The sequence below is a fragment of the Lepidochelys kempii genome, chromosome 27 (assembly GCF_965140285.1).
Source record: "Lepidochelys kempii isolate rLepKem1 chromosome 27, rLepKem1.hap1, whole genome shotgun sequence".
Lineage (NCBI taxonomy): Eukaryota > Metazoa > Chordata > Testudines > Cheloniidae > Lepidochelys > Lepidochelys kempii.
The window spans coordinates 12,028,182-12,144,190 of record NC_136406.1 but is presented as its reverse complement, the minus strand read 5'-3'; the positions used below and the strand labels follow the sequence as shown (position 1 = coordinate 12,144,190).

The following is a 116,009-nucleotide window of genomic DNA, read 5'->3' as shown; positions in this document are numbered from 1 at the left end:
GGTCACGCAATCACAGACATGAAGGTCGCTATCTTAAAACAAAAAAACTTCAAATCCAGACTCCAGCGAGAAACTGCTGAATTGGAATTCATTTGCAAATTGGATACTATTAATTTAGGCTTAAATAGAGACTGGGAGTGGCTAAGTCATTATGCAAGGTAGCCTGTTTCCTCTTGCTTTTTCCTACCCCCCCCCCCCAGATGTTCTGGTTTAACTTGGATTTAAACCTGGAGAATGGTCAGTTTAGATGAGCTATTACCAGCAGGAGAGTGAGTTTGTGTGTGTATGGGGGTGGGGGGGATGTGAGAAAACCTTGATCTATGCAGGAAATAGCCCGACTTGATTATGTAAAGAGTTGTCACTTTGGATGGGCTAGCACCAGCAGGAGAGTGAATTTGTGTGGGGGGGTGGAGGGTGAGAAAACCTGGATTTGTGCTGGAAATGGCCCACCTGTTGATCACTTTAGATAAGCTATTACCAGCAGGACAGTGGGGTGGGAGGAGGTATTGTTTCATGATTTCTGTGTGTATATAAAGTCTGCTGCAGTTTCCACGGTAAACATCTGATGAAGTGAGCTGTAGCTCACGAAAGCTCATGCTCAAATAAATTGGTTAGTCTCTAAGGTGCCACAAGTACTCCTTTTCTTTTTGCGAATACAGACTAACACGGCTGTTCCTCTGAAACCTATACAAAGTAAAACTATTTCCCCTTCTTTATTCCTCCCCCACTGTTCCTCAGACGTTCTTGTTAACTCCTGGAAATGTGCTGGAAATGGCCCACCTTGATAATCACTTCAAAAGGTTTTCTCTCCCCCCACCCCACTCTCCTGCTGGTAATAGCTCATCTTAAGTGATCACTCTCCTTACAATGTATATTTTTTCATGGTCTGTGTGTATATAAAATCTCCTCACTGTACTTTCCACTTTATGCATCCCATGAAGTGAGCTGTAGCTCAGGAAAGCTTATGCTCAAATAAATTGGTTAGTCGCTAAGGTGCCACAAATACTCCTTTTCTTTTTTATAAATGCTTAGTATCCCAGCGCTGCGAAGGTAGTGCCCTCTGGTGGAGGATGGCTTTTTAAGGCACTCCTCAGAGTCCTATCCCTCTGATGAGGAAGGGTTTTGCTGTCTGCCTGATGACCCAGTCCCTGCTTTTTAACTACAGCCCTAGAGTACGCTGCCCTAACAGTCTACAGAATGCAAAATCTTCCTCCCAGATCCCTACAGTGGAGCGTGCCCACTGGTCTCAACTTTGGGACCGTTTGAAAATCCTTTCTCAGAAGGAAATGCCCCATCTGGGTTAGAGAGGTCTCCCACTGCAGTTTGCTGATGTAGGGAAGCAGACTAACTCAGCTGTGGTGCGGCATGGGACCCCGACAGATGAGTTTATAACGCTGAGTGCGAGCATGCACCTTTCTCTCCATTTATATACTGCAAACAGTCTTCCACAGTCATGGTCCCAATCACTCTTGCTTGCAATAGTGTTATTGCAGCGTTTAGGGACATCATTAATATATTCTTTCCCAACAAGTGTTTGCACCTGAAGCAAAATCCTCTTTTCGGATCTACACGCTGCAGCTCCACTCTGCGAGCCTGCTCTCCAGCTATGACAGGTACATGTCTTGAGAGCAGAGCACAGCCGGGATGTGAGCAGAGAATTTCATCCTCGGAGAACACGGCTGTTTTCCTGTCCATAAAACCAAACCAACCAGCTCCCGTCCACAAAACCAAACCCGTCAGTGCTCTAGAGCCAGGGTTGCACACTGCAGCTTGCACCAGGGGGTTGGTGAAGCAGCAAGGACCAGAGCTTTTTAAATAAGTGTTTCCACAGATCAAAATCCTCCTCTTGGTAAAGGTTCAGCTGTATCCAAAACAGGGGTGGAGGGAGGACTAGGAGAGACTACACACGTCCTCACAAACGCTGGGGAGGTCCCATCTGCCTTTTCTCATGTCTGCAGTTTTTCCTTCCGAGGGGTGCACGGTTGCAGCCTAATTCCCCAGCGCCCACGTTCTGCTGTCCAAGCGTGAGAGAGCCCAGCATGGTTCAAGCGCAGGAGAGAGACGTGCAGCAGTATCCGCTCCCGCTGCACGCCAGGGGAAGCGACCCTGGTCCCGCTAGCCCTAGTGTCTCCACAGTTTGCAAGCGCAGCATGTGGCTTGCAGAATCTTGCTGCAGCATTTAACCAGGGCTTTCTGCGGGGAGCAAACTGCCCCCTGGAGGCTGCATGGTGCATCCACGCTGGGCTCTGCCTGCCTGGTCCCCACAGGACTGAGGGGGCGGAACGGCTCTTGCAGGGTGGGGGAGAGGATGCTGCGGGGGAAGGAACAGGAAACAAGGGTGTTTTCCTGCAAGGCAGCTAGTAGAGGCTGAGGAAGGTTTCCACGCAGCATATTAACCAGCTGGTCCCATGGTGTAATGGTTAGCACTCTGGACTTTGAATCCAGCGATCCGAGTTCAAATCTCGGTGGGACCTCTGGGGACTTTTTGCCACCGAGTTCGCAGTAAATTCACGGACAGCGCAGAGGCGGGAGGGGGCGAGCCCCAAACTACCCGTCTGGCTAATTTCAAAGGACGAGGGGGCTAAAGTGGGACTCCATTTTGTGTATCGGGAGCAAAGGGTAGCGTTTGCACGTTCTTGCGCATGCGCGAGGAGGTGGGGTGCCGAGGAACCGAAGAAATCCGAGTGATGCCGAAGGGCCTGGCCCCGCCCTCCCTAGCGCAGATTGGCTGAGTCGGGGCGGGCGCCCGCCTGCCCCGCGCTGCTATTGGCTGGGCAGCGATGCCTTTCCTCGCATTGGCTACTTTCCTGTGGCCCGCTGGGTCTTGGTGCCGCCGGGTTCGGGGGCTGAGCGAGGACGGAGAGGGAAGGCTCGGGGGCCGCGCGCCGGGTCGGCGTCGTAGCCTTTTCCCGCCCTCGCCCCTCAGCGCCCCCGCCCGGGCACCGCGGGCTCTGCTGAGCGGCCCGCCCCCGTCTCGCGGGGTCGGTGTCTGTCTCCTGGGCCTCCCTGGCGGGCCCCTCAGATTCCCAGCCCCCGCCCCCTTAGCTCTGACCCCCAGGTTCAGGCAGTGTTACAAGGGGGCTCTGCAGCCCGCCTCCCCTCTGTTCGGAGGCGGATTTACCGTGAAACAAGCCGTGCGGCCCCCCCCCACGACAGCCCTTCCCCCCCCACGACAGCCCTCCCGCACCCCCCCAATGCAGGACAAATCTCATCTGACAACCTGCCTCCCAAGTCCCGGCCGGAGACCTGCTGCCCCCTCCCCACAAGGGGCGCGCCGAGACCTGCGGGCAGCCTCCCCCCCCCCCCGCGCCGTGCCGCTCCCGGAAACGGCCGGCATTCCCCGGTGGCCCCTGGGGGGTGTCTCCGCACGTTACCCGAGCGCCGACTCCGCAGCTCCCATTGGCTGGGAACTGCGGCCAATGGGAGCTGCGGGGGCGGCGCACGGAGACCCCTGGCTCTCCCCGCGCCTAGGAGCCGCTGCCAGAGGGGTGGGGCGGTCGCTTTGGGAGCCGCACTGTCCAAGGTTAGTGACGCCCCCGCTGACCGCACCCGAACCCCCTGCCCCAGCCTGCACCCAAACTTCCTCCCAGAGCCTGCACCCCTCCCACACCCGAACCCCTGCCCCAGGCCAGAGCCTGCAGACAAACTTCCTCCCAGAGCCCGCACCCAAATTTCCTCCCAGAGCCCGCACTCCTCCTGCACCCGAACCCCTGCCCCAGGCCAGCGCCTGCACCCAAACTTCCTCCCAGAGCCTGCACCCCTCCCACACCCGAACCCCTGCCCCAGGCCAGAGCCTGCAGACAAACTTCCTCCCAGAGCCCGCACCCAAATTTCCTCCCAGAGCCCGCACTCCTCCTGCACCCGAACCCCTGCCCCAGGCCAGCGCCTGCACCCAAACTTCCTCCCAGAGCCTGCACCCCTCCCACACCCGAACCCCTGCCCCAGGCCAGAGCCTGCAGACAAACTTCCTCCCAGAGCCCGCACCCAAATTTCCTCCCAGAGCCCGCACTCCTCCTGCACCCGAACCCCTGCCCCAGGCCAGCGCCTGCACCCAAACTTCCTCCCAGAGCCTGCACCCCTCCCACACCCGAACCCCTGCCCCAGGCCAGAGCCTGCAGACAAACTTCCTCCCAGAGCCCGCACCCAAATTTCCTCCCAGAGCCCGCACTCCTCCTGCACCCGAACCCCAGCCCCAGGCCAGCGCCCGCACCCAAATTTCCTCCCAGAGCCCGCACCCCTCCCGCATCCCTGCCCCAGCCCAGAGCCCGCACCCTGCACTCAAACTTCCTCTCAAAACCCGACCCCCGCACCACCTCCTGCACCCCAACCCTCTGCGCCAATCAAATACCTCACTTTATTGTCATTTACTTCCTATTACTTATAATATAGGAGGAGGATGAAGAAAAAAGAATGAAAAACGGGGGGAAGATAAGAGAAAGTTCTTTCTCTTGGCTGTGTCCTGAGGGGGGGAGGCAGCGAAAATGAAGCTGCACACAGGGCCCCACTAACTCTAAGTCCGCCACTGCCTCCGTTCGCAACCCTGCCTGTTCTCTCGCACTCCCCACTCTTCCCCCCTCTTCTCTTGGTACCCCCTAGCCTGAGCTCAGCTGCAGCTCCGCTCTTGGAGGGAGATATCGGAATTCACTGGTGAGGTACTGTGGCCCAGTGGGGAGTGTGCTGGCCTGGCGCTTGGGAGACCTGGATTCTGGTCCTAGCTTGGCCACTGACCTGCTGGGTGACCTTGAGCAAGTCACTGTCCTGCTCGGTGCCTCAGTTTCCCCTTCCCATTGACCAGCTGTGAGTCTGACTCAGTGGGGTGGGTACCCTGTTTGGCCCTCTCACCTCTCCGCTCATACTCCCAGGGCCTGGTTTTTAGAGGTGTGTACACCATTGACTTGGACTGGAGTGATGGACGCGCAGCGCTCCTAATAAGCAGGCCTGAAGTAACTTGCCTCTTTTAACCAGGTGTTTGTGACGGCCAGCTGATGCAGTGGCTTTGAAATACTGCAACTTCTTAAAGCACAGGTTCTTCAAATCCCAGCCCTTCATCCTTCAATTCGCTGCTAGGTCTGCTGTGTGCCACGGGCAACTGCCTTTCCGGAGTGTCGTGTGTCCTTAGAATGAGAGATGCTAGCAAATTTTAAAATGCATCGTGTAGATTTCAGGATGATTTTTAAGGGCCATTGATGTGTGGACAAAAGTTGTGCTGCAAGAGAAAGGAAGCTATTTGTAAAGAGGCTGTAGCATTTGTTGCCATACTGATGTTGCATACAAATGAAACATTGGAGTACTTCAGTAGCTCTCCTGGTATTTGAAACCGAGATTGCTCTGACTGATTACAGTGAAGGCTTCCTAGTCTGGGGTGAGATAACTGGTTCTCTCTTTCTGGCACCTGGATAGATGATACTACCAGCAGATGGCAGACTGGCCACAGGTGGAGATCTGACTGATTTTGTGACTCCTGGTGTCTGTCAGCTGCTGAAATAAGATTGAGTGAGACCACTGCCTGTCTTTTGTCTATGACCACCTTTTGAGAGGGCTTCACCCTTCCTCTCTCCACTTGTTTGCAGGTGGTTCTGGGGAGTGTGTCTGAATTGCAATGTCAGAGTCAATGTTGCTTCATCCTGTGAGTCTGAAAATGGGGGCAAAATGCAGACTGAGGAATGAAGATATGCCCCCAAAAGGGGCTGAGACCAGGGAATTAGCTGATTTGGGAATATGACAGGCAGAAAAGCTGAAAACACTAAATTACCTGATGGAGACACTTATCCTTTGCTCTTACTAGAATGTTAATTTCCATGTACTAGTTAGTCTGCAACAGTTTGCCACTTACAGTGTGGTTTTACTTGCAGAAGGTGGCTAGGTAAAAATGCCCCGCTTAGTCAGCAGATCTACACTGCACACCCTCCAACTGTGTATGTTCAGAGTCAGAAATACTGGTTTTTAGTGGCAAAAATAAGATTCTCTTAGCTCAGCTGAAACACAGCAAAGAGATGGAGCTGGGTTGTCACCATTAACAGAACTTTTAACTACATTCTAATTTGGGGCCAAACTCTGCCTTGTTATACTAGTGCTCCTTCCCTCCCCCCCCCAGAGATAATGGGGCTACCTGAGTGTAAATGAGTGCAAGATGTAAAGACAACAGCATTACACAGGTGAGGGCAGAATCTGACTTGCTGTTACTGGTGATGATGTATGTCAGAAATAACCCAGCTTGATATTCAGATCCCAAGACAGGGTTGGAGACTGGCCACTGCTGGTAAGCAGAACAAACTTAATTTGGAGTCGCTGAGAGAAGATAAACATGAAGCCCTGTGGTAACATGTCTGCAGAATTGCTTTTCAGATTAGAGCTCCACTCTTCATTCATGTGTCTTTTAAAGAGAGACTTGCAAGTTGTAGAGGGGGAGCTATATTGCACCGTTGACTTTTAGGCAGAAGTCTCCGTGGAAGAGAGAGAGCAGTTCTGTCTAAAACCAGATGGTATAGTTGACCTGCTTGGGCCATCAGTGTGATCTAAATCTGGGACCTTCAGATCTAAAAGCATGACTCTTCTCTTTGAGCTAAAGGACTAAATCACCTGGGTGGGAATAATAATATTCTTGTAAACATTTTGTATGGCCAAGGCACTAAAGCAGAGCAAACGCCCACATTCTTTTAGGATGGGTTACACAGGGATTATAGGACACTGGACTCTTTTTTTAGGACCCTTTATATTGGCACAAATAAAGTTATTTTCCCTTAATTTTCTGCAGAAATATAACTATGTAGCAGCCTGAATCATAATGGCCATAGTTATAAGCAGGGAGTCACCATGCTGCGCTCATTTTAATTTCCTGAGGGCAGCACTTCTTGTGTCACACTGGAAGGGTGACTTTGGTTTTCCCCCCATCACTATTAATGCATTGTTAGTTCTCACCACCTACTGAGTCTGCTGCCTCTTTCTCCACAACTGTATTGTATGTATGATCCTGGACCTTGGAAATCCCACCTGCCCTATGGAAGACTTCTGACCTGCGGAGGGTATTCCATTGACTAACACTGAGTTCCTGTACCAAGCTGGTGGAATCTTAAAAGTTCCAGGATTGGAGTTGCTTGTTGCTTCAGGGGATTCTAAGGACGCTGCAGGCAGGGTTCAGGAGGCCCTTGCTTAAACAAATTTCGTAGGCTGGTTACAACCCCTGCTTTCAGTACTGTTGGTAAATCCTTTGTAAAGACCAGAGGCCAGTCAAACAGGAAAGGCCCAGAAACTCAAATCCCTTTAATACAGATTATTTCACTCTGACGCAGGTTACAAGGAGCTCAGCTTTGATTAAATAGGTCAATCTGCTTTGAGAACGGTAATACCTGGGTATATTTGATCTATCTCCCTCCTCCCCTCCCTCTCAGGTTGGAAATGGAGACAAAGAACAAAGCTCTTATCTGTCAATGGGCAAGTTTTAATTTTTCATAAGTGCCTGATGGTGACATGATGGGTGACACATTTCCAGCAGAGGCTGTTGGGAGAGGAAGATTTGGGGGAGGGGTATGAGAAACTGGGTCTTATTTTTAACCTGAAGATGCTTGTCTAGATTAGAAAACAGCATATTCTGTGTGCTGATTGGAAAGACCCTTTGAAAGGATGTCAGATGCTTTGCCCTTTCAGTGCCAACAATGGGCCAAACCGCGCTAATCCTGATTCGGGCTAAATTTCCATGAACTTAAATTGGAATTTCACTCAAGGAAAGATTGCTGGGTGGTTTTGCCCTGTGTCAGGTTAACTGAGCAGAGGGTTCCGTGTTCTGAGCTATAAACTCAGGAACGGGTACTTCTCGAAACTACTAATACCAACACGACAAAAAAAAAAAGAGGAAGAATGATGAGCAATGTTTAAAATATTCAGCAGATTTATTTATAGTCCACAACAGAATGAACAAAACATCTGCTAATTGCATACAAGACATTGAGCAGGATGATGTCGGCTACTGAGGAAATGCATAATTCTCAATTTGGCTTAAAAAATTAGTTTCTTGTTATTCCCCCTCCCCACGCTCATCTCTTCTATGGGAGCTGGGCTCCTTTATGATGCATGTAGGGCCTGACCCTGAGAAGGCTGAGCCCCCCTTCCACTTCCAGGAGGTTCAGCAGTGGTCAGGACTGAGCCTCAAGTTAGTGCGAGTGGTGGCTTGGCAGACAGAAATCATGCAAGTCAAATGGCCAACTACAGAGATTTGTTCGTACGTGGTGCTGACTAAGCCAGTTCTGATGCGACTTCTACTTTGCCGCAAAAGTATCAGAAGCTGGTACTTTGGCAGGTTCCAGCACAAACACTTGACATGCAGAATTGCTACAACAGGCACCAAAAGATAACGCTGCCACCTCTTCCCACGTGTCAGTTGTGTTTTATACGGGAGGGAAGAGAATGGACAATTCCTTCACTGAAAAAGCCTTTATTGTCTTTAACGCTACTAAATCTTACACTGATACGTGCCTGCTTCAAACATATCTTTTGTACCTCTGAAGTAAAGTGTTTCATATCCTTTAATATCAAATACACTATTACAGAGAAATCACAGGATGCAGCAGGGCTCTGAGTCGTGGTCTTGGCCACACGTCTCACTCAAAGGGGAAGTGGTAGTGGTGTAGACAGCTCTGCCTCAGGAAGCTTGGATTCCTCGCTGTCTTATTTTCAATATACATTTTTTTCTGTTGATTTAGGTTACTGCACAAATCATTTTTTGGGGGGGAGGGCTCCCCAGAAAATGAAGACACCCATAACCACATCGGCTCTTGGAACATTTCAGTCTTGGTGGTTGCAGACGGATACACTTCATCTGTTGGACGGGTAACAGCACGGGAGGTGGCAAGGTGAGTGCCTCATGCTGCCCTGCCAATGCCTCAGATCTGTTGTAGGAGGCTCAGTCTCACACTATAGCTCATTTAGTGCTGAGCCTGTTAGCAAGTTAGTGCTAAATGTGGGGCAGCTTAGGGGTACTTGACCACTGGGGATTTGACTGAGATCCACCCGCTAATACCACCCAAGCCATGGAACTGCAATCTGAGGAATAACTCTCACTATCACCCCAGGCTAGGTTTGAGCAGATGGAGCCTGCAAACATTTCTTTGTGGTGCCTTTCCCCGTCAATGCTTACTATTGGCTCCTTATTATCTTCCTCTTCTGCATACCCCACACCAGACTCAATTTGTATTCTAAGAGGGTGTTTGTGTTTTAAATGGTTAAATTACATCTGTATTAAATATTTGTTCTTGCGTAGTGATCTGAGCGCATTGCTGGGGGCAGACGAGGTAGGGGGTGGGAGGGTCTCTCCCCAAATAATGTAATTAATAAAGGAGCAACATCCAAGTAACTGGTAGCCTGGAATGTGGACAGAGTAAATATGTCAATTTATCAGTTCCCCTAAAATCCTTGGACGTGATAGTTATAATAATACTTAGCACCATTGAAACTTAGATCTCTACGTGCTTTGCCAAAGGCGAGCAAGCATTATTATCCCTATTTTACAGGTGGGGAAACTCTGTCACAGAGGTTAAGTGACTTGCTCACAGTCACCCAACAAGTCAAGTGGAATTGGCTTCCACCTTGTGCTAGAGAGGTCAAGTCTGAAGTTAAGCTTTATAGTCTCAGGGTTTTCTTAATGCCTGATTTAAGTGTTGATTGATAGAAGTGCAGCGAGTTCAACAAATGTGTATGTCTATTAAATTAAATGGAAATCAGCTGTGAGGGCCTAGAGAAGAAGGCTGCCTTCTTGCTGCTAAATTTAGGTACGTCTCAAATATCCCTTTTTTTCGTCCCATAAATGTACTGCATTTCAAAAGGGCTGCCCCACCCAATGGAAAGATCACGCTACAGTGGTAAGCAAAATTCTCACAGTCTTCGTTTTGTAGGAGGAAAGGGTCCGAAGTTTGTGAGTGGTGGGGATCAACTAATTATACAGCCTCCCTTCTCCTTAAAAGGGTTCTTATCCTCAGGAACACCTTTCAAAAGAGGGTCCTCTGCTGCCATGGATTCTATATACTCCTTGAGCTCTTTGCCCGTCTTGGAGACCTGGAGAGAAAGAAGAATCTCTTCTTAGGTTATGATAAAGAGATCTCATTACATAGGATTGGCCAGACTGTATCAGACTCATGGTCCCTCATACTCCACTGTTGGAGAGAGGACAGTGGTGAGTCCCAGATGATTCATAAGAAGGTGCATGAAACCTCTCCCTATGTTGGAGTCATCCTAGCCCCTAATTGTTAGAGATTGGCTGAAGATTTTGGAGCATGCCGTCTTAGATCCTTACCAAACCCGTTTCTTAGCATTAACTATTCTAACTCTGAATAGCCTTGTTACCCATATAAATGTCCAATCCCTCTCTGAATCTTGCACCTTGATGGGAATTATTTTTCTGAAGCAGGCCACTTCCCTGAATCAGCAGCAGGAATTTCCCAGAGCCCTGGGGCATGGTGCTGAGAACCCTCAGCAAGCCAGTAAAGGCTCACTGGAGCTGAGGGTACTCAACACCAGGAGGAGTCAACAACTTCGCTCCTCTGGCACTATGGAACCCTCAACAATAAGGGTAAACGCTCATCTGTACGGGACACAGAACCTTCTTTGGGGCTGGTCTGAGACTATGTCATGAATTCCCCCAGGCACTCAGGGCTAGAACAGGCCTCATCACTTTTCGCTCCAAGTGCAAGGCACGTTTTTTTGACCATGCCTTCTCTAATGTAAATGTGTACAACAGAGATATATTTAACAAATAAACCAAAAACCCTAGTAAAGCATGACATTCCCCTACACACACTTCTCCCTCTGGGGAGAGGATAAGAGAATAAACATGTGACAGAGATGTAGTCACGTTGCTTAATGCACTACAGGAAGGTACTCAGATACTCTGGTGATGAGTGTGCTATAAAAACCGATATAGAGTAGACTAGCAACCCTGGGCCAATGAAATAGCCAATGAATTCCATGCAGAGAGACCGCATTGCTACCCCTGCTCCTGTTTTAAGAACTCTGGCCATGTTAATTCAGCTGGGTTATACTGTAGTAATTTAATGGTACAAGATGGAAACTGGCTAAGACTTTTCAGTCATCTAGTCAATCTCATCCCACAGCCGGTGCAGGATTTTGTCTTCTCTAGCACCTGACTTTGTCTTCTCTGCACGATACAACTAGATTATTTTATGGGGTCTCCTATACAAACTAGTTCTCCTGCCCCTTAACCCCTTTTTTTTTTTTAAACCAAGTGGAACATTGCATATAAGTGTCTTAACTCTAATGTCATTCTCCATCAGTTTGGGCCTGATCCTGCTATCATTGAAGTCAGTGGCAAGATCTTGCTATTATCCAAGCTCCCATGGACTTCAATGGAGCTGGGCCAGACTTTTTATGCAGCAACAGACACTGTGGGCCAGATTTTTCAAAAGATTGTGGTGTGTTGAGTGCTGAATGTCAGGATGAGGCTAAACTCCTAAAAACCTAGCCCTGTGAGACCAATCCTTTGTGCTGAGTGCTCTCTTCTCCCATATACTGTAACAGGAGTTGAGGGCACTTGGCACTGTACATGATTGGACTGTGTTGGCAAACTGCTATTTTCCATCTGTCTTTAAATACTCAAATGGCAGCCAGAGAAGACTGTGTTCCATATACTCAGGGACCAAGATCCTTATGCCTCATTGATTTCAGTGGGAGTCAGGCACCTAAGTGCCTTTGAGATCTGGGCCCAAATCATTTTCTCTTTGTGCTCTCACTAATTGTCCTTTCCTCTAGCCTTTTTATATGCACTAGAAGCCTGAAATTTGCAATCCTGACAAGTAAAACACAAGGCTAAATCCTATCTTTAACGTGGAAATGTGAAAACTCAGCGACTGGTTTTGTATTTGAGATTTAATTGAAGGCCCTTAAATTGGGGCACACTTTGCCTGGTATAAACGTTGGTCTAGATGGTTACCCCAGAGATTAATTTATCCCATTGTGCTTAGACCCTAATAGAAATACTTGCCATTTCCCTTTCATTCTTCACTTCCTTTTTTAGCTGGTCAAGTTCCATCTTCAGCAGTTCTTTTTCTGTGAGATCTTGAGCCATGTTGCCCTGCAACCAGAGTGGAAGCCCTGTTACTGATTTACATACATCTTCTGGAAATGCTTCTCCTAAGGCAGCCCAAAAGCAGGTATGATCAACAGTTTAGCTTCTCTTAGGACTCAGTGAAGTCAGTGGGGCCTGGAGACACACTAAGGCTATCTATCTGTTTCCCCATTCTGAGCTGGTATGGAAAATCCTTGAATTTCTCCAGCATTCCAAATAGAAGATATAAGCAGATCCTCAGCTGGTTTAAACTGGCAGAGTTCTATTAGAGCCAATGTTGCTATGCTGGTTTAGGTAACATAGGAATTTCCACATTAGGTCAGACCAGTTGTCCATCTAGTCCAATATCCTCACCAGCTGTGACCAGTACTAGGGGAAGGTAAAAGAAAACCTGCAGTGGGCAGTTATGGGATTAGCTGCTACCAGAGAGAGTCTTCCTGACCCCTTTGTAGCTAGGCTGATGCCCTGAAGCATGAGGGTTAAGAAGCATGAGGGTTAATAGCTCTTCCAAAGCTTTTTTTTTTTGTTTTTTTTGTTACTATAACTGGATTTTTTTGTTACCCAGAAGAACATCTAATGGCTTGATGCTGATTTACACTAGTGGAGGACCTAGACTGATATTAAAACCCCCCACCCAATTCAGTATATATATATATATATATTAGGTGGGAGATTTTTCCCAGGCACAAATGGCAATTAGGGATTTACCTACCTTTGACTTTTATTGGGTGTTAGACTCCTTACTACCATATGTGCCTTCAACCTGACCCTGAACCTCTATTACCAGGCAGCTTTAAGAGGATTCAATGACTTGAGCCTGGATATTGCCTAGAATTGCCCATTTATCTTAAATTAAAAGAATGCTCTAATCGCTAACTGCATCTTTTTGAACTCAGAGCGTACTATACTGAAAGGGAGCGATTTTTCTCAAACCCTATTCCTCCGGATAGGTTTGTTACCAGGTTGCTATTTCCAGCTAAATTCTAATACTTTGCCCTTCTCTAGCACCTTTCATCCAAGAGTCCCAAAGCACTTTATGAACATTAATGAATTAAGTGACATAATGCCCCTGTGAAATACGTAAGTATTATCCCCATTTTATAGACTTGGTGACCTGAAAATCAAACAGCTCTAGTCACTTGCTCACGGTCACAAAGCAAGTCAGTGGCAGCGCTGGCCATGGAACCCAGGAGTCCTGGCTGTCTGTCCTAGCCCAAACCATTATCTGTGCTCTCATTGTATAAAGAGCAACATGAACACAACTTCCTGGTTCTAACTGAAACACTGTTCTTAAATTCATCTGGTATATTTAATTATTGAATATCTCTCAGAATGCTGTGGGCTGGATTTTCAACTGGAGTAAAGCCGCATAACTCCCTGGAAGTCAATGGGTCTGTGCTGATTTACATCAGCTGAGGTTCTGGCCCTTGGAGTCTGAAACTAGTTTCATAGTTGATGTGGATGGGGAAAACAAATGAAGTATTATTCTGATTTTTCCCCCCTGGCCTTTGTCAGTTTAAGCCAAAACTTAAATATCTCTAATGCTTTCAGGGTTTGTATTTTATTTATTTATTTTTTTTGGCAATTTTGCTTTAATTTGCAATAATTTAACAATTAACTTGCAAAAGTATTAAAAGGAAACAGCACTATAAGGATATTTTGAACTGTCCAGAGAAATTGAACTTGTTCTGAGTATCTAAATATGTATTTAGACTATACTTCTGATCTTTATTATTTATAAGCTGGGAGATAGCAGATGCAATTAGTTAAGCAACTCCACATAAAACAGAATCCTGTTTATGGAAATAGAAGAGGGGATATGGAATCTGTGAATAAATTAGGGTTTGCAAAGAATGAGGAATCTTTAGAATAAGTGATGTGCGTGAAATAGTCATTGTTATCTTAGCAGTATTCAGTAAGGCTTCTGGCAAGAATAAGCTTGGCTGCGACTGGTCTGATGTTTGGGTCTAGTTCAGAGAGACTTTTTAAGCAAGAGTGATGTCTTTTACATAGTGTCCTTTTTTTTTAAATGTTATTCAGAATACCAAAATTAAGTGGCCCACATGATAGATTAATCAGTTTCATATTTAGAATCAAAACATGTTTGGAGGTCTGAGTGCAAAATGTATCTAAGTATAAAGCTGAATGGATTAATTTTAACACACACACTGTGATTCTTCCTGTATATTGCTAGCACTGTTATTGCCATTTTTCTTTGCTCCATCACTTCGTAAGAGTGCACTCTCTATAATGCACTGCAATAGAAATATTCAATATGTCTTGCCCTAGCTTCCTCTACCTAGAGTGGTATATAAATACTGTCAAATTCCATAGCTGAGACTGTTACACTTTCGTGCCGACCTGCAACTCATTGACACCTGAGTGATAAACCAAGGAAAAGCGAGGCTTTGAAGAGAAGCCAGGACACAGCCTGGAACACAGTGACACGAATGAACACTGCCGCAAAACAGCCCATGCTCTGAGGAAATGAAGGAAACTTACCTACTGGGGTGAAGGCTTTTTCCTTTCCGAAATGCTGAGAAGTTTTAGAGATACATCTGTACAGGCTGCTGAGAGGATGGCCTCTGCTCTCTCCTTCTGCTTCCCACTTGAAGACTCCTTCAGACTTACCAGATGGCCAATGGAGCAGATGTCTTCAGTTCCTAATCTGATAATAAACTCCGTTTATTAAGCTGGTCAGGTGTCAGGCATTAACCTCAAAATCCAGGGTAACCAGACAGGGGGTTGCAGAGGCAGATTTTAAAGCTGATCAATAATTTCATAGCTGGCAACTAACATGCTGCTTGAGTGTTGGTCCCACAATATTAGAGGTGGATGAGGTAATCCCTTTTATTGGACCAACTTCTCTCTCGGAAGTAATGCTTCCTTTTTCTTCATGTTGTGGCATTTCTATTTCAGGCAGCAAAATTCGAGATCTTCCCTGGTTGTTGGCAGAGTTCTTGTAGCTGTGTGGGTCCAATGAAAGCGGTTACCTTGCTCACCTTATGCTACATAAGGGCAGTCTAGAAAGCACCTCCAAAAGCTTGGGAGTCGGATTTCCAAGAGGCCCCAGAGTGCTCATGTGACCAGCTTCCAGTCCAGGCTGGTCATGAGTGAAAAGAATTGCTAGAGATGGGCACAGTAGGCTAAGTTATCTGGGATTTTGTCCGAGGGTCATCTTGACCCATTGCTGCCTGAAGGCTGCTCAGTCGCTTTGTGAACTGAGCTTGGTGGGTCTGAATCAAGTTCCTGGTGAGCAGGGGTCAGTAATGTAAACTGCCCTCTCTTCTCCCATTCCCACACACAACCACCGTTGGCGGTCTCCGCAGAGGGAGGTAAGGATCGAGTGGGCCTCTTTGCCTCCTCCAAGCCAGGACTGAGGAATGCTGGTAGGGCAGCATGGGAAAAAGTTTGCACTGCTTCTATAGACAGGAAACTGACTCCCCGTGTAGACATGGATAGGTTGACAGACGGATTCTTCCATTGATCTAGCTACCACCTCTCGAATTAACTACATTGATGAAAAAACATCTTCTGCTGATGTCAGAGGCGTCTACGCTGTGGCACGGCTACTGCACTGTCGTTCTGCTGTAGCAGCTGTAGTGTAGAAATACCCTGAGGGCTTGTCTACACAGGGAGCGATTCCAGAATAGCTACTCTTGATTATCTCCATGTGTGGATGGTCTTCATCTGCTTTAAACTCACACCCTACCTTATTCTGGATTAATTTTCACGTGTGGACAAGTCCTGAAACTTGTGACCTCCTTCCCCAACTTCCCCCAGGGAGAAGCAGTGATCTCTCCCTTGTCTGCAGCCCTTCCCCTTCAGCAGAAGAGCAGCCAAAGGCTGAGATCGACTGAGAATGGAGTTGCATCTACTTACTGATCTGGCATGGCGAAAGCAAGTAGGAGGGCTCCTGCACTTGAGACGTAAGAGGAATTTGCAGAAGCATTTAGGGTGGGATTCAAGATGGTGCCTAAATCCCATTGATTTGAATGGGAGTTAGGCACCAAAGTCTTTTTCAGTTTGGCATACCTCTGCTGCCTTTGGAAATCAAGGTAAAAGTTAAATTTCCCTGGATTTCATCACGAGCAGTCAGGCTCACTGAAAAGGTTAATGAGATTAGAACCTCAGCCAGTGGTGAGCTGGAGCAAGTTCGCACGGGTTTGCTAGAACTGGTTGTTAAATTTAGAAGACCTTTTAGAACCGGTTGTTCCATGAGGGACAACCGGTTCTAAACGGGCTTCTAAATTTAACCGGCCCAAAGTGGCGCCTTAGGGGCCGACTCCACAGGTGCTCCAGCCCTGGAGCACCCAAGGGGAAAATTTGGTGGGTGCAGAGCACCCACCGGCAGCTCCCCGCCCCACCCCCGGCCCCAGCTCACCTCACCTCTGCTCTGCCTCCACCTCCTCCCCTGAATGCGCCACCCCTCCCTGCTTCTCCGCCCCCGCAGGCTTCCCACGAATCAGCTGTTCACGCGGGAAGCTGGGGCGGGCTGAGAAGCAAGCAGTGGCTTCAGGCTCAGGCCCAGGGAGGCAGAGAGGAGGTGAACTTGGGCGGGGGGGCACGAGGAGGGCCACCTGCGCCGCAGCAGATAACCTGGGGTGTGTGTGTGTGTGCAGGGGAACCGCTCCCCGCCCCAGCTCACCTCCGCCACCCTCGGCCTAAGCTGGAAGCCACCGCCTGCTTCTCAGCCTTCCGCAGCTTCCCGCCGAACAGCTGATTTGCGGGAAGCCGGAGGCGGGGGGGCACGGAGAAGCAGAGTGGGGCGGTGCATTCAGGGGAGGAGGCGGAGCGGAGGTGAGCTGGGGCCAGGCATGGGGCGGAGAGCTGCCGGTGGGTGCTCTCCACCCATCAAATTTTCCCTGTGGGTGCCCCGGAGCCCTCAGGGAATTGGTGCCTAAGGCGCCACTTTTGATGTGATCAGTGGGGGGAGCGGCTGCTCCCCCCGCTAGCTACGCTCCTCCGCCCCTAGGAGCCAGAGGGACGTGCTGGATGCTTCCTGGGAGCTGCCCTAGATAAGCACCACCGGGACTCCCCACCTCGCCCCCCAGCAGGTGCCTCTGGCTCTTAGGGGTGGGGTGGGCACCCACTACGGTTCTGGGGGCAGTCAGGGGACAGGGGAGGGGGGTGGATGGGGAACGCAGGGGGGATTGGATGGGGCAGGAGTCCCAGGAGGCGGGGGTGGGCAATGATGTGGGGTGAGGAGGGAACCCGTTGTTAAGATTTTGGCAGCTCATCACTGACCTCAACACAATGTATATTAACAACAAGGGGAAGGGAATGCAAGCCAAAATAGGGAAAGATCAGGGTAAAGAATATTTAGATAAGTTAGATTTAGATCAAGTCAGAAGGGCCTGAAGAAATTCAGCCTACACTACTTAAGAAATTAGTTGATGCAATCTCAGAACCGTTAGCAATTGTCTTTCAGAATTTGTGGATGATGGGTGAGGTCCCAGAGTGCTGGAGAAGGACAAACATAGTATCTATCTTTAAAATGGGGAACAAATAGGACCCAGGGAATTATAGACCAGTCTAACTTTGATATCTGGAAAGATACTAGAACAAGTTATTAAACAATCAGTTTGTAAGCATCTAGAGGATAATAGAGTTATAAGGAATAACCAATATGGATTTGTCAAGAACAAATCATGCCAAAACAACCTAATTGGGAGGGCTTATATAGTGGGATCTTGGGGCACAGGGGTCAGTCCTAGGTTTGGTACTGTTCAATATGTTCATTAATTACTTGGATCATGGAGTGGAGAGTATGCGTATAAAATGTGTGGATCACACCAAGCCAGGAGGGGTCGCAAGGGCTTTGGAGTACAGGATTAGAATTCAAAATGACCTTGACAAATTGGACAATTGGCCTGAATTCAACAAGATGAAATTTAATGAAGACACAGGCCAAATATTTCACTTAAGAAAGAAAAAAATCAAATGATAACTATAAAATGGGGAATAACTGGCTAGGTGGTCCTGCTGAAAAGGATCTGCAGGTTATAATGAATCACAAACTGAATATGAGTGAACAATGTGCTGCAGTTGTTAAAAAGTCTAATATCATTCTGGGGCATATTAACAGGGGTGTTGTATGTAAAATGTGTTAGGTAATTGTCTCGCTCTACTCAGCACTGGTGAGGCCTCAGCTGGAGTACTGCGTCCAGTTCTGGACACCGCACCCTAGGAAGGATATGGACAAACTGAAGAGAGTTCAGAGGAGAGCAACACAAGTGATAAAAGGTTTGGAAAACCTGACCTGTGAGGAAAGATTAAACAAACTGGCCATGTTCAGTCTTGAGAAAAAAAGATTGACAGGGGAACCCGATGAAGCCCTTCAGATATGTTGAGGGCTGTTATAAAGAGGACAGTGATCAATTGTTCTTCATGTCCACTGAAGAAAGGACAAGAAGTAATGGGCTTAATTTTCAGCAAGTGAGATTGAAGTTAGATATAACGAAAACTTTCTAACTCTAAGCATCGTTAAGCTCTGGAATAGGCTTCCAAGGGAGGTTGTAGAATCCCCATCATTGGAGGTTTTGAAGAACAGGTTGGACAAACACCTGTCAGGGTTAGTCTAGGTTTACTTGGTCCAGTCTCCATGCATGGAGCTGGACTTGATGACTTTTCGAGATCCCTTCCAGCCCAACATTTCTATGATTCTGTGATTAGAGCAGCCTAGGAGCTGCTCTAAAGTGCACCAACTGGCTGCGGCCCCCAAAGGGCCATCTGCCAATTGTAGAATAGCTTGAGCTCAGCAGCACTGTGGTCGCATCCCCTGTGCTCTGGAGAAGAGTAGGAACAGACTAAACTGGCTGTCAATGGGGACTTGCTCACATTGGGAGAATCCCCAGCTGGGGAGATAAAGTGGCAGTGCAGCACAGAGGGGTTGGAATGGAAGAGCCCCACTGTTGCACTTTATAGTGTAGACTGGACCATAACCAGGTTAAAGCTGTGTTTATGACTAAGTCAAGGAACAACTGCTATGTAGCATGTGGAGTGATGCCAGGCCCTGCATGATCTCTGGAAAACAGAACTGAGCTCATGGCACAAATATCTGAGCCAGATGTTGGGTTTTGATCTGCCCGAGTTCAGAGCTGTTTCGAGGGGTTGGTTCAGGCCTGTCTCTGCTGGAAACCTTGGTCCCCCTGAATATGAGGAACCCCATTGCTTTATTGTATTTGTCTCTAAGGTTTCCCTACTCGTTGGTTTCAGTAGGGCCAGGATTTGACCCCCTAGATGTGCTACGGAGGAGCTGCAGCCGTAGAGAAAACTGAGCATGGCATCTAGGTTCGGCTGTGAACACAGGAACAAATGCCTCAAGCAGATGACAGGAGTGGGACACAAGTCGACGCCTAAGGAACCTGCTGTTGCCTGATAGTTTAGCTTCCTAGCTGCTGGATTCTTCTTGGAAATGCTTCTTTTTCCATCGCCGACTTACTTTTCTGCCAGCGGGAACATGACTCACATCCTTTATCGCTGCTGCTTTTCTCTCGCCTGGTCCCCAGAGCTTCCCATGAGCATGTCTGGTGGCTGTCTCCATATCCCTGCCTCCGTTGCTCCTTTTCCATCCACCCATTCCCCAAGAGGATCAGATCAATGGTTTGACACCAGCTTCCTCCTTGCTGCAGCCCAGTGCATGTTGCAACCCCTCTGTCCTACAGAACGTGGGAACCCATTTGTAGCAATCAGTAAACAGACCCAGAGCTAAAATAATAGTTTCCTCTCCTGGCAAATCCTAAGTTTCCTGAGTTATTCCGATCACCTTGGTTTCTCGTTGTATCAGTCAGCCTCCAGCTCAGGGGCTGGGATGCAAGGAACCAAGGGTGGTTAACAGAGTGTTAGGGGCTGGAAGTCGGGTGTCTTTGAATTAACCCCCAAGATGACTGGGCAAGTGACCAGTGCATAGTGAATCTGAGGCATATGACTGAGGTCCTCCATTCTCTATGTGAAATGCGAAGGAAAAGGGTCACTGCTGCTGAAGGCAGTTGAAGTGTGACTGAGCTCCTCCCCAGCCAATGACTGCACCAGCGTGTCTGAGAGCTGCAAGGTTCAAAACCCCAGGCTAGGACAGCAGCTCTCTCAGAGAAGGAAGTGGGAACAGAGCAAAGCAGCAGCATGTCTGAACTGCAGAAACTTCAGCAGCATGAAATCCCCTCTGCCAGGCAAGTCCTGAGGGAGAATTACAGCAAACTTCACAAAGTGGCTGACTACTGTGAGAACAACTACATGCAGGTAGGTGCATGCTGTCTGCCCCCACACACCATGCCGATCTCTATGGTACTGCAGCAGGTCTTCAGGGGCTGGGGAGAATGTGTGCTGGGCATGTGGTGGGCTTCCCCTAATTTGATTGGGCATGTGCCAAAGAGGGGCAGAATCATGAGGCTGCAGGTGCAAAGATCTTGGGCATGCTGTTAGGGGCATGAAAACTTCAGAGACTCTTATGCAAAGGATCAGACATTGCTGTCTGTGCAGAGTAAAAAAAGAAGGAAAGAAAATCATCTTACCTTTGGAGAGACCAGGACTTGGAAGACCTGGATTCTGGTCTCTGTCATCTTAGAGAAACCACTCCATCTGCTGTGCCTTGGTGTCTTTTGTGTCCTTAGATTGTAAGCTCCGAGGTGCAGAGAGACCATGTCTTCACTGTGGTGGGGCATAGGGGGGGAAAGGTATGTTCTTAACTCAAATCCGACCCCAGGGGAGCCTGGTCTTCAACTTGACCTGCAAATGTCTGTGAGACGTAGCATCTGCCTTCTCGTCACTAGGCTTCTACCTTGCACTAGCTAACTTGAGTGAAGGACAAACCTTTTTCCATAGTGAAGACAAGCCCTGTGTGTTTGCAGAGTGCCTAGCACAATAATAATATGTAGCTCTTATATAGCACTTTTCCTCTTTAGAGCTCAATGAGCTTAGCTAAGCAGAAAGTGTTACCCCCATTTACTGATGGGGAGCTAAGGTACAGGCAGGTGAAGTGATGTGCCCAAGGTCACAGGGTCTGTGGGTGGCAGAGCTGGGGAGTGAACCTGGATCTTCTGTCTCCACATCCAGTCTTAATGACAACCCATCCTGATGATCTGTAAGTATAAGCACTGTACTATATGGCGATAAAGACTGGATCCACCCTAATAAGGTTTTCCCTTTGTTAATTTCTAGATAGGTTTTTAAAGGGGAAGAGTGACCAATTATTCACATACAACTGGGGCAGGAGGGGGTGGAGATTCAGTGGGAGGGGGATTGTTCCGCGTGGTGACACCAAGAATCATGTGTCAGGAAACACAGAGGTAAAAGCTGAAACTCTGTGCTCAGCTCATGCACCTGTGAAATAGCAGAACCCCCAAGAGCCGCAAGCGGCAGCCTTGGCTTTGCAGTTTCTGGCTTAGTCACTGCCACAATGCTTCAGTGATAGCTCCTGGGTGAGCAGCAGTCTTCTTCTGCGACTGCTTCATTGAAGAAATTGCAGCGTTGTTCCCTTCCATGTTCAACCTGGGAATTAAAACCCACCTCCTTCCCTTCTCCAGATGGGAGTGGAGAACGATCTTGGTATCTATTCTTGTTTCCTTTGCATTGTGGTAGCACCTAGCAGCCTCAGCTGAGATCAGGGCTCTCGTTGAGGGGTGCTCTAACAAAGCAGTTACAATCCAAATAAACAAGGGGAGCATTATCCTGATTTTATAGGTAGGAAACTGAGGTACAGAGGGTCTCTGGCAGAAGGAAGATTTTAATCCTGGTGTGCGGAGTCAAAGTCCAGTGTGTCTTAACCATCTTTGGTCCATGTGGATTCTAAAGGGCTGTACAAACTCTTGGTTTGAGGGATTAAACTAGTCACTCTGAAATGCAGCCACTTCTGGGGTGGAACACAGATGGCACCACACAACCATTCAGGGCACAAAGAGAAGAATCACAATGTGTCCAGTTGAAAATAGAGGTGGAATTTCAATACACAGAATGTAATTGTTCGAGCTGGAATTTGGGCAGGACACCAAGGGTAGCACTTGCACTGTTGTGAAAACGGCAATGGCTGAAGTGGATCTTGAGTGACTACAGATGGCCAGCCGCTTGGTTTTATTTCTCCTGTGAAAATCAGCACCCCCAGCCCCGGAGGTGTGCTAACACCATGACCACACACTGACTCAGAAAACGTTATCTACCAAATGGCTAGCACTGCTGAGGGGTTCCCGAGAGGATTGCGTCTAAGAACTAAGCTTACCTGACCCTGCTTAGCTTGAGAAGAGGACAGCTTGCAGTGACACAGCAACAGGCAAACAGTGCTGTAGCCTACCTAAGACTCTTGGGTTGTTCCCTTCAGTTCCCGCAGAACATGGGGGTTTTACAGCCTGATCCAAAGCCCATTAAAGTCAATGGGAGACTCACCATTGACTGCAGAGCCCTTTGCATCAAGCCTTCATTTGTTTCCACCCAGGTCATCTAGAACAGAAGATCCATTTCCAGCATGTCCTGGGCTCGGGGTGCAGGATTCTAGGGCCATGTCTATCGGTACAGAGTCACAGCTGTACCAGTACAGAGAGCTCTCCCATCGGCATAAAAAAACCACCTCCACAAGCGGCGGTAGCTATGTCAGCGGGAGAAGCTCTCCCACTGACATAGCACCATGTACACAAACATTTATGTCGGTGAAATATTCACACCCCTATGCAACATAAGTTTTGCCGACGTAGGCGGAAGTGTAGACGTAGCCTAGCTGTTTTGTTTCCCCTTCCCAAGTGAGAACACCCTGGCATCCTTGTCCAGAGTAACAGCAAGACGAGGCAAGCAAGGGAATATCTTTTATGGCACCAACTTCTGGTGATGAAAGAGACAAGCTGTCGGGCTACACAGAGCTCTTCTTCAGGCCTGGGAAGGTGTGTGTAGCTCGAAAGCTTGTCTCTTTCACCACCAGACGTTGGTGCCATACAAGATATTCCCTCACCCGCCTTGTCTCTCTAATATCCTGGGACCAATATGGATACAATACCGGCAAACGGGGATTAACAGCTGCCTTTATCCTCCTGTCAAGGCCAGGGTGGGGCTGGAGTAATAGTGTAGTTTCAGGCAGACACAAGTGTCCCTGAGTAATGGGTGTCAGTGACCTGCTCTTGTTCTGTTGACGCAGCTGAAGGAAGTTTGATGCATTTGGAAAGCAGAAGGAAACATCTTAAAATTAAGCCCAATGCCAATTAAAAGACGCTGTCTCTTCGCAGAGTCAGTTGGTTCCGCTTCCTGAGAGCCCCACCCCTTGCCAGCTATGAACTATCCTCCTCGGGGTCTAATTGAGCAGGGACACCACCCGGTTTGCTCCTTGTAAAAGGAATCACGCTAGTGAGCTGGGGCTGGGCTATGGGACCTTTCAACTCTGCCTCTGGCCCTGATTGAAAATCATTGTAACAAATCCAAGGCTGTTTAGGAGTTCATTGTTGTCTCAAACTCTGGCCTCTCAGAACTTCAAAGTGATGCTGGGATAGAACATGGGATTTTCCTGCTCCAAAACAAGCAGGCATTTAACCTTTGAACTAAAGGGGAATTTCCATGTGCAAAGTAATGCACATTGGTAAACATAATACCAATTATACATATAAAATGATGGGGTCTAAATTAGCAGTTACCACTCAAGAAAGAAATCTTGGAGTCATTGTGGATCGTTCTCTGAAAACATCCATTCAAGGTGCAGTGGCAGTCAAAGAAGCAAACAGAATGTTGGGAATCATTAAGAAAGGGATCGATAATAAGACAGAAAATACCATATTGCCTCTATATAAACTCATGGTACGCCCACATCTTGAATACTGCTTCCAGTTGTGGTCGCCTCCTCTCAAAAAAGATGTATTGGAATTGGAAAAGGTTCAGAAAAGGGCAACAAAAATGATTAGGGGTATGGAACGTCTTCCATATGAGGAGAGAGTAATAAGACTCGGACTTTTCAGCTTGAAAAAGAGATGACGAAGGGGGGATATGATTGAGGTCTATAAAATTATGACTGGTGTGGAGAAAGTAAATAAGGAAGTGTTATTTACTCCTCATAGCACAAGAACTAGGGGTCACCAAATAAAATTAATAGGCAGCAGGTTTAAAACAAACAAAAGGAAGTATTTCTTCACACAATGCACAGTCAAACAGTGGAACTCTTTGCCAGAGGATGTTGTGAAGTCCAAGAGTATAACAGGGTCCAAAAAAGAACTAGATAAATTCATGGAGGATAGGTCCATCAATGGCTATTAGCCAGGATGGGCAGGGATGCTGTCCCTAGCCTCTGTTTGCCAGAAGCTGGGAATGAGCAACAGGGAATGGATCACTTGATAATTACCTGTTCATTCCCTCTGGGGCACCTGGCATTGGCCACTGTCGGAAGACAGGATACTAGGCTAGATGGACCTTTGGTCTGACCCAGTATGGCCATTCTTATGTTCTATGACAGTAGAGGGCTTATGGCACATACAGCTGAGCAGTTCTGATCCATCCAGCAGAGGGCAGTGGTTCACATAGACAGTAGCCAGTCTGTTACACCACTGACAGCTGAAGGCTGATTGGCAGGCTGTGTGAATGGAGTTGGTGGTCGTAGATTAGTTCCTAGGTCCAAGTGTCCATGTCACATTTGGCCCTCTGGTTGGCTGTCTTAGAAGAGAAGCCAGGAACAAATGGCCCATGGAGATAGAGGGCAGTTTCTCCAGAGCAGCATCTAGACATGTCAGCTGGGGATAGTACAGGGAGGAGAAGGAGTCTGCACTGACACTACCCAGGCTGTGTTTATCCCCAGGGCAAGTAGTCTTCAGAGTGGTCCACTCCTGCACCTTACACCAGCTCTTCATCCCATGTAAACGAAAACTGGCCTGTTTGATCTCCTCTTGAGACACCAGAACTGTTGGCTTAAATATCAAAGGGCTGGTATCCAAGTCCCGAGTCCCTGAGCCTCTCCAGTACAAAACATCTTAAAGATTATAGTGGTAGAATGTCAGAGAAGCCTGTGGACCCTGAGACCACGCCAGTCTCCTGGCTCTCCCGTTCGGTTGGGTTCTTATACTGTGCCATCACAATGGTGTCAGAGTCTGGCCAGGGTGACTCCCAAACATTTTTGTTTTCTGTTCCAGGCAACAGACAAGAGGAAAGCCCTGGAGGAGACCATGGCTTACAGTGCACAGTCCTTGGCTAGCGTCGCGTACCAGATCAGCAACCTAGCCAGCAACGTCCTCCAAATGTTGGACCTGCATGCAACTGAACTCCACCAGGTGGAAGCCAACGTCTGCTGCATTGCGCAGGTGGGTGGGAAATGCCTAGAGACAATGGGGGTGGTTCACCCTGGGTATGTCTACACTGCAGTCAGCGGTGGGACTACAGCACATGTAGACCTCCCCGAGCTAGCTTTGATCTAGATGGTGAATAACAACAGCAAAGAAGCCGTAGCCACACGGGCTAACCGCTTGAGTGTATGCCCATGCTGCCGCAGCTTCACTTGTTATGTGAGTCAGCTAGATCACCGCAGGCTCCGGTGTGTCTACATGTGCTGCAATCGCCCCTCTGATTGCAGCGTAGACATAGCCTCCGACTCCTCACCCGCCGTCTGTGACTTCTGTGCTGCACACAGGTAGGCCACGCTAAATGTGTGGATCTTTGACGCTGGGCTAGGGGTTGGTCCACGTAAGAGGTTTATATTAGCAGCTGATGAAAGTGCTCCTTTAGCTCGTGTGGTAGAGGCTCGTGTTTTCAGTGCTGAAGGTCTGGGGCTCAAATCCTGCTGTTGGCTCAAGTCGGGTTTGATACCCGCATGTGAGGGATTTCTACTGTACATGCCCCGCTCCGCACTTACAGCCTGCAGTCATTGCTATTGGCGGAGCTACAGCCGTCCTCGGTGTATCTGGGCCAAGCACAGTGAGGCTGTCATCCCTGATCAAGCCACTTAGGTGCTGTCATAGCACGAAGAATAATTGGTGATCCTTCAAAGTGCCCCAGATCCCTTTGGGGAGACAGTGGGGCCTGATTTTCACAGGGGCTGACCACTTGCAGCTCCCACTGAGTTTGAATGGAGTCGTGGGTGCTCTGCATCTCCTGAGAATCCTGCACTGGTACTTAAGCGATGGCAGTTTTCGAGCTCATGTGCACACCCTGCAATGCAGGCAAACGGCACGAAGACCTCTTTGCCCCACAAGCGGGAAAGCCCTGCAGGAATGGGCCCCAGGAGCCCTGTTCATTTTGACACACAGAATAGCGAGCTGCTAACTTCGTGTGGGCTCTGTCCCTTACTGCACAGGAAAGACGGCCCCATAGCTGACTGAAGGGTTTGACTCTCTGCCCAGCAAGACCGTGTGTATCTGACTGCTCCCCCACCCCCATCCTTATCCTTTTGGAGTCTACGGATGTGTATGGAGCGTTCAGTGACAGCCAGCCCTTTTCCTGTGCATGAAAGTTGCCTGGTAACTTTCCTGTTAGCTGGAGAAAAATAATTAGGGGGTTGGGGGGAAACCTGCTCAGGAAACTGCAGAGGAATGGATTAAATGCTGCGAAGAGCTGGGGCCTTTGCTTGTTTTTAGTGAGGCTCTCAAAGGACTTTCTGAACGTGAAGGGCCAGATCATCAGCAGGTGTAAATTGGTGTAGCTCCATTGAGGTCAGTGGAACTGTGTCCATTTACCTCAGCTGAGCATCTGCCCCCACATGCCTGATCCTGCAGCATTAAAGTGTGGGAACTGCACCATGGAGTTCAGGAGCAAGCCCTCATTAAGTTTCACCACTCCTCCCCGGGAGGCAGCAACCCTTCCCTGCCCCCTCCACCCCCAACTTTATAGATGGAGAAACTGAGGCACTGAGAGGCGTTGGGACTTAAGGACCATTGCAGAGCTGGGAAGAGGACCCAGGAGTCCTGGCTCCCAGGCTTGTGGTCTCCACACAAGAGCCTCTCATTTAGGGGGAAGAGTGCTTTTGGAGCCCCACGAATTTCAGAAACTCATGCCTCTTAGTGGAATAACTATGGGGGTTTGAGGTTCCTCCAAGAGGAAAGGCCCTGGCGGGGAAGGTGACCGATGGCGATTGTCTCTCTCTGCAGATGGTAGACGTGCACAAGGAGAAAGTGGCTCGTCGAGAGATTGGAACGCTGACAGTCTGCAAGAGGCCCCCCCACTACCAGAAAATCATCTATCCAACATATCAGGAACCCCTGGAAGCTTACTACAGGAAACCCCTCAACTTTAGCACCCTGGATGATGTTGGTCATGGGATAAAGGTCAGAATAAACCCCTCAGGTGAAATCCATCCGGATGGATCCCAGGTCACAGGGAGCTTGAAGTGACCACACTCAGGCTCCGTAATGAGAGAGGCTCTAGTTCAGTTGGGAGTTATTGGGATTGATAGACTAGGGACCGAATGGCTAGGCAGCAGTTCTGCGGAAAAGGACCTAGGGGTGACAGTGGACGAGAAGCTGGATATGAGTCAGCAGTGTGCCCTTGTTGCCAAGAAGGCCAATGGCATTTTGGGATGTATAAGTAGGGGCATAGCGAGCAGATTGAGGGACGTGATCGTTCCCCTCTATTCGACATTGGTGAGGCCTCATCTGGAGTACTGTGTCCAGTTTTGGGCCCCACACTTCAAGAAGGATGTGGATAAATTGGAGAGAGTCCAGCGAAGGGCAACAAAAATTATTAGGGGACTGGAACACATGAGTTATGAGGAGAGGCTGAGGGAGCTGGGATTGTTTAGCCTGCAGAAGAGAAGAATGAGGGGCGATTTGATAGCTGCTTTCAACTACCTGAAAGGGGGTTCCAAAGAGGATGGCTCTAGACTGTTCTCAATGGTAGCAGATGACAGAACAAGGAGTAATGGTCTAAAGTTGCAGTGGGGGAGGTTTAGATTGGATATTAGGAAAAACTTTTTCACTAAGAGGGTGGTGAAACACTGGAATGCGTTACCTAGGGAGGTGGTAGAATCTCCTTCCTTAGAGGTTTTTAAGGTCAGGCTTGACAAAGCCCTGGCTGGGATGATTTAACTGGGAATTGGTCCTGCTTCGAGCAGGGGGTTGGACTAGATGACCTCCTGGGGTCCCTTCCAACTCTGATATTCTATGATTCTATGATGGCGTTGCTTACGTAGCAGGGAAGACTAAATCCACTGGAGGACTCCCTGGGTGAGATTCTGTGGCCTGTGTTATGCAGGTCAGGCTGCTAGATGATCACAATAATCTCACCCGGCCGTAGAAAAGTATGGTCATCGGTTTGAAAGTATTAATTTTGTTTGAGGTCCTCCAATTTTTCTTTGGGAGGCCAACTTGACACATCTGAAAAGGCCAGGTTTAGAAAGTGCTGAGCACCTGCTCTGGGAAAATCAGCCATCCTCAACATCTGGCAAGTCAGGCACTCTGAATCACGCATCGCCTCTGAAAGTCTTGGCCTATTAGTCTAAGGTAAAGAGCTCTCAGCTTCACTGAATTCTTCTTTATTCACTCTTCATAGTTTCATCTAGTCTGACGTCCTGTATAGCACAGGTCAGAGAACTGCTCCAAAATCATTCCTGGAGGATTTTCTTGTAGAAAAACATCTAATCTTGATTTAAAAATTGCCAGGGATGGAGAATCCACCATGACCCTTGGTAAATTCATCCAGTGGTTTAATAACTCTCACAGTTAAAAATGGTTTCAGAGTAACAGCCATGTTAGTCTGTATTCGCAAAAAGAAAAGGAGTACTTGTGGCACCTTAGAGACTAACCAATTTATTTGAGCATAAGCTTTCGTGCCACAAGTACTCCTTTTCTTTTTACAGTTAAAAATGTGTGCCTCATTTCCAGTCTTAATTTGTCTAGCTTCAGCTTCCAGCCCTTGGGTCATGTTAGACCTTCTTCTGCTAGTTGAAGTGTTATGGTGAAGAGTATGTAACTTTCCCCTTTGATCAAAGAGGCTCCACCATGTTTTACAGACATTAATTAACCCTTCAAACACTCCTGCAAGGTAGGGAATTATTATCCCACCACAACAGGTGGAAGACCTGAGGCATAGCGAGGTGAAGTGAGTTGCCTGGGGCCGCAAAGTGAGTCAGTGGCAGAAGTGGGAACAGAATCCAGAATTCTCCCAGAGCCCTGCTCTAGCCAGTAGCCCACACACCTCCCTGAATGCAGCCAACATTGCTGCTGATCCAGATGACGCAACAATCCCAATCTCAAAGCGTCCAATCCCAATGTGCAGTAGGGTCTTGTATAAAACCTGGGATGGATCTTGTGATGTCTGCCTCTAAGTCAGCCGTTCCAGAGTTCCAATAAAAGGGATGGAAGGGATTTTAACCAGGCATTACAATCCAGAGTCACAAGAAAATTGCTGTAGAAAACACTAGAGTCCAAATCTTGCTCTCATGACTTGGGCAACCTTCGTGAGTTTGGTGGGGTTGCGTGGGTGTATGTGAGACACACCAGGAGTTCTGATGTCTCATGCAGAGACAGGCAGACAGACACAGCGTCTCTAAGCGTTTCCTTTGTGGACAGCTAGAGTCCTCTGGTGAACCACAGCCCAGCCCTCCTCTTCCTCTTTGAAAGGAAAAAGAGCAGAGCTTGATGAGAGATGGAAGCCTTGGCAGGAGCTGGAGCCAGAGTGGTGCTGGTGTTATTTGCCCTAACCACTGGGCAACCCAACCTCTTCATCTCTCTGGGTGCTGCATTTCTGTCTCCCAGGCATGTGTTGCTCAGACTCTGTTGGTAAAGATCATTTGCCAAAGAAAAAGAAAATGGATTTGTGCCGTTTCCCCGCCTTTTTATATGACGTAGTAAAATGATCTGCGAGGGTGTCTTTTTGCTGCTGCTTATTTTATTTTTTTTGCCTTCCCTGTTTTTGATGGAGAACTTCTTGGATGCCTCAGAGATGCGTGCATGTCACTTTCTCATCCCTGAATGGAGTCGGGGGGCGAGATGCTGAGCCGTTACCATGGAGCTTTGCTCCCCCAGGTTTACAATTCAATAGCCATTATGCACTTTGTTGTTGTTGTTCTGAGACACCGACTAAAAATCCTTTCTTCTCTCGGGGACTCTGATGTTACTCCCTTGGTATCTGTAGTGTTATAATCCTCCCAGTTCTCCAGCTGCCCAGCGAGTTCTTCAGAGGAGAAGATGTCTGAATCCCTTCTGGTATCTCTTCTGAACGCAGCAAAAGTACCACAACAAGCCCTATTATTTTCTCCTTTTGTGAGCCACCTTTAAGAAACCAAAAGAAAAAAAAAAAGTCCCCATGCAGGAGGGTTTCATCAGCTAGGTGCCCAGCGATCTGAGACGACCGTAACCACCCGAGATCGAAACTGCCACAGCTAGCTTAATGCAGACGCGGGAAGTTGTCTGCTCGGGCTCTCTTTTCCCACGATCGCCTCCGCTTTCTCAGCAGCGTGCTCGCCACAGCTCTAAGGGCTGCTTCCTCCACCCAGCTCTTGCATGCTTTCTGCTGCTCCCTGTGGGTAAGTGATCAGCCCCATTGGTCTGAAGGACCTTCTCGGTGCTATTTTGTGCATGGCAGATGTCAGACTTTTTCCCAATGAGCTTCGCTTCTGTCAAGGGAGCTAAATAAAGGCCAGATCTTCCGATGTGCTCAGCTCCCCATGCGATGCCAATGGCCATCTTGTCAAAGCATCAGCATGTACTGGCTGCGCATGAATTCATGTGACAGTCTGTTCCTTAAGGCCCGATCCAAAAGCCATTGAAGTCAATGGAAAGACCCTCCCCCACCCATTGACTTTAGATCAGCTGCTTAATGGTTCTGATCCATTTCTTTCTTGCTAATTCTGGTAGCCTGTGGGTTAATGTTCTCTTGGCTCCTGGCCCCTAGTAAAATGCTGCATTTACCGGAGTAAGAGCTTTTTCTTAGGGTTTGGGCTTGTCCAGTTTGTATTATTTTTCCCTTTCAATATTTTAAAGGGCAGGTGAATGTGGCACTGGTGACAGATGCTGGCTGTGTGGCTTTACAGCCTGGCTAGCCACAGAAAGATGTGTAGCCATGTACCCAATCTTGTCAATATGGTGGCCCAACCTTCTTCCACCTTGTCCTCAGCTCATGCCTCTTGATCCTGTTAATTTGGCTCTCTGCTGAGAGAGCCACTTTCTGCTGATCGCATGGATGCTTGTCCACCGGGAGCTGGGCTGAAACAGAGCAGACTGGGCCCTGAACAGCTCTTGGTTGCTAAGACCTTTTGGTTGCTCACTAGAACGTGGGCTTAATTCCAACTCGGAGGTCACTGGCTCTGTATCCCAACTGCTTGAGCCATCCAATCCTAGCTTTGGGACAAGCTGTCTGGCCTGCTTGTTTTATTCTAGACCTCAGGCCAAGTGACAGGAAAATCTTTCCACTCTTACATCTTCCTCCTGAGCCTTTCAGATAAACTCATTCGCTGCACTCCGGCAGGCATGACACTTTATAAGAGGAGTCACGCACTAATACGGGGCGGCAGGTTCAGAAATACCCTAGTGCCTTGCTCAGCAGGACTGTCCCGAGAAAGTGAACAAGAGTCTGAACAGATCAAGAGGCCAGATTTGCCCCTGCTGCTGCTCCACTGGCTTAGTGGAGTTACCCCAGGGGAAACCCGGCCTTTTGCGTTCATGTGTAACAAGGTGTAGGACACTATCAGCCCAATGTTACAAAGTTTGGGCTCTGTTCCTCTGGAAAAGTGCCTGGCAAAGGGAGTGATGCACCGTGTGCCAATGCTCACCATTTTGAGGGGGCGTCTTTCCTGAGAGCCTTCTCACCAGTGGTGCATTGGCTTGCTGGCCTTGTCTCTTTCACCGTGTGTCTCCTAGCAGCTGCAGCTGTGTAACCTCCTCAGTGGATTGACAGCATGTCCTGTTTCGTTTTGATCTAGCACTCGGTGCTGGCAGGGTACAAAAGAACATGCAGTGATGCATAGTGAGGAGAGTGGCAATTCTGAAATGCGTATTAATATTTTAGGATGTTTTGCCTGTTGGTAACAGGGGAAAAAAGACTTCATCCTATTACTGGGGCTGCCAGGGCTGCTGCTCCGAAGAAACAAGATTGCAGGTTGTGACAGTTAAAGGAGGAGAGCATTTGCACTTGAAAGACGCTGTAGTTGTCCGTCTAACTTACTTTACACCTGTGTAGCCATGGCAGGAGACTCTGGATTCCTTGGGTGGTGTGGTGTAGCGGGAGCCCTGTGAGACAGGACTCCTATGTCAAACTCTGGGAGGGAGTAGGGTCTATTGGTTAGGTCAGGGAGCGGGAATTCTGGGGTCCTGGGCAAGGGAGTATAGTCTGCTAGCTAGAGCAGGACCTCAGGAGTCTTGGATTCCATTCCCAGCTCTGGCTGAGAGCATAGCACGCTGGCTATGAGAGAGAGCTGGAAATCATGACTCCTGGAACCCATTTCCAGTGCCACCCCTTCTGACCCAAGCAGCTAGCCACAAATTGGGGTCTTGTAGGCTGTTCCAGCTGGAGTCAGGGGCCCTTTGATGCAATCTTGTGTAGTTACAAAGTCCTGATTCCATGAACACTGCAGGAACCAAACAACTGGAGATAGTTTCTTTGATTACAGCCCCAAGCCTCTTTTAGCCAGCTCCCCACTGTACTTGTCCAGGCTCTGTGTGTAGCTCTGTCTGCTTCTGTGTGCTTTCTTGCCTTGTCTCATCTCTCTCTCACATACACACCCCCTTATCCCAAAAGATCACCAGCAAAGCCCTCTGCTCACATAGTTCTATTTCCAGGGCAGACTTGCATGTTTGGAGTGGGGGCTGCTATAAAGGAGCTTAACCGTTTCTTAATACTATCTTAAATGAAGGGCGGTGGTTACACCCACTAGCTCCATAAAGGTTTAACCCAGCCTAAGCACTGGCTTTGCCATGGCTTATTTTGTGGCCTTGGCCAAGCACTTTACTCTTGCCCCTCAGAAGGTGGCATGGGATGGTTGGAGAATTCATGAAAGTTTGTAAAACGCTTTGTAGTCCTTTTTTCAGAGGCCTGGTGTGAGGCCTAAGGCCTGAGCTAAAGTAACGGGCAAGACTTTGCTGATATAAAACAAAGTTAAGCTGTGAGCAAGAAGCAGGCCCTGCTCACAGAATCTGGCATGAAGAGGGCTGATGCTGCAAAAACACACATACCTAAAAGGTAGTGGGCACAAGTGGTGTAAACACGTGCCAGGATGGTACCAGCACACTCCAGCACAAGCACATTCCCCCTCAGCTAACAGGAACATGCTGACCCATCCTAAAGACAGGGTTAAAAGGATAATATGATGGATAGAGTTGTTTTGCTTGAACCAACATGTACAAGGTAATAGGCGGCACCTGGACATGTAGAGGGGTCGTAGCTCAATACGTCAGGAGTGAGGTGTAACTTGTTTGTATCTGTGTATAAAAATGGACCTCTGAGGGGTTGTCTTTGTCTGGCCTGGGGGGCAGTGGTAAATCCCGCCACTGACTGAGCCAGTCCATTGTCAGGGAGCACATATGTACTAGCAGAACTGTAGACAGCTGATCCGGGGAGCTAGAGACTGTGTTTCGTTTGGCAATAAACCTGGATGGGTGCCTTTGTAACTTATCGGCATCTGTGGTCATTGGGGTTTCTCTTGGGGTCTGCTGTTCCAGCTATCTGCGCAGAGCCAGGCCAGCACATAAAGGGAACACACCCACTCAGCCGACTGTTATCAACATTGGACAGAGCAGAGCACCACATTGGTGACGTCTGACGATATTCCTCTGATGAAAGATACAGGAAATACAAAGCATTATTATTATTAGTGTAACCCTGCTGCCAGGTGGAGCTGGCAGCAAGCATGGCCAGGTTCAATAGCTAGGGGTTCCTTTTCAACAATACAACACAGAACTGGCTTGAGCCCCCACCCAGTGACCTGGGAAAATTATACACCACTCTTGGCACCTCTTGGAGGCAATATTTCCCCACTCGCAAGCACAGAGTCTGAGGGTAGAAAAGAAACGTTTAATGAAAGGAGGGAAGTCATCCGACATTAATCAGGGAGAATGCCACAAGCAGGATTCATAATCATAAAACTATGAGCAGGACACCCACCCCAGAGTGTGTGGGGCAGAGCTTCCGCCTCATGTTCTTGAGTTCTACAACCAACAGTTCCTTTTCTGTGCCCCTCACTGCTCCCTCACCATACCCCACTCACAGTGGTTGTCCCGGTCAGAGGGGGCCCAGGGTTTAGAGATGCATCTGTGTGAGTTCACCTCCCACCTGGGGAAGAAGGCACCTTGCTTGCACTTGCTCTGGCTGGCCACCCTGCCAGATGCAGCTCCTTGCCGCCTGGCTGCCCCGCCAGCTGTGGTTCCTCACCAGCTGCATGTTGCCTCCCCAGCTGCTCATTCTGCTCACTGCCTCACTAGCCCACTCATTGACTGTCAGCCACCTTCTGCTGCCACCTGCCTCTTCTGCTGTGACTACTGCAGGTCAGTCTCTTAGTAATTTTCAGCTCTTTGCAGGCTGGGCGGAAACATTGCCCCATGTCAGGTGATTTCAGCTCTCATTTGAGCACTTTAACATAACAAAGAGGTTCCTAATGAAGCCTGTTTAGCTCTGTCATTGAACAGTGGAGAGGAACAGGTTAAACCAGACGGAGGACCCTTAGAGAGAGGCCACACCTCCTGGCTGAGACACCTGTCCCCACCTCTCTTTCTTTCACAGGGCGCTGGCATTCGAGCCCCTGGCTTAACAAGGTGCTTTCAGCTGAGGGTGGACCCCCTCATTTTGGACAGGTTAAGCACAGTTCTGCTCCCCTTTATTCATACAGTAATGACAACAACATTGGTAACAGCATTTCACTACCCCTGCATTCAGTACTAAAGTGATTTGTATCCCAACACCAGCCAGAGTTGATCACTTTGAGCAACACCGCTTTATCTGCTGGATATCTAAGCAGAGTGGGTGTGTTCATGTAAATACAGTTTGCTTCTGAAGTCTTTCCCCCTCCCAGCTAGCTGTCAGGGGAGAATTCATTCAGATCCATCTTACATCAGCAAGGCCTTGTTGTCTGTGTAATCTAGAAGTGGAGACTGTTGCAAGCGTCCTGGCACAAATTAATTTGTTTCTCTCTCAGGGCCCTGGCAGCACTGGAGGGTTTTTTGCACTGCCACAGTTGTACCACTGCAACTGGTAAATTACCTGGGCTAGTTGCACTGGAAAAATCTCCATGTTTTGCGCCCGTGCAGTGTGTCTGCATTATGGGTTTGCATTGGTATCCAGTGCAAATAGCCCTCGTTTCAACAAGGCTTAAGAATCAGAATGATCTTGGCCACATACAGCTGTACCTCTCTGTTGGAAACCCCCCCGGATTGGTGAGTCTTTGTAAACAAGCTTCTCAGGGTTTGTTCTCTCTTGGCAGCCACTGATTCTTTCTCTCTTCTTCCCTGGCTGTAGGACCAGAGCACACAGTTGTCACGAACGGGAACCTTGACTTGGAAAGGATCCAAGACATCATCTGGACAGTCTACGGGCACCCTGGGGTGAGATGGCATCACTCTCTTGCACTTGATGCCTGGCAGTCCCACTGCCCTACTTTCCGCCCGCCATCCTGTCCTAAAAGAGACACAAGCCTGATAAAGAGGTGGCAAGTTTCTCCCCTCCCCACTGGAAAATAAACCTTTCAGATTAGCTTCCGAAAGTCTGACATCTGCCTGAGACTGCCCCTTATGCAATTAATGGTCATGCTTTTCACAGTAAGGTTCCATTTATAAATGGTCTAGAAAGGGTTAATTAAAAATTGATAGATGCGTTACTAAATGGTTGATCGTTTGTTGTAGGGTCCATTAGGTCAGGAGGTTGCTTTTAGCCATGGCTTATCACCCTCTGTAACACCTACTGGTCTGCATATGCCATCTATAACAGATTCTACTCATGTCAGTAACATGCTTATGGCATCCACAAATAATTTATGAACCCTTTGTAAGCATTTGTAGGCCGTTTATAAATGTGCCCTGACTAGATCATGACCAAAATAATACTAGTCCAGACATAGCCACAAGCCTTGCAGCAGAGCTGGTCAAAAATGAAAGTGGTATTGTTTGTATTTGTGTTCCAGGGAAAATGCTGAGATTTCAAAATTTACTTTCATTCTGCATTGGGATGATAAAGTAGAAACCTTGGACTCTTTTGCGAGATGATATTCCAGAATATTTCATTTAGGGAAAAATTCCATTTAGACCTTATCAAAACGTTTTGTGTAGGAGATTACAGAGTAACTATAACATACATTATCAGATACAAGATGAAACGTTTCAACTGCATCAAAACAAAAAGGTTTCAATAATTTTCTCTTGGAAATGCAGACAACAGCAGAAGGTCCCCAGAGCAACATTCTGATTTTTGCCAAATCAGTATTTCCAAACATTGGAAAATCTTCCTCCAGCTGTGCCCTGTAGTGTCATTAGTGCAGCTGTAGCATTTGGGGGAAGAACTGTTGATAAGGGACATGCTGGGCTACATTCACGAAAGGTCTTAGGCACCTACCTGCCACTTCAGGCACCTAAATCCCAGAATCAGGGATTCACAAACCCCTGCCCAACTGCCCCCATACTCTGTAAGTGACCAGCATTGCTCGGCACCTACGTTTCTGCAGGGAAAGTTCCCACGGCACCGAGGATTCTTCATGAATGTAGCCCACTGCCTTTAAGCGACCCAGCATATTGAATGGGCCTGGAGACTGACCTCCCTTCTCGGGCCCTCCAGAGCCCTATCAATGCCATGAAGTTGGTGCTTGTTGCAGAAAACGGTCATCATCCAGTTTCCTGGTGTCCGCAGGGCGTGGGTGTCAGGGTGAGGCACACAGGTGGAGTCCAGGGGAGGGGAAAGGTGGTTTTGCCCCTGCCTTTGCGGGACCTGGGCTAAGGCGAACAAAGGGCCTCAATTTGTCAGGCTGAAAGCGCACGGAGTAGTTTTAATCTAAGGTGAAGATTTTCATCTCTGGGAAGCCGGTTTGTTTTTTTCATTGGCTGTCTGGTTGTGCGGAGCCCTGCTCTATGCAAAAGGCCATTTGCTATTACTGTTTCTGTTACGGGCAGCACGGGACCCCTTTGTGCTTGGGGCTGTACAAGCACATAGCGAGACACAGTCCCTGCCCCAGTAGACTAGACAGGCAAAAAGTGCGAGGGGAAAACAGAGGGGGGAAGTGACTTGCCCAAGGTCACCCAGCAGGTCAGTGCTAGAGCTGGGAATAGGACCTAGGTCTCCTGGGTCCCAGTCTAGTAATCTGCCCACTGCCTCACATTGATTCTCTTTATACCATCATGACAATCTAACACTGAATCACCACAGCTCTGGCATTGATACTTTCAGGCCAAATTCAGAATAAAAAAGTCTCGCATTCAGCGGAGAAAGGGGAATGAGTTTCTTCCCCAAGATGCACTGGGGATCTGATGGTGTATTCTGTGTCTGTCCTGACTGCAGGAAAAACCCTCGTATCCCAGAGCCCATTCAACTGCCTGTGGTTCCGGAAGGCAAACTGTCAGCAGCGTCCTCCACATCATCTTTAACATCCCTCAGGTAGCTTGCGTGAGGGCTCCGGCTGGGGGTGTGGGCTCTAGGGTGGGGCCAGAAATGAGGAGTTCAGGGTGCAGGAGGGGGCTCCGGGCTGGGGCAGGGGGTTGCGGTGAGAGGGAGGGGGGAAGGGCTCTGGCTGGGGGTGTGGGCTGTGGGGTGGGGCTGGGGATGAGGGGTTTGGGGTGCAGGAGGGTGCTCTGGGCTGGGACCGAGGGGTTCAGAGGGTGGGAGGGGGATCAGCCCCTGGGGCGCAGGAGGAGGTCAGGGGTCCAGGCTCCAGGCAGCACTTACCTCAAACAGCTCCCGGAAGCGGTGGCACATCCCCCCTTCCAGCTCATACGTGGAGGTGTGGCGCTGGCCAGGCGACTCTGCACACTGCCCCATTGGCAGGTGCCGCCTCCGCAGCTCCCATTGGCCGTGGTTCCCGGCCAATGGGAGCTGCGGGGGCGGCGCTTGGGACAGCGGCAGCATGCGGAGCCCCCAGCTGCCCCTACACATAGGCGCTAGAGCAGGGACATGCTGCTGCTGCTTCTGGGAGCCACACGGAGACACGGCAAACGTGGAGCGGGGTAAGCTCCTGCTCCCCAGCTGGAGCTTGAGGGCCAGATTAAAACATCTGATGGGCTGGATGCGGCCCGTGGGCCATAGTTTGCCAACTGCTGGCATTCACTCCTTGAGTATGATTACATATGATTCTGTCACTCTCTCATTTATACCCACAACAGTTCCAGTGGAGCAGTTGGCAACATCAATGCCAAGGTGCCTATCGCACAACCTATGCCGCCCTCACTGCCTCTTCCATTGGACATAGACACAATGCCTCCTCCTCCCCCTCTGCCTCCTGTAGACATGCCCGAACCTTCACCCATTGGTTTTGAGATGCCGCTCCCAGATGTCCCGCCACCATTCGCCATGCCAGGTGGGGCTTGTATTTGACACAGCTTATCCTCAATCAGCTAGCAACTAGCGTGGTATCCCTATGCTGAGCCGTGCTGGGAACTTTGCACCATCAGTCCCCAAGCATAGCACTGGGTTGTTACAGGCAGAACTGGTTGAAAGAAGATAGAAAACAATTTTTTGGGGAAAAAGATGAAATGTGGAAGTTGCTTCCATTTTGCTTCAAAGCTGGTTTTTCGGTTAAATTTTTTTCCACAAAAGTGTCTGAAAAATTGTGAATTGTCAGAACATAACGGTTTCCCCATGCCCACCTCTTTTGGCCACTGCGTGCAATGAAATGAGTGAGCTCTAGGTTTTATCATCATTGTGACTCTGTAACCTTTTCCAAAGTTGGGGCTGTTTTTGAAAGTGACAGCATGGCACAAGTGGCAAATGAACCCCCGAAACTGCGCTCCGTAACTTTTCGAAATAGCCCCAGCTTTTCCACATAAAAGTGGCAGAGTTTGAGTTTCATTTTTCCTTTGGCCATGCAATAACCTTCCCCCAGCTGAGGAAGTTCTGTAAAAGTTGAGTGGCAAAATAATGAAGAAAAAAAAGAAGTGGGAGAAAATAGAATAAAATCAACCTAGATATCACTTATTTGATTGTATTCAGTAACAAAAAGGGTGGAAAGACTGAAAATTCTTTTTTTGTTTTGTTTTATTTTATTTGAACACTCCCCCCCCCCAAAAACAAAAAAACAAAACAAACTCAAAGTTTTTTGGTTTGGAAAAAAAATACCATTACTTGTTGGACAAAAATTTTGTCCAAATCTCTGGGCTCAGCTGTTGCCCCTAGGACCTCAGCAAATCTCCACTTACAGGGTGAAATTGCTGTATCAGGTGCATTCACCACTTAACAGAGGAGGCTTAAGTGGGACCTATGCAGCACCTAGCCCATGTGCTGGCTCTCTGTATAGGGGTCAGTTGCACTCCCAGTGAAGTTATTCTATGGCAGAAAAACAGATATTCACTGGAGGAGGCTTCCCTAACTGATCTGTTTGCTCCAGTCGCACAGTGGTCAGCCCCACGTGTTATGCTTTTTTCTAAATCATGAATCAGGCTCCCACAAATTGATAAGCTTAAAAAGAATCCCATTTGGGTTCCTTCTGATTTCTGGCGTTGGAGGCTGAAGCGGCCCTGCTGTCAAGCTGTTCTCCACCGCCACGAATCACCATTTTTTAAAAATGAAAGCTGTGTGTCCCGGTTAAGATGATGCCAGGTGGCGGGGCTTCCAGACAGCCACCGAGTACCAGGACACTTGGGATAAAAACAACCACGGCTGGCAACGCTTGACCTCTGTTTTGCGATTAGGACTTCATCCCCCTCGTGATTCTCTGGGGATTTTTCTGCAGATGCCGACTTCCTGGAGCTCCCCCCTCCGCCCCTGCCAAGCTTGACAGACTTTGAAGATTTTGCCCCTCCTCCTCCTCCTCCTCCCCCCCTGGGTACAGAGGAACCTGCGTGGGCGCCAGACAGCTACTTGGAGAAAGGTATCTTGTCCCCCCGTCACTCTCCCCGCTTCATTTGGTTGCAGCAGTGGGGTGGGGCAAGCTATCTTGGCTTTAGCAAAGCTTTTGACACGGTCTCCCACAGTATTCTTGTCAGCAAGTTAAAGAAGTATGGGCTGGATGAATGCACTATAAGGTGGGTAGAAAGTTGGCTAGATTGTCGGGCTCAACAGGTAGTGATCAATGGCTCCATGTCTAGTTGGCAGCCGGTGTCAAGTGGAGTGCCCCAAGGGTCGGTCCTCGGGCCGGTTTTGTTCAATATCTTCATAAATGATCTGGAGGATGGTGCGGATTGCGCACTCAGCAAATTTGCAGATGATACTAAACTGGGAGGAGTGGTAGATACGCTGGAGGGCAGGGATAGGATACAGAGGGACCTAGACAAATTGGAGGATTGGGCCAAAAGAAATCTGATGAGGTTCAATAAGGATAAGTGTAGTGTCCTGCATTTAGGACGGAAGAACCCAATGCACCGCTACAGACTAGGGACCGAATGGCTAGGCAGCAGTTCTGCAGAAAAGGACCTAGGGGTGACAGTGGATGAGAAGCTGGATATGAGTCAGCAGTGTGCCCTTGTTGCCAAGAAGGCCAATGGCATTTTGGAATGTATAAGGAGGGGCATAGCGAGCAGATCAAGGGACGTGATCGTCCCCCTCTATTCGACATTGGTGAGGCCTCATCTGGAGTACTCTGTCCAGTTTTGGGCCCCACACTACAAGAAGGATGTGGTAAATTGGAAAGAGTCCAACGAAGGGCAACAAAAATGATTAGGGGTCTGGAACACATGATTTATGAGGAGAGGCTGAGGGAACTGGGATTGTTTAGTCTGCAGAAGAGAAGAATGAGGGGGGATTTGATAGCTGCTTTCAACTACCTGAGAGGTGGTTCCAGAGAGGATGGTTCTAGACTATTCTCAGTGGTAGAAAAGGACAGGACAAGGAGTAATGGTCTCAAGTTGCAGTGGGGGAGGTTTAGGTTGGATACTAGGAAAAACTTTTTCACTAGGAGGGTGGTGAAACACTGGAATGCGTTACCTAGGGAGGTGGTAGAATCTCCTTCCTTAGAAGTTTTTAAGGTCAGGCTTGACAAAGCCCTGGCTGGGATGATTTAATTGGGGATTGGTCCTGCTTTGAGGAGGGGGTTGGACTAGATGACCTCCTGAGGTCCCTTCCAACCCTGATATTCTATGATTCTATCTGAATGGGAGGGGGGCTACAGCTCACCAGCCGACCACCTGGTCTCATTTATTGATTAGATTCCTTGGGCGCTGATAGCCTAGTGGCATGTTACATTGTAGCCTGGGACCTAGCTCATCGCTTGTAAAGGGATCAAAGGGCTAATACTCCTCCGCCCTCCCCTGTGCTTCTGAGCATAAGCAGATGAAGAGCTGTGGTCAATTAGGGAGCATCACCTGATGGATAGAGTGGGCAGCATAGTCTTGTAGGTAGGGCTGGGACTTAGGTGACCTTCCTAGTTCTGCCACTATCCTGCTGTGTGTGGACTTGGGGAAAACCCCCTCCCCCACAGCCTCCGCTACTTGAGTTTCCCTATCTGTGAGGGGGTTCTGCGCATGAAAAATGCTGCATCGGAGCTAATGATCTGTAGTTCTGGAGCCTGTCTTTGCCACTGCAAGGTGGAGCGTCTCTCTCCTTTCACAGCTTCCCCCCAAATCAGCATCGGGTCAGGAAACCCCATTGCGGAGGAAGTCCTGATTTAAACCGACCTGCTCCCACCCTCTCACTCTCTCCTCCAGACCCTTTTGGCTGACTTGCAGCCCGGGCAGTGCTTTCTGACTGGGTGCAGGCTTACAGCTCCCACCCATGTATTTTCACAATGATCCTGGCTCTGTTTCCTTCCTTCCCATTCTGAGCTCCTCCTTCCCCTTTCAGTGGTGACCCTCTACCCCTACACTCAGCAAAAGGAGAACGAGCTCTCGTTCCCAGAAGGAGCCGTCATTTACATGACCCGGAAGTACTCGGACGGTTGGTGCGAGGGCGTGACCAGCGAGGCAGAGGGGTTCTTCCCAGGCAACTACGTGGAACCTTTCTGCTGCTGACCCTGCGTGGATGCAGGAGATGAAACCACTAAGGACCAGCAGACGTTTTCCTCCTTCACCCTTCAGGGTTAATGGAGCCCATTCTCTCTGCCAAACCAGGGAGGCCACCTCCACTGCCCCTGGCTACAGAATTTATCACTATCCATTTACAATGCAGATTGATCAGATTATAGATTCCCTATTCCCCGTCCTGCGCTGGGGTACAGACAGACCCACCTCCCTGGCAGACGGCGACAGGGAAAGGTAGCGCTCCGCATCCAAGACTTATCAGGAGCAGCTTTGGAGGCCCAAGAAAGTGCCCTGCTTTGACGCTGCTACTTTCAGGTCAAATCTTAGTCCCCCAGAGCTCAATGTGAGTTTTTCCATTGCTTACCCCTGGGGACCAGGCTTGAAGCCTTTAACCTGAAATCCCTTTGCTTGAGGCTTTGATTATTTCTCAGCTCTTTTATTTCCACCCCCTGCACGTGCACCATGATCAGAGGATCCTCTTCTGGGTTCCCCAGGGAGCCTGCAGCCAGTCCCTCCCCCTCACCAGAACGAATGCGGCTGAACAGCAGAATGCTGTTGACTAGCTGGGAAGGGAGTCCGAGGTAGATGTGTGGAGTGCTCGGAGATTCCCAATGCTCGGGGCTGCTCCAAGGCTTCCCCGCTCATGAGTCCTGCAGTAGCTTAGAAGGTGCTGAGCAGGCTCTCGTGGGTCTAGGGAAGAGCCTTTTCCCCAGCAACTGGGATAGTGGTGCCCAAACACAGAAGCAGTAATGGGCAAGAGACTGAATCTCAGTTCCGACAGAGTCACCTGGTGACCTTGGGCAAGTCTAGTTTCTCAATTTGGAAAGCAGGCACAGTGCTTCCCTGCCTCACAGGGCTGGGCTAGAGATTAATGTGGGCGCATGGAGTGCCTTTGGCACAAAGCGTGATGGCAGAGCGACCGGCAGCAGCCTAGACAGGCAGAGACACGAGAAATGGAAAAACAACTGGGGAAGGTGGTTGGAAGATAAGAGGATGTTTTGCAATGAGCTTTGGCAACGAGACTAAGTTGTATAAACCAGAGCCAGTGGATCCAGGCTCAAGTGCACAGGAATAGCCCCCTTGTTTCCGGCTGTGTAAGGATACAGAGCCATGTAGTACCCTATCAGGTTGCTGCTTGGAGTATTATGAGCCTTGTCCCCAAAATGCAAATGTCAGCAGAGCTGCAGCTTCTGCTTTGCCTCGCTTGATTCTTTACTGAAAAATGGCAGCTGATTGCCTTGAGGTTGAGTGAAAGAAAGGCAGCTCTGCCTTTAAGCCCCACCCAGGGCCTTGCCTCATGGAATTTTGGTGGGCAATCCATGCTCTGAATGTGCTGGGGGGACCCACCTCGCTGATGTCTCACAGCACATTAGAAGTAGAAAGGGAGGCTCATTGAACCTGGTCCCCTCTAATGCCAGGTGCTGTTGAGAGCATTAGTGAGCAGGTCCTCTGCTGCGTGCTGTTGCTCCTGCCTCCCAGCTCCCTCACTGCTTAGATAAAAGGTACCCACTTTTAATAAAGAGTTCTAAAAGCTTGTGTCTCCCCCGGCTGTAGTGGATGGGTGGGAACGTCAGCTGCAGGCTTGCCCCTGCTTAAATATAGCTGAAGTGTACCAGCAACACACCTGGAAACGAGGGGTTAACGTACCTGCAATACCTTTTGTATTTTTTTTTGTTTTAAGGTGAGGTTTCCAAAGCAGGGAGAGTGGATCATGGGTGGTTTATGGTGCTGGCTCTCCACCTTGTTGCCAGTTGCTAAACTGCAGACAAAAATAATGATCTCTGGGCCATTTAAAGCCTCCTCCAAGAGCAGCTGGGTGATGAGGGAGGGGAATTAATCATACACCTCCCAGCTGGGTGTGGGAATGGCAAAAAAGGGAGAAGGAATCTTCCAAACAGCTGGCTGTATTATTTTCTGCCATGGGCACGCTCCATAGACCTAGCCCTACTCAGTCACTTTGCCCTTGGCCTGTTCTGTTTACCCCCCTGCTTCATGAGCGACAATGAGAAATTAACACGTATGTCCTGGAACTCGGGTAGGTAAGTGATGAAGGGAAACGTGTGGAAAAGGACAAGCTCCAGGGTCTACTTAGCCTAAGAGCAGTCAACAGAAAACTCTCCCCAACTTGACAGATGACCAACAGTTACATCACCTGTGCAATGTTTGCCTTTGGCCTAGTTGTAGCACCTTGGGGCCCCAGTCAGAGACCAGCCCCTTTGAAGTCAAGTATTTACAGGACTCAGCCCCTGGTAACATCTGGGTGGATGTGTGGTAGCTTTTAAATGAACAGCATCATTGCAAGGAGTCAGACTCCACAGGAAAAGCCAGTGGCTGATGGAAGTGGATTAAACCTCCTAACTGCCACGTTTACATCAAATGGTCCCAGTGCTAAAAAACACTCACCCTTCCCTTCATGAGGGTATTTGCCTCTGCACCTGCTAATTAAACCCATTTTACTGAGGGATCTAATGAATATGCCAAAGTCCCAGTGAGCCAGGAACAGATCTCATCAGAGGCCCTGCTCCCTTTTCCTGGACCACAGCAAGTCAGTCGACATAATTACCAGGCTTTGCCAGGAGTAAGACACATGACTAGTGGCTAGTGCTAATGGGACCTCTTCCTAAGCTAGTACTCTGGTTTCTGGCACCAGGAAACATCACTTGCTCCCCCTTCCTCCCCTACAGAGAACCCGCTCCCCACAGCCTACCTTCCTTCTTCTGCGTCCTGGGCAGCAGCCCATCAAAGATGAGTGACTAGAGCCAGAGACTGCACAAATGGCTTCTCCAAGTGCCACCCGCACTGCTTTCAACAGCCCCAGGGAAAAGCTGAGAAAGTGAAGTCACAAACCTGTAGTCGCCTGGGCATGTGCATATAGAGATATATATTAATATATTTATGATCGTTAGGGGCAGGTGGGGTGTTCGTTTAAATGTCCACATCAAAATACAACATGCTCAGCAAATTCCAGACAAATGTTTTGTACCTGCTGTTGATATTTACTAGATAACGTTCTGATATTTGTTTTAAAAAATTCCATGGCTTTACGTTCCACATGATTGGAGGGAGGAAGAACAAACAAACAAACTGCAAAGAGGAAGGGAAGCTGGGGCAGCTTTGGTTAGTTCTGTACTGCGCAGAGTTTTGGTCAGGGCTATTGGCTTTGGAGTAGACAGGCTGCAGTTGATCCCGGTAGAAGCCACCATCATGGGCAGTCAATGCTGTGGCTGCCCCTGCCGAGTGCAATCACGGGGTAGTTAATACTGCGGTTGCCCAGGGACAGAATACTGACAAGCAGAGTGGAGAGAGGCTTTGATCCTCTAGCAGTCTGACCCCCCAGGGGATGCTAAACACCACAGGTCCCCTTGCAATCAACAGGAGTTTCAGCACCTCTAGGGATCAGGCCAAGGAAGCGGCTCCATCCTAATATAACCCCCATGCCACGATCTGACCGGTGATTAGTCTACGGCACAAGGAGAGCTTGGTTTATTCTGCTACTTGCTGCTCCACGTGCACTGGAAGCAGCCCGTAGCTTGGGAGAAATAGCTCTCCTGGGTGCTGTCCACCAGGCATCTCAAAATTGCCTTTCAGGAGCTGCTTCAAAGCACAGCTGCAGCACTGCAGTTCAGACAGGGCAGTGGTTAGGCTAGATTTTAAACTAGTTCAATAAACAGGCTTTGGGATCCAGTATGGACATGGGCTACTGAGCACAAGCAGCTGATGAGTAGGAGCTTCGGCTTTGGAAATCAGCTGTGTGTGTAAAAGCATTTGAGGAGGGATGCTCACTTTCATGCTTAAAATAACAACAGAGAAAGATGTTTAAGTTACTATGGAGAAATTTCTGCCCTGGGGGAGAAAACGAAAGCAAAATGGAAGCAAAGTGCAAGGACTTAACCCTGACATCAGGACATCCAGGAATGGTAATCCAAATTAACTAAAGGTGCAAGTTAAAAGTAGATTAGTTAAACTGCATAAAACCCGTGTGGGCACACTGATTCAGAATTAAGGTGGCCTTACTTCACTTCAGTTTAATTCACGTTTGAATTAAGCTACACCAAATTAACGCCACTTTAGTTCAGAATGAGAGTATCCACGCCGGGGTGTAATGGGATTTTAAACTACTCCACTTTACTTTCCTGAGTATGCTTGTGCAAACAAGCCTCAGAAATCCAGATTCAGTGGAATGTTTTAAATGCAAACTAGTTATATTTTGGTGGGGGACAGGGCTTTCCAGCTACATATCACACACTGCCCCCTACATCTCATTATTCCACAGCCCTTTCCTACTGTGATCTGCTCAGAGGGGACAGGGCTGGGGAACTGGAGCCTTGGGGGATTTTCAAAGGTCAAAATGACAGTGATGTGCCTAATTCCCATTGGCACTTGTGGAAAATCTCACTTTTGCTTGCTTAGAAATGTGCTTCAGTGAACCACCCGTAATTGGAAACCTAAATCAACGGTGTCCTCCTAACCCCACACCTGAATCTGGTACCACACCCATGTCTTCTTGTTCTAGCAGCCTTCCTGGAACAAGGGGATATGGGCAGGGTGGCTCTATGAATAGAAACTGCCCCTGATTAGGCTTCCACCTGCCTCCTGGACAGAGACGAGCCCCGACAGGGATTCTCAGGAGGTCAGTTTCAAGTCACCTGATGTGGTGAGAAGGAACAGAGGGGTCATGCAGGGGGTGATGACATAGGTGGACCCCAGCTGCTGTGATCAAGTTACAGATTCGGAGACCTCTGCCCTGGGGCTAGCGGGAGCATGGGCACTTCGTAGCCGCATGAGAACTAGTTTGTTTTTGTTTCTTTACAAAAATTAAAGAATCATTTAAAAAAAGAATTCAAGGTGAAGGTAAAAATAAAGATCTTGGATGAACACCCACTCTCCTGAACGGGTGTGCAAACTGCATAGAGAACACCTTGTCTCCAGATTGGGAGGAGGGGGGAGAAAAGGGGATCCAGAGAAAGTGCTTTTTAAAAGAAAAAAAAGTAGGGGCCGGGGGAAGAAATCCAGAAGTTCAAAGAGTCCAACTTTGCAAAGCTAGAAATGGAGTCACATCAGCCACTGGGTATGGAGATGCTCCTGAACCTCCCACTTTCCTGCACGCTGCCCCCAAGCTGCCTCAAGGGCAGCAGGAGTCTCTTCTGAACCATCAGTCCCTCTCAGCATTTCCTCTTGAGGAGCTCCTGCAGATAGCGGCAAACTTCTACAGCCGAATCCCAGGGAACCACACTGGCCTGGAAGGCTCTGGGTTGCTTTTTCTCCATCTCCTGGGTCATCTGGTGCATGGGGTAGCCCTTCCGCGGGAAAGCAATATCTGTCGAAGTCAAAGCCACGGAAGGGCAGAAGTCATTGGCCCCGTCCCCGACATAGAAAATGCTCTCAAATTCGGCTCCCTCCTGGGCCCGCTCCATCAGGTACTCAGTGAGGATTTTGCGCTTACACATGTTTGCGGGGCACTGGGGGCACTTGTGAGTGTGATAGGGCCCCAAGGTGAGGTAGCCCCTCTTATCAAACCCAGAGGGGTTGCTAAAGATTTTGCGGAAGAGGGAGTAGACACCGGCGGCTCTCAAAGTGCACTCGATGCCAAACATGTTGGCGTCGGAGAGGAGGATGATCTCAAACTGGTCTTGGTTCTTGGAGAGGAACTGGAAGAGCTCTGGCATCCCAGGAGACAGCGGGATGTTCTCATAGACCGTTTTGTAGTTCAGCATCTTGACCCCTTGGTCTCCCAGGTACTCGAAGACGCGCTGCATGTACTCGTTGTAGAAGCCATCCCGGAAGGTCTGGCGGATGTGCTCTGGAAGCGCCTGGCCTGGAGCGGCCCTGATGATGGAGTCATCGCTGTTCTCATTGATGATGGTCTCATCAAAGTCAAAGGCTAGGAGGTATTTTGGAGGCTTGGGGGCAGCCATGCTGACACCCTGTGAGTTGAACCAATGAGACATGTCAGTTACTCAAGACAAGGGAGAACTCTTTACCCCAGACACCCTGGTGTTGTTAATGGAATCAATCTGACATGGGTTGAGAGCGATCAACGTAACGCTATTTAGGTAAAACAGGGCCATCTCTCCCTCTCTCTGTGTATTTTTCTATCCTAGCTGGGGACCTAATCTGTTCCTTGTATATCCTAACCCTGACCTAAAGAGGCTTACATGCCCTGTAAAGAGATCATTTTGTCACTCTTAATCCTGGACTTCCCTGCCCTCAAGACATGCCGAGTGGCGTACTGGACTCCCTCTCACAAGAGGGTCTAGGTAACCCTAGGGCGGCACTTTGACTCCACAAACCAGCAGCTGCGTCATCTGTGTGTATCTGCCTCTCAATAAGTTCCAGTCACTGTGCTGGGTTTACATGCAGAATAGTACGTGGGGAGGTTGCCCCTTAGAGCTGCCAGATTTGCAGGCTCACCCTGGCCTCCGAAAGCCAAGCTAGACTCTTGGGCATCGTCCTGCCACTGAGAGGTTCTGCAGGTCGAATTCTGCTCCCACATGCAACTTTCATCACCTTCAAGTTTTGGGTCTGATTCACCCCCCAAGTCATTCCATTGACACCAGACATGGGCAGTGGCCCTCATGTCTTCAGTTACCCAGGTGCAGCCCCCAGTGCCTCAAAAGAAGAGGGGCCCAAGCATAAGGGAGCACAGCGTCCAGCCCTGCCATTTGAATGCAGCGAGCAGAATTTTGCTGTGGCACATGAGACAGGACAGAATGCAGCTCAGTGTCCCAGAGCCACATTTTCTCTGTAGGGCTAAGTTTAAGTACTGAAGTGGCAGAACTGCGCTTGCTTGGAACCCCCAGACTTAAAACGGGACTCTGCAGGGGTGAGACTCTGACCATGTGGAGAGAGACAGGCAGGCTTGGGGCCTTATTTCTGTCACCAGAAGCCAGCAGCTGTGACTCTGAATATGCACAGGGTGAGTCGATCAGCTGAGCCAGCTTTGCAGCCACTTTTCAGGGCAGGATTGCGCACCAGTGACAGGGGATCTTTATTAAAACAGCTGCTTCATAAGCCGGAGAGGGAGGAGGAGACAGCCCTGTACAAAGAAATCAAAACGTTGGAGAATTGCACTAACCTTAAAAAGGCATCGCAGCCCAACACCCTCAAAGCACCCGTTCATTTTAAGGACACCACTCGCCAAACACCGCTTTTCCCGCTGCTACAGTTTCAGGCTCCCTTTGTGCTGGTCACATCACTGCAAACCACAAGGGTAATTTGGTTAACAACCACTTTGTAGGCCCCCTTGCACTTTAGGGTACTGTGTCAAAAGTCACAACAGATTGCTCCAGTTCCAAAGGAAATAATCTCCCCTCCCTGTCCCGGATGGAACATGCTGGCCTCCAGCACCAAGAACTATAACAGTTATTGTGCAGAGGAAGGGCTGAGTGAGCAGGGAGAGATTGTTTAACGCAGCCGATCCCTCTTAACCCCTTCAGATGCTAAGGGCTTGTCTACACTGCCTGGCATAGGTACTCCAGAATAGCTTTCCCAGGTGGAAACACTCTTCCCAAATAAAAGTGACTTTATTCTGTAATAATTACTGTGCTCACAAGAACAACAAGTATCGGGGGTAGCCGTGTTAGTCTGTATCCAGAAAAACAACTAGAAATTACTGTGCTCACAAGAGAAAGTCACTTTTATTCTGGAAGAGTGCGTCCACATGAGCTATTCCAGGATAGCTATTGGAGAACAGTTATTCTGGAAGAGCTATGCTGGTCCATTTCCCCATGTAGACAAGCCCCTTAAGCAAAGTGAAAACCTAGGGGAGCATAAAATGCACTGGGCTGTGCACTTACTCTTCCTGGGTTCTGCTGACCCCTTGTGGCCGGTAACTGTAAAAACTGGGCTCTATAAACAGTCAAACCTGCTGGTAATTTTCTGCTGTACTGAGCACCTGCAGCTCCTATTGGAGTCTAAAGTATAAATGGGTGCTCAGTGCTCCTGGGAAATCAGGCAGCTGTTAGCCAAGGGACTGTTCTGGGGGAAGTGAGCATTTGTTGCTCAAGAATTCTGATTTGATGGGGAGTGAGACTTCAATCAAATTTCGTCGGCTTCCTGATCCAACTTTTTTTTTTTTTGGTGGCCTCAAAATCATTTCTTTTAAGTCTGTTTTGTTCTAAATCCAGTTTCATAGATTATTCTGGCCAGAAATTGTACTAGGAAGAGTTTTTGCCCTGAACCCTTGTGTTGAACTAATTGCTGCTACTAGAATAAACAACACAAGTTATTTGAACACGTGAAAGTATTTTTAAGTGTAAAGGGACATAGACAACTAAAGTTAGGCTCTAAACATTGAAAACATGGCAAGCATTCCTGCACCCAATATTGCTGCACTAAGAACTTGAAAATGAAACTGACTATAAGCAAAAGTGAAACTGACCTCCTTGATTTTCATTGTCCAAGAAGAGAGAAATGCAAAAAGTAAACAGTACAAACATGAAAAAAGTCATTTGGATTTTTAGAAATTCTTTTCTTCTTAACAATGATTTAATACTAGTGGGTAGCAGAGGTGAGGAAATGTTTGTTTACATCTGATTAAGTGGACAATGTCCCTTTAAAATAGCTTCTATACATGTTCAGCAGTTATAGGCTATGCTATTTTATACCAACTTTCCATTCACAAAATTCTAACCAGCGAGAGTCTCTGGAGAGCCAGGGCCAAGAATTAAATGGTGGGGAAATAATTTCAGTCTAAGCCCAAAGAAGGTGTTAAGATATCAGCGTGAAAGCGGCAATGAAAAGGTGTTGGAAGGGACGTTAATATGTCTCCATAGAAAAGAGTTACTAGTTAAGCTACACCTAAGGGAAAATGGGTCAATCCACACAGATGTGGGAAGCAAACCCGTGTTTTGAAAAGCTCTGCAGGGGCCCAATATTTCTGTGTTTACTCACATGGGTAAGGGCTGACAGATCAGACCCTCGGATTCTTTAAGCTTAGCATGTCAGATTACACACGGACATTTAAAGTCAAGAAAAATAATTACAGTAAATAAGCAGAGTTTTTTTTTAAGTCACGCCTTTCACTGGAAGATCTCAAACACCATGCACACAGTTGCCTCCTTTGAGCTAAGTGTTGTTACACAGCAGAAAAATCCTGGTTCAGCAATAAGTGAAAACAATTGAGTCAGTTAATTTCTATTCTTCATCCCATCCATGAACAATAGTTCTGAGGTCTGCAACAGTGTGAGCCAAGGAGATCACACATCGTGATTGTCTGCTTGTCCACAGAGGAGTTCTTGGAAAGGTGGTTGCTTCTCGGGAGATAAAATTTTTCTCTTGGACTTCCAACTTTATCTTCCCCTTAAATGTGTTATTTTCTGTGGAACAACTTTTGAAATTTGTGGCCACCATGGGGAGAATTCTAGCTACTTCTGATGAAGGCTGCACCATCCAAACATATGTAACAATACACATATCAACCTCATGTCCATGAAGGTAAAACAGTGCACTGGGATCAATAAATGTTGATACTCACTGCAGTGTCACCCCTCCCCCATTTTTACATAGGGGCAAGTGAATCATGGACACATTTAGGCTGAAGTTTTCAAAGTGCCTAAAGGAGTCAAGTGTCCAAATTCCACTGAGTTTCAATGAGATTGGGTGCCTAAGAGAGGCAAGCATCTTTGAAAATCCCACTCTAAATGACTTGACCAGGGCCATATAGGGAGTTGGTGGCAGACCCAAGAACAAATCTCCTGCAGAAGTCCTGGCTCCGGCTTCTCCTCTGTAACCACTAGCCCACACTCCCTCACCCCACAGCTTCATCAGAGAAGCTAGACTAATAAGTTTCATCAGTTATCATCAGTATCCCCATCAGTTTCCCCATCTGATGATACTTCTCTTCTGTAAAATCTTCCAATTAAAAGTGCTAATTTTTATTATTAACCCAGAGGTTGTGAACATCTTGCCATTCTCATATTGCTAAATGGGCTAGGTCCTGGCTAGCGTGAGAGGGAGGGGAATGGTACGGAACAGGGGTTCATGTTATGGAAGGTTTGAGAACCACTGACTCAGCCAGTTTAGCAATGAATTAAGATCACGTCTGGTAAAATCCATGTCAAAAGCTGGCTCAGTCTGTGAGCAGGAGGGGAGACCAGAGAAGAGAAAAACACTGTTTAACAGGAGTCTCTCTTCTCTCTGTCCTGAATTACCCCATCTAGTAAAGCAGTGAGCATGTGTAATGTCCGGTGGGTGAATCAGCAATGCCACATGTACAAAGCATGTGTACATGGTCACGAGCCATTGGTTTTGGATTTGCCAGGGGTTAACCACAGAGAGAGAGAGAGAGAGAGCGCGAGCGAGCTGTCCACAACCATCATCTTCCTTCACAACAGACTCAGGGCTTGAACCAAAGGTTAGTCTTCCTCCTTGCGCCCCACCCCTACCTTTTTGAAGCCAGATGTTGGTTTGGCTGGAATCAAACAGGCCCACGTAGCACCAGCTGCTGGCACTTATTGGTCACGCAGAATAATAGTGTGGTCAGTGTTAAAACAGAAGGGAAATGAGGGCCTATGAACTCACAGTCAGCACACTACTTAGTTTTTTAGGCTGGCATTTCATAAGAACCCTGCTATGCACTGGTACTGCAACTTTTATCAAAAGGCTCTCAAGCGGGTATTACCCCTGTAAGGAAACGGATGCACAGAGAGATGAAGTGACTTGCCTAAGGACACACAAAAGTCAGTGGCAAAGCTGGGGATAGAATCCAGGTCTCCGGACTCCCTGATCCTGTACACTAGCCATTATACCACATTGTCCCCCATTTTGCCCCAACAACAGCCTTGGGCTCCTCTTGAAGGTAGGCTGGATTGCTGTTAAAGAACTTGTGGGTTTTCAAAACTTAACAACTGTTGTCAGCTTTCCTTTAAGAACTTTCTGCTTCGTGGCTGGACCAAGCATGGAACCTTGGGTAACACTCTCGCCAGAACTATTTATATATTGCAATGACTCACCTAAGGGCTGCTTCCTGGGTGGTTGTTCTTCCACCTTCTGTAAAAAAAAGTAGTCCCTCCAAAATAAAATAAAAGTGGCCGTACTTCCTAACATTATTCAAAGCCTGAATGTTGAAACAGAAAATAGAACAGAAGTTTGCTTATTAATTGCGTGAAATACTGTTTTTTGGAAAAGGTTTAAAACAAAATTAAATTTGGGGCAAGGCTCACGGTGCAAAGTGGGGCAGCCATGGAAGGAAGGTTCAGGAGGAATCTGTCTCATGGAGAGGAACTGGTCATTGGGGGAGGGGGCAGATGGAGCTTCTCCCCATGGTCCCTCACCTTTTTTCACCCTGGAGTAAAGAGAGGAACATACAGTACCTCCAAGCCTTCCTACAGGATCCTCCTGCATTCACTGGGGGGAAGAAAGGGCCAGCAATACTCCTCCCCTTGACTATTTCAATTACAGTGCATTCTGGGGAAACTCTGTGCCCTCCTGTCATTCTTGTTAACCGAGGGCCTAATCCTGTAAAGGGGTAGACATGTGAACCCTGGGAGTATTAGGAGCAGTCCCTCACCTGCGTAAGCCTTTACAGGATCAGGCCCATAACTAATAAAAATCACATGAAGTCGAGCCTGCATAGGATTTACGCATGTGCCTACGACTTTGTGGGATGAGCCATTTATTTCCAGAATCTAGAATCGCTGAACTTTGGAATCATCTCAGGCCATATAAATTTCCCAAGGAAGAAATAAATAAATATACAGACCATTAAACGTTAAGTGCAATTGTTTTTCGGGATTCAGTCACACTGTCCCTGTGCTATCTATTCTCAACTCGCTTTGGTCACATCATGTAAAACAAAAGATTAAGACTAAACAAAACTCTGTTTCTCCTGAATGCTTGAAACAATGGGGGAGCTTTCAGGTCCTAAGGGGCCACAGGATCCAGATCCTCAAACCTACTTCCTCAGGTATCCCCCACAAAATCAAAATCGAGACAGAGAGAAGCAGAAGACTACTTATTGTTGCCCCGAATGCAGGCAACTGAAAAACCATGTCCTCCTCAGCCCGTTGTCAATTACACTAATATTTTTACATGCTAGAGGACTCCAAAGGTGACCAGAGAGCCTGTTTGCCTCACTGGATACTGTTGCTTTTCAATTTATGGGTGACAAGCACAGAGGCTTAGGAACAAGATTTTCAAAAATAGGAGCCTAGAATTAGGTACCTAACAATGGAATTAGGGTTGGATTTTTCAAAGGTGCCTATGTGACTTCGGAGTACAAATCACACTGAAAGTCAACACATGTGCCTTGTGCTCTTAAGATGTCTCAGTGCTTTTGCAAATCCTACCCACAGGAGGGTAAGGAACTAGTCTGATTTTGAAAGTTGCCAACACCCACCAGCTTAACGTCATCAGAGGCTGTTGGGTGTTCAGCACTTTTGGACATCGGGGTAACATTTTCAAAAGCATCTAAGTAACCCAACATCAGTGGGTCTTGGGTGCTTTTGAAAATTTTACCCTAGCCTGCTTATTTAGGAGCCTACATAAAGAATTAGGAGTCTAAGGTTTTAGGCTTCGGACCAAATGATTATAGTTTGTTTTACTTCGGCTCTTTAAGAAACTGAACACCATGACCCAAGCTATCTGGGAACTGAATTCCCACCCGCCCAGATGAACAACAAAAAACTTACACAAAAACCAAAATTCAACCCCCCCAGATCTGGATAGTTTGTGACACTACCAGAGGGTTAAACAGATTTGTGGAAAGCTCTAGGTCAATGCATTATCAGGGTTACATTTTTAAGATGCCCCACAGAAAATTAACCACCAAAATATTACATTAAGCTCAGTGGCTTTTGCAGCAAACATTGAGGCTACGTGTTTGATTTAGTAATAGATCTAAAAGTGCCTATTTCTCCAGTTTTGGTGTCATGTGCTAGATGCCTCACAGGGAAACGGAGGCATATGTCAAGTTGGCTCAATTTTGAGTGGCATGTCACTTGCCCTTCAGAGGCAGCACTATCTGTAAAGCTACTTTAAAACATGGTCTTTCCAGTTCGTAATATGTAGCAAAGTTACTTTTTAATTTTGACATTGTGAGTTTTCTTTTGGTGCTTCATTTTTAGGGGAGGGATTTTAATTTACAGCGGATTCAGTTTAGTAGGGAGCTTCTACACGTAGCGTTCACTGTTGATCTCTCTTTTAAATATTCAGTACAGTTTGAACTATCTATTCCACACGCACATAAAATCAGGCCAGATGGCAGCTGGTTTGTGGGAGTCCCACAGAAATGCCTGACCCAGAAAAACCTGGAGAAGAACAAACAAGAGGGAGGGGGAAGGGAAGCAGGGAGTTAAATAAATAAAACTTTGTATAGCAAAGTCTGTATTTGTATTATATACTCCATAAACCTGTGGGACACCCTGCTACGGAAAGAGGATCACCTAGGAGCTATATTTAAGGAGTCTGGAATAGAGTATTTTTGGACACATCTCAGTCCAATGCTGTTCCTGTCCTCTCCCTACCCCAGGCTGAGGGATGAATATGCGTAGTTTGGCAGTACGGTGTTACTCACCTGAGGCAGAGGGCAATGGGAAGAGGCAAAGAAAGCAAAGGAGAACAGGATCAGGAGTCAGAAAGGGTATTCTGGAGTGCATGTGTGTGCAGGGGAGGGTAATGGGGTAGAATGGGACTTTGGAGCAGTGAGTGTAAAGATAAAAGGTACCCGGAAAGGAGCAGGAATAGGATATTAGGGACATCAAAGAAGTCCAGACCAGGGCTGAGCCAGAGAGGGTGTCAGAACCCTGTACACATGGATTGGGTGCAATGAATGCAGCATTTCCAGCCCCTTCCCGCAGAAAGTACTAGGGTCCTTCCTGGACTGGGACCTAGTTCATCAGCGTATTGACACCTGCTAAACGCTTTTCTCCAATACCAACCCCTGGATCATTGTTCCTGGACCCCCACCCTCCATCCTGGTATTGGTCCAACTCACAACCCATTGCTCCTAGGCACCAAGACCCCTTCTGGTACCAGTGCCAACTCCTGGTCCACGCTTCCGGGATCCCTCCCCCCATCTCCACCCTCAAATAAAAAAAACAAACAAACCCCCCAAAACTTCTGGTTTCAGAGTAGCAGCTGTATCCGCAAAAAGAAAAGGAGGACTCTGTAGCACCTTCGAGACTAACCAATTTATTGGAACCCAAGCTGTTGTGAGCTACAGCTCACTGCATCGGATGCTGTGGCCCAGGAAAGCTTAGGCTCAAATAAATCTGTTAAAAGGTGCCCCAAAAAAACTTCTGTTACCAGTGCTACGCCCAGGCCCGCCGCTTCTGGGTGCGCCTCACCCCTCCAAGTACACGAAGGGAACCAGCACCGCCTCCTGGCCCATTGCCCCCCAACATCTACGGTACCGGTCCCAGCTCTTGGTCCATTTTGCCCCCGTAACCCCCCCCCCCCGTCTAGTACAAACATCACCTCTTGGGCCCATTTTCACGGTCCCTGTGGAACCCGGAACCGTCCCCCCCCCGGCTCATCGCCCGTGGCCGCCCCTGACCGCCCCGCGCGGCTCCCGGGGGCCAGCCTGCGGACTCACGTGCCATGCCCCGGGGCTCCTTCCCTGGGCGGCTGTCTCCAGCGCCGGCCCGCTCCGGCGCCAGGGGGAGGCTGCAGCTGTCCACGGCAACGTTTTCTTCCCTTCTCCCCGCCCCGCTCGGGAGCCTTGCCCCGGTTCGGGCGGATCAATGGGAAACGCGGCGCCTGGCCTCCCTCTTTGCCCTCGCCGCGGGCGGGCGGCTCGGCTCGGCCCGGCCTCCCACCCCGAGCCGGCTCTCCGGGCTCCCGCCGCCCCGGCCCCTTTAAAGGGAGGGACACGGGGCCCGGCGCGGCTCCAGGGGACAGCCGCAGGGCCCCGCACGTCACAAACGGGCCAGCCAATGGCAGCCGCGCCGGCGCGGATCAAAGGGGAACGGGAGGCCGCCGCGGAGCAAGAGCATCCGAGCCGCCCCCCCGCCCGCCGGCCCAGGGGCCGGGTCTCTGCCGCTCAGGCCCCCGCTGCACCGCCCGCCCCTCCCTGCGGATGGGCACCGCTGCCCCGGCGCAGGGATGCCAGCGAGCCCCGCACCCGGGCCCCCCCCCCACAGAGAGAGGCCTCCGGCACAGGGACCCCCCCCCACAATGCCCGCCCGCGAAGGGGCCGGGAGCCTTGGCAAAAGGCAGCTAAAAACGACCGGAGCCTTTTGCGCGGGGTTCGGCGTGTCCCCCCCCCCCCCACCTGGCTTCCGCATGTCCCCCACCTGGCTTCATTCGATCTGCATTGACGGTCAGTACAATTACAGGCGGGAGGCTGTCCTCGAATCGGTCCCCGCTGCAGCTCTGAAAAGGTCTGGAAACATCGGGCTTGCAGATAGGGCACAGCAGGCAAGGCTGCCCACTTAGGCCGGGCAGGGCTTTCCCTAAAATGCTAACAAAAAAAGAAAGAAAACAAGTAAGGCAAGCCTAAAACCCAGAGACTGCAGGAAGTGAAGAAAGCGACCTTAGCCTTTTTAACGAGCCTGGGAGGTGATGTGAACTGGGAAAAGGAAAGAGGCCAAATTGGGTAAGAAATACATTGACTTAAAACTCTTTTGCCATCAGAAACACAGATGTGACCCTCGGTACTGTAGCGCTCTAGTAAGACATTTGTACACCTCTTGCGTCCCATCGATTTCTGTAAGCGTTAGATCTTTGGACTCTTTTATATTTAAGTCAAAACCCTACAACATAGCTCCCTACAAGATAGCCAAAGATAAATGATAGAAGTCAGTGTGCTTCACTGTACGTATTTCTTCCCCACAATTCATCTCTCTTTTTTTGGTTCAATTTTAACTTAAAACGCCCAGTGAAAAAATTGGAGACCAAAAGAACACAAATACGCTCTCTTTGGCTAAACAAGTTGCCCACAACTGGGCAATGGCCTGGTATTAATGGCTAATTTTAGATCTCAACTCTGCCACAGAACAGGGGATTACAGAGAACTCTTCCAAATCAGTCTTCTACAACTGAAGACACATTAAACAAGTTTGTCCACACCCTAAAATATTATCAACAACGCTGTAGGCAGTGCCCTAAGTATCATCGTTGGTTTTGCAGGACTTTTTAATTTGTACCATGGGCTTCAAAGATAAAAGAGAAGCTTGTTCTAAAATTGGAAGGCATGGGGAGAGAGGGAGGGAGTGGTCAGAGCAACATGACATTAAAAACCAAATAGGAGAAGGTTACAGAAGTATTTTTATTTTCTTTTAAACCAAGCTTCCAAAAATGAAAGGACCAGACCAAAATCCAAAAGGATCCCCCCAAACAGCACAACTCCCTGGACCCTGAACCCTACGTTTTGATGGTGTCACTGTATTAGACAGCATACATTACACAAAGCGGTTCTGAATTAAGCTCGATCCCCCTACACTTTCAAACCTTGGCTTGGACTTCCACACTGAGCAAATTTCCCCCTTTTGGTAACAGGGGTTCAAGGTCCACAGGTGGGAGCCATATCAGGAGCCCTCTGGCAGCCAGGCCGCTGGAGTTTTGAGCACTGCCTTGATCTGACCCTGCTGTTAGCAAAGGTTAGGTAGCACAGTACTTCAAATGCTGGTGGCAGTTGATCCACACTAAAATTTCCAGCGTTGCTACCACTAGTGGTAGTTACCATCATTGGCTGGTGTTGCCGACAATGGAAACTAGTGAAGACAAGTCCACTGACTCCCTTCTACACTCAACCTCCCTTACACTTAAGTGTAAAGGAGTCTAATTAGCATGCCAAGGAGTCAGAAGGATGTGTAAACTAAAGTAGTCAACCCCCTACTTGACTTAAACCCATCTGTTGGTCTTTTTTCTTGCTATACTCCTATTTGCTAGCCCCTCAGATTGAGTTACACCATCCTGAACTCTCACACACAGATAGACTCCCACCCACAAACAAAATTTAGGTGGTGTGTGTAAGGACCAGATTCACTACTGCACTACATCCCCCTGCTAGTGGATAGCACCAGTGCAGGTGGCCAGTGCATCATCTCCACAGAAGCTCCCAGGGCAGGGGGCATTCCAGGAGATCAAAAGGAAGGGAGGGCCATACTCCAGGGTAGTCGTGTTTCCCAGAGATTTCCCACTGCTGCAAATCCCTAGAGAGCAAGCGACGACAGCTTTATCCTGCATTGAACTAATCCCTGGAAACCCCAGAATAGATGAGATGCAATCCATCTCATCCGTTCCTCTGTGAACACAAGAATTCCCTGTAATGGTGTAACAAGTTGGGTGCAAAGAGCCAAACTACACAAATTTACATTTACTTCTCTTTGAACTTTGGTCACTGTTCTGAACTTGTGAGAGCTTGTGTGTAGTCTTAACAACTCAGCTACAAGCCCAGAAACATTCATGCATGCATGTTCCTTCCAGCTGTTTTTCGCTAACTCTTGATCGTATTTTCAAGTGGTAAAAACCGAGGCAGCTTTAAAGCCTGAATTGGTTCAGTGGCCTACAAGAAGTGAGTCTGGCGCCTCAGCCCAAGTGTCCAACACAACTGGCATTATTAATTGGCTCTGATGTTCTCTCGGGAGAGGGCCCCAAAAGCGGAACTAGTTCTAGAGGCAGGTGTTCTCTACAGCACGGACCTGAGGCACACTGACAGGAAAATCAACGGCAGCTACACTCACATTGTATCAGCCTTTTCCCAGTACAAAATTCCCATTACCAATGTTTCTTTTACTATTGTCAGTGATTTGGCATCTGCATAAAATGTACATGTTCTTATGCTCCAGTGGCTAGGGCACTGGATTGGCTAGCTGATCTATTCTACAGCCAGTTTTTCCATTGACTTACTGTGTGACCTGAAGCATCTCTCCTCTGTGCTTCAGTTTCCCCATCAGTAACACAGGAAAATGCCTACCCACTTCTGTAAAGCACTTTGAAATCTATGGATAAAAAGTGCTATATAAAAGCTAAGTATTAGTCAACTGATGTAATGCTACAGTTAGATTTTCAAAGGTTCCTTGGCTAGGAAGTAGCCTCATGGTGTGCTGGGTTATTGAAAAGGACTACCTGCTGCTGACTTACGTTGCACACCAAATGCAATTAGTATTGGGCTAATAAGCATTTCATTAAGAAGGGGAGAGAAAGAAAAGGGCAAAAATGAGTAAAGAACTCGGAGCCAGGGACATGTATTGCTAATTGAGCAGTGGTGGAAAGGCAGTTTGAAGACTACGGCCTACACATTTAAAGCGTAGATCCCCAAGAGCAACTACAGAAGCTGTGGGCTAAGAGTCTCAAGGCAAAAGCCACACACTGTATAAGAATAGTAGCGAAGAAAGCATGTAACATAAGGCTATAATTCCATCAAGGGTGTATACAATAAAAAGAAGCTGTAATGGATTGTTAAGGGAATGCCAAGTTATGATTACGCAGCCATACATAAAATAGGCAACAGGAAAGGGGCCACTTATCAGCTGGCAGAGGTTTCAGCTGTGGTGGTACATACGTACACGCAGCAGTACAGGTCAGCCCTGGCTAGCCAGTTTAGCCACCCTCACAGCAGTATGGTGATGAAAAAAAGACTAATAAAGCTCCTTCGCAGCAATGGCAGTTCACACTGTAAAATAAGACCATGCATTTCTGCATTTAATCAGATAGCCGACTTCTTGTGCATGCAGGTAAATTCAATCTTGTTCTGTAGTACTATCCTATCAATTCAAAACTAGGAATCACCCCTCCCTCTCTCTTTTGTCAGTTCCCCATAGCTCCCACAGGGTAGCACACAGCTACTGTTGTGATGGATGCTATAAAAAGCCTACGCAAGACAGGTAAACTACATACTTATCACGATCCAGCAAGCACTGGTTGTAGATACCGCTAGAAAACCCAAGAACAGCACGTGCAGGAATTGGATTCAGTCTGTGCAATTCACAAGTGGTCAGACAATCCTGCTATCAGAACAGCTGCCATGAAAATGGATACAGCGTCACAGAAATTGAATTGTGGTGCTTTACACTGATTAAGAAAATCAGGTTACATGTGACATTAGCATCCCCAAAGGTAGGATTGTAAGCATTAATTTAGGAAGCAATGAAAGTTTAGTGGGATTAGTATGTGATAATTATTTTGAGAGAACGAAGCCCAAACAGTAGAGCTCTACTAAACCAGTATGTTCCTTCACACAGGGGTTCTACAACATCAACACCAAAGCAATGTGTATCCTCATTTTGTCTCCTTAGTTTGCTTGTTTTAGGGTCAGCAGTAGGTGTGGATCAACTCCACCCACTACCATCTTCTATCTATCGCTCCAGAACTTATTCCTACTGCTTGCTCTCTCTCCTCCAGTTCAAAAGTGGATCCCAAATCCTAATCCCCTGTTGGATGCTTTCCCCAATCACTAGGACTTGGGAGAAACCATGAAGTACAATGGTAATAGCAAATGAGGAGTTAATGCAACTCACATTAAGTCAGTCAGTCTCCACAGTTAAACCAGCCTAAATCACACTCTCCATGGCGATCCAATGTTCATTTCACTAGAGATGGGGAGGGCAATCAACCAAGGATGTCTGTACTCCGATTATACAGAGATTAAACTAGAGATTTGTACTCGCTTTCCCAGCAGTATCTACAGATTTAGAATCCAAAGTTTGTAGTGCAATCCCACTAAATCACTTGGAGTTTACATACGGAGGAATTCTGATTGCACCTGTATTCAGAAAATGAGGGGGTTTTAATTTTAAACTTTAAAATAATTTAAAACGCTAACAAGCATTGGAATACATACTAGATACCTGCAGTGGAACTGGACCTAAGGTTTCCATCTAGCAGGGATTCTATCTAGCTAGAATTACTTCCATTTAAAAGCAGTTATGTGGAATGTATTACATTCCATTTATACAAATAACTTGTATACAAATGTGGAAGGTCACAATTAGTACATATGACTGCATACTACATCATTTGCGACTGTTTAGTCTGCTGAGTCTAGGAAAATACCCAGAAATAGTCCAACATTTCTTTGAATGTGTACTTATTGATATAAAGCCATTGTGTTTACTTGACAGATTACACAAATTATATATCACAAGATATAACTATTATTTGAACATGTAATCAACTATTTATTTCAACCAGTACACATTCAAATACAGGGTATATACACAATATATTTTTATTAAGAATGGTCTGTAATGAAGTACTTGGTATCAATGGCTACCTGCTCACATGTATATCTCAGCCCTGCACATTGCATAATGTACTTTGCATGCAGAGTATAGTATTTTTTAAACACTTCGTTTAGTTCTAAATCAAATTTCTTTGAACATGTCAAAAGGCGCAGAGGACTAACTATGATAAGTCATACAAATCATGCTTAAAATCAAGGTGAACAAATATACACGAAGCTGTATGAGTGTGCAAGATGTAAAGAGTTATATTCTGTAACATAAAAAGGTCCAACAAATATATCCGACTTTCCATACAACTTCACAATTATGAGCAGTTTCAGCTCCAGTAGGTATTTTCCTTCAGATGCTGTAATCACCTCAAAACAAGAAGATTTATACATGCTTATTTCTAAAACAAAAAGTCTCAACTCTAATTATAGGGTTACTGGCATATTATAATATACAGTCCCTTTCTTTCTTGGTGATTGTATCATTTTCAGTTACAAATTTGCAACTAAACTGGTCAGATAAATAGGCTTCTTCAGTAGCCACACTGAAGATGCCCTCATATTGCCAAGGCATCCAGCAATATAAACAGTCCAGATAGAACAGGAAGTATAGGATAACATACCTAATTTAAATCACAAGGCCCATGTAACGAGACAGAAGAGTTATAAAAACTGGAATTTGACCAGGACACAGTAACTCGTATCATATGAAAACTGCCATAGGATCTTTATGGCTACAGATGGTATTTGGTATTTAGGCTTATCTGATAGAGGGCACCATCAGCAGCTCTGAACTTACTAAACCTGAAACAGAGCTTGAAGTGGATATGGTTCCGGGTCATAAATTAAAATGCGTCATCCCTTTTGTCTATGGCTTTTGCCTTCACATATCAGTTTAAGTGGAACCTCACACTGAGGTACACTGATAGTATCTACCACCTGACTATACTGTATACAATCCATTGTTAGAGAAACCTTACAGAGAGAGGATCATACAAGAAACTGAAGAGAAAAATCTGTGTTCTTGTGATTAGAACATGGGATTGGGATTCAAGATATCTGGGGTCTAGTTCCCAGCTTTACCACTCACTCAGGCAAGTCATACTGTTTTCCCATCTATAAAAATGGGGATAATGTCTTCCACCCAAGAGTGCTGTGACGATGAATACATACATGAGCTGCTCAAATACTAGAATACTGAGCATCATAGAAAACCCTGTAATGCAGGCAGAGATTGTCTGCCACAGCAGTGCTTTCTAATGAACTTCCTTGTTTTTCTCACGTTTATGGAGAAAGGTGTCTAGCTGGCAAAGTCTGACACCAGATATTTCTCTCTCTGAAGGGCGAAAGGGAGAACTTTTAAACAAACAAGTATATGGAAGCCTACAAATCTAGGTGTCTCACTGGACAGGGGATGCACACACTGCTTCAATTCATTATCCTGTGTTGAGTTACGAAGGCAAAAAAAAGGCTGAATTCCTGTTGGAAAGTTGAACAGCAGAGTCTATATTGTAACCTGCTGCCTCATGAGCTCCTAATTTTGCAAGTTTTCTAGCGTGCGTATCCTGTGAGATTTCTGGATTGTTGTGTAAAGTGTGTTCAAGCCCACACATATGCAGACATCGGTACAGCACTTTCCTGGCTGTAACATATGCAAGAATCTGAACTGCTCTTTCTGTACCAGCATAGGTGACAAAAACAGAACTACAATATTTTATAAAAGCAGTTCCGAACTCCAGTCATCTCCTGCCCCAACCACATCTCTCTCAGCTATGGTCAACCTGAAGACGAAACTGTGAAATTAGGACATCAACAGTCACAGCAGCTCACAGTTAAGAACCTAAATTGATTTTCCATACAGTCAAGACTGAAATAAGGAAAAGTAATTATGTTTGATGGATCCTTACGGTTTTAATTTTTTAGTTCAATATTAGAAACAGCAGGGGCTCTTATCAGTATTCTGATTAGTCAGTGTCTATACTGCAGCTTCTCCACTGGTTACTTCTGACCTCTTTCTTTTTATTGCTTACTGGCACCAGCTCCCAAGTGCAATGATAGAGTTATCTGTAAGGGTGAGGAGAAAAAGTGGGAAAAATCTCATCTCCCCTAAATTCTTAAAAGAATCCTAGCTCTAGATGTTGAGTAACTTCTCCGACATGGAAATGTAGTTACTTTGCTTCTCTTTCTGTAGTCTACATGATGTTATTTATAGTATGACTTATTTTATTGGACCTGCAATTTGGGAACCTTCCTTTGGTGTTCAAGATATTACACAAATTAAATTAATTGATATTGTACGAAAGGGCCCAATAAACCTTCCCTCAACTGATTTTGTAAGAAGGGTTAGTGCAACATACACAGTAAAGACAGACATTTCTTTTTACTTTGAACATTCGCAAAATGTTGGTTATTGTACACATCCAAAGGCTCAGCACGTCAAACATTGCGAAATGGCACACCTGGTAGCAGAGACTCTCAAGAATAAAATATACAATGCAACAATGATGGGCTAATAAAACAGTAGTTTTTACAATGTGTAACTGTTATAAACTTTATTTTTCAGAGCCATGCTTGAGTTGGGGGAAGTGCACTCTCTTGCTAATGAAACTTAGCAACTGAATAAATATAAAAAGAAAAAACTCCAGTCTGACTGGATTCGTCCAGATGCAGACGTCAGAGCATTCGGAGGAAGAAAAATTGAGCCTTGTGAGCTAGTCTGAGACTACAGAAGAGGAAATGTGGGAACTTGCATATAATGAACTGGTGACCCAACAATGCCACTGGTGCACCATAAACCAGAGTGGACACCTCTCCACCCCATCATGGCATCAATCCAAAGAGAGGAGTATATAGTCTCATTCATTTGCAACCATCTGAACACCAAAAGCCCCTTGTATTTTCCACAGGGCGAGGGTTACTGCCAAACACCTCATCCTGGTATAAGCTCCAACTGGCCATCTTTGTTTTCTTGCTAGTATGATCAAGTGACTAATTCATATGACAAAGGGTTCAATCCTGAACATCCAATGGAATCAGTGGGAGATGTGTCCCCAACAACTACAGTTTACCTTTAGCTAGCTTCTCTTTAGATGCCATCTGTTTAGTGATGTTATCACTAAACGGTCTAGCTTATTGCTTAGATCTAGCTTTAAATGATTCACTGGATGTTTTTCTTAACATGTCAGAAAAGTCCAAGGAATTTCTGTACTATATCAACAAATCAATCCTACTATATACAAGCTGATCACAGTTTTAGTATTCTTGTTAATTGTAGATTTTACTATAGAGGTGGAATTAGAGAAATAATGCAAGACAAAATCCTCTAATCATCCTTGACTAGAGAGAAGGGTAAACACTGCTCAGTATCCTCCGAGTCATATTAACATCAGTATAGCATCTCAAAAGGGGGCTGGATCAGAGGGCTTCTTTTGAAGAGCTTGCAAGTTCTCCAAGCTTAGTTGAAAGGGAAAGAAATTGAACAAGAGCAATGTTTCTTTTTGGACTGGAAATGTGAAAGCATTTCCAATAGTTCAGAATAATCCAAACTGGGCATTTAAAATCTTCATATTAAAGTACATGGTGAAGTACCCTAGCTTACTGTAGTCAACAGTATGAGAACACTTTAGACAGGTCAACACAGATACTGGTTCTTATGCTAAATTAGTAGAGGGTGAGTGGGAGACAATGGACGAGCTGTTTGAAAAAAATGTTAATAGTATAAAGTAAAAGGACAGTTTCCAAACTTCTAAATGATTAGTTTTCTAACCCAGCCTCGTGCAGCTAGGGAAGCTGTGTACAAAAATTGTTTTACATTGGTGTTACTGTGTCAAGAAACACCTATTTACGGTCATATACAGCCAAATGTAGTCTGTTCACCACACATATGGGGCACAGCTCTTGTGAAAAGGCTGTCACTCCCAATACCCGACACAGTGAGAGAAGAATGATGAAACATTTCTGAAGAATTTCATAACCAGAAGCAATTTCCTACTTCCTTGGCATTTTAAGTCAGTGAAAAGGGCAGCAGAATAAGTGGTTATAATGATCAGGAGGCAGTGTCAAAGAGTTGTTCACAAGAAAAAAAATGGACAGGCCATTATTCTAAAGTTTAGGAGAATAAAAATCACCAAACCCCTCTTAAATTCCTATACTCCTTGAAAAGGCTCAGCTACCAAACGGAATAATCCAACATTGTCTACAGAGAGCTTTGTGGTTACTTTTCCAAATGCAAAGGGTGCCCCCTGCTGCCCACAAATGGCTTCCTCATGAAGCACCAGAATAAATGACTAGGTGGGCTCAAGCAGAAATTCCTGGGGAGAGCCATGAAATTAACATAATTCTCACCACTTTTTACTCAATCATATTAAAGATTAGCAATCACAAAATTATCTGATTGTTACCAGGAGCAAAATCATGAGTGTGTTTCTGAACCTTAAACCGGAAGGAAATTTTATAGAGAGTTCTCTGCCCAAAAGGCAACTCACTACTGAGTGGAAAATGCAGAAAATTGTTTTATCCTTTATTTTTAGCTCATCTTTCCTTCAGAGAAATTAAGCCTTCAACCAGTCCCATCATTTTATACAGTATTTGCCTTAAATTTTCAAGTCTCTCCTTGTGATATCAGTAACAATCCACCATGGACCTAAATGAAAGGACTAGTAGATTTATAGATTTTAAGGCCAGACGGGACCATCAGTATCTAGTCTAACCTGCGATTAATAATTCAAAAATTATTCCTCTCTCCAACTTTTATCTGCCAAACTCTTAGGAGTTTGGTTTGCCTTGCAAAAACTAAATTAGGTGTTTATGTCAAGGAAAGCAAATGGTAGAAGAATGAATTCAGATGGAATTGATAAACCTTAAGGCTAGACTATTCTCAGTGGTCTAATTTACCCATCCAACTAACCCAGTTTTCAGTCTTTATTCCCCTTTTCAAAAGCAACTAAGATGAGTCCTTTTGTTTGGTTTCAGACAACACAGGGGTGAAGGGAATGGAAGAGAGCTGTTCACTGTGCAAACCCCAGCTGCAGCAGCCAAAAAAAAAAATGGTGGTTTTGTTATTATGTAGGAAGCTGAACCTGATGTGTGAACAATATATTATACCACTTATAATAAAGGCAGCTTCTATTGTACAAAATCAGGGTAGAAAAGAAAGGTGGTTTATTCAGAGAATTAAAAAGAGTGACTAGAAGATATTGGGGAGGATTGGGGGAAGTGCAGAAAGACAGCTGCATAAAGTGAACATCAAACTTTCAGCTTTTTGCAGCCATGTGGAGGGGCTAGAATCAAGTGAATGGACAGAGGAGTAAACGGTTGAGTGAGCAAATACTTCTGAAAATAAAGGAAAATTTAGGACTGCATCTGAAGATACTTTGAAGCTAGTGAAATAGGACAGGAGATGATGTGAGCTTACTTCCTGGAACAAGAACAAATTGCCTAGTAGCAGCATTCTGGTCTCCTTGAACATTAGTGAGAAGGACCGGATCTAGGAAGAACTGAAATAGGAAATATAGGAAAGGATTAAGATTTCTGCAGAAGTGTTAATAAATTACACAGAAGGTTACTGAAAAGTGATTGGAGGTCAAGGAAAACTAGATTTCTGACTATAAGAGGAAAGCTAGGAAGAGTGATACAGGAGTTGGAGTCATGGGAAAAGGACTTTAAACCAGATCTATAGTTTTTAAATATTCTGTACTAGAAAGTTGCAGCATAATCACTATCCAAGAGTCAGAAGGGAAGAGAGATAAGATAAGCGGGATCAAAGTGTTGAGATGTGGAGCAGGGTGATGTTCACATGTAAATGATATTCAAAGATGAAACTATGAAAGAGAGAGAGGAGGACAGAAGAAAGCTAAAAACAGCCCCAAGGCACTCAGTGGAAAGGGACAAAGAGGAAGCCACCCCATCAGAAATTAAAGGAAGATTTTGAACTGGGATGTGTTTTGGAAACCTGGTTTCCTCAATCAAGACACTGAAGGACAGAAGGGTAGTGCTGATGTTGTACGGAGATAGGGTAGAATTGATGGTAAGACACACAGAGGTTAGCACCAAATAGGTGATTCTATTACGTGAAATTCATAGCTGGTCCTTTGTCTGAAAAGTGCATCAAAACTACATTAAATTTTACTAGTCTGAGTTTTTAGATTTTGTGTGTCCTGAGATCATGGCAGAAAAATCAGGTTTTATCTATGTACACATGAAGGTGCTTGATATAAAGCAGCTAAACATGTCCCTTTTCTTAAAGGGGACAAAGTAAGTGTCAACTACTAGTAAAGACACCTATACACAAATCAACAAATAATTCCACAAAATTGTGGAATCAAGTAGTGAGCAAAATGAGTAAATTAGAGTGTAGTAAGGTGAACTCTTTAGATGTAGGTTAGCGAATGATGTTGCATAAAAGGATATTTAAATCTTAATGAGTATTTCAGAAATGGCAAGATTTTGTGACAAGAGCTTCCCTATTTAATTCTTAGAAGAGTTAAACTATTACATATTCATAAATGTGGAATTTTGCTTTCTTCAACTGTTACAATTTTGGATGATGTACCTGGAAAAAAAATCAGAGAGTCTAGACTTGAATGTTAAAGTGTTTATCAATAGTGAAAACTGACAAGTTTTTGGCTAATGGCCTTTAAGGTCTAAAATGTCAAGAGCACCTCTGATTTGTTGAGGTAGTGTCCAGTGCAAGATGGTTATCAATAATCATACGTTACATTGCATAATAAAGATAACACTCGCATCCTTAATAAGGTTTAACTATTCTCCGTTATAACACACACATTTTTCAAATCGGAATGTAATATGTCACCCCAGTCTCAAATGTAGTATGCAAGTTTTCAGCTCAACAGCAATTTTTTAAAACCAATTTTGAAAACCAAAATCCATTTGCCCACTTTAAAATCATAAGATTGGGAGAGGGAAAGAGAGAGAGAGAGAAGAGCCTGAGATAGAGAGGAATTGAATAGTCATGACTGAAAAATGGTAGAACTCAAAAGTTCAGAAATGGGTTAATGTGCATGGGTAGTACAATTTTTCCGTTCTCCCTCCCCCCCCCATTTAAAAAAAAAAGTATATTGTATTACACAATAGACTGGAAAAGCTTCAAGAATGCTATTACTGGTCTATCAAGTACCCAATATTTGTTATGGAAACTGCCTCATGTATTTACTTAAATGATCTCAATGATCTCTCAGGTAAATGTGTGTCTTGGGTATTATTTCCCCTCAAAGCAGCTTTTTAAAGACACAGTTTAATTAAGCCTCTATTTACAGACAAGATGTTCTATCTCAATGGGTAAAATTGCACAGTTCAGGTCTATAATTATGCGTTTTTTTTCCTTTTTATTATTAGTCAATGGAAATTAAACCATAAAACATTTAAATATTTTTATGAGCGTTTGGGCTAAATTCCCACGAGCTAGGAAGTTTGGCATTACTGACTTAGTACACTCATGGGCCTCACTACAAGTCACATGGTGTTCTATCACGAGGTCCCTCAACCACTTTCAAATCAAGAGCATGTACATATACAAATACAATCCATATGCACAATCATAAAATCAAAACTTTCAGTGCACAAACATTTGTCTCAGAGTCCAAACATCACTAGATAATATGACATATCACTCTGAAAAATACTTCTAAAATGCCTCTCATACAAATATTGTTCGTAGTTGCACCATTAATCGTTCTCTCTGTACTGCAAAGGGGTAGGCAGTAATTCAAGTAACTCTTAGGTGGGAGAGTTACATTTTGTTGCTCACCTACTTGGTTAAAAACAGAAGTGAAAATGACATATGGAAGCGCTTGTGTTTCAGATGATATCACTTCAGTTTTACCTCCTTCCTTCCTCCATCAAAGAGCAACCACCACCAATAATCATTACAAGATCAACAGATTACAAGAGCAAACCAAAGAAATTCACAGTTCAGGGTAAGGTGCATAGGAAGCTCCAGGAAAACAGAGAAGAATCCCACCTATCGTGGATTTAACTGGTGAGATATAGAGTCTTTCCCCGTTTAGGCTTGAATCTGGCTCAAGATACTAAATCTAAAATCATCATACCCCAACAACTGTTTCATAATTCATTAACAGTGTTAGTATTAGTTGAAATGGTGGTTTTTTAAGTGGACATCTATCCATTAAGAATTAGACTGACGCTAAACATTCCTATTGTTAGCAGTATCAGCAAAGACAACCATTGTGTAGGCAGGCATAGACACAGAACTGCTCTCTCATCTTGAAAGACTGGTTTCCTTTCAGGTCAATCTGAGATACACACTGTATAGGGAAGCTTGCATTGCCACTGCCTTTTCTGAAAATAAATGACTTCTCTCTCCAAGACTAGCAGTTTTGTATCTATCATAAGCACTAAATTCACTGAAGGGGGGGGGGGGGGAGAGAGGGCAGCTGTCCCACTACTGCTGCTGTCTGACTCCTAACTAAGTTAATTTTGCGTGTGACAACTAGCGTTGGTCAATTTTGCTGAAATTTCTCCTTTAAAAATGCATTTAAAAAGTTCAAAAAATAAAATCTGAGTTAGGTTCTAGAAAATTTTGGACGGGTCAGAATTCAGTGCGTCAGACTTCAACAGCTGAGTCTGGATGACAGAAGCGCGCAAAACTTGGAGGCAAATCCTCAGCTAGTGTAAACTGCCTTTGCTGCATTTACCTCAACAGAGCTATGGGATACACGCCACCTGAGGGTCTGCTCCTTGGAGGTACTAAGCACTGCCACACGTATTTTAAAGACAAAGTAGGTAAAAATAAGCTTTAAACAGGAAATCAACTAGCCTACACTGGCTAAAAGCTTCCAAATTTGGAAAGGAGTCAGAGCTCTACAAATGAAGAGAAAGCATCTTGTGAATCCACATTTCCATGTTTGTTATATAGTTTAACTCAAAAAGTATCGAAATCCTTTTCACTCCTGGATTAGCATCTGGGCTGGAATTTTCTCTAGGCTGGAACTTTGTTGAATTTTAATACCTTGCTGTCACCAGAAAATTGAGTAACAAACAAAACACTTAATATAACCTAAAAAACTCTTTAGGCCAATAAAATACACACACAATAAAGCTAACACAAAACTCATGCATATTTTTTCCCCTTCACAACAATGGTAAAGTGTTAGACAAATTCTTGTCATATTTTCCAGTATTGCGTGAACCCTGTAAATGAAGCCCATGTTAATATAATTTAGGGCATATGCCATGTTAAGAATATGCCAGTAACCATGGCAAATCTCTCCTTTGAATTTTCACCTACCCTCGGTTACTGCAGTTTGTAGTTTTATGGTACAATATTGCAGCACTTTTAGACAAGCATGTCAGATTCCATTTTAAGTTTGTCCCCAGATGCTTACAGAGAATTTGTCTCCACATCATTTTATGCCATGACATTTATTAAACATGTGACTATTAAGTTAATTTTTCCTAGCCCAATTTCACTTTCTTCTGCAGAATGGTAGAAGTTCCTATATCTCAGCGGCAAAATCAGCTGAAATCCAAGATGTACAATTACTGTGTACCATAGAAGAGAAAAACGGTCTCAGATTCTCAAATTTTGAATAGCAGCCTAATACTGTAAATTTATTGAGAAGAAAATCATTTTTAAAAACCGGATTACAATTCATTTACCAAGATTTTGTTTTAGCATTTAAAAACCATTTAATAACAGGCCTGACCACAAAATCGTGGCACAACAGAAACGTAGGGTGTAAATGTGACATGGAATGCATAGAACTTTCCTGGGCGGACATGCCACAGTAAATACAACAGTCATAATCATGAGTGGCTTTATCACCTAGAAGATAAAGGGTGTATATAAATATTGTAGAGAAACTTAAAAAACCCGCATTCTTTTATTTTTCAGAAATGGGGGGTACGTTCAGTTCAGTCAAAAATGAGTATGTTGGCCCAAAAGGGCCTAATTCCTGTTCCTAAAATTTCCTATGAAAAAAGAAAGCATTAACGATTAGATGGCAGAAAGTTTGTAAAATATCAACTAAGGAGTTAATTCCCAAAAGACGGAAAATGTGGTGTTTCAAAAAAATAGTGAACAGCATTAAACTTGAAGAAATAATGTTAGGAAGAATTCCCACCATTTCTGCTACTTTGAAGGTATCGATCAGCCACAAAAGCCCAGTCCATTAACTAAAATGGCAGTCTATTGGGGTCTTTGGAGATAGAGTTTGGGTGGGATTCATTTTACAAAGCAGCATAAAATAGTAGGAAACATTTTTGAAACTTACAGTACAATGGCCGTGGGCCTCTGTGTCTTCATTGAAGGTGGCAACAATGACCTAGATTGCATAATGCTGCTATATTCAATGTCATTTAAACAAAAATACAGACCTGAAAAACCACCACTCACTGATTAAAACAGATACATTTGGCCTTCCAAGCCCACCACCTCTGCACCAAACTTGTCATTTGCCACTCACTCAGTGCCTCACAAGATTATGAAACAGTGACTTGTCTAAATTCAAAGGTTTCTAACCTACAACTGTCAAACTCCGATTTGCCCAAAAAAGGGGACTATGAACCCCTCAGCATCATCCCATATTGTCTGAATGTGTCACGTTTATGAGACAGAGCTCCATACTGTGGATACATACTGCATTTTCTCAGCAATGTGTCTACTTAAACACCATTTTCCCATTCAAATTTCTCCTCTTCTCATTCTTACAATCAACCAAACACCACATTTGTGAATCTAATTTAATTCCCCTCTCCTAAATCCAGGAATTTAAAAATAGCAATCTGAATGAGCAGCATTTGATATGATCCCAAAATTAAAATCATACCATAAACAAACATTAAAACCAGGCCTTCCTATATCAAAGAAGATATGCTTGGCTGACTTGAAATAGTTTATTTCCCTCTCCTAAGTCAGATATCTCACTCACCTGTGACTTCATAACTCATGAGCTGTTGAGTCTCTTCACCCAACAGGTGTGTCCCTTTCTAACCCATTCCACACTTCCATCTAACTGAACTAAGTGAAACTTCTAGAGCAGGAGTATGGTAACTCAATGTCTTTGTTCAATAAGCCTAAGAGACATTGTGGAAGGGGAAAGGTAAGGTTTAAAAACTACTAAATAAATTACATAAAAGTTCTGAAATCAACACCACTTCTGAGGCAGCCTTGCCAGAGACCTCTTGGGTCCCTCTCTTCTCTGAAGCACCTTTTGAGTTGTATGGATGTAAGAATAACTTTAACTATAGAAGCTATTTGCATCTTTTTAGAATCACGTTTTGATGATTATAAAATTTTATCTATTATACAACATAGGTCCAGCTACACTGAAAAAATTACACCGCTTATTGAAATACATTTCATTTTAGAAACAGACTACTAAATAGGTCTATACAAAAAACTCTAAAATAATTTCTGTAGTAAAATAAAGAGTGCGTTAGGAGAGCTACACAAACAAATTTTTTTGTCTTTCTCTATAATGCTTGATATACTGTGATACGTGGCTGGCTCACTCTGTAGCCAGCGCCAAAAGCTGAAAAGAATTCATTACGATACACAGTGATACAATTAATGCTCTGTATTAATCTCACAGCCTTTCCGATTAGTACAAAGGAAACCAGGCCCATCCCCTCTTTGAGGAGAAGTCCAGGATATAAAAGCAAGCATACCTCATCAGCTGATATGAAATTATAAAATTCCACAAGTCTCAGTATTTGAAATTTATAAAAGTCATCAGTAGAACGCAAGCAAATTGGGTTTCAGTCCCTTTGGTTCCCCTGGTTCAAATGATCACTGCTGATCCAATAGAATTTTCTTGTTCGTTAACTGATTCATGGGAGTACCAGGAGAGATTGAAAGATCTTCACGAGCTCTCCCTCTGCAATTTCCAGGAGGGCACGTTTCCATGTGCATAAAACAGGAAAAACAGCTGGCAGGAGGCAAAGGTGTTAGTGGTGTTGTGCTGAAATGTTTTTTTCTGCCAGGTGTCGCAGAAAGTTGTCCTCACTCTGGCCTCTATGATTTAGAGGCTCACTCTTAAAAAGGGCTGGAGGTGGGGGTAAATGAGGGACGGGGGGGACCGGGAGATGGTGTGGATGGTGTGGGTGAGGGTGGAGATGAAGGTGTGAATATGGATGCGGGATGGGACGTGGCGGGAGCGTGTTCACTGGGTTCAGGTTAATGGGTGGAGTTGGGGAGGTGGGTGTGGTTGCTACAGAAAGGACTGCGGAAGCAGGAGAAGTTGTGGTAAGTGGGATCTGAACAGCAGGTAGCACGTTAACGGGGCTTGTGACTCGGAAACACTTCTCCTTGTGCGCCTTGAGCATGTTGGAGAAGCGAAATCGCTGGCCACACACATCACATGGGTAAGGCTTCTCCCCTGTGTGAGTTCTGCGGTGTCTCTTCATGTTTGGGCGGCTGGTGAAGCTTTTGCCACAGATTTCACAGATAAAAGGCTTCTCTCCTATAAGACAAACACAGCAGCCAGTTAGGCTGAAAGCTTCTGCTAACAATTTACTTCAGCTATAAGCGGTCAACGAGTTGTATATTCCACAGACTACACTTTTCCCTACTTACGGCCAAAATAAAATCACAGACGACACTGCTTTCCCAAAAAAGCCCTCAATCTTTGTGAGCTCCTCTCCCAGCTTCATAGTATGGTGCATGAGGAGACCTCTAAAAAGGCTAGGTAACGGGCTTCTTCAAACCACAGTAACATGAACAGAAACATGCACAACCACTCATTTTTGCAGTTAAAATACAGTACACAGTGCAGTGGGAGAGGAGGTCAGGTGTCACTAAGCTACTGGATGGATCTGGGTTGAATCTGGCTTTAGGCATAAGTTTGGTGGGACCGATACACATGGAAGACTTGGCATGTTTATGCCTTGGAGGTGCGTGCATTTCTCTTAGATATGTTCTTACCAGTGTGTGTTTTCATGTGCTCATCGAAGTACTGTTTCATGTTGAAGTCTTTGCCACACCACTGGCACATGAACTGTTTGTGCCCAATGTGGATGCTCATGTGGGAACGCAGCTGGTATTTGTACTGAAACCTTTCATCACAGTTCTGCAACAGACACAGACCTTGACTTTCAGGCATCTCAGGAAAGAAAGCAATGAAGTTGCAGAAGGGTGTTCTACTGTTGCATATATAGAAATCCAGAAGACCACCCCAAAGCAGTACACGCACCAAGAAAACATACAGTGAAGAGATGATTTTACAACAGCAGGGCATCTAGTTAAAAATGCATATATGAAACACACACACACTATTGATACCCACAGTTTTGTTTTTTTTGGGGGGGTTTCCATTATTAGGAGCATTATCTTGTGTACCCAGGAGGTACAGCCTTAAAGAGATTTATGAAAAATCAGGGCTTTGAAACTGCTCATTGGATACCTAATGGCCACAAGTAATATGAAAAATGACTCTTCATTTTACTAACAGGCTGTCTCATTAGAAAGCTCAGTGTATTCCTTGCACTGCTGAAGAGGGAAAAGAATGGACTCTTCCAACAGCACTTTCTCTGGATTCTGTTGAGTCCTATTGTAGTTTGGCATGTAGATGCCTGGTAAGTTTAGAGCTACACCCACCCCTCCAAAGCTAGGACAGAAAGGGATGTTTTGTTTCTTCATCCTCCCCAACACTGATGAAAGTGATGGCAAGCTTTGTTTTCCTCCATTTTTCCTGAAGGTGCTAGGAAGAGAGATCTGGATAATTGGTCTAAAGATTTCTTCCTACCCTCCTTCATTCCTGGTTTTGGAAAGAAAGGGAGAGCTTCTTACCCGCTTTACCCTCTCACCCCCCAAACCAATACCCCTTTTCTGCCCCCATAGTATTCCCAGTAAAGGAAAAAATGACACACCGTAATTGGCTACTTCCACTGCAGCATTGAACCAACCCAGATTTCTTGACAGTTTTGCATTACTCCTATCTGCACTTATGCTCTGCTCTCCCCAGAGAGTACATTTTTTCCCAAAGCCTTAATACAACTGCATCTCATTACATAGATAAGACATTTTCACATTTGTAGCTACTAGATGCATATGCCTCATACCCTGTCAATACATCATTAAAGTGGCTGCCTCACCTCACATCTGAAAGGTTTCTCTCCAGAATGCTGTAGGGAATGCACTTTGAGCGACATACTGCGTTTGAATGATTTTCCACAGGTTTCACATGTAAATGGCATATCCTTTGTATGTGCTGCAACATATATATAACACATTATGAAAAAAGGTTACTAAAAATGCAACATAAACACATTACTTCACTCAAAATCTCTCATTCTGGACTCCTGAGGAGAAAGACTGGTACTATAGAGGTGAATACTATCTGGTGTTCCCAGTACTACGGACGTACATTTTTAGTTTCCCTCTAACAGATTAAGCTAATGAAGTTAGGTTACTTGCATTATAGGTTATATATTAAAAACAGTTAAGACCAGGAAGACAACAAGCTATCAGGCTCAGCAAATATAAGCAGCAAGAACACTCACCAACCATGTGCTTCCGCACATGGGCCATTGTGTAGAACTTCTTTTCGCAGATCTCACAGGAGAACTTTTTCTCTGCATATCCATGAACAATCTTGATGTGTTCATGGAGAGACCAGAGCTTCTTGAATGATTTCTTACAGGAAACACACTGAATGAATGGGACAAACAAGGAAGCTTAATTCACAAAGAGTTTCAAAGCCACAAGTGTCACATATCAACTTGATCAAGGAAGAATGTCCCCAAAGCAAGGAAGGCAGTAAGAATCCCAACATGTACTTCAGCTCATATTCACTGTTTTTAAGAATTTGGAAAATTTAGATACACTTACAAGGAGTACAGAACAAGGAAGAGTGGAATGAGGGAACAGAGGTTAACACACTTGCAGTTTGGTGCCATCTGCTGACGTCTCAAGAGCAGTGCAGCTACTATATTACAGTATCCTGTTTCCAAAACCCAGTGGGATCTATAGTGTCAGCTCATGTTAGGTTGGACTGTCCAGTCAGATTCTAGTATTGGAAGGAGAGGTTTAGAATGTCCATATCAGGGTCCTTGTTCAGCGCCAGAAAGCAAGAAAACTTGCAGGCTTTGCATAACTCTTGGCATGGCTCTTTACTTTTCTTGGCAGCAGGACTACATAGGAAGAAACATCTTAATGCCAGAGCTCAAACTCCAGCAACAAGCCCAAAGGAGACAGCAATACATGGCCAGATTTCCCCGTTTCTGGAACTTTAGGGTCCTGAAAATTGTAAGGTCAGAAGGCACTATGCAACCATCTTAATACTGACCTGGTGCACTTCTGGACACTGCTATTCTAATCTTGATCCTTAATTGAACAGGGACGGTCAACTGTGTGGTGGTTTTATGTGGTGGATAAGTAAGGCGTAAAGTCACACTGAAGTCATTTTCACTAATTACCTAATCCAGACGGCTGGATGCCAGATAGTCATGAGTTCTAACCCTGGCCTGTACAATGACACTGTGTGATCTTGGACAAATCACACAACTTCTTTGTGTCTTACTTTCTCCCTCTGCAAAATGAGGATATAACCTGCAGGGGTGTTGAGGAACAGTTAAATTCTTTATTTCACTTTCAAGAAGGAAAGCACTATACAAGTATACTAAGCAAGAATTTAAACCCAGTTCTACAGAGGTGAAAGCCTAATACACTAACTCACGTAGACAAACTACTTCTAACCCAAGAACCTTGTTTGCCTTGCCTTCAGGACCATTTTATATTGGGAAATATGCAGTACATGACCTCTCAATTCAACCCCAAACCCCAACCCCAGCATTACCATGAAATCTCCAGACAAGGATCAAGGACCAGCATCTCATGTACACCCCCATTTTCAAAATAACATTAATGATAAACACATTTAAAAATCTTTGTACAATTTTATACATTTCAGAACAACAGTTGTAAATGGAGCAATATATGAAGATACGAAACATTTTTTATCTTTGAAGGGAAAGGGAAGGAGTTCTCTAGAAATTTTAATCTTTCCTGGCTCTCATTCATGCTGCTCATGTCATCCTGCTCATGCTCAAAGTGAGCTGGATGCAGTTTTTTAAGGAGACAGACAGTGCCACTCCTGTCAACATGAGGTGTTCTTCCCCCCTCATGGGCAAGTCATACTGCCTTCACAGTGCACCCAACCTTTGCTGGCCTGGGAGTTTGCATACCACACTGCCACCAGGAAGAGCCTTCTCCTTTCAAAGGACCTACTTGGAGATGTCAGGAACAAACTGCAGTCGATGGTGGAAAAACCCTGGAGAGTAAAGCAGTGCTAAAAAGTGATCATTTGATTTAACACAAAGTTCAGCCATCGGGATATGGAAATCTAGCATTTCCATGAGCGAACAGCAGCAAGTAATCGGGATACACCAATTTAATGTCTGGAAAAAGCCTAACACAACAATAAAAACCTTTGTAAAGGCACTAATTTTGAAAAGGTACTTGTCCAACAGAATACAAAGGCTCTTTTGGAATGGCTACAATCCATCATATAGAGCTATATTTAGGTTTACACATGACTGAACAGCCATTATCATCAGTCCAACTGGCACTTATGTAATCAAGCCACATGGGATTTGTTCGAGACAAGGCTCCATGTCTTACTTGGCATATTAGAACTATATTACGCAACTCTCCCCCCACCTCTTCTCTGCCTTCCCAATCAAATTAATTTTTTAAAAAGCTGCTCCCAAATTTTCATTTTTAACATGCTGCAAGTTTTAGTACTGACAAGGTATAATTGCATAATAGATGTTTACAGGGGAATCTGAAGAAGATAGTCAGGCACCCATGAAGTTTTGGGAGAAAGTTTTTGGGTTCTGAGGCTTTTGATACGGGAGAGGGAATATATTCTCCTCTTTCCCTCTCCCTTTTGGGCAGAGGCAGAAGTGCCTAAGGTATTGCCTACATGAGAGATTTTTGCATTAGTGTAGATACACCAATACAGCTAAACCATCGCAAACTCCCAACACAGATATTCTGCACTGGAATAAAGCAGGTTTTATAGGTGGGCTGACTTATCCTGGGTACAGTAGTGCAAAATGCCTTGCACCAACATAAGTCATGTCTATGTTAGGAATTTGGCACTACAATAGCTATACCAGTGGCTAAAAATCAGCATGAACAAGGCCTTATGTTTGGCTCACATTTAAAAAGTTATCTGTGTAACCAATAAGGGCGAGACTTTTAAATGAACGCTTAGATTCTGGAGCACAAGATGCAGCCATTTATGTGGCTGCATAATAGCACCTACTAGCCCCTGGGTCCTACAGTTTACATATTATATTATCATAATATATTATATAAAGGCAAAGATAAAATTTTGCTGAATTTGAAATAGGTCTTGGATAAAATTTTCATAAGCACTTAAAGACTTAGGAGCTTAATTCTCATTTCATAAGTGACTCAGTCACTTAGGAGCCTAAATCTCATTGAAAGTCAACTCCTAAGTGCCTCAATCACTTTTGAATGTGTGACTTAAGTTTCTAATCCATTTTTACTCAATATACTGCATACTAACAATGGTCAAGAGACTAACTTATTGTACCAATGATGCCTTTCAAGTGTGGTAAGTGTCCTGACAAATACTTCTGTTCAATGTCCCCAGAGTCCCCTATATACCATAGGTTAACTATTTATATAATCCCACCGACAGTTCTAAAAGATTATTTGCTGTGAGCTGAGTCACCTAAATGACTATACCATCCTGTAAATTTATACTTAAGTGGTCTCTGCTACACTACAAGCTTTAGAAATGTTTAATTTAAGAAGTGCAAGGATTTTTTCAATTCATTGATAGTCATGAGGATGCAGCAGAATGTTTAATTTTTACACACACACACACAACGGCAATGATATTTACATTTCTACTTAGATGACATAAGGGGCATTTATAGTGCATCCATAGTCTACTATGCACTAATTGAGGTTACAGATACCTCAAATTAATTTTATACAAATATTTATCGGCTTTTTTCTTTCTGATCTATTACAGGTAAACCAATAGGTCTAACTTCTCCTAGACTATTGTCTGCCTTGAGGAATTTTAGGAAAAAAATCCTACTGGTGCTGTCACTGGTTCAACTGCACCTGGTGTTAGCATCAGTAAAAGTCTTAGTGTAAACAAGGCTCCAGTGGGTTACAAAGCTTTTATTACCATGTCAGTTAAACTTCTTGAGAAGCAGGTTTATTTGACAGTGGTAAAAATACCAGAAGCTGCTGCTGTCTTGTGTACACTAGGTCTTCAACTGATGTTAACACCAAATGTAACTGAATTCATTGTAGCACTGCTGGATTATTATTTTTAAACACCAAAATGCCCAGGTATAAAATGGCTTTATACTAGGCCACTTCATTACATGGCTGTCTCCTGGATATATGGTTATATACATTGGCTTGTCATTAACAGACCGTGCCCAACTGTTTTACTGCAATTCTAGCTCCAGATTCTACTTTGTATCCATTCTCAAGCCTTGTCTGCTCTTAGAAATAGTTCTCACTAGGCCAGGAATGGCCACCAATCAGTGTAGCTGCATCAATCCTGACCCTTATTTGTAGACAAGGAGATACAGGTGGGTTTGCACCAACTGAGGTTTACCCATGTTTGTATTGGGGAAAATCCAGGCTTGCCTTGCCTATATTTAAGAGTCAGCACCAATGGCTGAGTCAGGGGTATTCCTAAGCATAGATATGGTCTCAACTTGGCAGTGAAAACCATTCTGGAGTTTGTGTGGTCCAAAGCCTAACCCATTGTAACCTCAATTTTTAAAGCCCAGTGTGGCCTAATGGACAGAACACTGGACTGGGTTCCAGGAAACCTGGATTTTCCTTCTGGCTTTGACACTGGGCCGCTAAGTGACCTTGGGCAAGTCACTTCACCTCTCTGCCTCAGTTTCCTCATTTGTAAAATGGAAATAACGATGCTGATCTTTTTTGTAAAGTGCTTGAGATCTACTGAAGTGCTCAATAAGAGCTAGGTAGTAATAATAAATAATAATTTATCCTTCCTTTCATCTCCCTCTTATGAGCTGGAACATAAGGTAAAACAGTTCAGTCAGAAATGTCACTTGAAATGTACTTCTACAAAATTGGGAAGTCTGCATTTATTTAAAAATTGTTACTTTTTTCCTATATATATTCAGTGTTTTGTATTGTTGTTTACTAACACTGTAAACTGCATATCAGTACAGGTCCAGAAATGCAATTTAAAATAAAAGGGAAAGCTGTTCAGAGACTTCATAAGCAAATTCTAAGTAAGGTCAAAAATTATTGGCTGCTGTACCAAAAAGTTAAGATCCACTTTAGGTAAGAATCCAAGCTTCATGGCTAGGATTATTTTCAGAATACTGGAGCAGTCCAGTAACTTGTTCAGAAACAGGCAACAAAAATGATTAGGGGTATGGAATGGCTTCCGTATGAGGAGAGATTAATAAGACTGGGACTTTTTAGCTTGGAAAAGAGACTATTAAGTGGGGATATGACAGAGATCTATAATATCATGACTGATGTGGAGAAAGTAAATAAGGAATTGTTATTTACTCCTTCTCATAATACAAGAACTAGGGGGTCACTAAATGACAATAATAGGCAGCAGGTTTAAAACAAACAAAAGGAAGTATTTCTTCACACAATGCACAGTCAATCTGTGGAACTCTTTGCCAGAGGATGTTGTGAAGACCAAGACTTGAACAGGGTTCAAAAAAGAACTAGATAAATTCATGGAGGATAGGTCCATCAATGGCTATTAGCCAGGATGGGCAGGGATGATGTCCCTAGCTTCTGTTTGCTAGAAGCTGGGAATGAGCGACAGGGAATGGATCACTTGATAATGCATTCCCTATGGGGCACCTGGCATTGGCCACTGTTGGAAGACAAAGACAAAAGGAGTACTTGTGGCACCTTAGACTAACAAATTTATTTGAGCATAAGCTTTCGTGAGCTACAGCTCACTTCACTGAAGCTCACGAAAGTTTATGCTCAAATAAATTTGTTAGTCTCTAAGGTGCCACAAGTACTCCTTTTCTTTTTGCGGATACAGACTAACACGGCTGCTACTCTGAAACCAAAGGTTTTAATGTTCTGGGCTGAAATGGGGCCTTCTGCTTGACTGTCGGAAGACGGGATATAGGGCTAGATGGACCTTTGGTCTGACCCAGTATGGCTGTTCTTATGTCACGTTTCAGTCAAATGTACGTATTCTTTTCAAAAAGTGCCCTCTTTTGGTGATACTCATTGGGTGGGAATAATTTACTGCCCTTCTGCCTTTTAACATTTCAACTAAATTAAAATGGAATTCAAGGGGCAGTGGGCCTATTTCACCACTAGGATGCAGCACTGTGTTAAATTTTCTTTAACAAAGCAAGACTAAATCACCAGATAAAACAACAATGCCCATGGTTATGAGATAACATATATACCGAAGAGCAGAAAACAAGTCACAGATAAGTTAAAAGCTCAGAAATTGTATTCCATAATTTAAATTATTTAAAATGATTCTTTCATGGCAAAGATTTCCACTGTTGTGTATATAACTAAAAGTGACAAACCTTCTGGTGAGATGCAGTCCAACAAAAATCTCCCTACTAACAGCAAATTCAAAAGGCTAATCTATTATTTATTCAGATTTTGCAGCACTGCAGAAATGGGCAGGTTTATGATCAGGTTCACCTTTTGCATTATTAGAAGGATTTCCACATATCTACGTACATGTATACAAACACCATTGTAAATAATATGTCAAGAGAATTTGAATCATCTTAATGTGATCCAGAAAGCAAAGATGACAAATTAACACTTTTCACATCTTGCAGGTGTTACAATTTTTCTAGGTCACTTTAGTCAGCCAACATTCTACACATTGCTGATTCCCTGACACTTGTTACCATTTTGTTCTCCCCTCAAAATCTTACCTTTACACATTATGTCCCTGATTTTCTAGGGTGCCAAACATTCAAAACTTTGACTGAAGCTACTGGAAGCTGCAGGTGGGTCAGCACCTCTGAAAAATCAGGTCCTATTTTGTACAAAGTGGTGCACTGCAGACAAGTTTTCAACCCATTATTCTTGTATCTGGCATTTGTTAAAAAGTAGTCTGGCATCTTCCCACAGTGTAGATTAATCCTAGCAAGAACTCTGCTAAAACAGCACACGGGGCACCCTCTGGTCCCTATTTCCTTTGGCAGACACCAAGAAGTGCTGACAGGTAGAGGCAGATCTCGGTCAGGACCTTGTCTCCATAAAAAAAATTCCCTCTCTGAGGTGTCCACTAGCCGTATCCAGGGCACAACAGAAAGGTGTGGAAATCTGGCAAGCAGGTGAACTAACCTACCTGAATGTTTTTTTCACAGTCTGTTTGCTGGTGAAGGGACAGCTCACTTTCTAGAACAAATTTCTTCCCACACTTGTCGCAGATCTGCATACGCCTGTGAGTGACGTTCATGTGCTTCTCCAGGTACCAGCGTGTGTTAAACACCCTGGGGCACTTTTCACAGGTCAAAGTCTCCTTTTCTTCACACTTTGATTTCTGCACAGGTGCCTTGGGCTCCTTTGCAGCTTTCTTCTTACGCTTGGGGGGCTCCACACTCTTTCTACGGCCCCTTGTAGTTCTGGGTGAAGGAGAAGTTGTGGCTGCTGCAGCAGATGCAGCTCTCCTTGTTCTCCTTTGGGTAACACTAACTTTTTCCACTCTTTTCTCTTTTTTCTTCTGCCTCTCATTTTCCTCATCATCATTACTGTCTTCAGTGGCCTCTTCCCCACTGTCACCCTCCTCTTCCTCACTGCTGCTCTTAAGAACAGCAGTCTCTTTGGACTGGGAGGGGACACCCTTTTCCCCTTTTGATACATTTAATGTTTGGTTGTTAAGGTTTACCTCCACTATAATCTGCTCCCTTTTGTAAGTCACTTCATCTTCCTCCTCTTCTTCCTCCTCAGAGTTGTCAGAGTTCTCTCTATCTTCTTTCACAGCCCGGACCTCTCCCACTGATCTGTTCTCCCTGAAATATGGCTGCTCCTCTCTTTCATGGAGATGTGGTTTACTCATTTTGCTGTCCACCAACACAGAGTAAGGGCTTCCTGACTCTCTTTTGTACACTTTGGTGGACAGATCAAGTTCCTGACTGGAAGCATGATAAAACGTGGGTGGCACTTGACCACGACGGTTTTCCTCTTGCGCCATCCCTGCTACATGCACGGCACTGTTTTCAACCAGCTGTTGGTCAGAATTGGCTGTCTGACTCATTGGGGGGAGGGGCCCTGATTCATTGAGCACCTTTGATCCCAGAAAAATCAAATAAGCTGCTGTGAAATATGATGGGCTTTCAAGATGATGCCTGTTCCATCAAGACAGAATGACTAAAATACGACTCTCTCCTGGTGTTTAGCACTGAAGTGTGGATCACAGAATTCTGGTATTATGGCAAGAGCAGAGCTGTAGTAAATACTCTTCTGAAGAAAGCGACCAACCAATCTTCAAACATTTTATCTACAAAGAAGAACAGAGAAAATTAAGTCAGTTTCTTAAAAATAATTGAAGAAATATATCCCCCAAGCTCCTTGTTTTCTTTCCAGGTGTACAATTTAGGCAGAGCCCAGCAAGATCTACCATACCAATTATTAATTATTCATTATGCTTAGTGGTCTATTCTTCAAATTGCCAAACAAAAAAAATCTTATTTCCACTGATTATTGGCAACGGTGCAGATCTCAACAGACCCTCTGGGAGAGATAAGAGATTATCAAACTGTAAAATATGAAAATGGACCATACTAGTAGGTCCAGCTTATAGTGGATAATGTGGGATAAAGGCCAGGTGCAAAGAAAAAAAAAGGGTGCCCACCATCTTTTTTTTTTTTTTAATTAAACTTATGTCTAAAAGCATCCTGAATGATATCCTTCCTAAAAATCCCTCCCAAATTTTGTTTTTTTTAAATCTTTTACATTACAAATTGAAGTCTGCTCTACCCTGTTTTCTGATGATCTATGGAAAGGTAGAGAACTGATAGTATGGCATATCTCTGGTTATTAAACCTCATTACTTGAGAAAGAAGTGATTTTCATTCCAATATAGTTTTGTTAAAGATTCAGCACACAATTAAGGGCTGAGAAGTCTTGCAATACTCATCTGAGACGACTACTCGCAAACAAAGTTTCCTGTAAACCTGAGAATAGCAGACTTAATATTCCTGATATATCAAGGATAAATACGAAGTATTTTTGATGGGGAGGAGGGCAGATCTTTTCAAATCTTCTCTATATATCATAAAGCAGCAAAAAAGAGGCACAGACCCTCTTTCTCCTTTTCACAGGTCACTTTTAAGTAAATCAACAAACTCACTGTGGTTCCCAGTAGCACCAAGGACACAATTTCACTGTGCTGCAAAAAAAGTTACATCAGAACAAGAAAACCTCAGATCAAAAAGGCCATGAAAAATTCTGTACATGTGCCAGCCTGGATGAGATGGGTAACCAGACAGGAAAGTTCTGTAGAACAACTGAGAAAGCATCTCTAAACTGCCTCCTCCCTGTTCTACCCTCCAGGTTGTAGTAGCATGCAAACTGGAACTGATTATGTGCCAAAGGACATTGTATTAATGTACATGTGCATGAAGAGTCTCAGTGAAACATTTTCATCTTGCAGCAGTAAATTAGAGTGGAAGATATTGTGTGTCCAGTTGTTTGTGTTTCCACCTCACAGATTGTTCATACAATCTCTACTTGATTTAAGGGACCTATTCTCTTCTATCTCAGCTTGTGCCCTGTCCCACGGTTACTCACTCCCCAATCTAGTAGCCAAACAATAACCCTTTCTATCCATCTAAATTTTACCTGCAGTTATCAAAGTTGGAGTTTGACCAGTACACCAGGGTTAAAGCTCCTACTTCCTCCTGCAAAAAATACCACGTGATCTCTACCACTAGTAATCAGAACCTCAAGATTTTTTTCCCATTCAGGAAATGACATTTCAAGCAGCGCAATATTGGAAAGACAAACCAAGAATCTGGATTGAATGGATGAGATAGAGGGGTATATCTGAGCCATCAGCATAAATGTGGGATAGTCAAAAAGTCATGCCTGCAGACAACAGTACCTAGAGAGGGTGCAGAAGGAGGGAACCAAGGATAGAGGCCTGGGCGAAGCACACAGGAAGGAGAAGGGAGGATGACAGATCACCAAACAAGAGAGTTTGAAGCAGCAATCAGAGAGCTAGGAGAACCAGAAAAGCCAACCACTAAACTGTTGGGGTTAAGAAGGAACTTCCTCTATGGGAATATTAGTACATAACTGTCCATCTCTAAAGTTTGTTCCACCAGTTCAGAGTTGAGGCACCTTTGATTTAACAACACTGTGTAGTGAGACTTATGTTGCTATTCCTATGCAATACTCATCCCATCAACAGAGTAAAGCACCTCTGGGTACAATTCAGCACCATTCACATGCACTAAATTGACTTCAATAAGAAAAAACTACACATGACTTAAGTAGGAAGAATAGTATATTACAGCTGTACATTACACACTTCTTTCCACTTAGCACTGTGAGTTACTAATAAAAACATTCTCCAAACCACAAATATGACAACTTCATTCCAGACACAGCTGAATGCAATTTATATAAAGAAGGAAGTATATGTTGCATTTCTCTATTCGACAACCTTAAAAAGAGTTCAATTAAGGTGTTTGAAAAAGGACGACTTCAGTAATAGTTTTTATGGTAAACAAATTCATTAAACCAGTGGTGCTTCTCCTAGGGTACCAATTACCAATGATCTGCAGAATAAAAAACAAGCATTCTACAGATAGTGTAGGGAGATGAGAGACTGCAAAGCAATATGGACCCAAAGAGGTACTTACAAAGTGGTCTACACAACAAAGTGTTAATTCCACCATTATGTCTCTCCCCTCAACAGAATTTTAAAAATTAGTCATAAAACCTAGCAAACAGTGTTTATGCCATATAGAAAACTATACCTAGTTATTTTGTAAGCTCATTGAACAGATCTAAGTTACATGGCTAACACTAGAAGTGTGTATAATCACTGATAATATAACACCTGAAATAGCTTAACATGCTGCTGTGAACAAGAAAAAAAACAAAATCACCTTTTCATTGAATTTTTGTCTTCATATTTATTAGAATTGTTTCACCTCTGCTCATTTTAGGAACATTCTATAAAATAAAACCACTCTACATGAATGTATTACCACTTCAAAAGCAAAAGGACACATTCTGAACGTATCAAAAGCTGTTTGGTCTTAAACCACTGCACTTTGCAGAAACAGTAACCTAGTTTCACTTTGAATATAATATTTGCAATCCTCAAGGGACCCACAACTTTCTAACAAAATGTCATTAACTGCCACAGAGATGGTAAAGAGAGGGACACTTAATACATTCTCAATACAAACAATGCATTGCATCAGAAGATTAAAAAGTTTGAAATAAAATAGTGCTGAAGTATAACTTTTACTAGCAATTTCTGACACAATATACAAATCTTAATTCTGAAAATACAAAAAAGACAAGAAAAAAATCTATTCTTCTTAATGAATTCTTAATGAGCGAGAGTCTGTCTCATATCTTGATGAATTGTTCAGACTCTGAAAGAATGCTTTTCCTATCAGATGGGAGAAACACAGGCTCTCTTTAAAGGAAGTACATCCGAATTCAAACTCAGAAGTAGTTTTATTATGAATATAAAATGAATAGTTATGAGGCACCTGCAGGAAATTTGTATTCAGAGACTACACTGGAAAAACCTAAAAAGTGAGGTTACAAGAGTTAGAGGCATAAAGCCCAGAAGCAAAAAGTGCACCAAATCTTGACTTGCAGACAAATGTGTAGGTGGAGGAAGCATCTATGTGGGAGCAGCATTTCACACAATGCCTTTGCTACTTCTAATGAAAAACCACATTTCTTCATGTTATCTGCCAGCTAAAAATAGAAAAATCTACCCAGCAATGAACTCAAACAATTATTTGTTCCAACTTTGATTCAATATCAGCTGTTTTAAATCAAGACCAGTCTGAGTCGGATGTACAGAGTGCTACTGACTATAGATTTTAAATTACATCTCCTCAGAGTAGTGTGGTTAATAGTGACCAGACAGAGTGAGAAAACCTGGCTTTTATTCTTAACTCTGCCACTGACTCACCACGTGACCCTACCTTTGTGCCAAATTTCCCTATCTGTAAAATGGAGATAATGCTTATCCCATTTGTAACACATTTTGTGATCTACAGATGAAAATTATTCCTGCTTAGCATGGTTCTCCATGCACCACATAGTTGTGTAGCTACTGACATACACTGTGAACAACTAGGTGCCTACTACACAAGTGCGCTGAATTACTTCTCGTGGCTCCCATGGAAGACAGGAAGATGACGCATTTTACGTCACTCCACAACCACTTACAGCACTGGGGGAAGCTCTCCGGGGCAGGAGTGACATTGACCTAATTCTTACCAGTTGTGCTGCTATCCATAGGGTTCCCAATATCAGCAGTGATTAACTGCCAAAGATATTGGTGGGCTTTCACTTTGCTGTAGCTTTGCAAACCTACAAGCATTTATAGAGAGTCATTGCAGTGGTCTCTGCAGACATAGAAAGACAGAACTGCACTGAGTTTATACTTAGTTATCACTTGGAAGATTATTTTTGCAACCATGAAGGCTAGAAACTTACTTTTTTAAAATGAAAGTTTAGATTGTATACAATTGGTGGCATTTGCTTGGGAAAGCTCTGTACTCACCATAAGGAAGAGTGAAGTTTTCAAGTCCTATTCTCTACACTCCTTGCAGGAGCTCTCCAACTTCCATCACACAGTTTTGAGGACTGATTCAAAGAAAGAGAGACAGAGAAAGAAAGACTCCAGTAGCCGACTCTCAGGCTATGTCTATACTGCAGAGCCTATGCCAACGTAGCCCCCTAGTGTAGACACAATATATGCAACAGAAAGGAGTTCTGTGGTATAGGACCAGCACCTCTGCAAATGGCATTAGCTATGCCGACAGAAACTCTCTTTTGTTGGCGTAGTTGTATCTCACAGAGTTTTGTCAGCACAGATATCACAAGCAGATGTTTTTTCATACCTCTTACTGACACAGCTATGATGGTACAAGTTTTAAGTGTAGACTAGGCCTTAGTCTTTAAACTCAGTACTTACTTTGATTCAGAAACTATTCATTAAAATGTCTTACGCTGGCAAACAGTATTCCAGAGTTGGAAGTAGAATAAACTAAATTTGTCTATTTTAAACCTCATTTGTGTTGGACTTCACTTCCACCAATGTGGCATAAGTGCCCCCAACTTTAATAATAAAAGGTCACAAAAACCCAGGCCAAAACTGATTTTACAGAAAAGTGCATACTAACAGTACACAAACATTAGGAATTAGTTTTACATATAGGCCCACAGAACAAATAAAACTTACAAAACTGCTTCCTTGTTATGGAATTTATAAAGTAAGCAATCTAAATTTTGCTTACAATGCAGAATAAAAAGCCCTAGTTGATGCAAGCAGCCTACTTTAAAGGGATACATGCAGATTACAGATGTGATCCATTAAATAAGAGACCTACTAAAAATTTCACCGCTAGCATGATAATGTAAAAATAGATTTTAATTTTTTATTTTTAACCTTTCCCCACTCTCCCCCTATAAGAAATTTTTGGTGCAGACAGACTGAAAGATAGGCTTTTCCTTACTGCTTCAATTAAAAACAAAACAAAAAAAAACAGAGAAAGAGCAACAAGTTTTGAAATGGATATGGTCACGTTATATCTTGTCATGTTAAGAAGTAGCCTCTCCTAACAGCATTTTGCCATTTGAGAATCTCTTATCCACACAATGAGAATTCACAATCCACACCAGTAGAAAGTATAATTCAAAAGACTTATTACCTTTTCCTCATTCCACTATTAAGCAATCCCACTTTACCTGTGCTTTAGAAATCTGAAGCAGTTAAGAATTGTGAATGTCTTTTAGTTGTAATATGCAGTGTTGTAACCCTGTGGTCTCATGATATTAGAAAGACAAGGCGGGTGAGGTAATATCTTTTATTTGACCAACTTCTGCTAGTGAGAAAGACAAGCTTTTGAGCTTCCACAGAGCTCTTCTTCAGGTCTGGGAAACTCAGGCCATGTCTACACTTCCACTTATGTTGGCAAAACTTATGTCGCTCAAGGGTGTGAAAGAACGCACTCCTGAGTGACATAAGTTGTGCTAGCATAAGCACTCTTGTGCACAGCACTATGTCAACGCCGATTTAGGTGTTTTTTTATGTGGATAGGAGAGCTCTCTCCCATCGACACACCGCGGCTACACAAGTGGTCCAGCTGTGCTGCTGTAAGCCTACTAGTGTAGACATGGCCTTACTCAGTGTCTCACAGCTTAATACAGGACAGAATAGATTGTTTAGCATTAGTACTTAACTCACACTTCAAGGGACTACTCAAGGTAAAGTGGCCAGTTAACTCTTTTTAGTTATATTGGCAATCAGCAGGTGCACTAAGTCCCAGGTTATAAATATATAGCATACACCATGATTGGGGCAGAAGAGTGTGTTTTGGCTAAAGAAACCAAATGAAAACTCTTATAAAAAGTGGCATGTTATATATTTAATGTCTTTTTTTTTTTTAAATATGCCTCATCCAAAACACCTCAACATGTTAAAGGACTAAGTCAATCTGCTGGTATTTGAAACTGTAGAACCAGGGAGTCTAAATATTCCAAATTTGATTTTTCGAACACTGAACTATCACACTCTGCAGTTGTCCTTAATTAAAGAAGCTAAAAGACTTCCAGAGACTTAGCACACAAGACCATTAGGTGAATTTAACATTTGCATTATGACATTTACAACAGCAAATGTGAAGATTCAGGTCTCCAGCCATCTCTCTAATGGTTCCACATTATTTCTTTTTGACAATACTTAAAAACTCTCAGACACCTATTTAATCAATTTGGCAAGCAACATATTCGCTATGTGGAGTTGGCCATTTGCCTGCAAATATTTAATATTCCCATGGAAAAGTGGAGCAGACTGGACATCTCCAATTTCAGAAAAAGATACCTTGCATCAGTGTCCTGCAACTGGAGTCTACAAACAAGACTGGCAAACCTGGAGGCCTTCTCCATTAATTAAGTCAGGATCTTATATTATACCTTCAGGTCAGAATTGGGGGACAACGTCTTACAGATCTGTAACTAAAGGGAATCTCCAAATCTATGGATCTGGAATTTTTTGCAAGCAATAAATTCACATGGAAGAAAGTTGAAGAGGATGTTCTGGCAGGATTCTTTAAAATATTATAATCCCATAGTCTTTGCAGTATGATGTAGACAAAATTTTCTTTGCTTTTGGGGTTATTTTTAGATAACACAATAATACACTTAGATAGTTTTTCTATGTCTGTAGCCCAATTACCTTGAAATAGTTCTAACCCAGAGATTCTCAGACTGAGGCTCGCAAATCACAAGTGGCTCTTTAATATGTCTCCTTCAGCTCCTTGCAGCACAATATGAAAACACTGTGATTTAATTATTAACCAATCAGAATGCTTTTACTACCAATTGTAGAATGCTTGGTCAGTCATTTTGCTATAAGAATTTTATATTATATTTATATAAACAGTAAATGAAACAATTAATTCACTCTGCATGGGTCTTTTGGGTAATGTTGATCGCTAATTTGGCTCCTGAATCACTGAGCTCTGAGTGTCACCATAGTTCATTCTAAACCATAAAGTTTAGGTGCACATGTAGAATCAGACTACTATTTAAACAACTAGTGTACGTCTCTACTAATCCAAATTCTTGGAAAACAGACAAAGTCAGCAATGAAACTGCAATTTCCCAATGGCATTTTGATTATAATTTCAGCACTGGCTAAGAAGTCTCAAAAATAAAAAAAGTCCACTAGACTGTAAATTAAATTAGCTTCTTGAGTTGCTTTCAGGAAGCAAAGAATGGAAGATGCTTGAGAAAAAAATGCAATTACCCTTAACCACTATAAATTTGTGCTTAGAGACTTATGCTTTTAAAGCAGTACCAAACCCGAGTCCATTTAGTACCAATTGCAGAGTCAACTGATTTTAACCAATCATAACAAACAATTGTGCTGGTTATAGTGGGAGAGGCTGTTACAGCGAAGTTGCAGAACTCTCTATTCTGCCTGCTTTTTCAGGCACTCAAAATTTTCTGAAACTCACTTTTTGGGATAGTGTCCCAGGTTCATTCCCTACCCCAGAGTGATTAATTATACTATTTATTATTATTTTAGCAAAGAAGCATTAGCTGGTTTTGAGAATGAGTGAAAAAAAATATTTCCCAAATGCTCTTGCAATTTTTTTCCCCAAACAACTCTACAGCTGAGAGAGTTACAGTCATTACAGTGAAAACTGAGCCAGTGCAAATTGTGTTACATCAGTCTAAACTGTGTATATTCTAGGTGTCCGTACTGGTGTAGCTGCACCACTGGCTGAAATCCCAGTACAGACCAGGTCTTTGCCTATTCTATTTAGATTATAAGGTCTTTGGGGAGGGAGTCTTACTTTTTTTTTTTTTTGTGGGTAGTGCCTAGCACAATGGGGCTATGATTTCAGGTTGGGGCATATAGGTGCTAACATAATACAAATAATGTTTTCCACATAAATTAGTGGAAGTATGGCACATCAATAACTGGAAACAAAAAGGTATATGTTTCCAACACAGACCACTAAATATCCTATGAAATGTGCAGGGATTGAGGAATGACCCTTTCCTTATGAATCTCTTAAGATAAAAGCTGCACACCTAAAATTTGCAAATAATGGATTCTCCTCTGCAAACTCTTTAATGTTCAGAGCAGAGAGCTAACTCTTAGTAGGACCTTGCCAGGTGGATAGGATAGGATGTTCTAATGGTGTCATACTTCCACATTATAACATTTATTTTCTCTCTTTCCTTCTAAAATCCATGGAGTTCCATCAAATATTATATTGACAATCTTAAGGTTACCCTGATGTGCATGCACGTCAGAAAATTACAGTTATGCCTGCATATGCTACCTTTAATCTGATCCTTATCCATTTGTAAACTCTTTGGGGAAGGGACTGTCTTTTTGTTCTGCGTTTGTACAGCTCCTAGCACAAAAGGCCCTAGTCCCTGACTACTGCTCATAGGGGCGACAATAATATACATTAATGATATTAATTATATGAACATGTACAGTTTCTAGTACTGTGTATAACTATATTGAACATGAGAATTGATTAAATTGATTTCTATGACATGCACACAGTAAACTTTCTTACACAACGTGTAACTACAACAAAGCACTAGTGAAATACACTAGTATATACAAGCCAGTTTTTCACTAAACTATTGCTCTAATTGCCTCATCTCCAAAATGGCACCTAAAGACTGATGGTTTGAAAGAAAAGGTATAGTAAATGGCTGCTGATTAAATTATTAAAACATATACATTAAAGATAGAAAACATTTTAGAAGTCTAAAAATACTAGATCATTTTGGCAAATAAAATAGTGTAAAGATACCAAAATTAAAAAATACAAGATATTGCCTTATCTAAAGTTTTACAATTTTATTTGATATAGTGTATTTGGGAAATAGCATTGGATCATAACTAAAGACTATCATAATGCATCCACACAAGAAGGCAGAGGTACAGTTGCACATGTAACCTCAACTTTGGCATTTGATGATTTGAGTAATTAATCATGCAACTTTAATATTTTTACCAATAGTTTCTGGGACAATTTAAAAAGTGCAAGAACTAAAACTATTCAATAAAAATCTCTACTTCCAATAACCTTCATATTACTTGACCTCAGATTTTGACCCCCTTTCCCCCCAAAAAAAAATCATAAAACCACATCTGTAGTGGTCATGAAGATTAATTACAGCTGAACAACTTTTTACATTAGAAAGTGCAGAATAATAAATTAATAGCCCAACAAAACAACTCTCAAAATAATGGAAAACAGCAGTGAAATAGATAAAACCTACAAAGGTTTTATGAAATGAGATAACACACACACTATATCTTGCATTTCATATGTATATTTATTCCTCAAACATAAGACACATACATTGTCCAAAATTAAAAGTTTGCAATGCTGTAATTTATTTGAACATAATCAAATTCCCAGTCTATTAATTAGTTATACCTAATGTCGTGATGGAAGGACAGCTGGGCAAACTTGAGTAGCGCTGTGACCCTTTGCTTCAGGTCACAACATCTGAAGTGGGGAACCAGCCCCAGCCCCATGGGACAGAAACCACTGCTGTGTGGGGTGAATGCAAGGCATGCTTGCACTCAGACAACACCCCCTCCGAGGAACTGCCCTCCGTCCTGGGCTGGGATTCGGGTTACAGTGCCAGGGCAGAAGGTGCATATATGTAACAGTGGGTCACTAAAAAGAAAATGCAGTTAGTGGGTCACTTCAGGAAAAAATTTGGGAACCACTGACCTAGCCTATAATGAAGTTTCACCCAAACCAATTGTGTTAAAATACACTCAACAGATGTTGAGCTTATTGGACAAGAGTGGAAGTCTTCTAAACATTGAAAAAATTCTGAATTAAACTGTCCTGTCTTGTGATTTTACTTCTACAATTTCCCACTATTTAATAGAATAAACAATGACAATCTCCTTCAAAAGCAGATTGGAGACAGAAATGTGGATTTTCAACTTTAAATGCAAAAAAAGAGTAGAGAATTTAAGATTTTGTTCTAATCACATTTCAGACTCTTCTTCTTTTCCTGGGCCCCAACTATGACTTTTGTCTTTGGGATCAATCACGTTAGCTAAATAATAAAGAAGGACCATACCTTCTTTTCTTCTTGTATGGTTCCAGTTCTTTGCCATTAATTAGATTTCCAGATTTCCACCGAGACTGAGAAAGAAGTGTTATCAGGCTATAATTTATCACGTCCCACTGAAACCTCACCCAGTGTAAGTTTAGTGCTTCTCTGTAGTCCCTTGTTATATAAAATAGATGCTATATTTTGACCAAAGTCCTCTTCAACACTCTTATGGCAGCTGGATACAAACACACAGTATTCCTTAGATTTCACCAAAAAATGGGACATAAAAAAATTTTCTCAACCACTCATGGGCCTAAAGATCATTTCATTGCTTCTTTTTTTTTTTTGAGTTTCCACAATGTGTTTCAGGTCTGTATTAGTATTACTTCATCCACAGGGCTTAAAGAGCATACTGAACACTGAAACACATCTGATGAAATGGGTTTTAGCCCACAAAAGCTTATGCCCAAATAAATCTGTTAGTCTCTAAGGTGCCACAAGTACTCCTAGTTGTTTTTGCTGATACAGACTAACATGGCTACCACTCTGAAAACTGAAACATCAGACAGCTAAGAGAAGTGCTCCTGAGAAGACTGTCTTCTTCATTGCAATGCTTTTATATAAGAAAATGTCACATACCTCCTTTTTCATACTTTTCTCTGAAATTTTGGATGCTATTGTGAGCAACTTGGACACAATATTGTTTTCAGATATAGAATTAATAGCACTGTGTATGTGCACATTTCTCCCCTCTATGGCTGCTTCTACTCATTTACTGGGTCATTTCTCAAGAGTATATCCTGAGCAAAGTGCTTCAATTATTTCTTTAAAATACTCATTTTGTGCTACGCTGAAAGCAACATCTACTAGCATAGAAGGTTGCAACTTTATCAAGTTTCTGCCTTTCCGCTGTTTTTACAACAAAACTATCGATTGATATTTGCCATTTATGAAGTGTCACAAACACTGACTGCTCCTGAATGAATCTGATGTTGAAGAGCTTTAACGTGGCTTGAGTAGTAGCGGCAGAGCGCTGGGAGAGAACTCTCCCAGCACTCTCCCATAACAAGAACTCTCCCAGCACTCTAAAAACACCACCTCCACAAGGGGCACAGCTACCAGCGCACTGTCTATACTGGTGCTTTACAGCACTGAAACTTGCTGCGTTCGGGGGGTGTGTGTGGGTGTGTGTGTTTTTCACACCCCAAGCGAGAAAGTTGCAGCGCTGTAAAGTGCCAGTGTAGACAAGCCCTTAGTTTCCCCATGCAGACAGCCCTAAGATGGATAGGCCTTTAACACCACATGGTGGGCCAGAATGGGGATGGTTTCATTTGGAAGGACTTACTTTCTATAAATGCTCTCCTAGGAGTCACCTTAATTAAAATGTTAACAAGAGTTTTGTTGTTTGACTATAAAATTTTGTCAATTATCCTAAATTATTCATCCTAGCAGGTAACGTGCCCCAATACCAACCATCCACCATCACAACTTAAATCAAAATCTTTACTGTGAGTCCACTATGATGAGGACTCACGCCACCTGAGCATTTGTCTTAACTCAGCCCTCCTAGGTTGAGAAAACTATCAGACTCTTTTTGTTTTTTTAAAGACATTTTGACTCACTTCCAGCCTATTAACTGGTTTTATAAATTAAAATGTTTTAATAAATTAAACATTTCAGATTTGCTGAGGGCAATAAAAGGTAAAAGTTTGCACTAAAATATGAAGCTCTTTCTGAGCTTTGTGGAAGCGTGCATTTAAAACCAACTTTATTTTTTAAATTTATTGCTTTAGAATTTTGAAATATGCCCACAGATCATGGTGTTAAGTGTGCTCCCCTGTTCAAAAGAGCCTTATACAATAATAAGCTCATCACACACCTCATATCCACATGCAAAATTGCTTGCAATGGGTGCATAACTGTTTTATGCCCAGTTGGAACCACATTTGCTTGGAACGTAACTCACTATCATGAATCTTATACTGAGTCAACTCTGCACCACTATAGTAATAGTGTAGAAAAAGGCTTTGCCTGCAATTAATTCTCTTAAAAATCCCCTTCCATTGCCACCACCAATATAGATTACACCAGTTTGGAGTTTCAGTTTAGATCTGCTGCCAGCATTTAAACCATTAGGTCCCCGAACCCTGCTCAGGGCAAGTCTAGCCAACATGGCCGTTAAGATTTCAGTGGCTGTGTCTCTATGCTATCACTATCACCTGTGGAACTGCAGCCACAAGAGCAATGGTGGGAAGTTTTTAAGAAAGGAAGTTTAGAGTTGACAAGTTCTAAATGTGCTGATGCTACTGCCTCAACTGGGTCTGCTTGCACAGTCTCTCAATGCTCCTGCAAGCTTTCAATGATCTCCTATATTCCTAACTACTGTACTTTGTTTTGACCTACTGAAGCTTCTGTAATTTTATGCATACCAAGTTTGCTTTACAAGGTGAAATGCACGTAAACTGAAGGCTTTTCTTGTTTCAACAAATAAAAAACATGTTTAGGCAATACTTCGAACATTTACTCTGACAAAACACATTTTATATAGTAAAAATGTTATACAGTTCACATCTCAAAATTTTTTTGGTACAACACCTCTCCAGCCACGTAATGCCATTCCTACAAAACCTTACTTTCAAACCTGTGCCGGAAACTATGGGTTAGGTACTCAGAATGCATTAGTACTGCAGCGGTTGGAGTGAGTGCTATATCTGGACATGCTAAACAGGTCTACATCAGCCACGATGGCCAGTGCAGACACACTGTACCATTAAAATAGTTCATGTCAACCTTCTTTTGTTGGACTGACACAAGAGACACTGCTATACAGGGTTCTTGGATTCTATTCCCAGTTCTTCCACTAACTCATGCCGTGAGGCTGGACAACTCACCTCCCCTCTGTGCAAGATAAGGATAGCACACACCTAAGGTTTTCCATCATTGTAGTACTGCAAACCTAACTCATGGGGTGAGGAGGCTTACGTTCATGTTTGCAAAGTGCCTTCACATAATTGGACTTCACATAATTGGACTCATAAAGCACCTGTATGAGCAAACAGTACTCCTGTTACTGGTTCTGGAAGCCCATATAATAAAAAGATGTGATCTCCTAAAATGACCGATTTGCTTAGGTGGGTGTAACCAGACCCTACAATCTCCAATGAGATGGCAAGGAGAGAGAAGTAGTGACTTAACAAGTCCTAAGATGCTTCATGAGAGCTGAAGCGGAGAAACACACTTTTGCCAGAGCCTGAAAAATTCATCTGTCTGGGGCAAATAGGAATCTCTCTCAGACAAATGCCACCAGCTTATGCATAACCTATGCCTTCATTTTAAAGTAATATATTTCAAGCTCTTATAATTGCAAAAACAACCTTCAGCTACTATTCATAGCTTTGGCAAACCCAGAGTGAAACTGCAGGTAGCAATGGAAGTATCAAAATTCAGGTCAAATTCACATCTTGGAAAAGCTATGAATAGCTGTAGAGGTGGGCTGAAGAGATATTTACTGGGGACATGGACCCAAATCAGAGGGTTGACGATGGCTACATTGGAAATACCAGCCTTGCAATAGCCCAGGATGACTAGTGTGAGACTAGTGGAACAGAAAAAGGTTAGAGAACGTTAAACTGATAAACTGCCAATAAGAGCAATCCCAGTATTCTCCCCTTTCCCAATAGTCAGAGGTTTGTGGATGAGGAGGGATGGCTGAGAGACAGTGGGGAACTTTAACTTCATCTAGTTCTTTGGATTTTACAAGTTTGGATGGGAGGATGAATAGAAGTGAGGATGCGCGAGTGGCTAAATGCACAAATGGATGTCTGTGGGAGAGATTATTTTTAATTATTTTAAATCACCCATAAATTGGCTAAGTTTACAGAAGATACATAAGATCAGGAACCTATCTTCAAAGAAAGGTAAAAGTTAGAAAAGAAGGAAGAGAAAAAGACTGATTTAGGGGAGAAGTAGGAGAAATGGAAAAACAGAGAAGGATGTAGAGAAGTAGAGAAAGAAAACAGATATAAGGGCATGCAAAACAAAGATCTCAGACATGACTGAGGTACATTTCAAGAAAACAAAGATAAGAAGTTACAATTAATAGCACACAATTTGTTCCTCATCTTTAAAATGCAGGAGCCATGGCTTACTGGCAGATAGGCATAGCATGATAGCAGAGGTGGGGTTTTTTACCGACTAGGTTTAATCCTTCCACTAGATTGAAGGCCTGCACATTTCAAAAACGAGACAAACTAGAGCAGTGGTTCTCATCTAGATATTTGCCTAGTTTTACAAGAGGCTACATAAAAAGCGCTAGCAAAGTCAATACAAACTAAAATTTCATACAGTGACTTGTTTATACTGTTCCATACACCGAAACGCAAGTACAATATTTACCAGTCGATTTTATAATTATATGGTAAAAATGAGAAAAAGCAATTTTTCGTTACTGGTGTGCTGTGACATTTTTGTATTTTTATGCCTGATTTTGTAAGCAAGTAGTTTTTAAGGGAGGTGAACCTTGGGATACAATCATGTGGAAAAGTTGAGAGTCCTGAACTAGAGGGCCATAGCAGCCAGTTTTGCCACTACATGACATGGGTGAGGAAGAGTTATTGCTATGTAATTTGGTCCCTGTCTCAAACTCCAAAAAATCACTTCTCTGAACAAGAGCTTGTCTTTTCACAGCATAAGTTTACTGAAAGTCATGTTCATTGAAGGCCAATCCCATTCTAGTGCATGTCTCCAGAAAGAAGAAGTATTATTAACAGTGATCTGGATCCAAGTGCAATGCTATATTACAGGAAATCTAGGTGCATTCCTGGTAGCAGATGCCATCCTATTGTGAATTGAGGTTGCAACCAACCGTATTATCCATGTGCCAATCCTTTCCCAGTGTAAATCTTTAGGAAACCCAGATATGTTCACAGATTTGGTCACAGTGAAAGAATAGGGAACCCAGAGAGGACATAATGATAGTAAACTGATCCCATCAAGAAATCTAAGAAATCCTAATTAAATAAGGTTCCTTCACTGAGTTAACTGTAGCTGCACCCCTCGATCCACTAAGACAGAAAAACAAGAGGAATTAGTTGGAGTCAGGGATACAAATTCCATTTCGTATTTTATGAAAGGATCTAACTTGCAAGGAATAAACAAAAAACAAAATGTGTAGGAAGGAGAGTTATTAAAGTTACTGCTTAAAAAACCTCAGCTTGCCTGATTTTTTTTAAAATGTAAGTTGCAAAGAACATTCACTTTAGCTGAAATCCTAAATATGAGTATTCTGTAGATGTCGAACACAACTCTAGTGATGCTATCAGGACTGTCAGCCTTTAGCAATCAGATTAACATACAGTAAATGTCCAATCTCTCTGCTGATTTATCTGCTGCCTACATTAACCACTAAAATTCACACTAGGCCTGCCACGTGATTTGACTTCAGACACAGCATTCATTGAGACATTAAAGTCTTACAACGTCCCTTTCACCACAAACTCTGAGCAGGTTTAAATAAGCAATGCTTCTGAGTAAGTGTAGCATTTGGAGCAGATTTTTTATTGTCTTCATCAAAACCAGCCAGCCACAGTGCAACCAAAGTTCCAATAAGCCCTCTGCATCTGCAAGATTCAGCTATGTTCCAAGTTAAATATTTCCATCTTATTGTGTACAACATTCAAAGAAATGAAGGTATGCAGATCATAGAACGCTAGCCCATAAATTTTCAACCATAAAACCTACAGCCTGAAAAAAGTTAAGCAGATCTGTACTCTTATACTACTTGATTACCTGTCTCCATTATGTCTCTCTAGCTTGGTTACCACCTCAGACATTCCTTTAGAAATAACAGACTAAAGAAGTTTTCAGTATTTGGAAAAGAATGAAATTGCTCGACAGGTTTAATATCAGCTGACAGCGAGGAGCCCAATACTGTTGACACAAGAACTCAAATCTCCTTGTCAAGGAAAGTATAGTAGTCATCCTCAATTCTAAAGGCTTATAGTACATTTTTTAAAATACACTTTTTGGCAGCCTCTCAAACATTCAGCACAGATAAGAGCAAGAGTGCTTTTAGATGTTTTTGCAACTATATTGAGAAAACTTTTTTGAAGCTTCATAACTGAATGTTAATTTAGTACTAAACCATTTTTTTGCACTGCAGCAACAAGAAGCAAGCCCACTACTGAACTCCTTCCTATATTCCATTTTTAACACACTTTCCCACAAAAATAATCAAATTTCCAAATTTAGGAGTAAAACTGCAAGCAAGAACTCCAGAAACTCTGAAGGTAGCTCTGGTTGCAGCAGTTTGCAAAGCTTAGGATGGCTAAAATCAGAGTGCTTCTCCTGAGAGAAAACTACTGGTCTGAAACCTCCTTAGGGAAAAAGAAAAGGAGTACTTGTGGCACCTTAGAGACTAACCAATTTATTTGAGCATAAGCTTTCGTGAGCTACAGCTCATTTCATCGAATGCATCCAAATAAATTGGTTAGTCTCTAAGGTGCCACAAGTACTCCTTTTCTTTTTGCGAATACAGACTAACACGGCTGTTACTCTGAAACCTCCTTAGGGAAGAGTGTCTGAAAGTGTCAAGGAAACTAATGCAAGCTGTTTGTACTAATGAGTTTGAGCTGCTGGCACCACAGCTACCTCAAGAGTTTCACTCCCTCTGCAACTGTCCTCCAGCAGAGTGGAGTGATATAAATCACTCAGTTTTATGAAGCCTCAAAACAATTTGAACATTTGTACTATTGCACATTTAGAAGATTAAAATTTATAATGAACTAAATTACAAAGGTTTTCTTTTTAAAAACAACATTACTGTTAGGGTAATTTATTTGAATTTTACAAAATTGCAGAACTTGATCCTGCAAATACTTAAGGAGATAAGTAACTTTACTGACATGAACTCACTTAAAGTTAAGCACGTACACAAGTATTTGCAGTATGAGACAAAAACTGTATTTGTATTATTAGAGGTATAAAATTTGTTACTTCAAAACAAACAATAGCATCAATGTTAATAATGAAAAGTTATTTAGACTTACAATACAATAAAGTTAATATGAGCTTTTTATATATATATACACACACAAATAAAAAAAATCTAAAGTTAGGCTCCTAAACCCATATTTAAGGCATTTAAGGGTAGGATATTCTAAAGCACATATGTAATTCAGGAATATAAATCCCATTGACTTAAAACCCTGATGGAGAAGTATTAGCGTGGTTGAAATATTTTAGCATTCCTGACTTATAAAAGTTCAATATAACCAAAGATGGCATAGGCTGCAATTACAGTATGGGGTATTTGCTTATCAATTCTGTGACTGAATGTGTGTTCTTACAGTAAAGATGTTAACAATGCCCTGGACTTATCTTTTTCAGTATAGATGAACATTTTAAATATGAAACTTCTTAATGGACAAAATTTCCATGTAAAATCTGAAATTCTACTAACAATTAGGAAGTTAAAGAAACATACAATAATCTACTTTAGTAATTTAAGATTGTAAAATGGGAAGAATGTAAAGAACTAGCAGCACAAGTATTTTTTAAAAATTTTAGGGTTTTTTTAAAATTATGATTTTATCTAGTTTGTCTTCCAGTACAAGCCAAGCGCTGAATCTCACAGGAAGAGAGCAGTTCTCATAGCAGAACACATTACATGACTAGCTGCTCTGTGTTGTAGGAATTTAAGTAAGTAAATGGTTAGAAAAAGTTCTGTAATATTGACCCAAAGAAGCAGGTTTTCAGAAGAGATTATCTTCTCAACAGGTTGCCACTTCTTTGCCCCTACAAAAGAAATTTAACATAACAGGAACAATAGGCTTGCTTTTTGCACAGGCATATTATGGCACTAGTATATATAGAGTGCTAAATAAACGTAAGTCATTTCTGGCATGCAGTTTTGGAATCACCAAAAACATTTCTATCGCTGTCTCAGAAATATGCTGTCTGCACGCTACTCTTCAATTAAACATTCATATATAAAACATGATACTAAGGATGAAAGATGTTCTCTTGTTTACTGAGGTCTATCCAAGTTTAGCTGCATGAGTTTAAAGGATTTTTTTCACCAGCTCTTCCTGAGGCTAACACTACATAAGCTCCCCTAGCTATAAATGGGGAATAAACTTCCTATATGTATACACAGAGTTTTCCCCTTTATATGCAATTACTCAACTCTAATTATACTATGATATTCTCACATTCCCTAACCCTAACACTCAGGCAACAAAAGCAGATTCTCCCAGCATCCTAAAAGTCCAAATTGATATACTACCCTTAAAATCTAGCTAACTTGTTACTAAACTAGAGATCTCCTCATGAAAGATGTACTCTCATAGGAAAAACTGAACCTCTGTATTTTCACATTTGCGTCAAACAAAAAAGCAGTACCACTTAACCCATCAGATCATTTAAAATAGGCCAGTGATACAGTACTAGCTTAAAAGTGCAAGCCGAATAGCTTCTGCTAGTGTAAATGACATAAGTCCACATTATAAAGCTAAATGATTACACAAGCTACTTCATACTATAGCTTTATTTTCATTCTGAACTGACCTTCACAAATAAACCAGAACTAGTTTCTTGCACATCAGTTCTGAAGTTGGTAGCCGGAGAAACCCAAATCACTAGATACAATTCCGAAAAAAACTGAGAACACAGCTCACTAAAAATTTTACAATAATAAATGCATAAAACACCTCTCCCCAGCACTGAAAAACTGCATAGTTACAAAGTCAATATAAACTATCTAATGATTTTATATTTTATGATCTCTCAATTGTACACTTCCGAGAAGCGTCCTATCCAACATCTGCACCACCCCTGACTTATGTTGTCAATATCAGGATATGAGCGTAAACTGTCTATGGAAGGGATTGGGTTCTTTTTTCATACAGCACAGACACACTGTAGGTGCTTGATTAATCACCGTAAAATAGACAGAGTATCTTAAGCGAAAAGGGGAGGGAAAAGACTCTAGAAACAAGGTACCACTGGTTATACTAAACCACATCAGGTGTTTAAAGTGGAAAGGGATGATTTTTTTTTAAAAAACAAAACACAGTCCATAAAATGTCATTAAAGATACTAAACTTTTTAAACATTCCAACCCACCCAATCCTTTTCCCATAACATACTCTATGAGCCCAGAACCCATACCAATGCATAACAGGGTTACAGAGCTCAACCCAGTGGACGCACAAGGCTAACTCCACATTAAGATCACGTGAACAAACAAGGCAGGCAGTCAATGCCATGACAAATCAAGGTGCATCAGACCATCTTTCACAAATCAATGCTTGCACATTAGAGCATCTCCTCTATTCAGTGCATACACACACCCCAGCATCATTCTCCTGATTCATCGCGCATACACCACTGTCAACAAAGCATGTGCCAGTTGTCATTCCCAGAACAATAAGGCTCAGGTCATCCTCTGAAAAAATGCACACCCCTCATACCCTCAGTGCACACACTACCTCCCCCACTCTTCCTTAGATCACTTCTACTACACCCAGACCCAAAACCTCAGGCACAATATATAAGAAAGAGTGCACCTAGAATACTGTTATGCTTAACCATTTCATTCTTACAATGCAGGTACCAAGACATTCACAGACCCCTGAGCTGCACACAAGACAGCTCCACGCAAACGGAAGCATGCACACTGCACGATTTGTCCTGGGATCATCAAGGCAGTGTGCCTTATGGAGTGATTGAAGAAACTAGAAAACATGGCCCACAGCCCGAGAGTAGGAATCACCAGGGGGAGAAAGAGGGGGTGAATACATTTTCCCCTCCCCGCATAACAACTCCAGAGCCAGCAGCAGAGGAGGGAAGGGGATGCATAGTAGCAGCCCCCACGCATCCCAGCCGAGGTGGGGGGCATGCACACCCAGTGGGTGGCGGATGCACAGCCCGCAGGTGACAGCGGGGAAGAGGTTGCACCTGATCTCTCTATTGCCCCACACGCAATGCCGCCGCTCGCGGGAAGGAGGACGGCGAGACCCGGGCCCATCACCGAGCGAAGGGAGGGGATGTGCGGAAATGTAACCGCCCCCCCTTGCTCAACGCAAGAGGCAGCACGAGAAGGTTTACCTGCTTCGGGCAGCCCAGCCCCCCACCTGCCCGGGCTGCAAACAGCCGGTGCAACCCCCCCCCTCCCGCCCGTACCACCCCTCCGCCCCCAAGGTGCAGCAGCCGGGGGGGGCTTCAGCTGCTGCCGCCTCCCGACTCTGCCCAAGTTCCTTCCCCCGCCCCCCACCGAGGCCGGGCCTAGCGCTGCCAGCCGGCTGCCCCCCAGGCCCGGCCGGGGTCCCCTGCCGGGCGGGCGGCCCGTACTCACCCAGGCCGAGCCCCTCTGGGCCACCTCCGCCGCCGTCCATGCCGGGCGGTGGAGGGGAGGAGAGGGGAGGGAGGGGGGCGGGCGCCAGGGGCCCTCCCTCCCGCTCAGCCCCCGAAGCCGCCGCGGCGCTCGCGTAGCTGCCGCCTCAGGCCCAGGCCCCGCCGCCGCCGCCGGACGCGGCTCCCGCTCCCCTCAGCCGCCGCCGCCGCCGCCGCAGCGCTACGTGGCCGCCGCAGCCAGTCTCGCGACTCAGGCTCGAGCGCGAGCGATGAGGGGGGAGGGAGGGGAGAGGGGGGGGGAAAAGGGAGTGAAAGGGAGCGCGCGCGAGGCGCCTCGCGCCGCCTTTTCAGCCTGTCGCGCGCGCAGCCCCATAGGCGCGGCGGCGGCGGGGGGGGGGGATGGAGTTGGCGCATGCGCCGTAGGGCGGCCCGGTGCTCACCTCTGCCAGCAAGTGAAGTCCAGCAGGAGGGGAGGAAGCGGGCGCAGGGGGGTTCGGTGCACACGTGAGAGGCTCGCCCTGGGGGCAAGCTGGGTGTTGGAGAGGGGTAGAAGTCAGTGCTCAGAGAAGGGGGTGGATACTGAGCTCAGCAGGGTGAAGGGGGGGGTCAGGAGTGGAGTGGGGTTATGCTGGGGGGGGCGCTCAGGGGGGTGGGGGGGGGCGCCAGGCTTTGAAGGGGGGTGGGTGCCATACTCAGGGGGTTGGAGTGGGTGCCAGGCATGGAAGGGGGATGAGTGTAGGGTTCAGGGGGTAGGTGCTGAGCTCCGTAGTCTGGAGTGATTGCCTGGCTGTGGAGGAGGGTTGGTGGGCTAATGATTATTGCTAATGATTAATATTCTTTGCACTCTTAAGAAACCTAAAGCTACTGTACTATACAACTACCGCAAAGATGCAAAAACCTGCAAGTCTTGCCATCGTAAAATCTGGGCCACTGAGACCACAGAATCCTGTAGCATGGTTAATAAGGGCAAGCACTAAAGACAGAAGCCACAAAATTGCAAAAGTGTTGCATGCAATTGTTGCAAACGCAGCACTGTTTGCAGGCATATGTGATTTCATTTTTCTGGGATCCCTCTGTTGCTGCATGGAATCCTGCAACCAGGGGGGCTATGGCAAAACTCCAATAAGAACAGATTTCAGAGTAACAGCCGTGTGAGTCTGTACTCGCAAAAAGAAAAGGAGGACTTGTGGTACCTTACAGACTAACCAGTTTATTTATTATGCAAGGTAGCCTGTTTCCTCTTGTTTTTTCCTACCCCCCCCCCCAGATGTTCTGGTTTAACTTGGATTTTAACTTGAAGAGTGGTCAGTTTGGATGAGCTATTACCAGCAGGAGAGTGAGTTTGTGTGTGTATGGGGGTGGGGGGGATGTGAGAACCTGGATTTATGCAGGAAATAGCCCAGCTTAATTGTCATGCACATTGTGTAAAGAGTTATCACTTTGGATGGGCTATCACCAGCAGGAGAGTGAATTTGTGTGGGGGGGTGGAGGGTGAGAAAACCTGGATTTGTGCTGGAAATCACTTTAGATAAGCTATTACCAGCAGGACAGTGGGGTGGGAATAGGTATTGTTTCATATTCTCTGTGTATATATAAAGCCTGCTGCAGTTTCCACGATATGCATCTGAAGAAGTGAGCTGTAGCTCACGAAAGCTTATGCTCTAATAAATTGGTTAGTCTCTAAGGTGCCACAAGTCCTCCTTTTCTTTTTGCGAATACAGACTAACACGGCTGTTACTCTGAAACCTTTATTTAAACATAAGCTTTCGTGAGCTACGATGAAGTGAGCTGTAGCTCACGAAAGCTTATGCTCAAATAAATTGGTTAGTCTCTAAGGTGCCACAAGTACTCTTAATAAGAACAGAGTCAGACACACTGCTGGCACCTGCGTGCGCAGTCTCTCCTGCAGCAAGATTAAAAAATACTTCCAAATGCTTTCTCTCTATGCATGCATTTCTGTGCCCCCATCCCCCCAGTTCCTTCTTAGTATTGGCATGCCTACACATCCTCGAACCTCTTATGTTGGAGAAAGAGGCTAATGCTGACTGATTGCAGCACGGATAAAGCAGTCGTGTAAATGATCCCAGGCTGCCTAAACCAACCGTTACTCTATTGTCCTCAGCTAGGTAATTACAGTGAGATTTCACTTAATTAAAGTCATCTGAGCTGGGCGAGCTGTGGCAATGCTCTGAGAGCTTTGAGGAACTGTGGCTAACACCAACCCACGCATAGATTGTCTTTTGGCTCTGAGTAAAAGTGACTGGATCCTGGGCTTAGTTGCTCTTCAGCAGCATGAGGGTTTATATTCGAAACAGCAGTGACCCCTGTCTGTCAGCTTCACTGAAAGGTGCATGGAAGCATGAACCTCTAGCATAATGCAAATGCTGCCCAATTTTCATTTAATCAAGGGCTTGTTGCACTTAAGTGTCCTAACATTGATACGGAATATATGAAGCATAAAGGTACATGTAGAGAGAGATGTGGTCTGGTTACAGGGCTGGGAACCGGAAGCTCTCCTGAGTTTTCTCCTAGCTCTGCTACTGACTCATTGTATGGCACTGGCCAAGTCATTTGATCTTTCTGTATCTGTTTTCCCATCTCTACAATGGAGATAGTAATATATTACCTACATTCCAGAGGGCTTATGAAGAAGAATGCTTTTAATGTGCTTTGAAGGCAAGTGCCAAATATTAGTAAGTGTTCTGATTGTTTCCCGTGGTGTTGTAGCTGTGTTGGTCCCAGGATATTAGAGGTGGGTGAGGTAATATCTTTTACTTGACCAGCTGCTGTTGGTGAGAGAGACAAACTTGCAAGCTTACACAGAGCTGTTCTTCAGGTCCTGAAAGACCGCTTGTCTCCCTCCTCAACAAAAGTTGGTCCAATTAAAAAATATTACCTCATCCACCTTGTCCCGCTCTATGTTCATGTAGCATTCTACCCCTGCAAGGTTTGGTTCAGATTTCATTGACTGAGAAGGCTTTGGCCCCTCCATCAATAACACCCTGCTCGACCTCTCTAGAATAAAGTGATCCTCCATTTTACAGATTGGGAAACTGAGGCAAAGATGTGGTCACTCAGGAAGGCTGATGGTCCTGAGTTTTGTTTTCCTTGGTGTAAATCAGGAGTAGCTGCATTGACCTCAGTGGAGTTACGCTGATGTAAAACAGTTGTGGTAGGAAAGTCAGGGCCTGTTGTGTCAATGCAGTTAGGATCAGACTTCAGTGGAGTTAATCCAGTTTGACACTGGTGTGACTACGTAGAATTAGGCCCCAAGAATTTAAGATCTTCAGATCTAGCTGCCTCCAGGTTAGATTTGGTTGCAGCTCAGCTGGAAAAGCACCTAGTGGTTATAACAGCAGATTGGGAGTCAGGAGACTCTGTTCTAGTTACATCTCTGCCACCAGTTTGCTGTGTAACCTTGGCCAAATCACCTAACCTTGCTCTGCCTCAGTTTCCCTGTTGGTAAAATGGTAATAACGTTTAACTTACTGGGATGTTGTGAGGCTAAGTTAATATTGTAATGTGCATTGACATTCTCAGATGAAAAGTGCTATAAAAGGGCAACATATTGTATTGTGAAGGCCGCTATGAAAGTACAAGTATTTATCTCTCTCACAGAGGCATTGTAAAACTTTTTAGGTTTGTAATTGAGACAGAGAGAGATTCTATGATTTACCCATGTCATTGGCAGTCAGCAAGAAAAAACAGTAGTCTTGATTTGCAGTCTGCTGCTCCAAACCCTACCTCCAAGTTTCTCAATCTTTTTCCACCTAGAACCTCCTCCCCGCAGAATTCTGCCTCTAGTGGATAGCACACTGGACTGCAACCCCAGGGACCTGTGTTCTATTCCTGGCTCTGCCCCTGGCCTTCTTGGTGCTCTTGGACAAGTCACTTGACCTTGCTGTGCCTCAGTTTCCCCACAGGTAAAATGAAGATAATGATACTGACCTCCTTTGTAAAGTGCTTTAAGCTCTACTGGTGAGCAGCGCTAGATAAGAGCTATGTATTCTTTATAGCACTCTTCCATGGCTTCTTACTGTGTCCTGAATTTCCCAGTGCTTTGCGGGAACAGGGTCACTGCAGGAAACTAAGGGGTGGCTCTTTGGTGCTGGTGGGGCTATTGCTTGGTGGGTGGGTGGGTGGCTGCTGACTACAGGTGGCTGGTGGGAGATATAGGGCTGGAAGAGGATGCTGGATTGCTGTGGAGCTGTTTTCTTCCTGCTCCTGCATCTCCCGGTGCTCGGGGAGGCCCTGCTTTGAGAGGCTGTGAAGCCTTTCCCATGGCCTTTAGACACACGACTTCCCTTGCCCCAGAGCGGAACACAGTGTAGGAGGGGCAAGAATTCCACTGTGACCAGGTTAGGGGGTAAAAGAGGGTAGGACAAGGGAGTGGGAGCAACTGGAAAGGGGAGGGTTCAAAATGATTAACCTGAGCTGGTTCCTGGTAGCATTTTCCCTGTGGTTCAGCAGTTGGGTTGTGACCCACAGTGAGTGTCGCCTCTGACCATGTATCCTCTGGTCCTTGGGGTTGTTTCTTGTATTGCCTTGTCTGTTGTGCACAGCAGGTGAAGTTTGGTGGGAGGTTCTCTAAGCAATTCTTTTTGTATGTAAATTACCTACAAACAGATTTGACCTGGTCACAATTAGTACAGCATGAAAATGACTCAGAGCTTTAATACAGGGTTACAATAAAGCTCTCCTGAGATCTTTCATTTACAACAGTGATACTCAGAGCTCAGTGGCTCAGGAGCCGAATTAGCGATCAGCATTATCCAAAAGAGCCACAGAAGTGTGAATTAATTGTTTCATTTACTATAGTACTATATATTCATATTTAAATGGTATGACGTGGAAATATTAATAAATATACAAAGTTCTCACAGCAAAATGACTGACCAAGTATTATTATTTTAATCAATTACAGTTGGTGAATAGCATAGTTAAAGCATCCTGATCGGTTAATAATTAAATCACACAGTGCTTTAATAGCATGTGCTGCAGGAGACGCATTAAAGAGCCCCTTGCGGCTCGTGAGCCTCAGTCTGAGTATCACTGAATTAAAACCTCAAATAAAAGGGACAAGTAAGTTGGAGAGCCCCCCGTGGCATACAGCCAGCATAGCTGACTTTTGTGTCTCACCGCCTACTGCACTCGCTATAGGGACATGGCTGCAGTATCTTTGCTCCCATCGGTTCCTGGAAGTCATAACCTACCAGCTGGCTCAGTTCAGAGCTGTCCCCAGGCTGTTCTAATCTATACTGAGGCTGAGGTAGACCTAACTTGAGAGTCAGGGAGCCCTTGCTGTGGCCAGGGAAGAATCTCAGCCTAATAGAATCAGGGCTGCCTCTTTTGACCACAGGGAGAAGGCGGCTCAGGTGAAGGGTGGTCTGTCTTTGCAAGAGCAATACCTGCCTGTGTGAATTAATTCAATTATAAATAAACTCAGTGTGTGCTCCAAAATTACAACTGAAATGCAAAAATGTAGGAACCTGCAGCTTAGAGAGCAGGATGATTGAGATGGCTATGAGCAAAGAGATCTGCCTACTGGATTTGGTATCTCAGGGAAGGAAGGGTTTCTGATCTGGTCTTCCAGTTCAGGCCTGTTTCTCAAGAGAATGAAATACTTTCCCAAACATCTTATCTGTACCACAAAGGCTGAATGGTGCCCTATAGAAGATACCATTCTATAGCAGTTTGACTTTTCTCCTAGCCTTGGGCCCCTCTCCTGTACATCTCCTGCAGGCCCCGAGTGCCTTGCGGGACACTCTCTTTGTTAGTGATTGACCAATCCCATTGACGGTTCTCAGTTTCCCCAGTAAGAATATCTCAGAGACATTGGCTGCCAAACTCAGTTCCTATTCCCACAAAGGACTCTGTTTTGGCTACTTCTGTTTTTCTCTTTGATCCAAGTTTTGACATGAAAAGACATGTCAGCCAGGGGAAGGAAAAAAAAACAACCAAACCCACACCTCTGCCTCCATATGAGCTTCTTCAACACATGGAGCTGCACGCTTGCCAATCAGCCACAGATCCTTATCAGCCCTCTGATTTCCTCATTGTCCTCTTCCCTCTACAGTCTCCCTTCACATCATTCATTGTACAACCTCTAGCGGTATGTAACCCGTACTGCAACCCCCGCAGTCCTCCGAAAGGATATAAATCATAAGCCCCGACCACGTGCTCACTGAAGATCCTGTGGCACGGCTCAAGATATCCTGGGGCAATTCCAGTGTGGGTAATTATCTTCTACATTCCCCCTATGGTTTCAGATGGATATGACATAGTTCTGCCCTAGACTGTTGTGTAAGGTTCCCAAACAGCTGCTCTATCTCACCCCAGAGGTAGCTGCATTTCAGTGGTAGATGAAGTGCTTCCTGTGCATAGTTTGTTGATCAGCTCATTAAATCTGCAAAGCACCTTGGGATCTCATGGGATGAAAGGTGCTATAAAAATGTAAGTAATTATTAGGCTAGCATCATTAAACACGCCCTGGGATTTTTAATATTATCATACATTTATTATATATGAAGCATTTTTTAAAATTAAAGAATCCTGAAGAGCTTTACAAAACTTAACAAATTATAGCAGCAGCACGGAGGTGCAGCTGGCTCTGGGGTGGAAAGCAGTGACCAAACACCACGCAGTATACTGCAGAACAGCGTGGGAAGGGAAAGCCAAGCACGCTGAGGTAAGCTCCTACTTTTACAAGAAGTGCAATGGGATCGTAAACATCCCTGTGGCATAGGCAGGGTCTCAGTTTTGACACCTACCATGACCCAGTAAACTAAATGGTCTACACTTTATATCTACCTAGGAAGGAAAAAAGGTTGAGGTCAGCTCTGCTGGGATCAGAACTGATGGTGTCAAGGAGCCCAGGTGTCTCAAACCTAATGCTTAGACTGCTAAGCCATCCTTGCTGGCTGTCACTTTGGGAGAGGAAGAAGCTACAGACCCAGTATAATAATGGAAGCTCTAATGGATCAGCACATGGTAATTAAACTGTAAATTCACTGGGGCAAAGTGTGTCTTATCATATATGTTTGCACCGCGCTGGACACAGTAGTGATGCTCAGAAAATGAACAGTTATTCCCTGGGGGTCCGTGTGTGGATCTTTGGTCTAATATCACTTTTAAACACTTGAAAGTAAGCTAATGAGTCTGGGACTGTGGCAGCTGGACAGGGCTGGGAATGGGAGAGCTATTGTGTGAAAGGGAATCTGGCAGGGGTTGGGGGGAATTGTAACTTACAAATTCTCTTCTGTTGACTCTTTGTTAATATGTTGGTTTTTTGTATCTGTCTGTCTTATCCTTACTGTAAGCACTTCAGGGCAGGGATGAACTCTTCTAAAGTTTTGACCAGTTATACCAGTATAATTATACCAATGTAGTTAACCTGATGTACTGGTATGACTCCACACACGGACACATTTTTTTTCTGATTTAAGTGGCTTTTGGGGGAGAGGGGTAAGCTTAAACCCCTTCCCAAGTAACAAGCTAAACCAAAACCAAGCCTGCTTATACTGGAATAAGTGTCCACACGGGGGTTATACTGCTATAACTACAGTGCTTTAAAATCACATCCTACCTTATACCAGTATAACTTCCCTGGTTAGACAAGCCCTAAGGCCCAGATCCTCCAAGGTATTTAGATGCCTAACTCCTATTGATTTTAATGGGAGTTTGGCCCAGATTCCGCAAGGTATTTAGGCACCTAAGAGTTTGTAAAGCACCTAACCCAATGGCTCCAATCCAGGGTGGAGTTTTTGGGGTAAGAGGAATACAAAGAATCCATAGGTTCTTGCTCCCCACCGTATAGAATTAGCCTCTGGAGTCCTGTCCCCTCCAAAGAACTTGTTTGAATTAATCTCTCTTGGACTTGCTCATTTTGCTTAGACTTAACCCCTGCTTCCTTCCTGTTCTTGCCTCTCTTGAACACAAGAGTATTTTTAACCTAGTACTTTGGTGGCATGTTGAGTGCTCTTCTGTCCAGCCTTGTCCCACCCTTCCTGTTGCAGCCACCACTCTTTGCCCTCCAGTTTAGTTATAACTGAGAGGACAAATTTTGCATCTAGCCAGTGGTACATGGACCCTGAGTCTTCCGCATAACCCTCCTGAACATCCATAGCTCCCCTCTGCTCCTGATGGACTCTGGGGCAGTTCCTAGGAGACTGGAGGGAGCTTGTTCCTTATTACGGCTGCTACCCATGGAGCTGAGAGTCAGGTCTCCTTGGGTAATGAGACCTTCTCTACTGATGTCTTGCTGTGTGACCTTAGGCATTCTCTGTTCGTCTTGCTGCACCACCATGGGTGTCCTTTCGACTTCGCCATTTCTGTGACCTTGAGCAAGTATTTCACAGCTGTGTCAAATGGGGATAGTGAGGCTTGCCTTGCAGAGTACCTCTACATCTAGAGATGAAAAGCTGCCTCGTCAGTGGAAAGGTTTTTTTTTAATTAATTTCCTCTATCAATCCGGTGACACTGTCTCCCACGTTGGGGTGAAGTGTCTTCTATCATCCTGCAGCGCCCATCCTTTACAGCTCTGGTTTTGATTTCATGGGATGACAACACATCAGTGGCATTTTTACTTTGTTCTTCATCATGGCACTTTTTCTATATCTTTGGGTTTTATGCTGTCACCCATCACTGCAGTGTCTGGGCTTCTTCCACGTAAAGAGCTAGAACTAATTTGAGTGTTGCCCCTAACTTGAGTCAGTCCACACACAAAATCCTTTCACCGGAGGGTAGGGGTGCTTTTCCACTCAAGAAGGCTGGCCTGCCAGGGGTGTAGGTTCCGTCAGCACAACTTGACAGCTGCTCCCCCGACTGCTCTGGAGTGTGGATGCAGCTTAGCTTTGCTGGAGCGCTGCTAGTTCTCCTATGCCTTCCCACAATTCCCCCTGTGTGCCCAGAAAGGACAGACACGTTATCCCCCAAGTCACTGGGAAAGAATTCATAGAGTGGTTCAGCTTATTGCCGTACAAAGAACCCAGGGATGTGTCCTCACATGAGGGGCCCGACACGAGTGAGTGCCGCGTCAGTGTGGAGACAGCCGCTCCAGGGTTATCGCTCAGTGGGGCTGTTCTCGCTTGAGCTTGGCTAGCTCGAGAGGAGCAACCCCCGTGAGTCCCCTCTGCAGCAAAGGCAGACCAAAAATCAGTAGCGAAGGCTCTAGTGGAATGACTCCTCTCCCTTTTGGGGGTGTGAGCTCTGCTTGGGGCGGGGTGTTTTCTTTTGTTTCCATCTGGGTTGTTTTAGGCTGAGTAGATGTGGGTGTCAGTGGTGTGAGAGTCATTTGTGCTATGGTTAAAAGGCTTTCTTGAAGAGGAAGATTTTGCAGTATTTTCTAAAGATGATCAGATTACTGTTTACTGTTTGTATCACCATAGAGCCTAGGGCAGAGGTCCCCAAAGTGTGGGACGCGCTCCTGAACATTCAGGGGTGTGTGGCAGGGCCTGAGCTAGCCCCCACAGCGGTGGGGAGGGAGCCTGGCAGCAGCTCCACACCTGGCCATGCAACCACCCTCAGCCCCTGGCAGAGGCTCCATTCTCAGCTATGCTCCTGGCCCCATATGCAACCCTTACTCCTGTTTGTGGTTCCCCCCACCTTTCCCCCGGGAGCCACAGCGCCGCTGCCGGCTCTGGGGAGAGCAGATAGGGGAAGGGGGGGGCACGGCCCTGAAAAGTTTGGGGACCACTGACCTAGGAGCTTCAGTCAGAGACCAGGACCCCGTTGTGCTAGGTGCTGTACAAACAAACACAGAACACACAAACAGTCTCTGCTCCAAGGGGCTTACAGTCTGCTAGGATCGTGTCATCTCCTATTCAGGTTTCATCCAGATCTCATTGACTGAGAAGGCTTTGGCCCCTCCATCAATAACATTAACACCCTGCTCGACCGCTCTAGAATAAAGTGATCCTCCATTTTACAGATTAGGAAACTGAGGCAAAGATGTGGTCACTCAGGAAGGCTGATAGTCCTGAGTTTTGTTTTCCATGGCGTAAATCAGGAGTAGCTCCATTGACCTCAGTGGAGTTACGCTGTTGTAAAACGGTTGTGGTAGGAAAGTCAAGGCCTGTTCTATCGATGGAGTTAGGATCAGACTTCAGTGGAGTTAATCCTGACTGACACTGGTGTGACTATGCAGAATTAGGCCCCAAGAATTTAAGATCTTCAGATCTAGCCACCCCAGGTTAGATTTGGTTACAGCTAGGTTCAGAGCTTTGCTCACTCCCTTCTCCCCCACTTTTCCAGTGCAGTGTATTTCTCACTCTCTGCACCTCAGCGTGGTGGTGTTTTATACTGCCACTGTGAACTACTCCACCAGCTACAAAGCAACGATGAACCAGACCCTAGGTCTTGCCTTACAGTCCCCAGCCCTAATGGCTATAAAACATACCCTTCAGCTGTGCTCTATGATACACGGTACAGCAAACCCAGGGAACATCCTTACCTGGATAGAGTTCAGCTCTGGCAGCTGCTGCAACAGAGAAGAAGCATGTTTTCTGTCTGACGGCTAAGTTCCAAGTTACAACCGCTCTGATGATGTCTGGCTGTATGGTTACGCATGGTCTTCTCTTCACAAATCAGGTGAACTGGTTATCTATTTTAAAAAATCAGGGGGGGCGGGAGGGGAGGTGAGGCAGAGAGGAAATCAGGCAGTTTCCTGTTTGTTTGTGCTGAACAAAAGTGTGTTTGGTTGTTCTGAGTGATAAGTGAGCCTGCGAG

General features: G+C 44.7%; 4 protein-coding genes, 1 long non-coding RNA gene and 1 other non-coding gene across 15 annotated transcripts; 3 read left to right on the top strand and 3 right to left on the bottom strand.

The window, feature by feature from the left end:
- Window positions 1-2,402: 2,402 nt before the first annotated feature.
- TRNAQ-UUG (transfer RNA glutamine (anticodon UUG)) lies at window positions 2,403-2,474 on the top strand. Its single transcript has one exon. It is a non-coding gene; the product is annotated as a tRNA-Gln (tRNA).
- A 376-nt stretch (window positions 2,475-2,850) lies between these two features.
- Window positions 2,851-49,216, top strand: ABI3 (ABI family member 3). 5 transcript variants are annotated; one of them, XM_073325870.2, is made up of 11 exons: window positions 2,851-2,981; window positions 8,697-8,846; window positions 18,206-18,316; window positions 19,292-20,308; window positions 25,153-25,320; window positions 27,100-27,276; window positions 35,393-35,478; window positions 37,418-37,513; window positions 38,236-38,429; window positions 39,801-39,938; window positions 41,846-49,216. In XM_073325870.2, exons 4-11 carry the CDS (start codon window positions 20,192-20,194, stop codon window positions 42,010-42,012), a joined length of 1,143 nt encoding a protein of 380 aa, XP_073181971.1. In that variant the 5' UTR covers window positions 2,851-2,981; window positions 8,697-8,846; window positions 18,206-18,316; window positions 19,292-20,191; the 3' UTR covers window positions 42,013-49,216. The 5 variants fall into 5 exon arrangements, with proteins under 5 accessions (XP_073181971.1, XP_073181969.1, XP_073181973.1 ...); XM_073325868.2 differs by lacking the exon at window positions 2,851-2,981 and adding an exon at window positions 3,002-3,523; XM_073325872.2 differs by lacking the exons at window positions 2,851-2,981; window positions 18,206-18,316; window positions 19,292-20,308 and adding exons at window positions 3,003-3,523; window positions 12,020-12,155.
- GNGT2 (G protein subunit gamma transducin 2) lies at window positions 9,656-12,269 on the bottom strand. Its single transcript, XM_073325879.1, has 2 exons — window positions 11,987-12,269; window positions 9,656-10,044 (listed from the first exon to the last, which is right to left on the bottom strand). The coding sequence occupies exons 1-2, from the start codon at window positions 12,068-12,070 to the stop codon at window positions 9,919-9,921; spliced, it is 210 nt and encodes a 69-aa protein (XP_073181980.1). The 5' UTR covers window positions 12,071-12,269; the 3' UTR covers window positions 9,656-9,918.
- Window positions 44,882-73,855, bottom strand: PHOSPHO1 (phosphoethanolamine/phosphocholine phosphatase 1). 4 transcript variants are annotated; one of them, XM_073325874.2, is made up of 6 exons: window positions 73,781-73,855; window positions 57,255-57,421; window positions 55,204-55,268; window positions 52,974-53,305; window positions 49,097-49,216; window positions 44,882-47,945 (listed from the first exon to the last, which is right to left on the bottom strand). In XM_073325874.2, exons 5-6 carry the CDS (start codon window positions 49,139-49,141, stop codon window positions 47,184-47,186), a joined length of 807 nt encoding a protein of 268 aa, XP_073181975.1. In that variant the 5' UTR covers window positions 49,142-49,216; window positions 52,974-53,305; window positions 55,204-55,268; window positions 57,255-57,421; window positions 73,781-73,855; the 3' UTR covers window positions 44,882-47,183. The 4 variants fall into 4 exon arrangements, with proteins under 4 accessions (XP_073181975.1, XP_073181977.1, XP_073181979.1 ...); XM_073325876.2 differs by lacking the exons at window positions 57,255-57,421; window positions 73,781-73,855 and adding an exon at window positions 56,555-56,986; XM_073325878.2 differs by lacking the exons at window positions 52,974-53,305; window positions 57,255-57,421; window positions 73,781-73,855 and adding an exon at window positions 56,555-56,986.
- ZNF652 (zinc finger protein 652) lies at window positions 71,695-105,616 on the bottom strand. Of its 3 annotated transcripts, none has more exons than XM_073325865.2 (6): window positions 105,286-105,616; window positions 83,455-84,606; window positions 76,613-76,760; window positions 76,205-76,320; window positions 75,036-75,213; window positions 71,695-74,574 (listed from the first exon to the last, which is right to left on the bottom strand). In XM_073325865.2, exons 2-6 carry the CDS (start codon window positions 84,361-84,363, stop codon window positions 74,060-74,062), a joined length of 1,866 nt encoding a protein of 621 aa, XP_073181966.1. In that variant the 5' UTR covers window positions 84,364-84,606; window positions 105,286-105,616; the 3' UTR covers window positions 71,695-74,059. The 3 variants fall into 3 exon arrangements, with proteins under 3 accessions (XP_073181966.1, XP_073181968.1, XP_073181967.1); XM_073325867.1 differs by having other exon boundaries at window positions 75,036-75,180; window positions 105,286-105,609; XM_073325866.1 differs by lacking the exon at window positions 105,286-105,616 and adding an exon at window positions 88,873-88,892.
- A 1,450-nt stretch (window positions 105,617-107,066) lies between these two features.
- LOC140903974 (uncharacterized) lies at window positions 107,067-114,632 on the top strand. The gene is made up of 3 exons (XR_013635087.1): window positions 107,067-109,207; window positions 111,361-111,519; window positions 112,099-114,632. It is a non-coding gene; the product is annotated as an uncharacterized LOC140903974 (long non-coding RNA).
- Window positions 114,633-116,009: the final 1,377 nt, after the last annotated feature.

Excerpts from the sequence above, each read along its gene's own strand:
- GNGT2 (XM_073325879.1), bottom strand. The coding sequence starts at position 12,070 with ATGGCTCAAGATCTCACAGAAAAAGAACTGCTGAAGATGGAACTTGAC. Across the intron at positions 10,045-11,986 it reads TGAAGAATGAAAGGGAAATG|GTCTCCAAGACGGGCAAAGA; the intron begins GCAAGTATTTCT and ends CTTTCTCTCCAG.
- ABI3 (XM_073325870.2), top strand. The coding sequence starts at position 20,192 with ATGTCTGAACTGCAGAAACTTCAGCAGCATGAAATCCCCTCTGCCAGG. Across the intron at positions 20,309-25,152 it reads GTGAGAACAACTACATGCAG|GCAACAGACAAGAGGAAAGC; the intron begins GTAGGTGCATGC and ends TTTCTGTTCCAG. Across the intron at positions 27,277-35,392 it reads ATGTTGGTCATGGGATAAAG|GACCAGAGCACACAGTTGTC; the intron begins GTCAGAATAAAC and ends CCCTGGCTGTAG.
- ZNF652 (XM_073325865.2), bottom strand. The coding sequence starts at position 84,363 with ATGAGTCAGACAGCCAATTCTGACCAACAGCTGGTTGAAAACAGTGCC. Across the intron at positions 75,214-76,204 it reads AGAAACCTTTCAGATGTGAG|ATGCCTGAAAGTCAAGGTCT; the intron begins GTGAGGCAGCCA and ends TTCTTTCCTGAG. Across the intron at positions 74,575-75,035 it reads GCACATGAAAACACACACTG|GAGAGAAGCCTTTTATCTGT; the intron begins GTAAGAACATAT and ends TTTGTCTTATAG.
- PHOSPHO1 (XM_073325874.2), bottom strand. The coding sequence starts at position 49,141 with ATGAACGGGTGCTTTGAGGGTGTTGGGCTGCGATGCCTTTTTAAG. Across the intron at positions 47,946-49,096 it reads GGCTGCGATGCCTTTTTAAG|GGTGTCAGCATGGCTGCCCC; the intron begins GTTAGTGCAATT and ends TTCAACTCACAG.